This window comes from Bidens hawaiensis, unplaced genomic scaffold (assembly GCF_021521415.1).
Source record: "Bidens hawaiensis isolate Kalapana, Puna unplaced genomic scaffold, B.hawaiensis_p1.1 tig00008796_1, whole genome shotgun sequence".
Taxonomy (NCBI): Eukaryota; Viridiplantae; Streptophyta; class Magnoliopsida; order Asterales; family Asteraceae; genus Bidens; species Bidens hawaiensis.
Genome location: NW_027491634.1, coordinates 61,603 through 205,781, shown reverse-complemented (window position 1 = coordinate 205,781; position 144,179 = coordinate 61,603). Strand labels below are relative to the sequence as shown.

At 42.1% G+C, this 144,179-nt stretch overlaps 3 protein-coding genes and 3 pseudogenes across 5 annotated transcripts; 4 read left to right on the top strand and 2 right to left on the bottom strand.

The window, feature by feature from the left end:
- Positions 1–14,399: 14,399 nt before the first annotated feature.
- LOC143529968 (cyclin-dependent kinase B2-2-like) lies at positions 14,400–16,863 on the bottom strand. Its single transcript, XM_077025633.1, has 7 exons — positions 16,610–16,863; positions 15,917–16,058; positions 15,652–15,825; positions 15,471–15,564; positions 14,858–14,927; positions 14,633–14,771; positions 14,400–14,559 (listed from the first exon to the last, which is right to left on the bottom strand). Exons 1-7 carry the CDS (start codon positions 16,825–16,827, stop codon positions 14,467–14,469), a joined length of 930 nt encoding a protein of 309 aa, XP_076881748.1. The 5' UTR covers positions 16,828–16,863; the 3' UTR covers positions 14,400–14,466.
- Positions 16,864–43,912: 27,049 nt separating this feature from the next.
- On the top strand, positions 43,913–53,403 carry LOC143529935 (ABC transporter E family member 2-like; annotated as a pseudogene). The gene is made up of 12 exons (XR_013134757.1): positions 43,913–44,012; positions 44,296–44,381; positions 44,475–44,572; positions 45,243–45,360; positions 45,445–45,534; positions 45,707–46,000; positions 46,533–46,633; positions 51,246–51,340; positions 51,461–51,646; positions 52,001–52,270; positions 52,864–53,109; positions 53,203–53,403. The product of XR_013134757.1 is annotated as an ABC transporter E family member 2-like (transcript).
- A 17,275-nt stretch (positions 53,404–70,678) lies between these two features.
- LOC143529934 (uncharacterized) lies at positions 70,679–76,019 on the top strand. Its single transcript, XM_077025610.1, has 8 exons — positions 70,679–70,687; positions 70,732–73,380; positions 73,468–73,626; positions 73,712–73,891; positions 73,974–74,168; positions 74,613–74,711; positions 74,794–75,381; positions 75,453–76,019. Exons 1-8 carry the CDS (start codon positions 70,679–70,681, stop codon positions 75,819–75,821), a joined length of 4,248 nt encoding a protein of 1,415 aa, XP_076881725.1. The 3' UTR covers positions 75,822–76,019.
- A 10,412-nt stretch (positions 76,020–86,431) lies between these two features.
- LOC143529967 (protein RGF1 INDUCIBLE TRANSCRIPTION FACTOR 1-like) lies at positions 86,432–88,059 on the top strand. 2 transcript variants are annotated; one of them, XM_077025632.1, is made up of 5 exons: positions 86,432–86,504; positions 86,650–86,691; positions 86,823–87,023; positions 87,126–87,341; positions 87,414–88,059. In XM_077025632.1, the coding sequence occupies exons 2-5, from the start codon at positions 86,689–86,691 to the stop codon at positions 87,720–87,722; spliced, it is 729 nt and encodes a 242-aa protein (XP_076881747.1). In that variant the 5' UTR covers positions 86,432–86,504; positions 86,650–86,688; the 3' UTR covers positions 87,723–88,059. The 2 variants fall into 2 exon arrangements, with proteins under 2 accessions (XP_076881747.1, XP_076881746.1); XM_077025631.1 differs by lacking the exon at positions 86,432–86,504 and having other exon boundaries at positions 86,573–86,691.
- A 4,162-nt stretch (positions 88,060–92,221) lies between these two features.
- LOC143529933 (putative ribose-5-phosphate isomerase 1 pseudogene) lies at positions 92,222–92,839 on the bottom strand (annotated as a pseudogene).
- Positions 92,840–97,036: 4,197 nt separating this feature from the next.
- On the top strand, positions 97,037–98,159 carry LOC143529965 (protein MIZU-KUSSEI 1-like; annotated as a pseudogene).
- The last annotated feature ends 46,020 nt before the right edge of the window (positions 98,160–144,179 follow it).

Genomic DNA, 144,179 nt, shown 5'->3' with positions numbered 1-144,179 from the left:
CAAGGTTTATTTGGCTTCAATTCCCTGCGGGTGCTAGGTATGTGAAGGGTTTTGCCTTTACACTGTACCCGCATCCGTCTTACGGTTACTTGTTTGCCAAGGGGTAAAGGGGTATTTTCCCGCTTACTTTTTAATATTTTCGAATTTTGAATTTTGAAATTCGAAGAGTTGGTGAAAAGATCAGAACAGTCCAAACCTCTGAAACGTCGTGCGACGGTTTCTTCTGACTGTGTCAGGACGTGCAGGAAGTTATGGTGACGTGACAGAACATGGTCATTCCAGTCGCTTTTTCAGGCGCGTGGGCGCGATTTTTCGGGCGCGTGGCCGCGAAATTACTGGCACACGTCCTTTCAACAGCTGTTGCCAGCTTGCTTTTTGCCACGTGTCATAGTTTCATTGCACATTCGATTTCTCTCTCCTCCGCATTAAATTCACCGCATTAATTGCGATTACTATATAAAGGGGTAGAGGGTTATTTGCAATTCACACTTTTCACTCCTCTTCAAGATGTCTTCTCGTGATGCTGAGGCTATAGCTGACGACAGGGGTACTGCTGGCGAGTGCCAGTGTGCTCTGCCCGGCGATCAGTACCGGTATGTTGTCAGGAAGTTCATGCTCGATCATCTCGAGCCTGAGTTTCCTGAATCCCACCAGACCGTGTATGATGCCCCCAGAGGCAAGATCGGGGTTTATGCTGCATTTTTTGTCTATGGGAATCTTAGATTCCCGTTGACAAAATTCGTTTACCGTGTCCTTGAGAGGCATGGTGTTCATTTGACCGAGCTGCACCCCATGGCGATCGCCAAGATTCGCCATTTTGAGTGGGTGTGCCGGATTTTGGGCATCGAGCCCCATGTGGACCGCCTGATGACCTTCTATACCTGGAGGTGCATCCAGGGGTGGTACACCTTGACGACCCGTATTAAGGGTCTGAAGATTTGCGACACCGAGCGCAGTCTTCGCGCGTGGAAGCAGGAATTCTTCTACATTTCTGCCCGCGCCATCCCCCTTGCCATGAAGTTTAAAAATGGCCAAGCGATACCGAGCCTTCACGCCCCCAACTACCAGGAGGCGGAATGGTTTTCGAAGATATCCCGGATCCAATCTCCGGTTTACCGGTTTGCGGAATCCGGGATGGTTATGTTAGGGATGAGCCGGGTGTGGAAAGATGCGTCTCAGGTTCCCATCCTTCTCGAATACGGTTTGAACTCTATTCCCTATGGTATGTCTTGTCTTTCTTTTTGATACAAGTTTGTCTTCTAACTGTTTCTTTTCTTTCAGAGGGAAATAATTTGGAGTCGCTTCTGTTCCCGCGGGAAACCGACGGTCCCGCGCGGATGGGTACTCGTGCTCTGGACGAGGGCGAGTTGCCCATCCTGGAGCAAACGGCGGATCGTTTTGTGGAGGTCTATCCGCTGGGCCACGAGATCCTGAGCCACCGGCGGCCAGGTAAGGCGATATTCTTTCCTCAACCCCTTAATGCTGTACCCGCTGTTGGAATTCTTGACCTGTCTTCTTCTGAGGAATCCTCAGATGCTCCTCCATTGGTGCGGAAGAAGAAAGCTGCTGCCGGCGGGAAAGGGAAGGAGAAGGCCTCCACGGCTGGTCCGGTGGTTCTATCTGACTCGGAGTCAGATAGTGAAGAGGTGGAGGGGAAGCCCGGTGGTGAGGAGACCACTGTTCCGGAGGCTACGACCGTTACCTCCGGAGAACCAACGAAGACGACGGTGACCGGTACCAAGAGGCCGGCTCCATCGGGTTCCTCCCCGCCCGTCCGTACGTTCAGGGTCAAGAAAACCCGTAAGTACAATCATAATGTCTTTGCAGATTTATTACTTCTTAAATTTATCTAACACTTTCTTCTTTGTGCAGGCGTGGATGTTGACGCATTCCGGGGTGAGGCGCAGGGGAGTATCTCCCCGCCAATGACGGTAGGCTCGGTCAGCCTTCCTGAGGCGTCGACCCAGGCGCCTGCGCCTGCATCCGCTGGTCCAGTTGCTCGTTCCTTTGAGCCAACTGTTCCGGCCGAGATGACGTCACCGCCGGCCGTGAGTGCGATTTTTACAGCATCCTTCACGGAGCCGGCGGTTACTGCTGCTGCTGAGGAGGCGGCGACCGCGGCGGCGACCACAACGGCGACCACGGCGGCTGCCACCATGCCCGCGCCACCGGCACCTACGGCCGGACCATCAGGTACGCGCAGGGCTTCCCGCCGATCTTTGCCCCCTTCCCGTCTGCCTGACCTGTTGGATGGATTTCCTTTAGGTTCAGGTGATGGGTTTGGCGGCTATCGGCCTGTCATTGACCCTACAGGTGCGTAGGGTTCCTTTCTTTTTCCCTTATGTTTTTTATCATCTTTTCCTTACTGCCTTGGTTTCTTTTGCAGTGTCGGATTCCAATGAAGTGTATGTTCCGCGATGGAACATACGCCGAGGAACAACCCTTCGTACCCCTGTGGAGTGCGTGGACTGGGCTCGCCACGCTGCTCCTCATGGTGCGTTGGGGGAAGCCATGGCTAGCTACCAGGAGGGTAGGCTAACCAATGAGCTTCGGGTTCTCCAAGCCCGGATGCAGCCGCGCGTCGAGCTGCTTTGTCGTGAAAACGACAAGTTGAAAGCAGCTCGCGCCAAGGACGTATCTGAGGCGCGTGCTCTCCGGGAGGAGAACCAACAGCTGGCGGCAGCTGCCGCCGACAAGGAGAAGGCCTTCAAGGCCCTCGAGGTTGAAGTTCAGGCGCGACTCGAGGCCCGCTCCAAGGCTGCCCAAGCTGTGAATGAACAGCTTCGGCTGGCCAGGGAGACTGCGCGAAACGCAACCGAGAGGGCTGCCAAGGCTGAAGCCGTTGCTGAGCCTTTGCGTGTGGAGAATGAGGAGCTCAAGGCCAAATTAGAGGCTCTCCAACGCGCTCATGATGCCTTGGCAATGGAAGATGCCAAGAAACTCCAGGAAATCCTGGACCAGAGGGGGGTGCTTGACCACACCGAGCGGAAACTTAAGGGCGTCGAAGAGGCTGCCGCAAAGGAAGTTTTACTTGCCAACCTTAACAAGAGCGAAGCCGAACGCGCCCATAACGAAGCTCAAGCTGCCCTCCAATGGCTTCTTCGAGAAGCGTTGCCTCAGGTATGTTTAGCTTTATCTTCTCGCTTTTCTTTTGTAAGAAAAGGTTCTAATACTTGTATTTTTTCTTTGTAGGTTGTGCGTCGGGTCTTTTCAGAGACCTCTTACGATGATGCTATGACCGCAGCCCTCAACGCTTCTCATGAGGATGGGGAAAAGGCCGGCTTCTTGCTTGGTCTAGGGTTTGTTGAGAAAGGCGTCCCGCCTTCCAACTTCCCTTTGTTCAATGTGGATACCGAAGCCATTTATGACCAAGCATTGAACCAATACGCCGCCTTCCCGCATCCAGTGGTGGAAAAGGTGGACGAAGTAGCTGCTGCTGATGATGGGTTAGCTGTCCTCAAAGCGTTCCTCGAACCACCCCGTTCTTCTGACGGAGCGGGTCCAAGTGGAAGCGGCCCTGAAGCTTGATCCTGAAGATCCCTTCCCATTGCTAAGATAGACTTGTATAGTTTTTTTTTTTTTTTTTTTTTTTTAGGCGGGTAGTTACCCGGCCATTCTTGTAATATATTCTTGAAATATTAATCTTTTTGCGTATAAGATTGTTATTTCCTTCTTTGGGTTCCTTGCTTTATAAACTTATGACTTGCATACTTAGTTTAAATTAGCAATTTTCCAAGTGTTTAGAATAAGAACCTTTGAACGTGGTTGATAATGGGTTAAAGTTTCGCTTCCTCCTTCGTGATTGTGCGGGTAGAACCGTCACTAGCACTTGGTAGGATGGCTAAACTTTAACCTTCATCTGACCTGCGTGTAGGTTTTCCTTTTCGAAATTTCTAAGGCATTAAGATAAGTTAACCTTTGAACGTGGTTGATAATGGATTAGAGTTTTTGCTTCCTCTTTCGTGATTGTGCGGGTAAAACCGTCACTTGCACTTAGTAGGATGGCAAAACTTTACCCTTATCTGACCTGCGTGTAGGTTTTCCTCATCCTTTTGAGGATAAGTTAACCTTTGAACGTGGTTGATAATAGGTGTGAAGTTTTGCTTCCTCTTTTGTGATTGTGCGGGTAGAACCGTCACTTGCACTTAGTAGGATGGCAAAACTTTACACTTATCTGACCTGCGTGTAGGTTTTTCTCACCTTTTGAGGATAAGTTAACCTTTGAACGTGGTTGATAATAGGTGTGAAGTTTTGCTTCCTCTTTCGTGATTGTGCGGGTAGAACCGTCACTTGCACTTAGTAGGATGGCAAAACTTTACCCATATCTGACCTGCGTGTAGGTTTTCCTCATCCTATGAGGATAAGTTAACCTTTGAACGTGGTTGATAATAGGTGTGAAGTTTTGCTTCCTCTTTCGTGATTGTGCGGGTAGAACCGTCACTTGCACTTAGTAGGATGGCAAAACTTTACCCATATCTGACCTGCGTGTAGGTTTTCCTCATCCTATGAGGATAAGTTAACCTTTGAACGTGGTTGATAATAGGTGTGAAGTTTTGCTTCCTCTTTCGTGATTGTGCGGGTAGAACCGTCACTTGCACTTAGTAGGATGGCAAAACTTTACCCATATCTGACCTGCGTGTAGGTTTTTCTTATCCTTTTTAAGAATTTTGTTTTGAACCGTTCGACGCGCGGTTGTCGATAGGTTAGTGTTCGGTTTCCTTTCATGATTCATGCGGATAGACTGGCACTTTCATTTAATAGGATAATTGAACTCTTCCCCTTCAACTGACCTGCGTGAAGGTTTGTCAAGTTATTGGGTTCGTGCGGGTAGGACCGCCTTCCCACGCAACGACTTCACGTAATGTGAACGCCGTCACCAGTGTTGCATAGTTTAACCGTTCGACGCGCGGTTGTTGATAGGTTATTATTCAGTTTCCTTTAATGATTCATGCGGATAGACCGGCACTTTCATTTTTGGGTGCTGAACTTTTTCCCAAACTGACCTGCGTGAAGGTTTGTCACGTTATTGGGTTCGTGCGGGTAGGACCGCCTTCCCATGCAATGACTTCACGTAATTATGCGGTGAAAACCGGCATATTAGTGTTCAGAAAAGTATGAATGTAAAATCATCAGCTTCGATGTTCTTAAAGAGAATCATTTCCATTAGAAGTGGCTCTTGGCCTTTTCTTTACAAATTGGAATTGATTTACATGCAGACTGTGTAAATGAGCTCCCTTCCATGTTGGGATGGGAGTGCCATCGAGCCGATACGCACCTGGTTCGGGATCTCGTTCTTTACGCAGCATGTAGTCTCAATGTTGAAGCTGGAATTTTTATTCGTTTTCCCCAGCTGGGGTTCTACACGCATCCGCCTGCTCAGCCTTTATTGCGCCACGAGGTGTGCGAGCGTCCCATCTCTGACAAATGCTTCGACCATGTCTTTTACATCTATGCATTCTTCAGTGTTGTGGCCTTTTGTCTTGTGGAAGTCACAGTATTTGCTCCGATCAGCATCGTGACGATGTCGGATTATTGGAGGCTTTGGCCATGGGAGCTCTTCAGTGGCGAATATCTCAGTGACGCTTTTGGTGAGTGGCGTCCATCTGGAGTTCCGGTGCGACTGTACATTATCCCTTCCGCCCACTCGATGTTGCAAGCCGGATGAGGTGTCAAAGTTTACCCTTGACTGCCAAATGCCTAGCTTTCGCTTTTTATTTAGTCTGGCGGTGAGGACGTTGTCTTCTCTCGTCTTCTGAGTGTAGAGGTTTGTGCTCTGTGGGAGATCTCTACCCAGTTGCTTCTCTGTTTCCGCATAGCGTTTTGCTGCTGTCATGATGCCATCCCATGTGGATGGCATGCCATCTTTACCCGTTAGGGTGCGGATGAGCTCTGGGTCATGTGCGCCCTGGATGAAGGCAGCGCGAACAAGATCTTCGCTGATATTGCCCAAACTTAGCTTCTTTGAGTTGAAGCGAGTGATGAAGTTTGGCAGAGATTCATCTTCCTCTCGTATGCATTTGAGGATTGTCCATTGCTCCTCGGTATACTTCCGTTGCTGGCTGAAGTGTTGGCTAAACTTCTGCTGGAAGTCTGCCCAGTCGTAGATGTGGTTGACCGGTAGGCGATCAAACCAAGCTCTAGCAGCCCCCACAAGCGTCATTTGGAACATGTAACACCACGTGGGTTCCGTCCAATTGCTGACGGTTGCCCCCGCTATGAACCTGTTCAAATGATCGTCTGGATCAGATATACCGTCATATGTGCCTATGTTGGGCATTTGTTTGGCACTCTTTGGGGCGATTGCTTCAGCAATGTCCCTTGCAAATTTGGACGTTCCTGCATTTGCAACGTTTGGTCTGAACGTTTTGGAGAAGTCTCGTGGACTTCCACCTGTGCTTTTTGGTTTGAAGGCTTGTCCAAAATGCCTTTTCGGTTGGGATTCCGTTTCCTTACGCTTCCCTTTTGCCCTATGGCGAGGGTTCGCGTCGGAGTCGGATTCCTCCGAGTCATCCTCCCAGTACTCGAATTCGTCGGCCTGTTGCACGGAACGCAAGCGTTCGTCCAACTCAGCCTGGAATTCCTTTTGTCGTGCCTCCGCCCATGCCTTAACTTCATCGAGAGTCTGGCGGGGGAGTCTTCGTTTCTCAAACTGGGTATCGGTGGATCCCAGTAGGCGATCATTTACTGCACTTGCCCCAGCTTTTGGTAAGTGGAGTAGTGTTCGTAAAATTTACTTCGGTAGCCGGGGTAGTGTTCGTAAAAACTGTGTTGCCGGTATTCCCCCTAGTAGCTGGGGTTGTGGTTACCGGAATTTCTCTAACCATCTTTGTAAAAGTTTGAAAAAACTGGAGAAAATTGTAGTTCTAGCTTTTCCCACGGATGGCGCCAATGAAGAAACACTAACCGGACCCCTGACAGATTACTGGTAACCTGGGAGTTGGATAGATGTTTCCCACGAGGGGTTAGACCCTTGGAAGATGGTTCTTCTGATAACCTGCAAAACAGACACCGTGAGCTCGTCACTGAGAAGGGGGGGGGGGGGGGTTCCTCCTTGTGACCACCCTCCGGCGTGAGAATCAGACTAGATTGCTCTTTAAATATAAAAGTATATTAAGAGATTGCTAGAGCAGATATCAGGTATAATATGATGATAATGTGATAATGTAATGTTGAGATGATCATACCATTTGGGGTATTTATAGCCGAAGGTAGGTTTCCAAGGAGGTATGGCCGGCTGCAACAGTGTTCCTGTTCATCAACAGTAGCCTACGCACGTGCCCTGCTGGTAGTTGGTGGGTAGGCAGTGGCTGATAGTGACCAGGCCTGCTGTATACTATTCCCTTTCCACCAACTGCCGGCTACGCACGTGGTATGACAGTAGTTGGTGAGTAGGCAGCGGCTAATAGTGATACAGTACAGGAGCATGCTGCTCGCCATACTGTATCAGTGAGCTGTCGTATCTCTGATCAGATCTTTCGCCCATACCTCGTCAGGTACAGTAAAAGGTCCTTCAGTATACAGACTGGCTTATTTGGGCGGGAGTATTCCCCCTCCCGCCTCTGTGCGGGATTGCTCCCGGCTTTGCTCATTCCTTCAGGTGACACTGAATGATCGAGAGCTAAGTACCTAGTGCGTGTAGCCATGCTGCGCGGGTGGCCTTCCCTCATGGCTTGTATCCGAGGCTGCGGGAACAGGCGGAGTCCTTCACCATGGGAGGCATTTCCTGCGGGAACAGCTTGCGTACTGCGCGTAAGGACGTCACGTCTCTGAGCATGGTTGGTCCTGCGGATCCAGTTGGTCTTTGCGCAGACGTCCCTGTTTAAGGTGAGTCTTGCGGGACCAACTGGGCTCTGCTGGGACCTACCTCTTCAATAACTTATACATAATATACTAGTAGAGGTGTCCGCGCATTGCGGTGGGAGAGGCGACGGGGATTTGGTTGGTAGGGGTTTGGTTTGTTATGTACCGACAAAGGGAACCAAAATAGGTTATAGTAGTTTTGTGTGAGGCAAAATAAAAGGCATGCAAAGTAAATTAAAAACAACCAATTTACAATTATCAATTTGGAATTGTTCAACAAAATCATGTTTGAGGCAAAACAAAAAACAACCAACATTGTTTATAGTAGCTTTGTGTTAGTGGTGTGGCATAACACAGAACCTAATATTTCAAACTTGTATTCTCAGTCATGACTCTTGATCAATCACAGTCACCCAAGAAATATGTTAATCTCCAACTCCTCCACTTTAGCATCACCTAAAAGTTGCACTTCCTTAAGTTCATTAATAATCTCCAACACTCATCTGAAGTTCATAGAGCATGAGCAAAGCAGGAAAGCCAAATAAACCCATTCTTATGCGCTCGCTGATCGCCCTCAAAGCTATTAAAAGCTGTTCATTTTATCGACACCTTCACCAATTTCAATCACTGCAATATCATAATTTCATTAATAATACAAATAAAACACAAAGATAAGATGTTTTTGAATGTTAATTAAATATTTACTAACTTTGACTTTTGCTATGATGAAGTCAAGATAGGCATAGGCCATTGCATTTTCACTTTCTGTAACTAATTGAACTGAGGGAAAAACAAGCAATCAATTTATTATGATATGTAAAACATAAACCTTTTGAGCTGCATCAATTAAGGGTGGCAAATTCAATATCTCCATTACCTGCAAAACGACCATCTATCTTAGCAATAGCAGCAAATATAATTTAGAAGAAAAAACGGAAACAAATGAACATGTCAAACTTCAAACTCGATCAAAGTGAAACGTACTTAGAAGTGTATTCAAAACGGGTCAACGAATTCACATGAGCCAAATGGTTTGAATCACTTAAATGGGTCACGTGGACAACAAACGCTATTTCTAGACCACTGTCATTGTGGACTTACTAAATTAGTGTTATAGTTGGACAAATAGTATGCATAATGAGGCATCTAGATAAGGGTGGGCAAGTAACTCACAATATAACAACCTAAATCAAAAAATGAGGTATTAAACTTCGCGTAAATCCACATATATTTAAAGCCGCTGTCAACGTCTACTTGAAACATTGGTATTATATGGTTTAAAAATTAATTTGGAAGTGCTATGAGAGAAACAATACCTTTGTGGAGTTTGGTAAAGCAAGCTCTTCAAAGTCAAGCCTTTTTTCTTTCATATAGCTAAGCCTAAACCCTATCTTTGTACAGGTAAGATGATAGTTGCACATAATGATGTGAAAATAAATTATAAGCATTTTATCAAGCAACTTATGAGCTCCCTTTAAAATAAAGGGAAAAAGGGCATAGGAGGAAGATACCAAAACGATGTCTCACATGCGGCTTCTTTTTGCATTTTGAATGACCGACATTTCCGCGGGGAGGGGGCGTAAAACCGTAATTTCATCAAAGAAAGTCTTAGAAGGCTCATAAACGCTAGGTCGTCATGGCTGCAACTAAATTGCCATGCCAAAACAACAAACGTAGTAGTTTTTTTCATCATCGCCTCCAAAATAGGAACAATGGTCACGCCTCATGCAAGGTAAATGTGATTCATAAACTCAACTCTATCTATGGTCTTTAAACAACAACTACAACGGATGAGCTAAAGACCTATGGCTGCAATGCCACAAGTCAATAAAATAATGATAATTGCCCATATTTTTAACCCACGTATGAAATAAGCAACATGATAATTACATAGAACATGAAAGCACAAACCGTAAAACCGTAATTTCATCAAAGAAAGTATTAGAAGGTTCATAAACGCTAGGTCGTCATGGCTGCAACTAAATTGCCATGCCAAAACAACAAACTTGGCAGTTTTTTCATCATCGCCTCCAAAATAGGAGCGATAGTCACGCCTCATGCAAGGTAAATGTGTCATAGTTGCATAATGCAACACATTAAAGACCAAGGTGATTCATAAATTCAACTCTGTCCATGGTCTTTAAACAACAACAACTACAATGGATGAGCTAAAGACCTATGGCTGCAATGCCATACGTCAATAAAATGATTACATAGAACACGAAAGCACAAACCATCAAATTGTATGGATGTAGCAAACAAAACTCGCAGGCTCAGATTCACATCATTGCCTCATAGATTCAAGTAACAAAGTTGTTAACAATGGAGCCTCATGTGACCATTATAGGCTCATAACCTCAGCAATGGCTGCATCACCACATGTAAAACTCTTGATAGAAAATGCACATCATATAATGCAGGAAAAACAACAATGTTCGCCAGCTCAGCCATTAGAACAATCAAAACCGGGGCCACAAAGGTGGCGCGTGCAACATCACATTCTTTCATCCGCCATCACCGCTGCCTGGGTTCCAAAATGGAAGCCGGAAACAATCGTAATCTGAGCACAAATCGCGAGAAATATCAACGTCACATAACTGGGACCGCTTACATGTGACAGTCACTTTCATATCCTTGTCATTCTAAGTGTACATACAAAATTTAAATTTGATCAAGTTCACCTTTATTAGTTTTACCAAGACTCACAACAGCTAATGGGCTTGTCTTCTATCTTCTTTTCAAGTGAGCTAACCGAACCCGTGTTGGATGGGGCCAAATCATACTACAAAACGATTCATGGTTGTAAGAGACTGGGACTAACGTTTAACTAAATTCTGTAATTAAAATGGAGGGGCGCAGGTCTGTTTTGGGCTCAATCTGAATTAAAAACCAAAAGCAGTTTTTAACACCTTTCGGCTTCAGTTTTTTGGTTTGGGTTCAGCTTTGTATTTTTAATTTTGAGCAAGCATTTGTTTAACTAATGCTTGGCCCCTTTAGCAAATTGAACCAACCCGGAAAACATTTTATATCAAGCTCATCTAACACAAGCCCAAGCCCAAACATTTACAAACCGAACCAATCTGCTTACTCGTTTACAACCAAGCCGAATTCAAATCTATCAGCTCGGTCATTCTTTTTTATATGTAAAGATGAATATAGCAATAGGGAATGAAAATGCTAAAAAATGTAGATTGTAGATATGTCAAAACATTTGATTAAAAGGGCAATAACCATTCGAAGACTTTTGGTTTTTAACTATTAGTATTACCATATTAATTATTTATAATTATAATCTTAAAGTTAATGAAATACAATTCAAAGAAAAAATAATACCTTCAAATTCCCTGCAAGCAGGTCATCTGATCGCACTATCTGGATGTACACATTAATTTACAAATGAAAACAAGGTTGTAAAATCATGTAATTTAATGAAACTCTTCAAATGAGTTGAATCAAATAAGTTCTTACCACTGAACCTAATGGTTAAATCTTCAAATATACAATCTTCTACATATACTCCAGGCCCAAAATTCCCTAAGATCAACATTATGTAAATACATAAAGTCATAATATGCCTCGATCTAAAATCATAACATATGAACTGTAGATAAATGCAATAACAAACCTGTAACAAAATATGTGTTTTCATAATCTGCCTTCAATATGATCGTAATGTCATGTAAGCAAGTAGCGGAGGCTTTATATTTCCTGTTAAGAAACCACTTGATATAATTTGCAATAATAATAAAACATCAATCTCTAAACTTGCGTATCATGCTCAATTCAACTAAATCATCTAAATTAGTACCCAAATAGCAATGCATACTCATTTTTGTTGAAGTAAGAGAAGAGTCGTGGGATATATGTGGCTCCACCAACAACAAATTTTAAGATTTGTGTTTGAACGTCGAATACTGGACGACCATGTCATAGTGTAAGTTTAAAGCCCAACTGCGACCATGGTAGTTGACATCCTTCGCTTTGTCTCCCTCAATTGGAACTCTAGATGACGACGGCTGGAGACCTTGTGAACGATGGGGTCGGTGGTGGTTCGTAGCAGAGAGATACGCAACTGTAAAGCATCTAGGGTTTTTTTTATAGGAGACATGATTCAATCGTCGTCGGTCGGTTTCAATTGGTATAGATAACGGGTCACACCACTACAACATTCAATTGGCAATTAAGATTTGCCGGACAATTGATTACCACCGGAGTAATGAGGAACGGTTTTGGTTGATTTCGCCGAAAGAATTCAATAGCAGTTTATAAACATTTCATATTAATGATATATCTATAATTTTTAATAGCAAATAAAGTAAAAAAATAAAAATAAAAGAACGCATGTAGAACTTTTGAAACTCACTTTAGTGGGTGTAAATTTGTGTTGTATATTTTTAGTTTATTAGTGACCAGTTCAGAATGTGCCATAATTCGTCTTTACTAATAAATATTTTAAATATTTCATATTAATGATATATCTATCATTTTTTAATAGCAAATAAAGTAAAAAAATATTAGAAATAAAAGAACGTTTGTAGAACTTTTGAAACTCACTTTAGTGTGTGTAAATTTGTGTTGTATATTTTTAGTTTATTAGTGGTCGGTTCAGAAGGTGCCATAATTCGTCTTTATTCTGAGCAATACGAAAATGGTTCATCTCGGTTGATTATTTTTACTATTAATTATATATAATAAACTTTTTATACGTATTGATAACTTTTCCTAAAGTGACATAATTTAGACTCACGGAGAATAGCAGATTGATGATGGTGTATATCAGTACTCTTTCTATCAAATCTAATAATTATGTGCATTTTTTTTATCACATGTTAACTAATAGTGAAATTAATTGTGCTTATTCATTGTCACGAACTTGCATCAACTAGAGTTTTGGGCCAAGCTGATATAGAATATGAGTTGTTTTGATCCCTAAAATAGAGTGGTGTCATGGTGAGTTTTGTTTCCTTTATATGTTTATATCTATTTGTTTCCATGAAGCAAGACATTGTGTTGTCAGTTATAGGCATAACACATATATATTTTTTGTTTTAAATCTTGCAAGTTGAGGCCATAAAGAATACTTAGACTATTATAAATGATAGGAAAATGGTTTTAATTATGGATATTGCAAACCGATTTTATACAAAATCATTATAAGAAGTAAGATAATGAGCAGGGTGTTCAAAATACTAATTTGTTCTTTTAAGCTGGTTGTTTATTATTATGATTTGTTTGTGTTATATTTTCATACAAGAATCTCAAAATTGTTTGATATATGGGAGGAATGATGGTTTGGTTTTCAGTGAGATAGTTATTTGTTGTAAATAAAAAATTTCCAACAGTTTTTTTTACTCTGATTTACGTAATGGGTCACCAAGTTCCATTTGAAACAAGCCCACTTTTAGTATGACCTGGAACATTTCAGGCAAATTCAACTTGTATTTAACCCTTTAAGTAAACGGGTCAAATTTGCTACTTGTGTTCTCTTATAACTTGCAAAACGGACGGGTCGTGTCAATCGGCGCAACACATAAGAACCATTTTGGTCGGTACAAGTTAGGGTCAAAACTGGCTATTTTAAGAAAAATATTACATTTGGTTCGGAACATGTTTTCTTTACACTTTTTTGTTTTTACTTTTACACACAAATATAAAACTCACTATAACAGTTTAGTTTTTTATATGTTGGAGTTGAGTAAAATGTGTCAAGATCGTCTAAAATTAAAAGTTTAGTAAGATGACATATTTGAAGCAAAAAAAAATTGTGATACTATTCACTTTATTATTACACTTTCTTTGCCGATATTACCAAATATGCAATTGTCACTGCTTCTAATTTTATAACCTAAGGCATGAATTAGAAAAAAAGACATGAAGTAAGCCAAACAAGTTTATTTTTTATTGGTTAATAATTTAATATCATTAACCCTTAATTTTCATCCTTTGGTAAAAAAAAATTTTTTGCCGATAGAAACTCTTGCCGTTGTTAGTTTAATAGCAAAATATGTTAAAACTGACACAACAATATAATTAGAAGCAGTTTGTTTATATTTTCAGCTCTTGTGATTTTTCAAGAGTTTTGATGTGTGTTTTGTATATGATTATCGCAACTTGAAGATTCAAAATCATATAATAATAATAATAATAATAATAATAAGATAATGAGTGGGATTCAATTTTTCTAAGGGTTTATATAACCTAGTTAAGCTACAAAACAAAATCAATAATTACGTTCATGACATATTTCCTTCACCAAATTCTTCACTCACATGTTTACTATATTACCACTTTTTAACAAGATGTTATTAAGCTACTATTAGTGCAGAAACTTTATGCCTTTGTTTTCATATGATGTGTTTGGTAACTTTTAGTATCTTGTACAAAAGATTAGCGTATACAACATCAGCCTCAGCCTCACCAAAAGTCCAGGTTAATAACAGTCAGTACTCGTGCAAATTCGTTTCAAACTCGACTCAGGTTGCTAAAATAAAATAAAATTTGAATTAATTTAAAAATGCAGAATACAACAACCTAAGTAACAAAACACAAATCAATTAGTACTTTTCAAGAATTCTCACCACAATAAAACAAGCAAATTAGAAGTTACATTCAAGATTAGAACAAAAGTACGATTTTGCTCGAGACAAGCAATAAGAACGAGATACTTCATAGTTGATTCTTGTCAAGATCATCAAAGTACGGGTGTTCCATTGCTTTCTTAGCTGAAATCCTTTTTAATGGTTCATACTCAAACATTTTCTGCATAAAAACATATATACTAGTTCAAATAACTTGATAAATTTATAAGCCAATTAAAATTATTATTACTTACCGAAAGAAGATCAAGACCATCTGCATCAAGATTTGGTACCGAAGTTGAAACGGGCTTCGGTTTCCATTGTGGATACTCGTGCCAGTCCTTGAGCTTGCTCACACCGGGCCACATTTCCTCATTGGGAGTACCCAATAACCTGAATGCACAAAAAATAATAATCAAAAACTTATGTTTACATAAATTTTATCAATGAGATATGATTTCCCGTTATTGTTAACCAACCTGAAAATGTGCAGCAACTGTTGCAGCTCGGAATCACCAGCAAAAATGGCAGTTTTCATTACTAGTTCAGCTACAAATTCAAAGAGCAAACCACTTGATCAGGTACAACTAATACTTAGGCATGTAATTGAACCGAACGTTCATTGAACCGTTCGTGATTCCACGAGAAGTTCGTTTATGTGTGTTTATTTAATACACGAATGAGCATGAAAACATGTCTCATTTGTTCATTTATGTTCGTGAATGCTCGTTCAAGTTCGTTCATTTACACTTGTTATGTTAAATTTTTAAGCCCATTGCATTTTTAGTCTAGATTTAACAACTTTTTAAGCCCAATACATTGTTGTTCAGATTTATTTTTTTTTAATTCATTTTAGCTCGGCTATGTTCATTCGTGAACCATTCGTGTTTATATTGTTAATACACAAACATGAACACACATTCATTTTCTTAAACGAATGAACTCGAAACAAGAAACCCATCTTTTGTTCGGTTAAAGTGAAACGAATGAACACAAGCATGCTCTGTTCATGTTAGTTCGCTCATCTACAGGCCTGCTAATATTATCAACAATCTCTATGTAGTCAAACCAAGAAGATGAAGACACACGTACCGAATATGCAACCGACAGACCACATATCAACTGCAGTTGAATAATGGGTGGACCCCAAAAGGACCTCGGGAGCCCGGTACCAAAGGGTCAAAATCTGCAGTGGTTGAATTTACAATAAACTGTCAACTAACAAGATATGAAAGCTATATGATCTATAATACAGAACTTTACACATTTATACCTCATGAGTATACTTCGGGACCGGTACTTTATAAGCTCGAGATAGTCCAAGATCGGCTATTTTAAGCGTCAATGTCTTTCGGTCCATTAAAAGATTATGCGGTTTAAGATCCCTGTGCAGTATACCATGAGAATGACAGAAAGCAACACCTTGACAAAGCTGGTACATCAAGCTCTGGATCAAATACCAAAAACAGATATTACTAAACTATATAACAGGTGTATATTAATTGCAGAAAGAAGAGAAAATTTGTTAATAATTGTACCTTGACGACTTTGGGTGGAATGTTTTCACCGGTTTGACGGTAAGATCGGATAAATTTCTTCAAATCGGTTTCCATATACTCAAACACCAGGTACAACATAGTATTTCCATTCTTGTTGATTCCTTGTTTCACATCCATCAGCCTGTTTGATGTTGTTATTATCAGTCAATCCAAAATTAGTAATCATCATTTCAATTAAACCCTAAATCTGGCCTCATCAATTTAAACAAAAACATGAAATCACTAGTTTAAAATTTAAAACCTAAATTAATCCACAATTAATCATTATCATTTCAACTAAGCATGATTAAGATTAACACATTTAAACCCTAAATCTGTCTTCACATTCATCAGCATGTTTAATGTCATTATTATCAGTAAAATCCACAATTAGTCATCATTATTTCAATTAAACATGATTAACACAGTTTTAAACCCTAAATATGTAATCAATTTACAAACTGATTACAACATTACAAAGAAACAATCAGTATATTTACAAATTGAAGCATAAATTATTGCAAAATAGAAGCATAAACCCTAGATCTCTCATCTTCAATTTGATTACAACGAATTAATCTGTATATTAACAAATTGAAGCATAAATCTATCAATAATGATTCAAATTAACATGTAAGGATTCATGAAACCCTAGGAAGAAATGAGTATAAAAACACGAGATCGAATACATACTTAACGACATGAGGATCACGGGAGAGCATTCGTAAGATGGAGATCTCTCGAAGCGTTGTAGGAGGAACGCCTTCTTCGTCTTCGTGAAGTTTGGTTTTCTTAAGAGCGACGATTTTGCCGGTGGCGCGATCTCTGGCTTTGTAGACTTTGCCGTAGGTGCCTTCGCCGACCTTCTCGAGCTTCTCGAAACACTCCATTGCTGTTTTGGTGGACTCCATTTGTGCGAAATCAGTTATTAGGGTTTGGAAATGAAGATGAAGAGGGAATGGGTGGGTTTTATAAGGAGGAGGATTAACGGTAAGTTTTTCGAATTTTGAATTTGTGACGTTGGCAAATAATAAAGTTTGTAATTTGTGAATGTTATTTTAATATTTTTCAGTGGATCGATCTATTAAATTAAAATAATAAAACTTTAAGATGCAATTTCCCATAACTTCAAAATTACCATAGGTAAATGAACAATGGAATCTGACATCGGAGATTTTGAGGATATGTGTGATGTTCGGTTAATTTGTACAATGTTCGTGTGTTTATTTTACTTGTTTTAGTTGTTTATTTCATAAACATTGATACTTCATATGTGTTTGTTATATTTTAGGTCACATATGATTAAAGCAGTTAATATGGACATGTACGAGCACAGAATGAGGACCCGGGATGATGTGTGATAGCGTATGATCAAAACCTGAGGATTTGGTTAAAAGTTGATTTCAGAGTATTATATGCTGGAAACAGAGTATGATGTGCTTAACATAAGAGGAGCGTACCATTTGCTTATTTAGAGTATCATACATTATAAGTTTTTAAAGTATTGTTTGCTTATTTAGAGTATCATACTCTAAAGTTAGAGTATCATTTGCTAAGCCAAAGTACCATTTGCTGAAATTAGAGTAACATACCAAATAAAACCAAGGGATTCGCAAATTTAAAACCCTATATAAGGAAAAGGTTAGGGTTTGAGAAAAGAGATCACTGGAAGCAGTTACCAGACCATTTCGAGAGCAACAAAGGAGAAAACCATCAATTCCAATCATCTCTACTTCACTTATGTGATCTATAACATCAAGATTAAAGACCGAGAGATGATGAATCGCGGCTAATCCTTTCGAGTCATACCCGGGATGTAAAGTTTGTAGTTTTTCAGTATTTTCCTCATGTACTAGAACAACTAATTGTAATTATCGTTTGTTAATCTATGAGTATTGATGTTTAGTATTTCCGTGCATTCGGTCGGTTTAGGTTTTTATCGATCAGAACGATTAGTTTGTCGGTTGCTATAATAATTGCTCGTAGGGTTGTGTTGGCTAGTTAATTACAAGAAACCATACAATTGCCCTTAATTGAGTCACACTGGCAGGGACCGTTTGATAACCAGTGCCGTGTGTTAGCGATTGTTGATGCCTACGGTGTAGCTCGTTAAACAATCTTTAGTTGACTTAGGATAATTAATCTGTTAGGTTGCATGAGAATACTGTTAATTGCTTATTCGAATTCCCTGGTGTGATTTGCTTTGCTTATTGATTGAATCTTCGCTTAATTACTTGTTTACTGTTAAACCAAATCAATTGCTAGTGTGATCAGCACTGTTGACAGTTTACTTCATAATGTTAGAAATCGGTTTCACATTACACTGGCCACATACTTCTCGTGGTTCGACACCCTACTTACCCTGACTAGTTTAAGGTGATTAGGACACTGATTATTATCGTTTTTGACTAGATAGCGACAATCTAGCATCAATGTGATATGTGATTTATATCCTATTCTATAATGATTAATAAATCGATTAATAAGTCGTTTCAAACATCCATGGATTCGTTTTTTGATTACTGGCTTCATATAATTTAGAAAAAGATTATTATTAGTATTATTATTGTTGTTAATTAAAAAGAATCAAGGGATCGATATCAGGTGAAATGCACTCATGGGCGGATCCACCATGTAAATGGGTGGTTCCCAGGAATCACCTAAGTTTCGAAATAATAGTGTGTTGGTATATAGAAAATAATAGATGAATCACCTTATAAATTAGATGAACCATCCTAATTTTAATATAAGTTGTTGATCTGGTGGGTAAACCTTTAAGTCGGTTAATTGAAGGTCAAAGGTTCAAATCTATTTTACGCTATTTGTTTTTCTATGCATCTTTTTAGACTTCAAATCTGTTTTACACCAATTTTTTTCTCTTTGCAACTTTTTAGGATTGCATAAACCAAAATTCTTAAACCATGATACAATTATAAACGCTGTTCTCTGCCTCGCTCCCCTCTCTACCATGATCATGCAGGCGCCACGCCTCTTTCCTTTGGTAGTCTAGGCATCTGGCCGAACGATCGTATTTATATTAATAACAATTTCAATAGATGAAGACTCGTAGGGAACAACTATAAGTATTTTTTTAACTCGTGAAGGCAGTTGTATTTATATTATGTGTTTTTTAATTTCAAATGATGGTGTCTTTTTTATTATTTTATCGTATTTTTATTATGTAATGAACCGACCCGAATCATCGAACCGACCCGAAATATTTATATCTGATTCCATGAAATTTAAGCATCTAAAAGTAGTGCACAACTTGAAAAAAAAATCCTGGATCCGCCACTGAATGCACTGAGCTTCAACAATGTAAAAGTTTTCTTGGCTCGGTCACATCTCGGACAGAGTCGAAACATGGACTTAATGGGAGGATGACTCAAGAGGCTTTACGATTCGTGCATTGAAGAAGGGAACCGAAAATAATATGTTTGTTTATTTAGGGTACAGTCATGAATGGGCAAACTAGATACAATTGAAGGTCAAGTTCTTTTGTTAAAGAGTGATTTTCAGAAAACACCTACATTAGAAGGCTTGTCAAACAGGAATTAAATACCATCAATCCAATATACGCTTTTTGTGGGCGAACAACGGGAACGGTGGATAACCTTCTAGTGAGTTACATCTTTTCATTGGGTATGTGCTAATAAGATAAATAGTTGGCGCAACATCAAGAAAGCGATACAATCAGTTTTCATGACCACAAGTTGGTTTTTGTGACAAGCGAAAAATGATAAAAAAAAATTTCAACCACATTAAAGGCATCAAGATGTTTGGTTTCCTTTGAGGTAACATAGAGCAAAACTTCCTTAATTGACTTAGAGATATTGGTGTAATCTCAACCTTCATAGTTTGCTTTAACTCGTTAAGTTGTAAGACTTTTTGGTTATTGGTTTCTCGCTTCTTTCTAAAGTTGTTTTAATAAAATTTCATCATTTTCAGGAGAAAAGCTAAATGCATCTAGTTTTCAATTGTCAACTATTAACTTCTCTCTTTCGTTGTAAAAAATGACATGTTTAGAAGATATGATTTGATAAAGCAATATCTTTGTAATTCTCTATTACAATAACCAACCAGCTACTTTATGTACAACATGTATAAAAACAACTTATTCTTTTTATTAACTAATCACCAATCACCTCAAGTGTGTATTTAAAGAAAATCACCAAAAACAAACTTGTCGACTAAAAAAAGTTACTGAAGAAACACTAACCGGACCCCGGGCAGATTACGGGTAACCTGGGGGTTAGATAGATGTTTCCCACGGGGGGTTAGACCTGGTAAAGATGGTTCTTCTGATAACCTGCAAAACAGACACCGTGAGCTTGTCACTGAGAAGGGGGGGTTCCTCCTTGTGACCACCCTCCGGCGTGAGAATCAGACTAGATTGCTCTTTAAATATAAATGTATATTAAGAGATTGCTAGAGCAGATATCAGGTATAATATGATAAGATATGATGTGATGTGTTAAGATAAGATGATCATACCATTTGGGGTATTTATAGCCGAATGTAGGTTTCCAAGAAGGTATGGCCGGCTGCAACAGTATTCCTGTTCCACCAACAGTGGCCTACGCACGTGCCCTGCTGGTAGTTGGTGGGTAGGCAGCGGCTGATAGTGACCAGGCCTGCTGTGTACTATTCCTTTTTCACCAACTGCCGGCTATGCACGTGGTATGACAGGAGTTGGTGAGTAGGCAGCGGCTAATAGTGACATACAGTACAGGAGCATGCTGCTCGCCATACTGTTGTCAATAAGCTGTCGTATCTTTAGTCAAATCTTTTGCCCATACCTCGTCAGGTACAGTACAGAAGATCTTCCGTATCGTACGGACTGGCTTATTTGGGCGGGAGTATTCCCCCTCCCGCCCTTGTGCGGGATTGTTCCCGGCTTTGCTCATTCCTTCAGGTGACACTGAGTGATATGAGAGCTAAGTGCCTTGTGCGTGTAGCCTTGCTGCGCGGGTGGCCTTCCCTGATGGCTTGTATCCGAAGCTGCGGGAACAGGCGGAGTCCTTCACCATTGGGAGGCATTTCCTGCGGGAACAGCTTGCGTACTGCGCGTAAGGACGTCACGTCTCTGAGCATGGTGGGTCCTGCGGATCCAGTTGGTTTCTGCGCAGACGTCCCTCTTCAAGGTGAGTCTTGCGGGTCCAACTGGGCTCTGCTGGGACCTACCTCTTCAAGTCCCCCCAGTCCAATGTTCTTCTCATGAGTGTTTAATAAAGTGAGGTGAACTTTTGGACTTTAAGCAAAGGGTTTTGAAAAAGGTTTTTTTTTTAAAGGTTTTCCATGGGGATTCTTCCCGCAGAAGTCCTTGTCACTTGCAGAAATTCCCGACTTTCCTGCCTGGTCTTTGGGTATGATGCGTGTAGGTTTGTAACCTCCTCGCAAGTCAGGAGCGTTGAGTCCCACTTGTGTGGATTCTCCCTGAGGTTTTGGTAGTTTTGAACATAGTGATCAATTATGTTAAAACCAACAATTCCCGCCTGGAGCCTCAAACGATGTAGTTCTCGACGTTCCCGCTATGCGGGGATGTTATTTCCGTTTCCGCAAGCATTGCCCAGAAGATCCTTCTTGGTTTCAATTCCCAGCGGAGCGCTAGGTATGTGAAGGGTTTTGCCTTAACACTGTACCCGCGCTCGTCTTACGGTTACTTTACTTCCAAGGTATTCCTGGCGTCAATTCCCTGCGGGTGCTAGGTATGTGAAGGGTTTTGCCTTAACACTGTACCCGCACCCGTCTTATAGTTACTTGGTTGCCAAGTTATTCTTGGCTTCAATTCTCTGGGGGTGCTAGGTATGTGAAGGGTTTTGCCTTAACACTGTACCCGCATCTGTCTTACGGTTACTTGGTTGCCAAGTTATTCTTGGCTTCAATTCCCTGCGGGTGCTAGGTATGTGAAGGGTTTTGCCTTAACACTGTACCCGCAACCGTCTTACGGTTGGTTGCCAAGTTATTCTTGGCTTCAATTCCCTGCGGGTGCTAGGTATGTGAAGGGTTTTGCCTTAACACTGTACCCGCATCCGTCTTACGGTTACTTGGTTGCCAAGGTAAGGGGTATTTTCCCGCTTACTTTTGAATCTTTTTGAATTTTTTTGAAATTCGAAGAGTTGGTGAGGATAAGAACAGTCCAAACCTCTAAAACGTCGTGCGACGGTTTCTTCTGACTGTGTCAGGACGTGCAGGAAGTTATGGTGACGTGACAGTACATGGTCATTCCAGACGCTATTTCAGGCGCGTGGGCGCGATTTTTCGGGCGCGTGGCCGCGAAATTAATGGTACGCGTCCTGTCAACAGCTGTTGCCAGCTTGCTTTTTGCCACGTGTCATAGTTTCATTGCACATTCGATTTCTCTCTCCTCCACATTAAATTCATCGCATTAATTGCGATTAGTATATAAAGGGGGAGAGGGTTCTTTGTAATCCACACTTTCACTCTTCTCTTCATCTTAAGAACGATTTCCGGCGAATACTCATCTTTCAGTCGAGCATTCTCTTGAAATCGTTTTCTTATTTCTTTTTGCAAGATGTCGTCTCGTGATCTCGAATCTACAGCCGATGACAAGAGTACTGCTGGCGAGTGCCAGTGTGCTCTGCCTGGCGATCTGTATCAGTACATCGTCAGGAAGTTCATGCTCGAGTCTCTCGAGCCTGAGTTTCCTGAACCCCACCAGACTGTGTATGATGCCCCCAGAGGCAAGATCGGGGTTTATGCTGCATTCTTTGTTTATGGGAATCTTAGGTTCCAATTGACAAAGTTTGTTTTCCGTGTCCTTGAGAGGCACGGTGTGCACCTGACCGAGGTGCACCCGATGGCGATTGCCAAGATTCGGCACTTCGAGTGGGTGTGCCGGATTCTGGGCATTGAGCCCTATGTTGACCGCCTGATGACCTTCTACACTTGGAGGTGCATCCAGGGGTGGTATACGTTGATAACCCGGATAAAGGGTTTGAAGATTTGCGCAACCGAGCGCAGTCTTCGCGCGTGGAAGCGGGAGTTCTTCTACATCTCCACTCGCGCCATCCCCCTTGCCATGAAATTCAAGAACGGGCAAGCCCTTCCTAGCCTTCACGCCTCCAACTACGAGGAGGCGGAATGGTTTTCGAAGATATCCCGAGTCCAATCTCCGGTTTACCGGTTTGCGGAGTCCGGGATGGTGATGCTGGGGATGAGCCGGGTGTGGAAGGAGGCGGATGCGCATAAGATCCCAATCGTCCTCGAATACGGTTCGAACTCTGTTCCTTACGGTATGCTTTGTTTCTTTTTGTTGATTTAGAATCCCTTCTAACTTTTTCCCTGTTTATTTCAGAGGGGAACGACTTGCAGTCGCTCCTGAACCCGCGGGAGGCTGACGGTCCCGCTCGGATGGGTACTCGCGCTCTAGACGAGAACGAGTTGCCCATCCTAGAACAAACGGCGGATCGGTTCGTGGAGGTCTATCCGCTAGGCCACGAGATCCTTAGCGCCAGGCGGACAGGTAAGGCGCTATTCGACCCTCGACCCCTCAATGTTGAAACCTCTGCTGGAATTCCTTTAATCGTATGTTCTGATGAGGAATTCGCAGATGGTCCTCCGTTGGTGCGGAAGAAGAAGGCTGCCGGCGGGAAGGGGAAGGAGAAGGTGGCCTCCACTGCCGATCCAGCGCCTCGGTCTGATTCGGAGACCGAGAGCGAAGAGGTGGCGGGGAATCCCGATGGTGATAAGACCACCGCTCCGGAGGTTGCGACTGTCACCTCCGGAGAGCCCAAGAAGACGACGGTGACCGGCGCAAAGAGGCCGGCTCCATCGGGTTCGTCCCCGCCTCTCCGTACCTTTAGGCTCAAGAAAACCCGTAAGTACAAACTTCCTTTATCTTTAGCTTTATAGTTTAATGTCGTTTAACACTTATCTTCTTTACGCAGGCGTGGATGTTGAAGCATTCCAGGGTGGAGCGCAGAGGAGTACTTCTCCGCCAATGATGGTAGGCTTGGTCAGCCTACCTGAGGCGTCGACCCAGGCGCCTGCGCCTGCTTCCGCTGGTTCAGTTGCTCACTCCTTTGAGCCGACTGTTCCAGCTGAGATGACGTCACCGCCGGCTGTGAGTGCTATTTTTACAGCATCTTTCACCGAGCCGGCGGTTACTTTTGCTGCGGATTCCGCGGCGGCGACCGCGGCGGCTGCTACCATGCCCCCGTCATCGGCAACGACGGCCGATCCATCAGGTACGCATGGGGCTTCTCGCCAATCTCTGCCACCTTCCCATCTGCCTGACCTCTTGGATGGATTTCCCTTGGGTTCAGGTGATGGGTTCGGCGGCTATCGGCCTGTTATTGACCCTACAGGTGCGTAGGGTTCTTTTGGCCCATTATATATATATATATATATATATTTATCATCTTTTCCTAACTGCTTTATGTTTTTTGCAGTGTCGGATTCCAATGAAGTGTATGTTCCACGATGGAACATTCGCCGAGGAACAACCCTTCGCACCCCTGTGGAGTGCGTGGAATGGGCTCGTCACGCTGCTCCCAGTGGTGCGTTGGGGGAAGCCATGGCTAGCTACCAGGAGGGTAGGCTAACCAATGAGCTTCGGGTTCTCCTGGCCCGGATGCAGCCGCGCGTCGAGCTGCTTTGTCGTGAAAACGACAAGTTAAAAGCAGCTCGCCTTAAAGAAGTGGCTCAGGCGCGGGCTGTCCGGGATGAGAACCAAAGGCTTTCCGCAGTGGCTGCGGAAAAGGAGAAGGCTTTCAAGGCCCTCGAGGTTGAAGTTCAGGCTCGACTCGAGGCCCGTTCCAAGGCTGCCCAAGCTGTTAATGAACAGCTTCGGCTGGCTAAGGAAACTGCAAGGAACGCAACCGAGAGGGCCACCAAGGCTGAAGCTGTTGCTGAGCCTCTACGCGTGGAGAATGAAGAGCTTAAAGCCAAATTAGAGGCTCTCCAGCAGGCTCATGATGCCTTGGCGATGGAAGATGCCAAAAAGCTCCAGGAGATCTTGGACCAGAGGGGGGTGCTTGACCATACTGAGCGGAAGCTAAAGGGCGTCGAAGAGGCTGCGGCTAAAGAAGTGTTGCTTGCCAACCTTAACAAGAGTGAAGCCGAACGCGCCCGTAACGAAGCTCAAGCTGCCCTCCAAGAAGCTCTGGTTGCCAAGGAATGGCTTCTTCGAGAAGCGTTGTCTCAGGTATGTTTAGCTTCATGTCTTCACGCTTTTCTTTGTAAATAGAAAAGGTTTTGACACTTGTATATTTTCTTGTAGGTTGTGCATCGGGTCTTCTCAGAGACCTCTTATGATGATGCTATGAGCGCAGCCCTCAACGCTTCTCACGAGGATGGGGAAAAGGCCGGCTTCCTGCTTGGTCTAGGGTTCGTTGAGAAAGGCATCCCGCCTTCCAACTTCCCTTTGTACAATGTTGATACTGAAGCTGTTTACGACCAAGCAGTGAATCAGTACGCCGCCTTCCCGCATCCGGTGGTGGAGAAGGTGAATCAAGTTGCTGCTACTGATGATGGGTTAGCTATCCTTAAAGCTTTCCTTGAACTGCCACGATCTACTGATGGTGCTGGTCCAAGTGGAAGTGGCCCTGAAGCTTGATCCTAAAGATCCCTTCCCACTGCTAGGATAGATTTATCTTGTATAGATTTATTTTCTTGTCGGCGGGTAGTTACCCGGCCATTCTTGTAATGAATCATTGTGAAATATAAATCTTTTTGCGGGTAAGACTGCTACTTTCATTGGATTCCTTGCTTTGTAAACGTTATATGACTTGCATACTTTAGTTTAAATTAGCAATTTTCCAAGTGTTTAGAATAAGTTAACCTTTGAACGTGGTAGATAATAGGTTGAAGTTTTGCTTCCTCTTTCGTGATTGTGCGGGTAGGACCGTCACTTGCACTTAGTAGGATGGCTAAACTTTACCTATATCTGACCTGCGTGTAGGTTTTCCTCATCCTTAATGAAATTTCCAAGTATTTAGGATAAGTTAACCTTTGAACGTGGTAGATAATAGGTTGAAGTTTTGCTTCCTCTTTCGTGATTGTGCGGGTAGGACCGTCACTTGCACTTAGTAGGATGGCTAAACTTTACCTATATCTGACCTGCGTGTAGGTTTTCCTCATCCTTTAGTTAGAAATTCTTTTTTAAGTTAACCGTTCGACGCGCGGTTGTCAATAGGTTAGTGTTCAGTTTCCTCTCATGATTCATGCGGATAGACCGGCACTTTCATTTAGTAGGATGACTGCACTTTTCTCCTTCAACTGACCTGCGTGAAGGTTTGCCGTTTTTTGGGTTTATGCGGGTTTTGCCGCCTTCCCCACGCAACGACTTTCACTTATGTATGCGGTGAAAACCGGCATCAGTGTTGATAGTTCATAAAGTATAAATGTAAAATCATCAGCGTCGATGTTCTAAGGAGAATCATTTCCATTAGAAGTGGCTCTTGGCCTTTTCTTTACAAATTTGGAATTGATTTATATGCAAACTGTGTAATTGAGCTCCCTTCCATGTTGTTGGGATGGGAGTGCCATCGAGCCGATACGCACCTGGTTCGGGATCTCGTTCTTTACGCAGCATGTAGTCTCCACATTGAAGCTGGAATTTTTATTCGTGTTTTCCCCTGCTGGGGTTCTACACGCATCAGCCTGCTCAGCGTTCATTGCGCCACGAGGTGTGCGAGCGTCCCATCTCTGACAAATGCTTCGACCATGTCTTTTACGTCTATGCATTCTTCAGTGTTGTGGCCTTTTGTCATGTGAAAGTCACAGTATTTGCTCTGATCGGCATTGTGACGATGTCGGATTATTGGAGGCTTTGGCCATGGGAGCTCCTCAGTGGCGAATATCTCGGTGACGCTTTTTGTGAGCGGCGTCCATCTGGAGTTCTGGTTTGACTGTACATTATCCCTTCCGCCTAACCGATGTTGCAAGCCGGATGAGGTGTCAAAGTTTACCCTTGACTGCCAAATGCCTAGCTTCCGCTTTTTGTTTAATCGGGCGGTAAGGACGTTGTCTTCTCTTGTTTTCTGGGTGTAGAGGTTTGTGCTCTGTGGGAGATCTCTACCCAGTTGCTTCTCCGTTTCCGCAAAGCGTTTAGCTGCTGTCATGATGGCATCCCATGTGGATGGCATGCCATCTTTACCTGTTAAGGTGCGGATGAGCTATGGGTCGTTCGCGCCCTGAATAAAAGCAGCGCGAACAAGATCTTCGCTAATGTTACCCAGACTTAGCTTCTTCGAGTTGAAGCGAGTGATGAAGTCTAGCAAGGATTCATCTTCCTCTCGAATGCATTTGAGGATTGTCTATTGCTCCTCGGTATACTTTCTTTGCTGGCTGAAGTGTTGGCTAAACTTCTGTTGGAAGTCTGCCCAGTCGTAGATGTGGTTGACCGGTAGACGATCGAACCACGCTCTAGCAGCCCCAACCAGCGTCATTTGGAACATGTAACACCACGTAGGTTCCGTCCAACTACTGACGGTTGCCCCCGCTTTGAATCTGTTCAAATGATCATCTGGGTCAGATATACCATCATATGTGCCTATGCTGGACATTTGTTTGGCACTTTTTGGGGCAATTGCTTCCGCAATGTCCCTTGCAAATTTGGACGTTCCCGCATTTGCAACGTTTGGTCTGAATGTTTTGGAGAAGTCACGTGGACTTCCACCTGTGTTTTTTGGTTTGAAGGCTTCTCCAAAATGCCTTCTCGGTTGGGAGTCCGTTTCCTTACGCTTCCCTTTTGCCCTATGGCGAGGGTTCGCGTCGGAGTCGGATTCCTCCGAGTTACATCTTTTCATTGGGTATGTGCTAATAAGATAAATAGTTGGCGCAACATCAAGAAAGCGATACAATCAGTTTTCATGACCACAAGTTGGTTTTTGTGACAAGCGAAAAATGATAAAAAAAAATTTCAACCACATTAAAGGCATCAAGATGTTTGGTTTCCTTTGAGGTAACATAGAGCAAAACTTCCTTAATTGACTTAGAGATATTGGTGTAATCTCAACCTTCATAGTTTGCTTTAACTCGTTAAGTTGTAAGACTTTTTGGTTATTGGTTTCTCGCTTCTTTCTAAAGTTGTTTTAATAAAATTTCATCATTTTCAGGAGAAAAGCTAAATGCATCTAGTTTTCAATTGTCAACTATTAACTTCTCTCTTTCGTTGTAAAAAATGACATGTTTAGAAGATATGATTTGATAAAGCAATATCTTTGTAATTCTCTATTACAATAACCAACCAGCTACTTTATGTACAACATGTATAAAAACAACTTATTCTTTTTATTAACTAATCACCAATCACCTCAAGTGTGTATTTAAAGAAAATCACCAAAAACAAACTTGTCGACTAAAAAAAGTTACTGAAGAAACACTAACCGGACCCCGGGCAGATTACGGGTAACCTGGGGGTTAGATAGATGTTTCCCACGGGGGGTTAGACCTGGTAAAGATGGTTCTTCTGATAACCTGCAAAACAGACACCGTGAGCTTGTCACTGAGAAGGGGGGGTTCCTCCTTGTGACCACCCTCCGGCGTGAGAATCAGACTAGATTGCTCTTTAAATATAAATGTATATTAAGAGATTGCTAGAGCAGATATCAGGTATAATATGATAAGATATGATGTGATGTGTTAAGATAAGATGATCATACCATTTGGGGTATTTATAGCCGAAGGTAGGTTTCCAAGAAGGTATGGCCGGCTGCAACAGTATTCCTGTTCCACCAACAGTGGCCTACGCACGTGCCCTGCTGGTAGTTGGTGGGTAGGCAGCGGCTGATAGTGACCAGGCCTGCTGTGTACTATTCCTTTTTCACCAACTGCCGGCTATGCACGTGGTATGACAGGAGTTGGTGAGTAGGCAGCGGCTAATAGTGACATACAGTACAGGAGCATGCTGCTCGCCATACTGTTGTCAATAAGCTGTCGTATCTTTAGTCAGATCTTTTGCCCATACCTCGTCAGGTACAGTACAGAAGATCTTCCGTATCGTACGGACTGGCTTATTTGGGCGGGAGTATTCCCCCTCCCGCCCTTGTGCGGGATTGTTCCCGGCTTTGCTCATTCCTTCAGGTGACACTGAGTGATATGAGAGCTAAGTGCCTTGTGCGTGTAGCCTTGCTGCGCGGGTGGCCTTCCCTGATGGCTTGTATCCGAAGCTACGGGAACAGGCGGAGTCCTTCACCATTGGGAGGCATTTCCTGCGGGAACAGCTTGCGTACTGCGCGTAAGGACGTCACGTCTCTGAGCATGGTGGGTCCTGCGGATCCAGTTGGTTTCTGCGCAGACGTCCCTCTTCAAGGTGAGTCTTGCGGGTCCAACTGGGCTCTGCTGGGACCTACCTCTTCAGTTACCATTATACTTTGACTTTTTTAATTCCTAACAACGTCCATTGATTAAATTTGTAAATTTATATATCTAGCAACATTACGTAAAAATCGCATAGTTTTGCACTTACAGTAGAAACTCTATAAAATAATACACTTGGGACCACCAAAATTTATTAATTAAAAGAGTTATTAATTAATCAATAAATTAATAATTATTAATTTATATATTTTATTATTTATATATTTTATTAATTTATAGTAGAATACTTAGTTTACAAACACCTTTCAAGTTTCCACTTAATTATTGTATACAATGCATGTATATCAAATGAACGGCCCAATTTGAAAGAAACCTTCAATCTCCCACCTTATTATGCTTCTTGTGTTCAATGTATCACTTTATGGACATTAAAAATATTTTCTATATAAATACAAGATCAAAATAGGTTAACACAAACAAATCATACACACAACATGGCTTCCCATCTTAAATGTGTGAAAAAAAACAACAATGACAGAAGAGATTCGAAGAGCATTATGCAAGCACAACAAGGATAATCCAAGTCTCACTCAAAAGCAATTGCAAGAATGGGTTCATAGTAACTATGGTTTGTAGGTGAGTCAAGCGACAATATCGAATACAGTTAAGCAGTCTTTAGAGTATCTCTCACTTGCTCCCGAAAGAGGCGATGTTAAGCGAGACAAACCGGCAAAATTTCTTGACCTAGAAAAATCTCTCTATGAATGGATTCTTCAATATCAAGTACATATGAATATGACAGGTGAACTAATCATCGAGAAGGCGAAAAAGTTCATGAAAGATATGTATCCAGTGGATACTCCATACTTTACTTTTTCTATTGGTTGGCTTGGAAAGTTCAAAGCAAGATATGGAATATGTTATATATAAGGAATTATTAGTTTATATTTTATACGGGGTCTAAAGAAATTATCAAAAATGTATTATCTTATAATTTTAGCGAATTATTAATTTAGCACCCTATCCCCGAGTCAGGACCGGCAAAAAATATTATCTTAAAAAGTTTATTAAATAATCGAGTATTAATTTATCGAGTTTCTACTGTACATGATGCATTGGCATGCGGCGCTACTTATTTACCAGCGCACACATTTTTTTCAACTTGTAATAGAACTATAGAACTCTAAAACTGTTTAAAGAAAATTCCTAAACATACTATAGAACTTTGTAATATGAAGAAACGTGTATCGACTTACTTGTATTCGATCTACGTTCCTCGGGTATGAGTGTGCTATATCACCGATGGTTTTCCGAGATACGAGTTCTTCCACCTACAAAACGAACAGCACCGTGAGCTTACCCCTCAGAAAGGGACAGAGGGGTCCTCTTTGGGGTAACCCTCCGGTGTGAGAATAAGATATTGCAGGAGAAGATAAGAATGTGAAAATGAGTAAAGGATTCAGAATCTATTTCTTGCTTGACCCCAACTGTGGAGGTGGTGTGGTATTTATAGTATTAGGGTTTCCAATGATTGGGCTCAGACCCAATTAGGGCCTTTTTGGCCTCCTCCTATTGCTTCGCGCCACGTGTACTTAGGACACCTGGTGCTTTTTCATTGATTATTCTCTGACCAAGGTATTTTACCTGACCCATATGCCATCACGTGGTGGCACATGGGTTTTGCTGAGTTGTCCACCCTTCATTGGCAGCTGTCAACATCAGCACATTTTTTATTCCTTAAAAGATACCTTCTGGAAGGTTGTCTGATGAGTACAATCATGGTTGTCCTTATCCTGATTTGGATTAGACTATTGTCTCATTTGTTGTGTTGTCATTTATGCGCCTATCCCGGGGATGCGCAAGGTCTTCTCTTTATTCTCACGCGCAGATGTTTCATGCGCAGATGTGATATGCGTGAGCATGTGATATGCGTAAGCATATGTGATATGCGTGAGAATATGTGATATGCGTGAGCATATGTGATATGCGCCATGCGCATAGGTTTTGGCTTTGTGTCTTCATGACATCCTGATTTCAAGCCTCTTGTCTATATCTTGTGGGTTGACCCGCCCTGCTCGATGTTAAGGCGGGTGCATACCCCTTCAAGCCCCCCCAGTCTATTGTGTGTCTTGTCTCGCGCGAGCGAGGTAAGATAGATATTAGACTTGATAGTTTGCTCTTTTAACAGGGTTTGTCTTTTCTTTTTCATTTCTCATATGTGCGTTGCGCGAAATTCAATCCCTTTGGTTAAAACGAATCGTCAATGCACGTGGTTAGTTGATGCTGACATGCATCAGAGATGGAGACGTTATGTGTCAGACCTTTCGCGTGCTCGAGGTGCTACAGTTGTCTTTCACGTATCCTCATACAGTGTCAGGAACACGTGTCGCGCTTATGTTGGCCTACGCCTGCGCGTGGGGGCGCGTGAGCGTAGATCTGATTATTACTTGTTTCTCTTTCTCTCCCCTGGGCCTATAAAACCAAACCTTTTGAACGGTTTTTTCTTCATCTCCATTGTCATTTTCAGAGCTTTTGCTTCTTCAATTTACATTCCGATTAAGAGCCATTATCTTTGCTTCCAGATTTCCGTGCTTAAAGTAACCATATTGTTCGATTCGCAATTGTATGTCTGATAACCCAGACACCACAATTTCCCCTAGTAAAGGCCGTGTAAAATAAGTGGTTATGTCTACTTTGAAGAAGACCGGCAAGGGCAAACGGGTTGCCGAGGCCTCGTCGGAGGAGGGAGGGAAGAACAAGGCGGTGAAGAGATGGGATGAGATTCCCTGCAAGTTGAAACAATCTGACTTTGATAATCTCGTCGCCTCTCAGGGTTTTCTCCCTGAGTATGGCTTCTGCTCCCGGCGACCGGGCAAACGGCGGCGGATCCTCCCGCCGGCTATATCTCTTTATATTCTCATTTTTTTCACCCACTGTAATCTTCGTCTTCCAATGACGAGGTTTATAGGTGCGCTCCTCCAGTTTTACGGGATTCATATATCTCAGGTTCATCCCTGTGGACTAGTGCGCATGACTCATTTTGAGTTCATGTGCAAAGCTCAGCGCGAGGAGCCCACCCCTCAGCGCTTTCAATATTTTTATAAGCCGAAAATCCAAGATTCTTGGTTCTCATTCACACCGCGCAGTCAGAAGGTTAAGTGCTGCACTGTTTCCTTCAAAAGCCTTCATGACTGGGCTGAAAAATTCTTTTATATCAAGGCTGGTGTGATTCCCATCCGCATGACTATGCGCGCGATTACTTCCGCGCCCGCGGATGATGACGTTCTTAAGAATCCATCTGGCGCGTGGGTTAAGAAGTTATCTGCTGAACCATCCCCCGCCAGGAAAATTTGCGAGGAAGCGTTGGTGGGGGTTGGCATGAGCAGGAGGTGGATTGACAGCGGGACTGAGCCTGTCATCCATGTTGATGGCTCAGGTGGGTTGTTTGTTCATTGCATTAATTTTGCGCGAGTATAATTCGTTTTGCTGATATCACTTGTCTTGTTTTATGCAGAAAGCAAGGAATACATCCACGCCGCCTATGACGAGCATACGGAAGGTGGCTCTGTCGCGCTGAGCGCTGGGGAAGTTGCTTTCCCTGATCGCTTCGATGATATGTTCATCCCTGTCGATTTAGAATTTTGTTTTTACAGCGATGCGCCTGGTAAGCCTTTGTATTTGTGCTTAGGCCCTTAGAGTACCAAATTTGGTTTTAACATTTCTGTTGCGCGTATTGTAGATGCGCTCGCTAATTATGAGTTGGAGCTTGTGGAAGAGGAAGTGGAGGAGGAAGAAGCTGAAGCGCAAAAACTCAAGCGCAAGGCTAGAAGCAAAACTTGCGCAGGGGCCAGTAAAAAACAGAAAAAAGATGATGCCTCTGTTGCCCAGAATCTTCCTCCTACTCAGGCGAAGGGACTTGAGAAAACCAAGGGTTTTACTTCCAAGTTTTCCTCGTCTTCTTTGCCTCAAGGTGTGGGCAGTCCTCCCGTCCACACAAGGTATGGTGCCGCCACCTCGTCTCTGCGCGCGGCGGACAACGGAAGCGGTGCTGTGCCTGCGTTTCGTCTTCTCCAACAGGTATACTTTGTTTATTTTTTGTGGTTTTATGAGCGTGATTCTGATAGTCATTAATGAAGCTTTGTTCACTCAAATTTTTGTAGAGACGGCAACGTTGGTGGCTCAACCTCAGGCGCAGCAAGGTGCCGAGGCTACGCCGGAGGTTGTTTTGAAGTCCCCTGTTTTACCCTCGAAAAGGGGGAAAATGGACTTCATGGCGATGTTTAATTCGCGGACTGCGGTGCGCCAAGGTATTTATTGCGCTTTGATTGTCTGATTTTTTCCTTGAGTTCAAGTCATGAATCATTTCTCCTTGTTGGTTTTTTAATAGGAATTATAGCTGGCACACAAGCTGCTGGTGGCACTGCTAGCGCTGGCGCCGTTAGTTCTGCTCCTGCTCCAACAAGTACTGAATCTCCTCTCATTGGGATCACTAAGGAGCAGGAGACTATTTTACGCGCTGATCTAACAGCGTCAAGACCTCCCTCACCTCCTCCTGCTCGCAGCCCTCCTCGTGAGACTATTTTTGATTTTTCCAAGTCGCAGGAGAAGAGACCTGTTATAGAGGATGATGAGGAGGTTAATTTTGAAGATTCTGATGGTGGCCGCGTAAGCCCTATAGCGCCACGAGATTTCGTGGCGCAGCCTTTTTCTCATGGGGCGGGCAGGAGCTCGCCAGCTGGCGCTAACCTTTCTGCCGGTTCTCCGCAGGTATAGGTTTATTTTGCTCCGCTGTGCAGACTTCCAAATTAGTGTTTAGATAACTAAAACCTTTCCTTGCGTTGCTTTGTGTTTGTAGGGAGCCGATCACATATACCGCCCGAGCTGGAATATCACTGAATAGAGCTCATTCCAATCCATGGGCGTATGTGAAGACTTTTGGGCTCACTCTATTCCTCCAGCTGAAAGGAGGTTTCAAGAGGACCGCGCTCGCGTGGACTTGCTTAATGACCACCTTTTTGCTGGGTCTGCGTTCTTTGCTGCCACCCAAGAGCTTCGCAATGATTATATAAAGGTACGTGATGCCCTTGCGGAGGCCAAGCAAAAGGCTAAGATTTCTGCTTGGAATCTTTCTGATGCCCGAGAGAGGGCTGAGAAACTCCAAGCAGAACTTAGCGAGAACCGGGCAAGTGCCAACGCTGCTTTTGTGAAGCGCGGGCTTAAGCTGCAAGCTGCGCGGGAGAAGCTGCAAGCGGCAGAGGCAGACACGGCCAAGTACGCGTGTCGAGCGCGTGACCTGGAGTTGGAAGCAGAGGCGCGTGACCAAACTATTGCGCAGGTTAATACTGACAAATCTTTATTGGAGAGTGAGGTTGCGCGCCTGAAGAAAGAGCTCGATGCTGCGCGAGCGGAAAAGAATGAAGCCTTGGCGGCAGCGGCGTCTGACAAAGAAGAGCTAAAACAAGCCAAGGAAACCGTTGAGTTGTTAAACTCTCAGATCCCTGCTCTTGAGACGTCTGTTTCTTCCCTCGCGCAGGACCGTCAATGGCTGATTTCACAGTGTGTGACTCGTTGCGCTTATGCGATGAAATACTCAGACGAGTTTCAGACCCTTGTGATGGATTGTAATGCGGCGTCGCGCTTGGTGGGTCGAGCTGAAGGGTTTAAGGATGGTTATGAATATGGCATGCTAAAGAAGAATCCATCCGACTACCCTTATCAGCTCGACGTTGTCTGCGCTGACATGGCTGAGGTGGGGGAGAAGTATCTGAATACTCCAATTCCCATCCTTGAGCAGGTATTTTAACCTTAATGAGTTTACTTGACTTATTTTCATAATCTTTTGTACTCATACTGTTCCTTGTGACTTGCAGATAGCCGCGCTTGCTGACCAGCCCGATCTTGGCGCTTTAAAGAAATTACTTGATGAATGTGAAGGGACTGGTGGCAATGATGATGGCGCGGGCAACGCTACCTCTGCCAGCGGCTCTGGCGTGGCCAAAGGACCTACTCCTGACGCTATCATAATAGAAGACGACTATATTCAAGACGAACAGCTTGATTATGGTAAGTTTGGAGATGACGAGGAGCGGGCTGCGCCAGATGCTAAGGGAGGAAGTAATGATGAGGACGATGAAGAGGCTGATATTGATATAGTGACTTGAAAAGCCCTTCTTGTTTTTTTTTTTTTTTTTTTTGTATTTGTAGTTTTTACCTCATCATTTGTAAATTTGTAAACTTCTATGTTTGTGGAATGAAATTTTGTTTTTCCCTTATTCGCATCTTGCGCATTCCCAATTCGTCTCTTTATATTGCATGTTTGTGCTCGTTGAATATAAGGTATGCTTACACATTGAAACTTGGACAAGGCTGTAAGGAAATTATTTTATTTAATCCTTAACAGTTGTCATATTTCAAGTTATTTTGCAATATTCTGAATATGCTGACACGTGCCTTAGCATTTCATTGTTCCTCTTTTGCTCGACGTTATCGTGCATTTATTACAGGGAATTATGAATGAGTTTTTTATCCTTTACGTGTCAGTATGTGTTACTCTGCTTATATCCATTATAATCCCATGCGCGGCCCCGACCTGAGACCCTAACAACTATGCTTTGGCATGTGCTTTGCCTTAGTTGTGCTTAGGTATTTTTATGGTCCAGCTGCGCAATACGTAGGATGGATGCTATGAGTAGTTTGAGCTAAGGCTCATATTATTGGGCTAAGGCCTTGAGCTAAGGCTCATATTATTAGGCTAAGGCCCTGACGTTTTAGAGTTAAAACTCGTTAACGCGTTTGAGCTTGAAGCTCGCGCATGTATGTTTTACTTCATTTTATTTTTAGTTTAATGTCAATACAATGTTGTCATATTGCTCAAAATTAATAAAGGGAAGTGTGAAACATGTATGCAAAAGGTAATAAAACGCATATTAAGAGAAAATAGCGCGTATCATTATTCATAATGGCTTAAAAAGCCTTGATTACAAACTTGACAACTTTTACATGAAACATTTTCTAAGTTGTGCTGCGTTCCATGTGCGCGGGATCTTCTTTCCATTTAAATCTTTTAAAGCGTATGCGCCTTTTCCCAATTCTTCCGAGACTTGATAAGGTCCCTCCCAGTTGGGAGACATCTTTCCCGGGGGTATTGCGCGACTAGCTTCATTGTTTCGAAGGACAAAATCATTCTTCTTGAAGTGGCATTCTTTCACGCGCTGATTGTAATATTTTTCTAGTTTTTTCTTGTATTTGGCTTCACTGATGATAGCCGCCTCTCTGCGCCCTTCAAGTAAATTGAGATCCAACCTCCTTTCTTGCTCATTATCCGTCTTACTCATCATGAGCACTCAATAGGATGGACATCCAATTTCTGCTGGAATCATAGCCTCCGTTCCATAGGTTAGGCTGAACGGGGACTCGCCATTACTGGTTTTGCTTAATGTCCTGTGCGCCCACAGGACATTAGGTAACTCCTCGACCCATGCATGGGACTCTCCCTCCAACCTTTTCTTCAGCCCATTCAGCAAGCTCTGGTTCACGCGTTCCACTTGGCCATTCCCTTGAGGGTGGTATACTGAAGTGAAGACCTAGTTGATGCGCAATTCCTTGAGCCAACTGGATATCTTCCTGTCAGTGAATTGTTTGTCATTGTCGCTCACGATTTCCATGGGCAGGCCAAAACGGCATACGATGTGGCTCCAAATAAATTGCTTCATTGCCTCGGCTGTGATTTTTGCCAGTGGCTTGGCTTCAACCCATTTTGTGAAATAGTCTACTGCCACTACCAAAAACTTTACTCGCCCTGGCGCTTGCGGCAAGGGACCCACAATATCGATTGCCCACTTGTGAAAAGGCCATGCAGAGGTCACCGGAATCAAGTTGTTCTTTGGTCGCATGGTATTTGGCGCATAGCTCTGACACGCTTTGCATTTTTGGATCTCTTCTAACGCGTCCAAGTACATGCCTGGCCAATAGTAACCTGCGTTCATTGCCTTGGCGACCACCATGCGCGGGCCAGCATGTATTCCGCAGATTCCTTCGTGTATCTCTCTGATCACATAGCTTGCTTCCTCAGCGTCTAGGCATTTCATGAGTGGTCCAAGATAAGAGCGTCGATATAACGTACCATCGAGCAGTTCGTAGTTCTGCGACTTGTGTCTTATCTTCCTCGCCTGTGCGCGATCGTCTGGTACCTTTCCCTCCTTCAAGAATTCCATTATTGGAGTTATCCATGATGAAGGTGTTGTATGAATTACAAGAACAGACTTCGCTCCCACTGACGGGTTGCTCATTACTTCCACCCTGACATCTTTGCCAAAATGATCGAAGCTGGTTGATGCCATTTTGCTTAGCGTGTCGGCGGACTTATTTTCACTGCGCGGAATATGTATGATTCTGAAAAAGTCAAATTGTTCGGTGAGTTTCTTCGCCTACTCTAGATACAGAGGCATGGTGTTCTCCTTGGCATCATAAAGGCCCTTGACTTGTGCTACTACCAGGTATGAATCTACATGAGCCTATAGCTTTTTAACTCCGAACTTGTGCGCGATGCGCAAACCAGCCAGCAGGGCTTCATACTCAGCTTCATTGTTGGTGCTCTTGAAATCCAACCTGATTGCGTAGGTATACTCATGATTTTCTGGATCCACCAGTTTGAGGCCTGCGCCGGACCCTTCGTTGTTTGAAGCTCCATCAGTGAATAATCTCCAAACGTTTTCTTCATTATTGGCTTGCGGAGGGTCTACTTCGCGCTGAGCCTCTTCGACTTTTCCTTCAGGGATTTCTGCGATGAAATCAGCTAAGACTTGTCCCTTGATTGCTGGACGAGGCTTATAGGTGATCGTGTGCTCCCCTAATTCCAGCGCCCATTTTGTCAGCCTTCCTGAGAGCGCGGGACGCCGCAAGACTTGCTGGATGTTGTAACCAGTCAGGACTTCAATAGGATGACCATTGAAATATCTGTGAAGCTTGCGCGACGCATGCGTTAGTGATAAAACTAACTTTTCTATGATGGTGTAACGCGTCTCAGGATCTGTCAGCACCCGACTTACATAATAAATTGGTGTTTGGATTCCCTTGGGATCCACCAACAATACTGCGTCAATGGCGCGTTCTCCTGCTGACAGGTATAACGTTAAAGTTTCACCAGGTAGTGGAGCTGTGAGCGCAGGCAGATTTATCAGACATTCTTTTGTCTCACTGAAAACTTGCTCGGCCTCAGGCGTCCACTTGAATTGGCTTTTCTTTAAGCAATTTCTCAATGTGTTAATGAATGGGGTAGATTTGCTTGCATGGTTTGCTAGGAACCTGTTAATTGATACCAATCTACCATTCAACTTTTGAACTTCCTTCATGGTGGATGGTGAGGGCATGCTGAGGATAGCCTCCACCTTCTCTGGGTTCACCTTGAAACCATCCTTGGTGACCATTACGCCGAGAAATTTCCCTTCTTCCACGCCGAATGTGCATTTGCTCGGGTTGAGCTTCATGTTTACTTCCTTTAGGCGCCGAAGGGTTTCTTCGATGTCTTTGATCATTTGTTTTTCCTCCCTGCTTTTAATCACCAAATCATCCACGTAGACTTCTAAGTTTTTTCCAATCTGCTCGTTGAAAATTGCATCCATGAGTCTTTGGTAAGTGGCTCCTGCATTCTTCAAACCAAAGGGCATTTTTGTGTAACAGAAAACACCCTTGTCAGTTCTGAAAGCAGTCTTGTCTTCATCCTGCGGTGCCATTTGAATTTGGTGATAGCCCTTATAGGCATCCAGGAAACATTTGAGCTTAAATGGCGCCACAGAGTCCACCTTCGCGTCAATGTTTGGGAGGGGGTAACAATCTTTTGGACACGCTTTGTTGAGGTCTTTGAAATCAATGCACATTCTCCATGACCCATTGCTCTTCTTTACCATCACAGGATTGGCTACCCATGTTTGGTATCGTATTGGGCGAATGATATTCGCGTGCAGTAGATCTTCTACTTGCTCATTCATGGCCTTTGCCTTCTCGTCTCCCATGACTCTTTTCTTTTGAGCAATTGGCTCTACAGACTTGAATGTGTTGAGAGAGTGCTGCGCCAGGTCTCGCGGAACCCCAGTCATATCAGAATGTTGCCACGCGAAGACTGACGTATACGTTGTGAGCAATCTTTTCATTCTCACCCTTGTGTCATCTGATATCGTAGCTCCGATTGTGATTGTTTGTTCTGGAAATTTTGGGTTGAGAATCCATTCCTCTGGCGCGTTGTTTGCCACTGGAAGCTTCATTCTCCCTTCTCGAGGTATACTTGCTACTGCGCATAAATGATCTCGATACACAAATGTTACTCCTGTTGGTGTTGGGAACCCCAACGCGCCATGCGCTGGTGACGGTATGGCGTTGAATTGGGCAATCGTTCCTCTACCCAAGATCATACTATGGCATGAAGTGGTGGGCAAGACCAGAAAGTTGACAATTTCAGCTCGCTTGTGCTTCTCATCCCCCATAGTTAGTTCGAATTGTATCTGACCTAAGGGGTGAATAATTTCGTTTGAGACACCTGAGATTGGTGCACTCACAACTTCGAGCCTTGCTTGGTCCTCTGGATCCAACTTCCTGAAACATTGCTCATACATGATGTCTGACTCACTACCGGTGTCCACCAGGACTCTTGACACCTCATAATGAGCGATGTGTGCAGTGATGACTAGAGGACTGCTGATAGACGGGCCTCCTCTGATTCTTGGAAAGATTACTTGTTGCTCGCGCCAATCCCCTTGGATTTGCGCGCTTCTCTTCCTCGATCTTTGCCCTTGCCTTCCTCCTTCAGCTACACAGATTCTTTTGAATTTTTTACTGGCTGAGGCTCCGTCTGGTTGTTCGTTCTCTGGTCTTGGGTTTTTTACTAGGTGGGCCAACTTGCCTGATTTCACATCTTTTTCGATCGCATCCTTCAAATGGTGGCATGCATCGGTGTTGTGCCCTGTGGATTTGTGAAACTCACAATATTTGCCACTGTTTGGTGGTCCCTTATGGAGTAATGGCCTGGGGCTTTTAAACTGGACATTCTCTGTGCTTAACACTTGCGAAGGCGTTTGGTGAGGGGAGTCCATATTCTTGGTAGAGGTCTATTAGGCTCTCTGCCGCCTTCTTTCTTGTCACCCTCTCCGCGATTAAGAATGTCTTTTTGGGGCTGGGGTGAACTTTGTTGCGCTTGCTTTTCTGCGGGAGAATAATTAGTTTGTTGCAACCTGGATCATACGGAGTTTTGTTTGCCCCTCCTTTCATTGTTGCGTGGTGCTTCTGTTTGATGCCCTCTATCTCTTGCTCTGTCTTGGGCAATTTGTTTTTCATTTCGCGCGAAGACTCGCGATGCTTCCATAAGCTTAGCCCAAGTGGTTGGCATGCCTTCTCTGCTCACGAGAGCTCTGCGGAGTTGATCACTGCGCGCACCTTGTATAAAGGCAACGCGCAAGAGTTGTTCAGTGATGCCTCCAATTGCAAGAGATTCCTGATTGAAACGAGTTATGTAGTCCTCAATGGTTTCATCATTCCTGCGCACGCAGTGCATGATGTCATCGGGGTCGCGCGTGTGTCTGCGCTGCTGTACAAAGTGAGCCTGGAACTTTTCCAATAGCTCTTCGAACCCATCGATTTGTCCTGTCGGCAAGCTTTCAAACCAGACACTCGCTGCGCCCGTGAGGCAGCGGGCAAACATGTGACACCATGTTGGCATCGTCCAGCTTTCTAGGTTTCCAGTGTTGTAAAAACCTTGTAATAAATCATCTGGATCTGTTGTACCATCGTACTTGCCTAAACCACTTGGCATCTTGGTTTTGTGTTGAACGGGAGCCTTCGCAATGCGCTCAGTGAATTTTGAATGTTTTACCAAGATGGCTGGCCTATATGGTGTGGTTACGTCCACTTGCTCTTTCGCTTGTGGGTTGTATGGTGTGTATAAATCCATATCAGCCTTGGCTCCAGGTGCTATGTTCATGTGTGCGCGAAGCTGTGAACCTCCTGCTCGAGTATCTCGCGTCTTCCTCATGCTGTGCACCTCTTCCTCATCACTAATATCAGCGTGTTCGGTGTGAACAGAATGACCGTCTTCCGGCGCGCACGCCTTTTTTGTTGTTCCCTGAGTGGTTTGTTTATCAAATGCGAGCCTTTGTGTTAAGTCGGCTAACTTTTTGTGTTTTACCAGCTCATTGTATTTGTCCATTAAACGCCGTTGTTCGTTTATGAGTCATTCTTTAGGGTCATTGGTTTCAACTTCCGGACCCTTTGGTCCTTTTTGTTTTGTACCAGTCAGATTTTGGTACGTGAGATCGTCTGGGGGAGTTTCAGTCTGGCTATGAGTTGTTGTGTTGAAGGGATGGTTACTGGTGGTGCGTGCAGTGTCACGCGGCGCCCTCAGCACCTGATGTCCCTCATTAACATCCTCAAGCTCATTATCCTCCAGAACTTGATCATTGTTTCGAACGCCGGAAACCATGGTGAAGATTTTCAGAGAGAAAACTGATGAAATAGTGGTTTTGTTGCCGTTGTAACAGGTGATGGCGCCAATGAAGAAACGTGTATCGACTTACTTGTATTCGATCTACGTTCCTCGAGTATGAGTGTGCTATATCACCGATGGTTTTCCGAGATACGAGTTCTTCCACCTACAAAACGAACAGCACCGTGAGCTTACCCCTCAGAAAGGGACAGAGGGGTCCTCTTTGGGATAACCCTCCGGTGTGAGAATAAGATATTGCAGGAGAAGATAAGAATGTGAAAATGAGTAAAGGATTCAGAATCTATTTCTTGCTTGACCCCAACTGTGGAGGTGGTGTGGTATTTATAGTATTAGGGTTTCCAATGATTGGGCTCAGACCCAATTAGGGCCTTTTTGGCCTCCTCCTATTGCTTCGCGCCACGTGTACTTAGGACACCTGGTGCTTTTTCATTGATTATTCTCTGACCAAGGTATTTTACCTGACCCATGTGCCATCACGTGGTGGCACATGGGTTTTGCTGAGTTGTCCACCCTTCATTGGCAGCTGTCAACATCAGCACATTCTTTATTCCTTAAAAGATACCTTCTGGAAGGTTGTCTGATGAGTACAATCATGGTTGTCCTTATCCTGATTTGGATTAGACTATTGTCTCATTTGTTGTGTTGTCCTTTATGCGCCTATCCCGGGGATGCGCAAGGTCTTCTCTTTATTCTCACGCGTAGATGTTTCATGCGCAGATGTGATATGCGTGAGCATGTGATATGCGTAAGCATATGTAATATGCGTGAGCATATGTGATATGCGCCACGCGCAGATGTGATATGCGTGAGCATATGATGCGTGAGCATATGTGATATGCGTGAGCATATGTGATATGCGCCACGCGCATAGGTTTTGGCTTTGTGTCTTCATGACATCCTGATTTCAAGCCTTTTGTCCATATCTTGTGGGTTGACCCGCCCCGCTCGATGTTAAGGCGGGTGCATACCCCTTCATAATACATATTACTCTACACGCCCGTTGTTTCTCAAAAAAAAAAACATATTATTTGAGACAAGTGCATTAAGACCATTCTCAATTGAGGTTTGCGGGGAGGTCAATGGCCTACGTGGTGTAGACAAGCATTCGTTCGTGGCCATTTACCGCCACACACGTAGACCATGAGGTGCCATACAAGAAAATTATTTAATGGTGCAATACAACAACAAAAGGTAATTTAAATTCATAAATAGAATGTCACATACACTTTTATCAATTTTAACAATTATTTAATTAAATATGTTTTAATATGTTTCTTCGTTTGTCACTTCATCCATAATTGACCAGCTAATAATATTGATGTAACCTCTATTTTTAATTATTTATAATTTACTAAATTATGTTACTAAATAGTCAAAATAGAAAATCAAAAGCTATTTCATCATATAAGACAATCAACATTCATAAGTTATTCCTCAATTTTTAAGCATCTTCACAAAATATTATCAAATATAATGACTTTCATATATTTTTGTAAAATGCAATTTCATATATTACCCGAACAATAACTTCCATCATACTATATAATTTTACTATATTTTGTAACTTAATGTTTTTCAATATTATATTTTAATAGTTCATACAAATTTTTACGTCTAACGATTATGTGATAGTCTAATCTTATACATCTAATAATAAATTTACTAGCAAATACATTAAATTGTTAAATAGTGAACCTGCAATTCTCATAACTTTCTATTCGTCCAATTTATTCTAATTGCAAAAAAATATATAATATTTACGTAAAACCATCTTTACACATAAATTCATAATTTTATATTTATTCAAATAAAAAATCATATATGGTTACCTTTACCTGTTGAATTTACAACAACTTCATGCATGCTACGTATCTAAGAGTTATTTTCACGATGGTGAATGTATAAACGTATTTGAGTAAAACAAGTAATTTTGAAATAAACTCTTCAATTCCATTAACCCAATAAAATAACTTAAAACTTAATTACAAAATAAAAATAATAATAATAATAATATAAAAGATAATTAGTTATAACCTTTTTGTTAATCTTTTATTTGAACTCTAAGATTTCTTTCGTGTATGACAAGTAACATATAAGTTATAACTGATATAAATAAGGTACGACGGTACTAATTGGCAAGTAACTTCTAGCCGTGCGTACCACGTCTTCTGTGTTCCAAGCACTCACCACCTCATCCTCTCAAGTTCAAGTTTTGATCAATGGCAGGTCATGATCGTATCGCCATCCTCAAAGAAGACCGCTGCAAGCCGAACAAGTGCCGGCAGGAATGCAAGAGAAACTGTCCTGTTGTTAAAACTGGTAACATTAATATTACTCTTCTTATTATTAAAACCGTCCAGACCCCAACCAAGTTGACCCTTTTTTGAATCGACCTGTTCTAACCGCTGACCTCAACCCGACCCGTTTGCCAGTCCTAAAATATTCTTTGTATAAACCACTTAGTTCAAAATTTTTGATTATCTTGGAATTGCAAATTATGTTGAAAAATATTAAGTATGTTTTTTTTTATGTTAAAGTGTCTTATGATATGTTATAACACTTTATATTATGATGTATTCATGTTCTTTTTTTTTAATGGCAGGCAGGCAATGTATTGAAGTGACTTCTGAATCCAGGATGGCTTATATCTCTGAGGAGCTTTGCATAGGGTGTGGCATATGTGTTCAGGTTTGTATACCATGTGATTTAAATTTTACTTGTTACCAACAGTAAATATATATTGCTTGAACATATTTTAATTTCTTTGTTTTGTGTATGTAGAAATGCCCATATGGTGCAATTGAAATCATTAATCTACCAAAAGCTTTGGATAAAGAAACAACTCATCGTTACGGTGCGAATACCTTCAAACTACACAGGTTAGCAAACCACTATTATGTTAGGCTTGTAATGGATGAAAACAGATGAATCATGTTCGTATTCGTTTGTGTTACTTTAACCGAACAGACGATCAAACACGAACAATTAAACAAACGGGGTTTTCTTGTCCGTGTTTGTTCGTTAAGAAAACGAGCATGTTCGTGTTTGCTCGCTAACAATATAAACGAACGGTTCACAAATGAGTTGGGAATAAAAAGTTATTGAAAGTAGACTAGGTTGTAATGGGACAAAATGCTTTAAATAAATACATTAACGAATGTAAACGGACTTAAAATTTGTAAACTAACGAACATAAAAAACGTCGACGAATGAATATAAATGAATTAATAGAATGAGCATTTACGAACATGAATAAACGTACGAGACAAATTTAGGTTGTTTTGTTTAACTAAATGAACAAAGTTTTTGTTCACTTATTAAATAAGCAAACTTTCGGTCTAACATGTCAAATGCGTAATATATAAAAAAAATTATTCAAAATGGTAAAACTTACTGTGTAAAAACCTTCTATATCATTATTTTCAAAACATCAATTGTTATTTAAATAATATACTTTGTATTTTGACACACTAAATGTTCACAAGAGTTTAAACTTTTGCACAATAACTGTTTTTTGATCAACCTGACTTTTGAAACTTCAAATTACAGGTTGCCTGTCCCAAAGCCCGGGCAAGTTCTTGGTTTGGTAGGAACAAATGGAATTGGAAAGTCTACTGCTCTCAAAATTTTGGCGGGAAAACTGAAACCGAATTTGGGGCGATTTAATGTAAATGTTTTTTATTAACGGTTGATTATGTTGTTACCTTTCTTTAGTATTAAATTATTAATCATTGCTTCAATATTTTTCCAGAACCCTCCAGGTTGGAAAGAAATTTTAGCTTACTTCCGAGGATCCGAGTTGCAACACTACTTTGCACGTATGGTTGAAGACAATCTAAGGGTACTTATTGTTACTTTTTTGGTTGATCATAACGAGTATAGGTGGTTTTTGTATACGAGTTCATTTAGATCACCTTTAATTAGTCAGCACGTGTGATTTATGCTTTTGTTAGTACTTTTAATTTCATTTTTTTGTTATCTTTTATTTAAGCAGTTTTCTTCTATTAAAACAGGCAGAAATAAAACCGCAGTATGTTGATCATCTTCAAAGAACAGTTCAAGAGAATGTGGGACAAGTTCTTGACCAGCATGCTCAGAGAGATGTGAAAGCAGAGCTTTGTGTTGACCTTGAGTTGACTCAGGTTATCGACCGACAAGTTAAAGATTTATCTGGTGGAGAGCTGCAGCGGTTTGCGATTGCAGTTGTTGCTATACAAAATGCTGATGTTTATATGTTTGATGAGCCCTCAAGTTTAACAAAGACTTAAAGCTGCTCAAGTTATCAGATCCTTGCTGAGACCGAACAGGTTTTGTTTACAATTGTTCTGTAGGTTTTTTGGTTTGGGTAAAAGTCAAAACAGGTTCAGGTTGAAACGGGTAAAAATGGGTTCATGTTGAAACAGGTCATTTTTACGATTGACCCACAATTTTTTTTGTCTGCTTTAAAGTTTTTTACACAATAAGTAACACCGTAGGTGCGTGCATGGGTTGATTTTCGGCTAAAACGATACCAAAAATCGGAAATTCAGTTTTTGAGTTTTTAAAAACCATTCGGTTTGTTTTTTTTGGTTTTACCATTTGGGCTTGAATATTTTGGGCTCTAAAAAAATCAGCCCAAAATAATGAATTTGGGCCTAAATCGTATGACAAGTTAATGGTTAGTTGATTATTATCCATTTGGGCTAAAATAACTGGTTTCACTATTTATTCAAACTTTGGGTGACACACTCTGCTTTTAGTCAAAAGTTTTCAGTTTGCAAGACAGAACACAACTTGAATCGACCCATTTATAAGATATTAATTTAAATTTAAACTGTCTCTATTTTATGACTATTTCAGCTATGTGATTGTTGTGGAACACGATTTAAGCGTGCTCGATTATCTATCAGACAGCATTTGCTGCCTCTACGGGAAGCCCAGTGCATATGGTGTTGTGACTGATAGAGATATTATTGAATGCTTGGTGATTCCATTAATCTCAGCCCCTTTAATAGGCCAACGTATACAAAGAGATAAACATATTTTGAGATAAGATTATCTCATTAATAATACAATTCTAATCTATTACACCCCCGCAGTCGAAGCGGGAGGCTCTCGGATGCTGAGACTAGATCTGAAATCTTCAAATAAAATCTTTGGTAGCCCTTTGGTGAAAATATCCGCGATCTGATATCGCGTAGGGACATGTAGAATTCGAACCTTCCCTCGTTGCACTTGTTCCCGCACAAAATGAATGTCGAGTTCGATGTGTTTTGTTCTTTGATGTTGTACGGGGTTACCAGATAAGTAAATTGCACTGATGTTGTCGCAATAGACCAAAGATGCTGAAGATAACGGTCGTTAAAGTTCAAGCAACAGATTTCGTAGACAACAAATTTCAGCAACCACGTTGGCGACACCTCGGTGCTCGGCCTCGGCACTTGAACGTGACACAGTTGTCTGACGTTTTGACGACCACAAGAGAAGATTGTCGCCAAAGTAGACGCAAAACCCGGATGTAGATCTACGGGTATCCGGACAGCCCGCCCAATCGGCGTCCGTGTATGCCCGAAGCTGCTGATTACCTGAATGGCCGAGGGCGAGGTCGAGATGCTGAGTGCCTCGTAAGTATCGGAGAATGCGAAGCAGAGCGTTCCAGTGGGAGAGATGAGGTGCGTGCATATGCATGCAGACCTGCTGAACCGCATACGAGATGTCTGGGCGAGTAAATGTTTAAGTACTGTAGCGCCCCTGCAAGACTTCTGTATAACGTTGGATCTGCAAACGGTGTACCGGCTTCAGAGCTTAGTTTAGATTTAGTCTCGACTGGCGTAGGAACAGACTTGCAAGAAGACATGCCTGCTCTAGTAAGAATGTCGGTGACATAATTACATTGAGATAGAAACATTCGGTTTCCGCTTCGTTTTACCGATATCCCCAAGAAGAAACTGAGGGGGCCGAGGTCCTTCATGGAAAACTCCGAAGCAAGCTTGTCCATGAGGTTCTGACGAAGATTATCAGACGATGTGGTGAGGATAATGTCGTCGACATAAATTAATAAATATGCCATGGTGTTGCCGTGTTTGAAGATGAATAAAGAGTTGTCACAACGACTTTGACAAAATCCCAAAGTTGTAACAAAATCCGTGAACCGTTGGTACCACGCCCTGGGTGCTTGTTTGAGTCCGTATAACGATTTTCTCAGTCGGCATATGTGGTATGGATGATCCCGATGTCTGATCCCCATAGGTTGATACATGTATACAGTTTCATTCAGATGACCATGTAAAAAGGCATTCGTCACTTCTAACTGATGAACTGGCCAAGATTGTGTTAAAGCCAAAGATAACACGGTGCGTATTGTTGCTGGTTTAACCACTGGACTGAACGTTTCCCCACAATCAACTCCCAACTGTTGGTTTCGACCATCACAAACCAACCTAGCTTTATACCGTTCCAGAGTACCGTCAGATCTAAACTTATGGCGGAAAATCCACATACTTCGTATAACATTCATTTCCGGTTGACGGGGGATCAATTCCCACGTCCCATTTTTAATAAGGGCATCAAACTCAATTTTCATTGCTTGGCGCCATTCTGGGGTGGACAAGGCGATCGATGGGTTACGGGGTATAGGGACGATTGATGTCGAGTTTAGATTAAAGGCTTGTTTGGGTTTGGTGATTCCGTCCATTGAGCGGGTACGGATAGTACGGGTATTTGTATTTTGAGTAATGTGGGCCGGATCGGATGTGTTTATGTGAGTTGGTGGAGTGGCCGAAGAGGTAATAGGTGGGACATTTGGAGTAGGAGGCAAGACAGGTCGTGGAGGGGGTTGGTCTTTGGGCCGGCGGGAATAGACAAAGGGTAGTGAGCTGGGAATGTGGGTAGAAGGTGTACTGGGCTGTGGTGTTGGGGTCGTAGGTGATGGTGTGTTTTGGGCCGTATTATGTAGGGGTTGTGTGGGATTAGAGATGTTAGGCCAAAGATAAGGGTGAAGACCTTCTGTCAAGAAACGATAATCTTGTAAGTTCGGTTTGTTTATGGTTTTGAAAGGGAATGAGGATTCGTCGAACCGAACGTGCCGACAAATGATAATTTTGTGATTTTTAAGGTCAAGACACTTATACCCTTGGTGTTGATTTGGATAGCCAAGGAAAACACACGGCATGGAACGATGTTCCAATTTGTGAATTGTTGTGTGTGGGAGTAAAGGATAGCACAAACAACCGAACACGCGTAGGTGGTCATATGTAGGTGAACGATTGTAAAGAAGGTGTGTCGGGGTTTTAGATTTAAGGGTTTTGTTGGGTAAAATGTTGAGGAGGTAAGTTGCCACTTCCAAAGCATGGTGCCAGAAAGTGTTGGGTAGGTTGGCTTGGGCTAGGAGAGTGCGAACGATGTTGTTAATGGAGCGAATGGTGCATTCCGCTTTTCCATTTTGGGAGGATGTGTGAGGACACGAGAAACGAAATTGCATTCCGGTTTGGTGACAAAAGGTTTAGAAGGAGGTATTTGAATATTCCCTTCCGTTGTCACATTGAAACTGTTTGATTTTTCGTTCAAATTGAGTTTCGATGAGAGTGTAAAATTGTTTAAAACCCGAAAACACTTGAGATTTATGTGAAAGAGGGTATGTCCATAAAAAATTCGTGTGGTCATCGATAAATAGGATGTAATATCGGTGACCACCCGTGCTAACAATAGGCGATATCCATAAGTCACTATGTAATAGATTAAAAGGCATACAAGTGAAGTTATTAGAATCAATAAACGGTAGTCTAATACTTTTGCCAAAAACACATGGTTCACAAACTTGAGAAAGAAATCTATTACAATTAATAAAATTTGACTTATTTAAAAACTTTAATAAATCGGGAGGCGGGTGGCCCAGGCGTTGATGCCACACGTCTTGGGATAAAGCAGCAAAGGTGGATGGTGAGAGAATCTTGGAGAGAATCTCGGGCGTGAGCGGATATAGGTCCCCAGTGCTATTGCTGCGGAGGATACGTGCCTTGGTCTTGAGATCCTTCACAAGAAAACCAAAAGGGTCAAATTTGATTGAAATTTGGTTGTCGGTAGTTAGGCGGCGGACGGAAAGTAAGTTTTTGATAATGTTCGGTGCCATAAGCACGTTATTTAATTTTAGGGGTGGGTAGGGTGGTTTAAGTGTTTGGTTGCCTTATCCGGTCACTGGAATGATTTTACCGTCGCCAACAATTATATTATGTGAGATGCCGGTATTAAAAAAAGAGGAGAAATTACCTTGATTATTGGTCATGTGGTTGGTTGCACCAGTATCCATATACCATGGCTGCTCGGGCGGATAGAGTGACATTGTTTAAAAAGCCTGGTCAATGTCGGTGGGAACGTACCCCATCGGGTATGCTTGTGCTGGTCTTGGTCCTAAGATGCCTTGAGACGGCTGTGTCGGTGTTTTAGCAGCCGTTGGGTACGGGCATGGTGGCATAACTGGCCACTGTTGCCAAGCTTGTTGCGAAGCACCCGGTTGAAATGCAAGCAAAGGACCCCATGGAGTGTATTGCTGATATGATGTTCCCCTCGGCCCCGTCCATAATTGTTGCGTCCCCGACCACGACCGCGCTCGCGGTTCCGTCCTCGGCCCCTATCGGCAGAGGAAGTCCGGTCAGTAGAGTAATCGGTCCGGGAATTTGGTGGGTTGTCTGTTGTTGTATCCGCTTTGGCCGAGGCCTGCAGGGCGGCACCTGTAGTTTGTGCGGCATGAAACGCACGAGCTGCAATACGAGCGGGTGCCATTAAAGTCTGGTAGAGGGTTGGTGGAGCGGATGACGGTGGCTATGGTGCGATATTGATCGGTGAGACCCCCAAGAACCTGAAGCACCAATTGAGTCTGTGAGAGTGGAACATCCACATTTGAAAGCTGATCAGCCAAAATCTTCACTTCTTGACAATACGATGCCATGTCTTTGAATGATTCCAGACACGTATTGTTGAGTTTAGATTGAAGGTGCAAAGCCTGAGCGCTCTTATTATCCTGGAACAAATTCTCTAACGCGGTCCAGGCGTCATAGGCAGTGGTATTTTTCTTCATTACGGTTTGAATAAGATCGATGGATATGGTACCGTATATCCATTGTAAAACAATGGCGTCGATACGGTTCCAATCTTCTTCAGTTTGGGACTGGACTTTGTCGGATGAAGCCGGGGTCGATGTGGAAGAAGATAATGTAACTCGTGGCTGAAGGTGGTGTGCTACCTGGTATGCGGTACAATGAATTCGGAAAAGCTCTGACCACGTAATGTATTGAGCGCTGGCATTGTCGAGGGTTATCGGAATAAAATTCCATATATTTGTGACGGTGATGACTGGGTGGATCTGCGTGGCCATCGTTAGTTGCTGAGAGAAGGAGAAGAAGACTGGTGTAGGAAGAAGCAGGCCGGCGAGGGGAGGATGGCGGGTTAGGATCTTAAGGATGATACCATGATAGGATCTTAAGGATGATACATGATAGAAATATTATTAATGAGATAGGATTATCTCATTAATAATACAAATATAATCTATATACAATTCTAATCTATTAGTGACACTACCCTTTTCTGTTAGAGAAGGAATTAATATCTTTTTGCAAGGTTATGTGCCTATAGAAAACCTTCGTTTTCGTGACGAATCACTTACGTTTAAGGTAACATTTTTACATTTTTATTTATTTCGTGACGAATCGCTTTGTTTACTTGCAATATCAATGATTTTGTTTGAACTAAGTTTTTATTTATTTATTTTTTGCGTATGTATGGGGAAATAGGTGGCTGAGACACCACAGGATAATGCTGAAGAAATTATAGCATATGCTCGTTATAAATATCCCAGTATGTCTATAACGAAAGGCGGTTTTAAACTTAATGTGGTTGAGGGTGAGTTCACCGATTCTCAGATTATAGTAATGCTTGGTGAAAATGGAACCGGGAAGACAACGTTTATTAAAATGCTGGTGAGACATTATTCATTGAATATTGTTATGAGAGTTGGCAATATGGGCGGATTTCGAAAGCGCTCAAAATGGGTTGGGTTGAGTATAGTTTTGCTATACATTTTTAACAAAAAAAAATGGCTTTAAAAATGTAGATGTGTTTTGGTATAACATGCGTAACTATGTACGTGTGTGTAGTTTTGTTGGTGACTTTATAACCATATGACCCGCTGTCTTTTTACTATTAACGTTTCGTATATTTTACAAATTTCGTCAGGTAAAGATGAAACATAACGCGAGTCAACACATTCATATATTAAAGAACATACATTATATTAATTTTTGGCACCTTATTCATATTCATCTTATTTGTAGGCTGGTAAAGAGAAGCCCGATACTATGGAAGGTTAGGAGATAGAGATACCCGAGTTTAATGTCTCTTACAAATGTCAAAAAATCGAACCCACATATAAAAAATCAGTCAAGGAATGCCTAAAAAAATACATCCCTAATTCATATATGCAGCCTCAGTTTGTTTCTGATGTTATAAAGCCTCTTCAAATAGAGCAGTTAATGGATCAAAAGGTTCCTAATCTTTCTGGAGGAGAATTGCAAAGAGTTGCATTGTGCTTGTGTCTTGGCAAGGTAGTTATTATTTCTATGTTTTTCAGTTTTGTTGCAGTCTTAGTCCAAACATTTGTGTTGAGAGTTGAATGTTTAGTCTCCACCGTTAATCTCCTTTAGTCTTTTAATGCGTGACATTACTTTTCTAATAAAAATTAACTGAGATTAACATTGAGGACTAAACGTGCAACTCTCTGACAAGTGCTAGGACTAAGTTTGTAATTTTTAAAATCTAGGGACCAAACTTGCAATATGGTCAAATGATAGGGGCCATTTGTGAAATGTCTCCTCATTTTCTTAAAAGTTGCAATCTTAAATCAAACATTTGTGCTGAGAGTTGAATGTGTAGTCTCCACCGTTAATCTACTTTAGTCTTTAATGGAAAAGTAATGTCACGTGATATTACTTTTCTGTTAAAATTAATTGAGATTAACATTGGGGACTAAATGTACAATTCTTTGACAAGTGTTAGGACTAAGTTTGTAATTTTTAAAATCTAGGGGACCAAACTTGCAATATGGTTAAACGATAGGGACCATTTGTGAAAATTTTCTCATTTTGTTAGTAACCAACCATTATTTTGATTTCTAAATCTTCTTGTGTTTTGATTGTAGCCTGCTGATATATACCTGATTGATGAACCGAGTGCATATCTTGATTCAGAATAACGCATAGTGGCGTTTAAAGTTATAAAAAGATTTATACTACACGCTAAAAAGACTGCATTTGTGGTTGAACATGACTTCATAATGGCAACTTATTTAGCAGATCGGGTGATTGTTTATGAAGGGACACCGTCTATCAATTGTGTCGCAAATTCACCTCAATCTTTATTAACCGGGATGAATCTCTTCTTATCAGTAAGTTTCACATTGTCACTATTATTAATCTAAAAACTACAACTATTTGTTGACCAGGTTTAAAATGTGTGTTTTTTTTAATGTTTGTTACAGCATCTCAACATTACATTTAGGCGGGACCCGACTAATTATCGACCGAGAATCAACAAGCTTGATTCAACAAAGGACAAAGAGCAGAAATGTGCTGGGGCTTATTATTATCTTGACGACAAATTTTTTGATTCGTGGTTCAAGCTCGCAAAGCCGAGCACTTTTAACCATCCTTGGCCAATGTTACTACATTGTGGTTACTAGCTATTATGTATGAAAGAGTTTTAGGTAACATTGGTTTCGCATAGAGGTACCGCTTTCTGATTTCGAGCTATTGATCACTTATAGACGAGAGCTCGTTTTTCGGCCGTGACATTTTAACGTTTTGTGTTTTCTATATGATGACATGAATCCATGATATGGGTTTTTGGTTTCAAATCCCCAATATATTTTGAGTTGTTGGACATGTTTATCAAAAGGAAATATTTTTATGTTTATAACTATCTATGTTTTATCATGTTATATTAGTAGTAGAGTTATATGTCAATTATGTTTCATTCTTATATTGCTAATTGTATTTCATCTATAATACATGCTTGTCACTTGTGATTTATGAAGACATAGGATCCTCCCATACTTGACACCACCTAAACTCTTCACACACCAGTTTTTTTCGAATTTTTGGTAATTATAGGTGGTTTAGAGAAATATTTTGTATTTCTAGGTGGCTTGCTAAACTTTTTATAAAAATGGATAACTCGCAAGGGGGGCCTGCGAGTTTAAAAAAACCTAACGCATATTTTAAAGTCGCAAGAATGGGTAGCGATTTTTGATACATCAAATCTCAATAAGAGGATCTCCATTTTTATTCTCTGCCTACTCACCAGTGGCGGATATAGCTTATGAGGAGGGTAGCCTCCGCTACCCCTCAACGTTTTACCGGTAGTGTAAAAAAATAAAATTGGTCGGTTTTCGTGTTTCGTTACCCGTGAACAAAAAATAACGTTACCCCTATGTGTTTTAATCCAACCAATTTAATACTTAAACCTACAGGTGTTCTTCGGGTTTGTTTTTCGGGTTTCAGGTTTTTCGGGTCGGGTTCTTCGGGTTTCAAAGTTTTAAATCTTAACCCGAAACCAACCCAAATCTCTCACGGGTTCTTCGGGTTCGGCTAATTTGGGTTCGGGTTTTTTCGGGTTGGGTTAACCAGGTTTCGAGTATCCTAGATAATGAAACATTAAACAAAAAAAAATTCAAAACCTTCATTACTAAAATTAAAACAACATATTCTTTTTTGCTCGTAACGCAAATGATCAAATAATAAACCAACATAAGTTGATAAAATCATAAAACAATTCAAAAGAAGAGTAAAATTAAGTAACTAACTCGAAACATAATCGTCTTCAATCAGACGTGATTTAGTTGTTCAATTACGGTTGCTATTAGTAATAAGTGGAAAACATAAGTTAACAATAAACAATCGATCTATAATAGTTGAAATGACAGCAGTCGATTAGGATAAGATTTTGATAACTTTAGTGACTAATACTAAGCCTATTATACCTAAAAATATATTTAATTTCAAAACTAAAAGTTTATTCGGGTTTTTCGGGTTGACCCGAAACTTATAAATCAAACCCGAGAACCAACCCGAATTACTTCGGTTCGGGTTCGGGTTAGTCTTTTCTCGGGATCGAGTTTTTCGGGTCGGGTTAGTTTGGGTTCGGGTACATGTTTTTTCGGGTTGGGTTTCGGGGTTCGGATAAAAGTGACAGCCCTACTTAAACCCAACAAAAACCCACTTAAATTATAAAGCCCAAACCAAAAAACCCAATAACCCAAATAATACAATAAAAAAAAGAACAGACCTCAGACCTGGTACTCTGCTAACGACACTGCAACCAGCCACCACCACGACACCTCCACCTCCAGTCACCTACCGTCAGTCCGCCACCAGCCACCTCCATCTACAGCCACCACCAGTTCACTCGGCCACTCCACCTCCGGCCTCTCATTCTTTCCAGTAAGATTTCTTGTATTTATGGAGTTAGAGTTATGTTTAAATTGGAATTAATTTGGGATTTAGGGTTTATGTTTAAATTGGAATTAATTAGGTATTTAGGGTTATGTTTAGTTGGAATTAATAAGGGATTTAGCCCTTTAGTTTTATGTGTAAATTGGAAATGATATTAAGTTTTTGGTTCAATTTTTGTTTAGGAAACTTTGAAGGTGAGTAAACAGGCTCTTATTAGCAACTTTTTTAAACGTCAAAGAAAAGAAAACGATGACATTGGTTATCACCAAGTTTAAATATTCCAACTTCAAGTTCAAACATGTGCGACTCTTTTATTTTCTTATTTAATTAAATATTGTGATTATCAATATTTTAGTTAAGTAAACTTTAAAACTACTCATTAACAATATGTGTTTGACCTAATCGAAAGACATCAATAAAATCATTGTATTAGTAGGTTAATAAGTTTGAATAATTTTTACAATATCATTAAGCAAACAAGTTTAGGTTATTTTGATGCGACCCATTATAAACCAACGTGTTTTAATCCGCCATTGCAAATGGGTTAACCGGGCTCCGGTACGCTTGCAACACGAAGCCGAGCCCGGGACATGCCAAACGCGTAATGAGACACTTGCACGAGCAAAACGCGTTACCGGGCTCCGCTACGCGCGAAACGCTTAATCGTGCCCCGTAAACGCGAAATTGCAGGAATTTTTTTTTGTCTTAATGTACGGTTAAAATTTTTTTTAAGCTAACCCTGAAATAGTTTTCTAGGTCCGCCACTACTACCCATGCGATATATGTTTAACAATAATATGGTGTATCAAAAAGGAGAATAAAAATGGAGATCCTCTTATTGAGATTTGATGTATCAAAAATAGCTACCAACCCTTGCGACTATAAATATGCGGCAGGTTTTTTTAAAACTCGCAGGCCCCCCTTGCGAGTTTAAAGAAGTTGTTAAAACTCGTAGGCCCCCCTTGTGAGTTATCCACTTTTTACAAAAAAGTTAGCAAACCACCTAGAAATACAAAGTGTTTCTCTAAACCACCTATAATTACAAAAAATTCGTTTTTTTCTATACGGCTCGTATTGGACTATACGGTCGTATAGCACCTGAATCATGCCAGTTTGTGTCGGAGCTTGTCGTTCATTGTTTGTAGTGCCTCGTATAGCCTTATATGGGCCGTATAGATCTATATGGGGCGTATAGAGCTATACGGTTGTATAGACAATTTTTTGAAAAAATTTAAATATTAATACGTTAATATGGCCGTATAGGGTTATACGGCCGTATAGACAATTTTTTGGACACAATTTTAAATATTAATACGTTAATATCTTACATTTTAATGTATTATAAGTACATAACATAATTGGCTAAATATGATGTTTTAGAATAGAATAACTTATCTATTAGCATTTACATAATATACTCGGCTAAATAATTTGTAGTTGTACCCCGAGAACATTCGTTTAAAATTATATTATGTTACATTTTATAATAGTTTATACACAATAACCAATTAATGATTAAGCAAACAAGAAAACATTTGGCCAAAACATACTGATAAACATCTAGTCCACATACATAAAAATAAAAGTGCATCCCAAAATACATCATGCTTCAAACACATGGTCTACATGCATAAAAGTAAATAGTTTATCCCAAAATACATCAAGTTTTTAACACATGGTTCACATACATAAAATTCATAATATTGCACATAAAAACATATTGAAAACACAATAGTGCACAAACTCGATGGGCCTATACGGTCGTATAGGCTATGCAAAACTGACAGGGGAACAAACAAAACAGCTTTTTTCAACCTATACGACCGTATAGGTTTTATGGTGTGTCAGATAACAATACGAGCCATTTAATACATATACGGCTCGTATAGGTCTATACGGTCATATAGGTTGAAAAAAGCTGTTTTTTTTTGTCCCCATATCAGTAATGTGTAGCCTATACGGCCGTACAGGCCTATACGAACCGTATAAACATAAGAGAATGGTGTAGGAAGATCATATCCTTTATGAATGATGAATGAAAAAGGCATGTATCACTTCATATTTTCGTTTTGTACTTTACTAGTTTTTTCATCCATTCTTTTTTTTTTCTAGAAAACACAGACAACTTTGTTTATAGCTAACACCATACTCAAAGGTCAAAACTGATAAAATAAAAAAGTCAAAGTCAAAACTGATAAAATAAAAAGTCAAAGTAACAATTTAAAGGTTTATTGAAAGGCTCTGGTTATCCACACATCCTTTGACTTATACACACCCACTTTCAACTGGGTTTCATACGATCGTATAGCCCATATACGATCGCATGTAGGGTGTGTGGATAACCAAAAGGTGTACCAATAACATATCCCACGTTCAATGAATTATCCGTACATATTTCAATCAAATTTTTATTTATTTATTAGAAAAATAGACATAAACAAGCAAAGCTCGCTAATATAACTAAAGATTGGTGACTTTCATTACTCGGATCAAGGCAACTCTTGTAGATGGATAGACATATATTACGTTTATTTGAGTTCCACTAAATTTTAGTGTTACGAATGATGCAACATTAGATTTTGATATTCGGAAATCTCATCGAAAAACGTGTGATTGTTCATTTGTTTCTACTTCTAAATGCCCTTTCAATTATTCGATATGTAGACCACATCTTTTGTTGTAATTTCCTGATTGCCACAAGTGCTTTGGCTATGCTCTTGGAGTGGCCTTGTGTTCTCCTCTCGACAAATCATACCTTATCCCCACTTTGGGTGGTGCATCGAAGCCTAAATGCCAGCCAAAGTCTAAGCATGTCCATACTTACGCGATTATTTGGCCGATTGAAAACCACAAACATATGGCCTTCATTTGCTTTGCTTAATTGGATTAAAAATAGATTTAAACTTAGTAGCTTGAATTAATATGGTATGACTCCCCTTTTCTTTAAATGTATTTTACGTAATAGTTTAATCGGCTGGGTATCATATGTTAAAATTAGTGTAAGTATATTTAAATAATGTCAAACAATTGTAACTTTTTTTCAGTAGGATCAGATTTGTCATTTGAAATGGGGTTGCAGCATAACTTGTTCTCAGCTTACATGCATATCTATAGTAATTGGATTATTTTAGATGTATATTTATTTAAAAAGATATAAACATCTGACACAAACTTTTATTCTTTGTAGTAAAAAATATATATCTTTAAGGATCAATACGCGTAAAAAGAAACTACAAATTTAAAAACTTTCATGTCTAACATGTTGTTTTCGAGTTCACGTGTCTAACATGATTTTTTATCGTGCCAAGTTAGCACATACCAACCGACAAACACAACCCATTTACACATCTAATTCTACCTTATTTTAACTTATTGTTGCTATTTTAATGTTATCGTAAGAAGTAAGCATGTACGAACATGCTGTTTAATTATAATTATTATAATTTAATATGGATATGCGTAGGGTCAACGAAAGGGGTATGAAAGCTGTTGTACATAACATAGAGACGATCACGACGCGGAAACAGTTGCGTTTGAGATGACGTCATCACATGGTTGGATGACAGCTGCCTACTCACGTTTTGTTTGGGTGCAACGCACCCCACCGTAGATCCCACGCATCCGCAGCACATCGTTTACATTTTACTCTTTATGTTCTGTTCTGGCATTTGACTATTTTCATATGCATTTGCCGCCTACCATGTTGTCTGTCTCTGCCTAACTCACACAACATATATTATATTTTTTTAAATATATGAATATTGTCTTTTGGCTAGATATTTAGGGATAAGTGGATAACTATAGGTATGGATAGATCGGATCTGAAGAAACACTAACCGGACCCCGGGCAGGTTACTGGTAACCTGGGGGTTGGAGAGATGTTTCCCACGAGGGGTTAGACCCCTGGAAGATGGTTCTTCTGATAACCTGCAAAACAGACACCGTGAGCTCGTCACTGAGAAGGGGGGGGTTCCTCCTTGTGACCACCCTCCGGCGTGAGAATCAGACTAGATTGCTCTTTAAATATAAAAGTATATTAAGAGATTGCTAGAGCAGATATCAGGTATATTATGATGATAATGTAATAAGATATGATAAGATGAGATGATCATACCATTTGTGGTATTTATAGCCGAAGGTAGGTTTCCAAGGGGTTTAGCCGGCCCAACACGCTACCAACTGTAACCTATGCACGTGCCCTGCCTGTGAGTGGTGGATAGGTAGCGGCTGACACAGAGCAGGCGTGTCGTGCACTCTTCCTCTTCTGCCAACTACAGGCTAGGCACGTGGTATGGCAGGAGTTGGTGGGTAGGCGGCGGCTATTGGTCACAGTGCTGTGGCGTGCTGTCTGCCATGCTGCTGTCAGTGAGCTGTCGCATCTCTGATCAGATCTTTTGCCCATACCTCGTCAGGTACAGTAAAAGATCCTTCAGTATACGGACTAGCTTACTTGGGCGGGAGTATTCCCCCTCCCGCCTCTGTGCGGGATTGCTCCCGGCTTGGCTCATTCCTTCAGGTGACACTGAACTATTGAGAGCTAAGTGCCTTGTGCGTGTAGCCATGCTGCGCGGGTGGCCTTCCCTAATGGCTTGTATCCGAGGCTGCGGGGACAGGCGGAGTCCTTCACCATTGGGAGGCATTTCCTGCGGGACCAGCTTGCGTACTGCGCGTAAGGACGTCACGTCTCTGAGCATGGTTGGTCCTGCGGATCCAGTTGGTCTCTGCGCAGACGTCCCTGTTTAAGGTGAGTCTTGCGGGTCCAACTGGGCTCTGCTGGGACCTACCTCTTCAAGTCCCCCCAGTCCAATGTTCTTCTCATGAGTGTTTAATGAAGTGAGGTGAAGTTTTGGACTTGAGTAAAGGGTTTTGAAAAGGGTTTTGTAAGGTTTTCCATGGGGATTCTTTCCGCGGAAGTCCTTGTCACTTGCAGAAATGCCCGAGTTTCCTGCTTGGTCTTTGGGTATGATGCGGGTAGGTCTGTAACCTCCTCGCAAGTCAGGAGCATTGAGTCCCAGTTGTATGTATTTTCCATGAGGTTTTGGTAGTTTTGAACATAGTGATCAATTATGTTAAGACCACCAATTCCATCCTGGAGCTTCAAACAACGTAGTTCTCGATGTTCCCGCTATGCGGGGATGCTATTTCCGTTTCCGCAAGCATTGCCCAGAAGATCCTTCTTGGTTTCAATTCCCAGCGGAGCGCTAGGTATGTGAAGGGTTTTGCCTTAACACTGTACCTGCGCTCGTCTTACGGTTACTTTACTCAAGGTATTCCTGGCGTCAATTCCCTGCGGGTGCTAGGTATGTGAAGGGTTTTGCCTTAACACTGTACCCGCATCCGTCTTACGGTTACTTGTTCACCAAGGTTCTTGGCTTCAATTCCCTGCAGGTGCTAGGTATGTGAAGGGTTTTGCCTTTACACTGTACCCGCAGCCGGCTTACGGTTACTTGTTTGCCAAGGTTTATTTGGCTTCAATTCCCTGCGGGTGCTAGGTATGTGAAGGGTTTTGCCTTTACACTGTACCCGCATCCGTCTTACGGTTACTTGCTTGCCAAGGGGTAAGGGGTATTTTCCCGCTTACTTTTTTAATACTTTCGAATTTTGAATTTTGAAAATCGAAGAGTTGGTGAAAAGATAAACCTCTGAAACGTCGTGCGACGGTTTCTTCTGACTGTGTCAGGACGTGCAGGAAGTTATGGTGACGTGACAGAACATGGTCATTCCAGTCGCTTTTTCAGGCGCGTGGGAGCGATTTTTCGGGCGCGTGGCCGCGAAATTACTGGCACACGTCCTTTCAACAGCTGTTGCCAGCTTGCTTTTTGCCACGTGTCATAGTTTCATTGCACATTTGATTCCTCTCTCCTCCGCATTAAATTCACCGCATTAATTGCGATTACTATATAAAGGGGGAGAGGGTTATTTGCAATTCACACTTTCCACTTTCATCTCTTCTTCTCAAGTAATTTCCGGCAAATTTTTCTGTTCAGTAAAGCATTACCTTGAAATCTCTTTTCGTCTTTCTTCCACCATGTCTTCTCATGATGCTGATGACCAGAAAACTGCTGGCGAATGCCAGTGCTCTCTTCCTGTCGATCTGTCCCAGTATATCATCAGGAAGTTCATGCTCGAGTCTCTCGAGCCTGAGTTTCCTGAACCCCACCATACTGTGTACGATGCCCCTAGTGGCAAGATCGGGGTTTATGCTGCATTCTTTGTCTACGGGAACCTTAGGTTTCCGTTGACAAAGTTTGTGTACCGTGTCCTAGAGAGGCACGGTGTGCACCTGACAGAGGTGCACCCCATGGCTATTGCCAAGGTCCGGCACTTTGAGTGGGTGTGCCGGATACTGGGCCTTGAGCCCCTCGTTGATCGCCTGATGACCTTCTATACATGGAGGTGCATCCAAGGGTGGTACACTCTTACAACCCGTATCAAGGGTTTAAAGATTTGTACCACCGAGCGGAGTCTTCGCTCATGGAGAAGAGAGTTCTTCTTCATATCCGCTCGCGCCATCCCCATCGCCATGAAGTTCAAGAATGGCCAGGCGCTTCCGAACCTTCCCGCCCTCAACTACGAGGAGGCGGAATGGTTCTCGAAGATTTCCCGGGTCCAGTCCCCGGTTTTCCGTTTTCCGGAGTCGGCGATGGTGATGTTGGGGATGAGCCGGGTGTGGAAGGCGGCGAATGCGGATAAGGTTCCGATCGTCCTTGAATATGGTTCGAACTCTGTCCCTTATGGTACGTCTTGTTTCATTTTGCTGACTTCGATTTTTACTAACTTTCTTGTTGATTTCAGAGGGGAACGATCTTCAGTCGCTCCTGAACCCGCGGGAGGAAGATGGTCCCGCGCGGATGGGTACTCGTGCTCTGGACGAGAACGAGTTGCCCATCTTAGAGCAGACCGCGGGTCGGTTCGTGGAGGTTTACCCGCCAGGCCAAGAGATCCTGAGCCTCCGACGGCCAGGTAAGCCTATCTTCTACCCTGAACCTCTCAATGCTGTGCCTGCTGCTGGAGTTCATGACATTTCTTCTTCTGAGGAATCCGCAGAAGGTCCTCCACTGGTGCGGAAGAAAAAGGCTGCCGTCGGGAAGGGCAAGGAGAAGGTGGCCTCTACGGCCGACCCGGTAGTCCTATCTGACTCGGAGTCAGATAATGCAGAGGTGGCGGGGAAGCCCGGTGGTGAGGAGACCACCGCTCCGGAGGCTGCAGGTGTTACCTCCGGGGAGGCAGCGACGACGACGGTTACCGGTGTCAAGAGGCCGGCTCCATCGGGTTCGCCCCCGCTCGTCCGTGCGTTCAAGCTCAAGAAACCCCGTGAGTACCCCCATAATTTTTGTCTAGATTTGTTGTTTCAAATAAATTTTTCTAACACTTTTGCTTGTGCAGGTGTGGATGTTGACGCATTCCAGGGTGGAATTGGAGCAAGTATTCCCCCGCCAATGACGGTAGGCTCGGTCAGCCTTCCCGAGGCGTCGACCCAGGCGTCTACGCCTGCTTCCGCTGGTTCCAGCCTTCCTGAGGCTGTTCCAGCTGAGAAGGTGTCTCCGCCGGCCGTGAGTGCAATTTTTACAGCATCTTTCACGGAGCCGGCGGTTACTGTTGCTGAGGAGGTGGCGCCAAACATGGCTACCACAGCGGCTGCCACTATACCTGCGCCACCGGCACCGACGGCCGAACCATCAGGTATGCGCCAAGCTTCCCGCCGATCTATGCCACCTTCCCGTCTGCCTGACCTGCTGGATGGATTTCCTTTAGGTTCAGGTGATGGGTTTGGCGGCTATCGGCCTGTTATTGACCCTACAGGTACGTAGGGTTCTTTTTCCCTTATATATTTTTATCATCTTTTCCTAACTGCCTTTGTTTCTTTTGCAGTGTCGGATTCCAATGAAGTGTATGTTCCAAGATGGAACATACGCCGAGGAACAACCCTTCGTACCCCTGTGGAGTGCGTGGACTGGGCTCGCCACGCTGCTCCTCATGGTGCGTTGGGGGAAGCCATGGCTAGCTACCAAGAGGGTAGGCTAACCAATGAGCTTCGGGTTCTCCAGGCCCGGACGCAGCCCCGCGTCGAGCTGCTTTGTCGTGAGAACGACAAGTTAAAAGCAGCTCGCGCCAAAGATGTATCTGAAGCGCGGGCTCTTCGGGAGGAGAACCGGCAGTTGGCCGCTGCCGCAGCCGAAAAGGAGAAGGCATTCAAGGCCCTCGAGGTTGAAGTCCAGGCGCGACTCGAGGCCCGCTCCAAGGCTGCCCAAGCTGTGAATGAACAGCTTCGGCTGGCCAAGGAGACTGCGCGAAACTCAACTGAGAGGGCTACCAAGGCTGAAGCTGTTGTTGAGCCGCTTCGCGAAGAGAATGAGCAGCTTAAATGCAAATTAAAGGCTCTTCAGCATGCTCATGAAGCCTTGGCAATGGAAGATGCCAAGAAGCTGCAGGAGATCCTTGACCAGAGGGGGGTGCTTGACCGCACTGAAAGGAAACTCAAAAGCGTCGAAGAGGCTGCCGCCAAGGAAGTTCAACTTGCCAACCTTGATAAAAACGGAGCCGAACGTGCTTACAAAGAAAGTCAAGCTACCCTCCAATGGCTGCTTCGAGAAGCGTTGCCTCAGGTATCTTTATCTTTTTCTTTACGCTTTCCGCTCGTAATTAAAAAATGTTCTAACTTGTATTCTTTTGTAGGTTGCGCGTCGGGTCCTTTCAGAGACCTCTTATGACGATGCGATGAGCGCAGCCCTCAACGCTTCTCATGAGGATGGGGAGAAGACTGGCTTCCTGCTTGGTCTAGGGTTCGCTGAGAGAGGCTTTCCGCCCTCCAACTTCCCTTTATTCAATGTTAATACTGAAGCTGCTTATGACCAAGCTGTGAACCAGTACGCTGCCTTCCCGCATCCAGTGGTGGAGAAGGTGAATGAGGCTGCTGCTGCTGATGATGGGCTAAACATCCTTAAGGCTTTCCTTGGGCAGCCACGCTCAGACGGTGCTGGTCCAAGCGGAGGTGGCCCTGAAGCCTGGTCTTGAAGATCTCTTCCCACCGCTAGGATAGACTTAGCTTTGTATAGATTTCTTTTAGGCGGGTAGTTACCCGGCCACTGTTGTAATACATCATTGAAATATTAATCTTTTTGCGTATAAGACTGTTATTTCCTTCTTTGGGTTCCTTGCTTTATAAACTTATGACTTGCATACTTAGTTTAAATTAGCAATTTTCCAAGTGTTCAGAATAAGAACCTTTGAACGTTGTTGATAGTGGGTTAAAGTTTCGCTTCCTTCTTCGTGATTGTGCGGGTAGAACCGTCACTTGCACTTGGTAGGATGGCTAAACTTTAACTTTTATCTAACCTGCGTGCTGGTTTTTCTTACTTTTTTAGGATAAGTTAACCTTTGAACGTGGTTGATAATAGGTGTGAAGTTTTGCTTCCTCTTTCGTGATTGTGCGGGTAGAACCGTCACTTGCACTTAGTAGGATGGCAGAACTTTACCCTTATCTGACCTGCGTGTAGGTTTTTCTCATCTTTTGAGGATAAGTTAACCTTTGAACGTGGTTGATAATAGGTGAAGTTTTGCTTCCTCTTTCGTGATTGTGCGGGTAGAACCGTCACTTGCACTTAGTAGGATGGCAGAACTTTACCCTTATCTGACCTGCGTGTAGGTTTTTCTCATCTTTTGAGGATAAGTTAACCTTTGAACGTGGTTGATAATAGGTGAAGTTTTGCTTCCTCTTTCGTGATTGTGCGGGTAGAACCGTCACTTGCACTTAGTAGGATGGCAGAACTTTACCCTTATCTGACCTGCGTGTAGGTTTTTCTCATCTTTTTAAGAATTTTGTTTTGAACCGTTCGACGCGCGGTTGTCGATAGGTTAGTGTTCATTTTCCTTTCATGATTCATGCGGATAGACCGGCACTTTCATTTAATGGGATGAACTCTTTCAACTCACCTGCGTGAAGGTTTGCCACGTTATTGGGTTCGTGCGGGTAAGACCGCCTTCCCACGCAACGACTTCACGTAATGTGAATGTCGTCACCAGTGTTGGATAGTTTTAACCGTTCGACGCGCGGTTGTTGACAGGTTATTCAGTTTCCTTATTGATTCATGCGGATAGACCGGCACTTTCATTTTTGGGTGCTGAACTTTTTCCCCTTCAACTGACCTGCGTGAAGGTTTGTTACGTTATTGGGTTCGTGCGGGTAGGACCGCCTTCCCATGCAATGATTTCACGTAATTATGCGGTGAAAACCGGCATATTAGTGTCCAGAAAAGTATAAATGTAAAATCATCAGCTTCGATGTTCTAGAGAGAATCATTTCCATTAGAAGTGGCTCTTGGCCTTTTCTTTACAAATTGGAATTGATTTACATGCAAACTGTGTAAATGAGCTCCCTTCCATGTTGTTGGGATGGGAGCGCCATCGAGCCGACACGCACCTGTTTCGGGATCTCGTTCTTTACGCAGCATGTAGTCTCTATTGAAGCTGATTTTTTATTCGTGTTTACCCCAGCCGTGGTTCCACACGCACCTGCCTGCCTGCTTAGCTTTTATTTCGCCACGAGGTGCGCGAGCGTCCCATCTCTGACGAATGTTTCGACCATGTCTTTTACGTCTATGCATTCTTCAGTGTTGTGGCCTTTTGTTCTGTGATAGTCACAGTACTTGCTCCGATCAGCATCGTGACGATGTCGGATTTCTGGAGGCTTTGGCCATGGGAGCTCTTCAGTAGCAAATATGTCAGTGACGCTTTTGGTAAGTGGCGTCCATCTGGGGTTCCGGTGCGGCTTTACATTATCCCTTTCACCCAATCGGTGCTGTAAGCCGGATGAGGTGTCAAAGTTTACCCTTGACTGCCAAATGCTTTGCTTCCGTTTTTTGTTCAATCGGGCGGTGAGGACGTTGTCCTCTCTCGTCCTCTGGGTGTAAAGGTTTGTGTTCTGCGGAAGGTCTCTACCCAGTTGCTTCTCCGTTTCCGCATAGCGTTTGGCTGCTGTCATGATGCCATCCCATGTGGATGGCATTCCATCTTTACCCGTTAGGGTCCGGATAAGCTCTGGGTCCTGCGCGCCCTGGATGAAGGCTGCGCGAACAAGATCCTCGCTGATATTGCCCAAACTTAACTTCTTCGAGTTGAAGCGAGTGATGAAGTTTGGCAGAGATTCATCTTCTTCCCGTGTGCATTTGAGGATTGTCCATTGCTCCTCGGTATACTTTCGCTGCTGGCTGAAGTGTTGGCTAAACTTCTGCTGGAAGTCTGCCCAGTCGTAAATGTGGTTAACCGGTAAACGATCAAACCAAGCCCTAGCAGCCCCCACTAGCGTCATTTGGAACATGTAACACCACGTGGGTTCCGTCCAATTGCTAACGGTTGCCCCCGCTATGAACCTGTTCAAATGATCGTCTGGATCAGATAGGCCATCATATGTGCCTATGTTAGGCATTTGTTTAGCACTTTTCGGGGCAATTGCTTCAGCAATGTCCCTTGCAAATTTGGACGTTCCTGCATTTGTAACGTTTGGTCTGAACGTTTTAGAGAAGTCTCGTGGACTTCCATCTATGCTTTTTGGTTTGAAGGCTTGTCCAAAATGCCTTTTCGGTTGGGTTTCCGTTTCTTTACGCTTCCCTTTTGCCTTATGACGAGGGTTCGCGTCGGAGTCGGATTCCTCCGAGTCATCCTCCCAGTATTCGAATTCGTCGGCCTGTTGCACGGAACGCAAGCGTTCGTTCAACTCAGCCTGGAATTCCTTTTGTCGTGCCTCCGCCCATGCCTTGACTTCGTCGAGAGTCTGGCGGGGGAGTCTTCGTTTTTCAAACTGGGTATCGGTGGATCCCAGTAGGCGGTCATTTACTGCACTTGCCCCTGCTTTAGTAAGTGGGGTAGTGTTCGTAAAATTTACTTCACTTGCTCCGGCTTCGGTAGCCGGAGTAGTGTTTGTAAAAACTGTGTTGCCGGTATTCCCCCCAATAGCTGGGGTTGTGGTTACCGGAATTTCTCTAACCATCTTTTGTATAAAGTTTTGAAAAAACTGGAGAAAATTGTAGTTCTAGCTTTATGCACGGATGGCGCCAATGAAGAAACACTAACCGGACCCCGGGCAGGTTACTGGTAACCTGGGGGTTGGAGAGATGTTTCCCACGAGGGGTTAGACCCCTGGAAGATGGTTCTTCTGATAACCTGCAAAACAGACACCGTGAGCTCGTCACTGAGAAGGGGGGGGGTTCCTCCTTGTGACCACCCTCCGGCGTGAGAATCAGACTAGATTGCTCTTTAAATATAAAAGTATATTAAGAGATTGCTAGAGCAGATATCAGGTATATTATGATGATAATGTAATAAGATATGATAAGATGAGATGATCATACCATTTGTGGTATTTATAGCCGAAGGTAGGTTTCCAAGGGGTTTAGCCGGCCCAACACGCTACCAACTGTAACCTATGCACGTGCCCTGCCTGTGAGTGGTGGATAGGTAGCGGCTGACACAGAGCAGGCGTGTCGTGCACTCTTCCTCTTCTGCCAACTACAGGCTAGGCACGTGGTATGGCAGGAGTTGGTGGGTAGGCGGCGGCTATTGGTCACAGTGCTGTGGCGTGCTGTCTGCCATGCTGCTGTCAGTGAGCTGTCGCATCTCTGATCAGATCTTTTGCCCATACCTCGTCAGGTACAGTAAAAGATCCTTCAGTATACGGACTAGCTTACTTGGGCGGGAGTATTCCCCCTCCCGCCTCTGTGCGGGATTGCTCCCGGCTTGGCTCATTCCTTCAGGTGACACTGAACGATTGAGAGCTAAGTGCCTTGTGCGTGTAGCCATGCTGCGCGGGTGGCCTTCCCTAATGGCTTGTATCCGAGGCTGCGGGGACAGGCGGAGTCCTTCACCATTGGGAGGCATTTCCTGCGGGACCAGCTTGCGTACTGCGCGTAAGGACGTCACGTCTCTGAGCATGGTTGGTCCTGCGGATCCAGTTGGTCTCTGCGCAGACGTCCCTGTTTAAGGTGAGTCTTGCGGGTCCAACTGGGCTCTGCTGGGACCTACCTCTTCAGGATCCAACCCATAATTACTAGAAACCCAAAACGGGATAATTGGATCGACCACACACAATAATAATAATAATAATCGGGTATTATGATCCAACTTTAGGACACGACTCGTTTATGATTTGTTTCCTAACCTAACGTCTCTATTTATGCTAAGAATGATTTGTTTCCTATTCAAATTCCTAATAATTCTTGTACAATTATTATTTTACTTAATTATCTTTATCATCATCATCATTAAGTTTTAATCTTTAACCTTTTAACTTTATTAATTTACCATTCTAGTATTTTAATCAAGATTAACACTTGAGACCTGGTATAACATTTACTAGCTTCTGAACCCGTGTATTACACGGGAATTATCAAACGATAAAAATAAATAAGGTCCGTTATTTTAATTGTGATTCTCAAAATACTTATGAATTAATTTAATGTAGATCGACTTAAAGGAAAAACAAACGAGTTAACGAAAATTACTAAAATAGCATGGTTTTGGAAACGTCGGGTGTGGATTTGCAGAAATTTAAAAACTGTACTAAAGTTGTGTTGTTGACCAAACTTCAGGTATGAAACTGACACTATGTTATAAAACACACACGATGTTATAACCCGCTTGACAAAATGATTTTGATCCATGACCTATGGATAGCTATAATGAATGAGATGAGATATTAAAAATTATGAGAAATGTAGGCTTGACACCTAAACTTTAACATTTTCTTTTATTAGTATTGTAAGATAAGATAAGATGATAAAGAGTTTTCTGATATCATATTAATAGTTCGTAAACTCTTAATAGTTAAGAGGTTATAAACCATTAAGAGATAGCCTCTTAAAAACCATTAAGAGGCTATCAAATAGCCCCTAAATTATATCAGATATCTCACCAATAACTTACACTATCCAGTATGTAACAAAACAAATACAATTTAAATGTTCTCATACATAACCAATCACAAAACAAGATTGTCTTTTAGTTCAATTAGGATTCATCTTAAAACTAAGACCAAGAACCAAACCGAATATTTTTAATCGGCTCGGTTCCGACTTGTATCGAGCCAAGCATCAAGATTACTCGGCCTAACCTAAATGTGATTATCTACTTATACCTCTTCAGTAGGATTTGAACGCAGATAAAATCCTAACTATCTATTAAATAAAAAAGAAAGAACGGATCTTGTAGGATTCCTAATAAATTCTATGATATTTTTCGGAAACACATGATCAATCATTCACATCACATCTCACATTCCGTAAATAGCCGATATATTAATGAATACATAGAAAAGGCATTTATGGAATAAGTTAATATTGATTTTGTATTATATATATAAAACGCCGTATTTCTTTATGTGTTAGACCACCGTACTCCTCAATTTTTGAGAGCCCATTGCCCCACTCCGACCAGACTATGCTGTCTTAACTGAGCACACTCTTGATTCAGTGTTTGACTTGGGCATTCCTGGGAAACCATACCGCCGGCTGCCACAAGAGCATAACTTTTTAGCGTAACACACGATGGGACGAAACCCCAGGTGAGCTCAGGATTCGAACTAATAACCTGACAAGGCCTAGCTCAAGTTATTTATTATTCATTACCATAATCCAATAAAAAACGACACAAGTGTGAATCAAACTTAGATCTTCATTAAAGAACTCAAGCCTTAGACCACTAAACCTGATGGATAACGTAGTAATATATGAAATTTAAATATAAATATTTTAAATATATAGGATACCTAGGAAAGAAAAAGCAGTTGGGATATAATCAAGAATACAAGTTCGAATCAATGAGTGAGACGTGAACAAAGAAAAGAAAAGAAAGAGCCCAAGCCAAAAGTTTTTCTTTATACCCGGCAGCAGTATTATTAATATTAATATTATGTGTGTGAAATTTTGTAGAGAGAGAATCTAGAGAGAGAGTTAGATCTCCCGCTCCCGTTTTCTCCGACCTCCGATTAATATTATTATTACTACTGCATTCTCATAAACCCTAATTTTAATTTACTTCCTACCATCAGTTTCACTCACTGCCGTCATACTCTTCGATCTGTCAGATTCTGTCCTATCTGATCTGGATCACACCTATCCGAATCTATTACTGGTACGTACAATTCGGGTCCTCTAGATTATTATGCATTTTTTTGTGATTGAATTGTGGATTTGATTGAAATTGTGGAGTTTGTGTTGATTTTGTGATTAATTTGTAGAATTTGTGATCGGTTGACAATGACGGCTGGTGCTGAGGTGGTGTGTAGTGATGTGGTTCGGAAGGTTGAGATTGAGAACAAGTGTGTAGGTAATGGCGGTTTGGATGAAGTGGATAATGTCGGTGGTGTTGGTAATGGATGTGTCGGTGGTGAGGTGAAGGATGATGCTGATGAGGCTTCTTATGTGTTTGTTAGTGGTGGTGTGGAGGTGAGTGGCGGTGATCCGGATGATACCGGTGGTGTTAGTGTTAATGTTAATGTTAATGGTGATGGTGATGAGTTTGGTCGTAGATCTGATTCGGCTGACGAAGGTGATCGATTGAAGAAGGAAGAGTTTGGTGTAGAGAACGGGTTGGAGGTTAAAGCTGTTAAAGACGATGTGGATCTCGTAAATGGATCTACTGTCGATCCGCCTGCGGTGGTAGAGGCAACTGCCATTGTTCAGGATGTAAATGGTCATTTTGGAGAGGCGGTTGTTGAGAGTATTGAAGAAGTGGATGATGGTAATGAGGATCCAAATGTAGAAACCAAAACGGATGATATTGGTTCTAGGGTTAGTGATCCGGAGTCCTCTGTGAGCGCAATCGAGAGTTCTCAGGTTACGGTCACCGAGTCAGATAATGTTATTCATCTGTCTGATGTGACAGTCACTGAGTCTCTGTCTATGCCTGTTGTGATCAACACAATAGATGGCAATACAGGTTGTGCAGTGATGGTTGATAATGGGCCAGAGTCTACTAGCACTGTAGTTGACAATGCAGAATGTGAAGTAACAGCTGATGGATCTGGCAAACAATCTGAAGATTTGGACTGTCAAGTAACAGCTGATGGATCAGAATCTTGTGTAAGTCCAGCCGAGGTACAAGATGATGAAGTAACAGTTGATGAGTCTGGCAAACCATCTGAAGATTTGGCAACTCAAGTAACAGTTGATGGGTCAGAATCTTCTGTTAGTCCAACCGAGGAGCAAGAGGGGCAAACAACCGTTGATGAGTCTGGCAAACAATCTGAAGATTTGGATTGTCAAGTAACAGCTGATGGGTCCGAGTCTTCTGTTAGTCCAACCGAGGAGCGACAGGGCCAAGTGACAGTTGATGAGTCTGGTAAGTCATCTGAAGATTTGGCAAGTCAAGTTACAGCAGACGAGCCAGAATCTTCTGCTAGTCCAACCGAGGAACAAGAGGATCAAGTAACAGTTGATGAGTTTGGTAAGTCATCTGAAGATTTGGCAAGTCAAGTGACTGCAGATGAGCCGGAATCTTCTGTAAGTCCAACTGAGGAACGAGAGGATCAAGTAACAGTTGAGGAGTCTGGTAAGTCTTCTGAGGATTTGGCAAGTCAAGTGACAGCAGATGAGCCGGAATCTTCTGTAAGTCCAACTGAGGAACGAGAGGATCAAGTAACAGCTGAGGAGTCTGGTAAGCCATCTGAAGATTTGGCAAGTCAAGTTACAGAAGACAAGCCAGAATCTTTTGGAAGTCCAATCAAGGAACGAGAATGTGAAGTGTCAGCTGACAATCAAGAATGTTCAGCATCAGTTGAATCAGAACCTAGTGGTAATCATACTGAGGAAGTTAATGGAAAGTCAGAAGAGCATCAGGAGTTGTTAGTTATTACCTCAGATGTCAAGGTAGAAGCTGAGCCAACTTGTGCCTGTGATGGGATAAAAGGCGAGTCTTTGAGTGTGTTTGAGGACAAGAAAGCTGAAGGAACAGACGTTGGCTTGAGCACAGAATCAGAAGAGAATCTAGACTTGGGACTTGTGTTGTCTAAGGACACCGATGCGTTAGCCAATGGGAAAGCTGAAAACTTTGATGAGACTTTGGTGACGGGAGAGACTCAGATTTCTGGAACCGAGGCTGATGGAACTGTACTGTTGATGCTTAATGGCAAGAAGGAAGAATCAGAAGAGAAGATTGAGGAGCTAATGGAGGGAAGCTCAGAAAGAGTAAGCAAAGTTACAGATTCTGTAGAAATTGAGGTAAACTTGGAAGACACAACGGAGCATGCCAAAATAGATGTGGTTACAGGCAATGTTGAAGATGGTTTAAACTTGGAGCATAACACAACAAAATCTGTCAGTGAGGCTGAAGTACCGTTGGAAACAGAAAGTAACATTGAGCCCATTATTCATGTGAATACAGCCTCACAACATGAAGTCAGCAGTTCAATTGATGAACCTCAAGAAGGCTTCCAACCGAATGGAAGTTCTGAAAAGGTTGAAACTGTTGATCTTGTGGTATCTGAATGCAATAACAGTGAGTTGCTAGTTGTTAATCTCAACGAGTCACTCTCTACTCCTGATGAATTAATAGTAGTAGAGCAGAAGGCTGAAATTGTATGTGATGATGATGAAAAAGAAGCTGTAGTTAAGGATGCTCCTGTTGAACATGTATCTCATCTGGTTGCAAAGAATGTAGCTGCTGAAGATATAGATTGTGAAACTGAGGTCGAAAATGTTGATGCATCTGATGATCAAGAAAAAGAAACTGAAGTTAGCGATGCTAATGTTGAATCTGTACCTCATCCAGTTATAGAGAACATATCAGATGAAGGTATGGATTGTGATACAAGGGTTGAAAAGATTGATGAAGAAAAAGAAACTGAAGCTAAGGATGTTCCAACTGGAGGTCATTCCACATTGAGTTTCTCTGACACAATTGTGAGCAGCGGAGCTGTGATTGAGTTTGGCTCAATTGGGCGTCATGAGACAACTCATAACATACAAAATGTAGAAACCGAAGACATTGATGTTGTTCAAAGTGATGAGATTCCCACCTCATCTGTAGAGGATTCTGCTACTGATTCCATTGATGTACAGAATGAGGAAGCTGAGGTTTTACCATATAACTTCTTGATAAGGATTCCTAGATTTGAAGAGGAAAACTACAGGGATCAAATTAGAAGTGCACAGATGGTAGTTGAGGAGAAGACACGCCTTCGAGATGCAGTCCGAGCAGAGATCCAAGGAATAAGGGTGCAAAATTTTGAAATTATCAATTTTCCAATTTTGATAAAACTTAGAAATGTTATTAATGCATTTGCTTAATGTTTTCTTCTACAGGCAAAGTTGAAAGTCCATAATGACGCATATAATGCAGCAAAAACAGAGGAAACCGCAGCAAGACGGCTAGTTAGATTAAAGAGGCAGGAAATAGACCCGGTCCAGGTTGTCATCAACAGGTTGAAGAATGCAATGTCGGTTGAAGATATTGATGGCAGGGTATGATACTATGATTCACTTCTTTTCCTTTTGAACATGTAAATATTCTTGAGTAGAGTTTTAAAAGTTTATGTTTTTGAAGCAGATATATAATATGGAGCACATGATACAACATGAAACATTGCTTTTAAAAGATGAAAAACAGTTCATTCGTGAGATTAAGCAGCTTAAGTCTCTTCGTGATCAATTAGCCTCAAATATGGGAAGGCCAGAAGAAATTAAACAGGCTATTGACCAGAAAGATCATAATGAGGAACGCATGAAGGTAGAAAAATGATATTGTTTTTTGTTATTCATATTCTTACTATAATTATCATCATCTTTATTGCTATTTCTATTATATACAGACTTTGAGGAAAGAACTGGACTCATTAAAAGATAAGGCTGCTAAAGCTGAAGCGGCTGTCAAAACAGCTGGGAAAACATATAATGAGGAAAGTAGAAAGGAAAGAGAACTTCAAGCTCGATTCAGAGATGCAGATGATGTTAGGCAAAATGCGTATGCTCATTTAAATAGTTTGAAAAAACTATCATATGACAAGGTTTGTTGCGATCATATTATTTGATGTTGTGAATTATGCATGGTTTCTACATCTTGAGTAATCACATTATATGTGGCATAACTTAGCATTGTTAAGAGTAATAAGCCTTACCTTTTTCAGGACATATTACACTCTTTAAGTATTGCGTGGATTTGATATTACATGTTGAAAGGACTTTTTTTATTAAAATAAGTTCATGATATAAGTCACTTATGGTTTATATGCTCGATTTACGGTGCATACTTGATGATATCACACATTTGCCATTACTTTGGTTATATCTACTATTGGCTTTTTTCACTAATTTTATGTTCTTAAGCTGTGCATTATTTCGTTTATGCATCTAAATGCTGCTACATTTGAATATGTATCAACTTGCAATTCATGAGTGAAACATGTATTATTGTGATATTAATAATAAATTCTGGCTACTTCGATTTGCAGAACAAAACTTTCCGCCAGTTCAAAGACGATTTAACAGCAGCAAGGGAGTTTGCATCACATGGAAATAAAGAGGCCCTTTATTGTTTGTGCTCAAATCAGGTTATTTAACTAAATTTATTTTGTTATTGTATATATTTGTAATTTAATTTCATTTACGGGATTAACACATCACTACTTATAGGTGGAGACATTTATGGAACAATGGAACAACAATGATGAGTTCAGGAAAGATTACATCAACAGGTGCAATATGAATGCAAGCAGAAGACAAAGGGCATTGGAAAGCACGCTGCTTGTCCCTGATGACGTGGTACCTGTACTGCCCAGTAATGCGAATGAAAAGCCTGATAACAACCCAGTGGTTGTACATGTTGAAGAAGTAAAGATTGTTTCATCTACTGACAAACAAACAGATGATAGTGTTAAAAGTAATAGTGATACTAACAAAAGATCTGTTGAGAATGCACTGGGCCAAAAGAATCAAACTTTGAAAACCAAAAGTGTTGCAAAATCGAGAGCCGTGGAAAGTGATGACGTGGCAGTGGTTGCTGAGCTGGCAGTGGACAGTAAAAAGGAGGAAGAGATTGAGTTGGCTAAAAAGGCTGAGGAATTGAGGAAAGAAGAGATTGCCGCCAAGTTAAAAGAGCAACGCCGCCTCGAGGAAAAAGCCAAGGCAGCTGAAGCACTTGAGAGGAAGAAACGCAATGCTGAAAAAGCCCAATTGAGAGCCGAGATGCGGGCTCGCAAGGAAGCTGAGCAAAAAGAAAAGGTATGTTTTAGTAAAACATAATGGTAAATTGGTAATAATAAGTATAATAATAATAATGTGAGTTGTTGTAGGAGAGAGAGAAGAGACTGAGAAAGAAGGAGAAGAAAAAGGCAGATAGCGGAGACGGAAGCAGAAACGGAGAAGAACCAATGGCGAGCCTAGAAAGTGCCAGCGAGGCAGCAGTGATAACTAAAGAAATCAAAACCAAAACCGAAGCCATTTCCAAGGAAAAGAATAATAACAAGAAAAAAGCCCAGCCGCCACCGCATTTCTACTCAAAGCAGTTGAAACCGAAGCCCATCCCGCCACCACTAGTGAACCGAAACCGGAAGCGGTGGCAACAATGGGGGAAGTGGCCTCTTGCTGTTGCTGCTGTATTGGTCTTGTTTCTGTTGGGTAACACCAGTTACTTTAGGCTCAAGTTCAATGGGCTCATCTGAGTGGTTGGTTTATTTGGAGTGTTGGGTTGAAGAGCATCTATAGATTGATTGATAGATAGATACATACATACATACATGCGTTAAAGAGTTTGTAATAAGTTTGGGCTTTTGTTTGGTTTTGATATAGTTTTTGAGTATATTTATATTTATTTTTATAAAATTTTAGTTGGAATTTACAGGGCAAGAACCTTTCTAATATAATTTATTTATATTAATAAATAATAATGTATGGGTGTTTCTAATATAATTCTTAGCATTTTTATGGCATTGCTCTCAAGATTTGATTTTATTTGTGATGTGTTTGGTTTAAAATCGCTATGATCGAGTAACACGAAGAATACGTTATTTTTGTTGTAAGCCACCACGACTCTTTCTTATTAATATATATCAAAACTGCACATGAACTCACCAACCAATGCATTATGCATTGACCTACACCATCTATCTGCACTAAACAAACCTTGCTAAACAACGTAAGTTAATTGACTTGTTAACTAACTCAAAACTCCTAATAACAAGGAAACTATTAATAAACAAATAAATCAATACTTATCTTGACTACAAACTATCTTTATCTTCAAACCTTTTGATTTATATGTCAATCTCTTCAACATTATCCAAATCTTTTCTCACAAGTCAACTTCAAATATCTCTTCACTTTCCAAATATACTGATTACTTATTGACTAATAACTAATAAGTAATAAGAATAACTCCATCAAAATCCTTGATTTATCTTAATTAATTTATTCTTTTTTACTGTCGTTGGAAGGAGTCACTTAAATTTGTTTTTTTATTTATCAAAGAAGCAGTACTCTAGTGGTACCTGATGACTTTCTCTAGGTGTGGTACCGGTTTAAGTATCGTTTGTAAACAAATGTTGTGCGTGAGCCAGAGGTTTTAACACAATGGGTCTTTTGTCGATGGGTTTTCCCTGGAATTGGTAGTGGGTCGGGTCACCAGCGTTGTCTATGATTGCGGACGTGGATGGGCGTGTGGCCTTTTGCTAATAAGTGTACTCCGGTGGCCATGTTTTTAGTTTGTTTAGTTTGAGAATTCGAATTTGGTTTTCATTAGTTTAGTATCCAATACTGAAAACACGAGAATATGTAGGATCAGTTTTTATTTTGATTTTTTATTTATTTTATATATATTTTGGTTCACGTCCTCCTTAATAAGGTTTTATCTTTATGTGTTCTTTTAGTTATGAGCATTGTCGTATTTGTTTTAGTTATTTCTATTATTCAACACGTATCGTTATATAATTATTAGTGTAGAAACATGAGATGAATCTGACCTGATCCATGACGATGTTCCTGGGTCTTCGGGATGAACGAGCTGCGCCTTGATCTTCTTCTCCGGCTAGCTTGAGATCTGCAATGGCTTTTTGGGGGTGTGGAGGTGACTGCTAAGAAATCTCGAGGATCTCTTGTTTACAGACACAAAAATGATATGATCGCAGCTCTTACTGAGCAACCCCCATTAATAAGAAGGTGGAGACCTCCTTATATAGAGAGCCTCATGGCCACCATCATGGTACCCTAATGGGCCTAGCCCAGTTAGGGTTACCTCCACAAAACCCCCTCAGCCCAATAATATTGTATTAGTCCATATAATAAAATAAGCCAAACATAATAAATTAAGGTCGTAAGCCGGGTTTAGTACCATACCCCTACAAGCCCCCCAAGTCCAGTGTTGCTCCTAGGCGTGCAAGCGTGTATGTGGAGCGCTGGACTTCATAAGGTGTGTTAGGATATGAGGCGGTTTTTTCCCCTTTCTTTGGCCTTGTTTTTATTGTCTTTGAGTTTTGAGAGGTTTTCTCCATGATGGTGACATGTTGTGATCCTTATGATAATGATGGTGCACTGGCATGAATAAGATATAGCACGCATCATAACAATAGTGGCGAGGGGCCTGATAAAAGATAGAGTGCGCATCTCGATAATAATGTAATGCGACTTGCGCGCGAGGCAGCTTACGAGCTATAAAAATAATGAAGCTTGCGCGCGAGGCGACTTACGAGCTATAAAATAATGAAGCTTGCGCGTGAGGCGACTTACGAGCTATAAAATAATGAAGTCGTTATACACTGATGTGAAGCAATGACTAGAAGCTAATGATTTCTCTACACTGCCTGAGGCACATGCATGTACAGCAGGGATGAAATCATTGACATGAAGCGAATGATTTCTCTATAAAGTAATGATGGTGTACTGGCATGAATAAGATATAGCACGCATCATAACAATAGTGGCGCGGGGCCTGATAAAAGATAGAGTGCGCATCTCGATAATAACGTAATGCGACTTGCGCGCGAGGCAGCTTACGAGCTATAAAAATAATGAAGCTTGCGGCTTTTTAGCTATAATATGATGATAATGACTGGCCCACAGGGGCCTCTTCTACGCGGGATGACTATCCCGGCTTGTTTTCAAAATAATAATGGAGGCACAAACGGCCAGATAATAATAATAATGTCATAGGTGCTTGTGCGGCTCGTAGCCGAACCTGCAAAAACATATAAAATTGGCGCGTGGCCGTTTGGGTTTATGAGGATTCCCAACCTTTAAGTATGGCGTGTAGTCGTATGGGTTTATAAGGATTCCCAACCTATGATTAGGATGTCTTCCATCCTTAGGCAAATTATGATGTGTGCCCAACCTAGTGTTTGGTGCATAGCTGTGTGTTCTGCATTAATATAAGCACAATTTTTTGTGCCATTTCATGCAAATCTTATATACTCATACTTTTCGTTTTGTTTTATTTTGATTGTTAAACCAAAATCAATATAGGCAAAAAGTTTTAGGTTTTGAAAAAAACTTGTGAAGTAATTCACTTACTTGAGGAATTTGTAACCAAGCATGTGCTATTGTTAGCGTTCTGGGATTTGGCCGCGAGGATTGTTTTTGCTTTGCCATGAGAATTCCGCGCTTCCGACATGAGTGTTCCGTGCCTCTGACTCGAGAATTCTTTCAGATCGAGGAAGGTTTTCTTGTTATACGTGTCGGAGCAGAATAAGACCTCCGCCCCAGTTTGCCGATTTTAAAAAGTTGCGTTGCGAAGATGTATGCGTTCTTTAGTGATCGGTCTTGGTCTAACGAAGTGTTAATCTGCGGTGCACGCATACATGGGGGCGGAGTGGTGATCCAAAGTCGCGTATGCATGGCGGCGGAGTGGTGATCCGCGGGCGCGCATGCATGGCGGCTGAAAGTTGAGCGCGCATGCATGGCGGCGAGTTGAGCGCGCATGCATGGCGGCGAGTTGAGCGCGCATGCATGGCGGCGAGTTGAGCGCATGCATGGCGGCGAGTTGAGCGCGCATGCATGGCGTTAGTCTTGACCCTCAGCACTGCGCATGCATGGCGTCGGGGTGTTCCTCCGATGCGGCACATGCATGGCTGGGAGAGTTCGTCCGCAGCGCACTTGCATGGGGTCGGAGTGATCCGTGGGTGCATGCATGGCGGCGGAGTGATGACTCGCGGGCGCGCGTGCATGGCAGTGGAGTCTTTGCATAGAACCAAGGTATGGAGTCATCCTCCCACTTGAACAGTGATGCGGATGTAAGAAACCAAACTTTTGGAGGCGCCCATCCATTATGACGCGGTGTTGTTCCGCGACGACGCCCACGCATGTGGCGCAGTGTTCTTTTGTGACGTGATTGCGTAGTGGTGATCCACAAGTATGATGGCGGTGTGCTGTGTAAATGAATAAAGGACTTAGAATATATTTTCTTGCCTGGCTCCACCTGTGGAGGTGGTGTGGTATTTATAGTATTAGGGTTTCCAATGGTTGGGCTCAAACCCAATTAGGGCCTTTTTGGCCTCCTCCTATCGCTTCGCGCCACGTGTACTTGGGACACCTGGTTCTTTTTCATTGATTATTTTCTGACCAAGGTATTTCACCTGACCCATGTGCCATCACGTGGTGGCACATGGGCTTTGCTGAGTTGTCCACCCTTCATTGGTAGCTGTCAACATCAGCATATTCTTTATTCCTTAAAAGATACCTTCTGGAAGGTTGTCTGATGAGCACAATCATGGTTGTCCTTATCCTGATTTGGATAGGGACGTGGTTGGTTGTGTGCATATGTGATATGCGCTTATCCTGGGGATGCGCGAGGTCCTCTTTATTCTCACGCGCAGATGTGATATGCGTGAGCATATATGATATGCGTGAGCATATATGATATGCGTGAGCATATGTGATGCGTGAGCATATATGATATGCGCCACGCACAGATGTGTTATGCGCGAGCATATGTGATATGCACCACGCGCATAGGTTTTGGCTTTGTGTCTTCATGACATCCTGATTTCAATCCTCTTATCTATATCTTGTAGGTTGACCCGCCCCGTTCGATGTTAAGGCGGGTGCATACCCCTTCAAGCCCCCCCAGTCTAATGTGTGTCTTGTCTCGCTCGAGCGAGGTAAGATAGATATTAGACTTAATAGTTTGCTTTTTTAACAGGGCTTGTTTTTTTTCTTTTTCTCTTCTTGTACGCGCGTTGCGCGAAATTCCATCCCTTTGGTTAAAATGAAATCGTCAATGCATGTGGTTGGTTGGTGTTGACATGCATCAGATACGTTCAGACCTTTCGTGTGCTCGGCGCCAGCGCGCATACTTGATGGCGCGCTGCTGTTTCATAGCGGTGAAACTCATGCATGGTGGCATGCATCATGGCGGCCAGATGGTTACCCGCGGTGGCGTGTACGCGTGGTGGCGCAATGACATTACGCGGTGGCGAGGTTCACTTGTCGTGGCACGTGTGAATGTTGACGGAATGTTAATCCGCGACTGTGCGCATGTATGGTGGCGGAGTATTGACCCGTGACGGAGCATCGTGATCCGCGGCGACGCGCTGCTGCTTCATGGCGATGTACTGAACCGCGGTGGCGCATGCGTGGTGGCGAAGTATTGAATCGCGGTGACGCATGCGTGATGGCGGTGTATCGAACCGCGGTGGCGCATGCGTGGTGGCGGTGTATCGAACCACGGTGGCGCATGCGTGATGGCGCGCGCGTGTGCTATAAGGTATGCTTACACATTGAAATTTGAACAAGGTTGTAAGGAAATTATTTTTACTTACTCCTTAACAGTTGTCATATTTCAAGTTATTTTGCGATATTTTGAATATGCTGACACGTGCCTTGGCATTTCATTATTCCTCTTTTGCGCGACGTTATCGCGCATTTATTATAGGAAATTATGAATGAGTTTTTTAGCCTTTACGTGTCAGTATGTGTTACTCTGCCTATATCCATTATAATCCCATGCGCGGCCCCGACCTGAAACCTTAACAACTATGCTTTGGCATGTGCTTTGCCTTGGTTGTGCTTAGGTATTTTATGGTCCAGCTGCGCAATACGTAGGATGGATGCTATGAGTAATTTGAGCTAAGGCTCATATTATCGGGCTAAGGCCCTGACGTTTTAGAGTTAAAACTCGTCAACGCGTCTGAGCTTGAAGCTCGCGCATGTATGTTTTACTTCGTTTTATTTTTAGTTTGATGTCAATACAATGTTGTCATATTGCTCAAATTAATAAAGGGAAGTGTGAAACATGTATGTAAAATTAAAATCAGGCTCGCACATGCATGGCGGCGGAGTCGTGACTCGCGGGCGTGCATGCATGGTGGCGAAGCTTGATCCTTGGCAGTGCGCATGCACGGCGGCGGAGTGGTGACTCGCGGGCGCGCGTGCATGGCGGAGAGTTGCGTGCGCATGCATGGCGGCGAGTTGCGCACAAGCATGGTAGAGGGTTGCGCGTACATGCATGGCGTTGGAGTCTTCTACGTAAAGCCAAAAGCATGGAGTCGTCTTTCGAGCTCACATGGTGGTTTCAGCGGGCGCGCATGCATGGCTGCGAAGTGAGGATCCGCGGGCGCGCGTGCGTGGCGGCGGAATGGTGACCCGCTGGCGAACATGCACGGTGGCAGTCTTTTGCGCAAAACCCACATGGTGGTTTCCGCGGTGGTTTCCGCTGGCGCTCACGCATGTCGGCGGAATGGTGACCCGCTGGCGAGCATGCATGGTGGCTGTCTTCTGCGCAAAACCCACAAGGTGGTTTCCACGGTGGTTTCCGCGGGCGCTCACGCATGTCGGCGGAATGGTGACCCGCTGGCGAGCATGCATGGTGGCGGTCTTCTGCGCAAAACCCACATGGTGGCAGTCTTTTGCGCAAAACCCACATGGTGGTTTCCGCGGTGGCGGAGTTTCTCCGAGACTGTTAACTTTAGTTGCTCTAGTGGTGATGGAGGAGCACCGATGTACACAGCCTGTTATTCTTCTGTGCATTCCTTTTTGCTCCCAATTTTTGCTTTGTGGCCATAGATCTAGAACTTATTCCAGCATTGAACACTGAAAAATCAGATTTGGATCCGACACCCATTGCGTGTGAACGCAGATCTGCGTCACTCCAGAAACACAGATCTGGAAGCATCTTTTAGATCTATGGATCTTTTTGAGCTTTAATAGAACAAGTCTTGAAGCATCTTTCTGTAAACTTCCAGATCTGGATTTTCTTGGGAGAAAATGGATGAACAGATCTGAATAATGGATGAACAGATCCGAGAACCGAGACGAAAATCGAAGGGTAGCTCGTTGCCGTCCCACGGATGGCGCCAATGTAGAAACATGAGATGAATCTGACCTGATCCATGACGATGTTCCCGGGTCTTCGGGATGAACGAGCTGCGCCTTGATCTTCTTCTCCGGCTAGCTTGAGATCTGCAATGGCTTTTTGGGGGTGTGGAGGTGACTGCTAAGAAATCTCGAGGATCTCTTGTTTACAGACACAAAAATGATATGATCGCAGCTCTTACTGAGCAACCCCCATTAATAAGAAGGTGGAGACCTCCTTATATAGAGAGCCTCATGGCCACCATCATGGTACCCTAATGGGCCTAGCCCAGTTAGGGTTACCTCCACAAAACCCCCTCAGCCCAATAATATTGTATTAGTCCATATAATAAAATAAGCCAAACATAATAAATTAAGGTCGTAAGCCGGGTTTAGTACCATACCCTTACAATTAGTATTCACAAATCTTGTATCTTCTTTAATTATTGATCGAGTTTAACAGATCAAAGTTAAGTTTGAATTCTTGAATCATATTCTTTGAGTTATAAGTTGTAGGTCACTTTCATATGTTTCAAACATTTATTTTCTTTTAAACATGTGTACACATTTATATATATTTTGTTAACTGCACAGGCTACACGTGGATATGCACCGGAAAATATGTTCTTATAATACAAAGTTAACAAATTAATTATTTTTAACAATTTATAATAGCATTACCTCAATGAATATGCGAATACAGTGAACAAGAGAATCAAATGAATTATTATCGTTTATTTGTATTGGTTAGTTAACCAATAAAAATTGAATGAATTATTATTTATGTTGTTTTGTAGAAAAACAAAACCAACATGAATAAACACATATGACAAACATACATACATACCTCAAAAAAATAAAATTAACAAAACAAAAAAATGACAATGGCGACGGTGGTGGCGGCGATCAAGTGGTGATGACGGTGGCGACCGTCTGGCAGTAATGGTGGTAGTCAAGTGGTGGCAGTTGTGTTGGCGGCGATCAAGTGGTGATGGCGGTCTGGCGATGACGAAGGTGGCGGTGGTGGTGGTCAGGTGGCGGTGGTGGTCTAGAGAGTATGATTAAGGAGAAAAGTAATGGAAAAAAAAAGAATGAGAATGAATTATTTTGATGGAATTAGATTCTTGTGTAATGGTTGAATCCATTTCATTGACTAGCCAAACACTTTTTTTTTTCATCATATTGATTCATTCTATTGTCTTCCATTTCCGCGTATGAGTTGAAATAGAATAGCTTAGAACAAATATAAACATACACGTTACAGTTTTAAACCATTTATTATATCTTGAAGTCTCTTTTATAAAACCGTGGAATTATATAAAGTTTCTTTTGATAAGAGTTGTCGTAAATAAATTAAGATTAGAAACATAGAAAACCACATAAAAGTTGGATAAAAGGAGGAATAAATAACAAAAAGATTATTAAACAAAAATAAATATAAAATGGAGTAGGAGATAAGATAGAAAAGGAAAGGAGTTGTCGTAACCGAAACACGTGGACCGCCCCAAAATTAACACAATTATATTGTTTCATCACATTTTTATTTGTATTTTAGTTGCTTTTAAAGTTTTAAATGATACTAAATTTACAAATATACTCTTAAAATAGTTAGATGAAATCATAAATAATTAATGTGATAAAACAAATTGTTTTACTTCTCTAAGGCGGGTCGTTGTGGGCAGCATTGGTGGGTAACAAAGTGACATGGCTCGGGTTTAAAGCCCAGCACACCGTATCGGTACGGTAAAGAAGGAGTCGGTAGCATGTTAATAGGTAGTAGTGGATAAAAGGTGGGGCCATGGGCCTTTAACAAGGAAATTGAGGCTTTAAACCCACGAGGCTTTAACGGGAATTGCTTGTTGAAGACAATTATCTATGTTATAGTGACCCTGACAATTATTTGATTTTTCTTAAGCCAAGCGTAATGATTAATATTCTTATGGGGCATTTTTCATCACACTATCATTACTACTTTTTTTTTAAAAAAAATACATATGTAATAAAAAACGTTCCTTCAATTATTATCACTTCAAGCAGCATAAATTGTAATAGCAACTTTTCATAAAAAGTATTCAAATTATAAGCTCTTTCAACAATGTATCCAAGTGAAAATCATTAACTATTGTAAAACTATTATATCTTCGAATGCTTTTGTTATTAACTCTGGAATTAACATTTACATATACTAGGAAAAGGAGGGATTATCTGGCATTAACATTTACACATAATTTATTTGAGATATCATAATTAGATATACATACTAGGAAAGGAGGGATTCAATTCTAATCGGATGGCTTGCATACAACGGCCTCGCTTAATTGCGTCATAAAAAATTTCTCACCAAAAAGCATTTATCATTGTTGAATTTTCTTTCTGTGTTCATATCAGTCGGTCAAATCTTCGTTGTCTTTTCATAAGTATTGGCTAAATTATCACTTAAACCTACGTAAAATAAACTTATTTTCATCTTTTTATAGAAAGTTGGCTCGGTCACCGCTAATATTGTTTTTAAAGCTAATTGATTCTAATTGGACAACTTACATGCAGCGGGCCCACTTAACTGCGTCATAAAAAAATTTTCACCCAAAATCATTTATCAACGTTGAATTTTCTTTCTCTGTTCATATCAGTCGGTCAAATCCTTCGTCATCTTTTCATAATTATCACCTTAACCATTATACCGTCTATGTACAATAAACTTATTTTCATATTTTTTTAGAAAGCTAACTTAGTCTCCTTATATATTTTGTTCATCATCTAAACCTCAATTTCATAGGAAGGAACGTCTTTATCACACCTTGGTATCACTAGGCTACATGCCCTTTGATAAGTAAAGTAAATAACTTGACAACTCCTTTAGATCCAAGCACGAACTAATTTTGGGTGAAAATGGTTTGTATCCGATCTAATCCGATATGCTTTTCCTTTTGAATCCAGTTTCTAAACCTATCTGGTTTGTGTCAAACAAATTTTTGACTAGATCAGAACGGGTTTCTAAACCGGTTTTGTGAACCTATAGACATTAGATCATTAATCCACCCACCATTAAAAACACTAATTTCATCCCAACGATTTATCTAGAGGTGCACACGAGCCGAGCTACTCAAGATAGGCTCGTTAAAAAGCTAGATCGAGTCGAACTTAATCGAGCCTGAGTTCGAGCCTAAAAATAAGCTCGTTTAACAAGCGAGCCCGAGCTTCACTTATCGAGCTTGAGCCGGCTCGTGAGCCTAAACGAGCTCGTCATTAATATAATTTTAAAAAATATATATTTAATTTTGATTTATTAATATATATAATGTTATGAAAAAAATAAATAAAAATAATTAAATAATGTATATTATTTAATACATAAAATTATCATAGAAAAAATATATAAAAATAATTATATTTATATAAAAGATAATTGATAAATAGAGCCCGATCCAAGCTTGAGCTTGAAAATCTACTCACGAGCCGAGTTTGAGATTTGAAAATAGAGCTCAAAACAAGACGAGCTCGAGCTCTGTGTGAGTTAAACGAGCCAAGCTCAAGCCTAATCAAGCTCAGGCTCTGCTCAGCTCGTTTGCACCCCTATATTTATCGTCATTCCAACAGTTATCACTATCTTTTACATTTAAATTTTAAACCTAAATATTTGATCTAAAATTTAAAAATTGAAATCCTATCATCTAAAAAATTCAAAACATTGAGCTCAAACCTTTTGATATAACATTTGAAATTATCAACACTTTCACATTTCACAAGTTATTTATATCATCAATAATAATAATAATAATAATAATAATAAAACCTGCATGGACTCATGAATACCCCTAAAAAACGAGCGTTGATAAAATTTCTACTTCTTCTTTTTTTATATATTATAATATTATATTAAATAAAATAATATATAAAATATAAAAATAATGGAAAAATATAAATAGTCATAGATGACCGCCTTACAAATTCCTTTCAATCCTTTTCAACCTTCCCCAGTCTTTCCTTCTTTCTTCACCGTCTGCCTCTCATTCATTCACACACACACACGCACACTCCAGATTCATCTTTACCATCAATCTTTCTAGGTATTCTTCTACTTTTTTTATCCTCTGTTTTTGCTCTGTTTTACTCTGTTTTCTGTTGAATGTGGGTTTTTGCTTTGATTCACTGCAATTAATCAAAAGGGTTTGTTCTGATCCTTATTATCTGATTAGGGTTTCGGCTAATTAGGGTTTAATTCAAGGGTTCAACTCCAATTTCAAGAAAATCATGGTAATTGGTACTTTCTTGAATTCTTGATACATAAAAATCGAATCTTTATTTGTTTATTGAGAGTATGATTGTTTGATCGATTCACGATGGGTTATTATTTTATTGATTGATTGATTTATTGATTGATTAAGGTGAGTCCGATTGATAAAATGGAGCATGACGAATTTGGTCCGCCATGGTTGATACCGATGCTTAAAGCTGATTACTTTGTTACTTGTCGATTCCATGGTGATGCTAATAAAAGTGAATGCAATCTGTTCTGTCTCGACTGCTGCGGTCCCGCCCTGTGTTCGTATTGTTTGGGTCACCACAAGGATCATCGTGTGGTTCAGGTGAAATTATTGACTTAAGTTTTATGCATATAAGGTGTTTGATGAAATGCTTGAGTGAATATAATGTGATGTTTTGTTTAATTTTTTGTTGTGGTTTATTAGATTCGGCGGTCTTCGTACCATAACGTGGTGAGGGTGAATGAGATTCAAAGGTTTTTGGACATTACATGTGTGCAAACCTTCATTATCAACAGTGCAAAGATTGTGTTCTTGAATGAAAGACCGCAGCCGAGGCCCAGTAAAGGTGTCACCAATCATTGTGAGATTTGTGGCCGGAGCCTCGTTGATGCCTTTCGGTTTTGTTCTCTTGGTTGCAAGGTATAATTTAGTCATTCTAATACATTAAGTTTGAAATGTTTCAAATTATTAATTTATGTTTGTTTTATATAGCTTGGTGGTATGAAGCGAGGTGATCGGGAATTGAGCTTCACGCAAAAGCTGAAACATGGTCGGGACGGATATGAGCTGGACGAGCCGATAACACCTAAAAAGGTGCGAAAGCCACATTCGTTCAACCACCTTCTTGACACCCATATGTTTCAGTATAATCTTTATGGAGGAAATGGTAATGCTGACATGTCATGTTCGTCTACATCGGGTGATGAAGCCACCAACAAGATGTCACCGGGGACCCCACCGATATCCAGCAACCGTAACTCAAGTAGGAGAAAGGGCATACCTCGCCGCGCACCATTTTAATAACCGAGATGGAAAGGAGCTTATGGTAACATTATGGTAGCGTTATGCGTGATGTGGAGGCTGAACAAGTTTTATTTTATAGAAAGGTGAATATACATATGGGACATATAGTATAGTTGTGAAAAATGATATAAACTGGTTACTATAACTTAGAATAAGGTTTTGTGTTTTTGTGTTGATTTTCACAGATACAATAATATTGTGGTTGAAGAAAGTGAAAGTTAGGTTGTGTATACTAAATGTACATGAGTAGGGACTTGAAATGAATATGTAGAATATTGTAAATATTTTTATGTGCTATAGCTTGGTTTATGAACCCAAAAATATATAGTAATTGAATGTGTATGTAGGTTATTCTCGATGGTCGGTACGACCTAAAACACGATTATCGTCCCGAAACATAAGAAGTGATATGGTTATAAGAAGTGATATGGTTTTAGACCGTCACCTATTACCCCTTTATAGTATGTGACCCCTTTATAGTATGTCGGCTCGAAACATGACTCGAGTCATCTCTTGCCAATTTGTAGCATATTGACTCGTTACATGACACGAGCATGACTTGAAGCATAACTAGAGGTATGGCTTTAGAATGCCACCTCTCACCTCTTTATAATATACGTGTTTGAATTGACATGCTGAACATGTTGGATTAAACGTAGCTAAGTTTTATCTGTCAATCTATTAGTTGTTATGTTTAACCTGTTTAGTTACAAAGTTTCACCTGTCAACCTATTTATAACAAGTTTGACTTGTTTACGACTAGTTTGATTCGTTTATCACGGATCGTTAAATCCTTTTACAACTTGTTTAGGTTATTCTCGATAGCTGATACAACCTGAAACATAACAAGAAAGCAATACTGGTCTAAAGTAATACTGCTTTAGACCGTCACCTCTTACCCATTTATAGTATCAAAACATGACTCGACTCACCTCTTACCCACTTATAGTATATCGACTCGTTACATGACTTGAAAGATAACTAGAAGTAACATGGCTTTAGAATGTCACCTCTCACCTCTTTATAATATATGCGCTTGAATTGACATGTTGAACATGTTTGATTAAGCGGTCCGTGTTTAAGTTGTTGCGCTTAACTATTTAGTTACAAAGTTTCACCTACCAACCTATCAGTTGATATGTTTAACCTCTTTAGTTACATAGTTTCACCTGCGAAGCTATTTATAACAAGTTCGACTTGTTTACGACTAGTTTGATCCATTTATCATGGGTCGTTAAATCCGTTTACAACTTGTTTACAACCAATCGACTTGTTTTGGTGGTATTGTTAACTAAAACTCTTTGGAATCATGTGTGTGTGTGTGTGGGGGGGGGGGGGGGGGTAAGGGGGGGATGGATGTACTTGAATGTACAAGTGTTGAAGCATGAAAGTATGTGCTAAAGTATGGATGGTGATGTATATGAATGTGCAAGTTGTTAAAGCATGATGTACAAGAGTGGTCAATTGTGAAGTGGATGATGAAGAAGAGGCGTGAAGGATCAGAAGTTGTTTGTGGCACATAAAATAAAGGAATGAAAAGATGAGAAAATGAAAGATTGGTTTGTTGTTTAGTGCCAAAACATCACTTTCATAAGTCCCATGCTTTGGTTCCATTATTGTTGTTTTGTGTTTCACAAGGATTGGAGAACACGTATGTGTCTTGTTTTATATACATTTTTTATGTGGAAATAGGGCCTTATGCAGTAATTTGGTATACTAAATAGTCATGTGGACATGGAAAATGACAAGGTAAGCAACTAAAATTTGTTTCCACTAAACATTAGGGATAGAGAAGAGAAGCATGAAGATAAAGTTTTATAAACTCTTCAATGGTTTTTTATGCAATATAAATAAAAGATCGTATTCATCTATAGGTCCCTGGAAGACCCGTGGAGACACAGAACCGATTCTAAAACTATTTAACTGAGTCACAACATAAATACAACAATAAGTGTAGTGATGTGCCGTTTGGTTAAAATGTTTGCAGGTTAAACTATAATGGATACATATTGAACACTAATTCTCGAAGCTAGAAGCATGGTGCAAATAAAATGCAAATTGATTTCAAGGTGTTTCATGCGTTCATGAAATACTGGATTAGCTGCTAAGTACGCAAAACCAATATTGTCAATGGTGGTGGACTTCAATTAGAGAGATGAAACCCATGAGGTATAGACGTAATCCATCGAATCTCAACAACAACATGATCAGGAGCATGAAACTCGGCTTCTGTACAAGTGTGAGTGACGATATGTTGTTGACTTGTTTCTTAGAGCTTCAATTGATTTAATTGGTCCAAAACACACAATAGCAATAAAAGCGAAGTATGCAATGCATCCGACCATACATGCAATTTTTAGGCCTAATGAAAGGTGGTAGGATTAGCGGGAGGAGATAAAGAAACATGAATAAGAACAGTATTTGGGAAGTGTACAGACAGGCGTGTACGGTCACACCATATGTTTCCATTGGATAAGAAGATTTCGATGGTAGCAGTGGAGATGGAAGTGGATGAGAAGCGGATATAGGTGAAGATGATGACGGAGGTGATGAAATAAGTAAAATCAAAGGAGGAATGACTTGAAAAATAAGGTATTGTGCTGATAAAAGGCTCATAGTAGAAAAGTGAAGAAATGATTGTAAAGATAGTCTCATGAAATGTGAATGACGAGAGGTGAATGCACAAAAAGTGTGAGGATCATATCACACCGATAACCTTAATGCTTTGAGTCCAATCGTACCCAAAAGATATATAAGAACTAGGTTTGCAAGAAAGCTTATTTGACCGAATATCCACGAAAAATTGGTAAACATAAAACAGATAACATCGCGTTTTATATTCTTCAATTTCATTTCGCCCTTCAAATTCAGTTTTGTATTAAGATGATTTACAATACTTATGTAAATCATAAAATATTGAATGTGACATCTTACCAAATAAAAATTGTGCTCAATTTACAACTTTTAATTTCTTACATATGTTACAAATTGGTCTATATTAAATGTATAGAGTTTGTAAAGTATACAAAGATAATGTAAAGAAATGAAACCAACTTTAGAGTAAAAAAGGGAATGACATAATTGTTTTAATTAACGGCATGGACCCTATTCAATATAAAAATATTTTATACAACTTTATTAATTGCACAATAAAATTTAAAATTAGATGCCTTTTATAATTTATTTGGTTAATGCAGTATATAAATAAATTCTGTTTTCTTAGTTTTGCATTACATGTTTGCATAAACCACGTAATGTGTGATGTAAATACCCTGTTATGTCAGATTTATTTTCCTTCTTTACTAAGACATATTGTATAATGAATACATGATATGAAACACAATCAGATACATTTTGTTCTTAACATGAAAACAATGAGAACAATTTGTTGTTATTATTAGGTTTATTATTATAGGTGTTTGCTGTTACTTTTTGTTCGTATTTCCTAATTTTCGATTATGAGACGTTATAAGTATTTGCTGATTCATATATTTGTTGTTATTATTATATTTTTTCTTTTGCTGTTATAAGTATTTGTTGGTATTTACTGTTATTGTTTTGTTCTTGATTTTGATTCTTTTGTTATAATTTTTAGGTTTTTTTCTTTGTTATGATAAATCATTGTTGATGTAGATTGATATTGTAGTTGGTATTGCTTCTTACGTTCTTATTTTTTTATAAATTGGTATTATTTTCTACATTCTCATGTTAAGATCAAAATGTACATGAACCTTCTCCTACATAATATATCATTAAGTCTATAGGGAAAAGTTAAAAATGAAAAGGAAACAAAATGAGAAGTGTGAGAAAGATTTGTCGTTACACAATAAAACCTCTAAAAAATTAATAAAAAAATCATAACTAAAAAATATAAATAAAAAACAAAAAAGTTAAAAAAACCAAAATCCCCCTCCCCCCGGCCTCATTCCCGTTCCAAAAAACAAAAAACAATTCCCAAAAAAAAAAGACAAAAAGACAATGCTGAGAAAAAAACACACAATACCGAAAATGAACAAATAGCACAATGATAAATAAAAAAAAGACGCAATATGTCGCAAAATATAACACAATGTCGAACAAAATATAATACAATGTTGAGTGATATAACACAATATCAAGAAAAAAAAATATACAATGTCAATGAAAAAAAACACAATCAATAATGAAAAGACAAAATGGCAAAAGACGTCCTTTACGTTGGACCTGATTTTCATTAGACATCCTTTAATGAAAGAAATAGCAAAAGGCATAATTCATGTTTCAAATTTGTTTCACGTTATGTCCTTTGTTACTAACCCAGTTAAATTTTTTCGTTAAATCTGGTCATGTGCCTTGTACATGAGGCTATTTTTGTAATTTTATATATAAATTATTTTATATTAAAACTAACAAATACTCCTCCCTCTCTCTCCTTGCATCCACCATCACCACCCACCTTCTTCTTTCAACATCCAAAACCCCACCACCTGTTGCCGACTGCCACCACTGCCCACCACCTACCGCCGCCGCCACCACCTGTTGCCGACAACACAAGACCCCCCCAAAGCCCGCAGCTTCGCAACACACTTGGCTTCCTTAAACAAAATTTGAAGCTTAGACGCCGTAAATTTCCAGCAAAACGGCACGATTTCGTCCGGCATCGCTAATCCGCTTCCGCCTATGTAATCCACAAGCTTGGACTCGTCTACGATGACTACAAACTTTTTACAACACCCCTCGATCATTTTCTCCCGGAGCAACGACCCGCCCATGCCTTTGACTAGATTCATATCCGGGTCGACTTCATCGGCACCATCGATCTCTAAATCAATGACCGGGTGGGTGTCGATATCCGAGAGGGGTATCCCTAAGGACAAAGCCTGCTGGTGGGTTTGGGTGGATGTGAGGATTCTGATGATGTTGGCGAGTTAGCCTTGACGGGGAAGCTCTCCGATGCGGTCAATCGCGTGTTTGGCGGTGGAGTCGATGCCGAGGACCATGCCGGACTCGACGAATTCGACGGCTTTGTAGGCGGCGATTTTCTTGAGGTCGTCTTGGGTGAGGATGAGTTGCGGCAGCTGTGACATTACGACGGCGGCGGTGGGTTTTTTGGATTCGAGGTAGGCTAAAGCCATGTGAGTGATGTGGGTTTTAAGGGATTAGTGGATAATGTGTTGGGGGGTGAGGATTGAAGGTGTGGGTTTGATTAGGGTTTTGAAGATCTAGAGTCCCAAATGGGAAGAGGGGATTTGGAGAGAGAAAGTGGTGTGGATTTGGGGTTGTGGTGGTATTTGTAACAGAGGATTTCAGATTATGCGAGCACAGCAACAGGTGGTGGCGGTCGGCAACAGGTGGTGGTGGCGGCGGTAGGTGGTGGGCAGTGGTGGCAGTCGGCAACAGGTGGTGAGGTTTTGGATGTTGAAAGGTGGGTGGGGTGGTGATGGTGGATGCAAGAAGGAGAGAGAGAGAGGAGTATTTGTTAGTTTTAATATAAAATAATTTATATATAAAATTACAAAAATACCCTCATGACACATGATCAGATTTAACAAAAAATTTTAACTTGGTTAGTGACAAAAGACGTAACGTGAAACAAATTTGAAACATGTATTATGGCTTTTGCTATTTCTTTCATTAAAGGACGTCTAATGAAAATCAGGTCAAACGTAAAGGACGTTTTTTGTCATTTTGTCTAATGAAAATAAACAAAAATACAATGATAAATAAAAAACACAATGATCTTTTTTTTAAACGAGAAAGACGGTGGAAACATTTTTTTGCTTTTACATTTTTCGTTTTTTATTAAATTTTGAGTTATGAGTTTTTTTTAATATCTTTTCATTTTTTAGGGTTTGTTTTTTTTTTTGCTACAAATCGTTCTCTTCCTTCTCATTTTTGTCCCCTTTATATAATAACCTGACCCTAATTCTATATAACTCCATAACAATAAAATTTAAATTTAATGAGGACTCACTTGATTATTAGAGTTGTTCGCAATTAATTTAACTAATCGTCTATTACAATTCCATAACAATAAAACTTAAACTTAATTAGACTTTGACCCATTTAGTTTTGCCAAAAAAAAAAATCATGTTTTAATATTTAAAGTCTAAACTCTGAAATAAAAAATACAAGTAATTCAAAATATCATATTAACATAAATCTAAAATAAATCATAAAACCCAACTACATAGACCAACTACCTACCTGCGGTAAGTATGCTAAAGACAGCCACAGCCTGATGGTGTTTGTTGTTTTTTTCTTTTCAATACAAATATGTCGTGTGCAAATTTAAGAAAATCAAAATTGAGAAATTTCCAAGTATAAGCCTGACTTTTTCTCTAGCATTTCTTTTAATATAAAAAATTCATATATATTTCTAGAAGGCTTTACCATATATATCCAAATAAAAATAGCTTCGTAAAGGCTTTTTGGTATTTAGGCTTTATGTGATCATGTGTCACGAGTCCCACCCTCACCTTCCAAATGGTTCTATAAACAATTTATGAACTTATATTTTTGTTTGTTCGGGGTATATGTACTTTGGTATGTTTGTTTTCAAGCTAGTATTTTGCTAATCAAGTTTTTTTTTGTTTCTATTAAAAATTAGACGTTCAAAAGAAAAAAAAATGTTAGTTTGTGTGTTATTGGCTATGCTTATAATACTTAACTTACATGCGCACACTTTTAACTTATTGTGAATTAATTTACTCATGTTAGTGATTATTGAGTTTTATAAATAATCAGTGTGTTAACCATCATATTATAAACAAAATGATATGTGGGACTTCAAATTTTCAGTTGATAGAACTTATGTGTTTTTTTATATATCCATCCGCTATGATTCAACTCTCTAAATATAGAGGTTTAACCGAATTACAAAATAATGAGATAATGATAAACTATGATAACTATTCTAATATTTAAATTAGAGATAGAATAATGAATAAAAATAAAAGAAAATTCCTAAAATAGCCTATTTTGAAAATGGATTCTAGTTTGTCTCCCAAACTTAATAATTCTAAAAATGGTCCTCTCTAACTCATCTTTGACTATGTGTTAGGAAATCTAACGCGTCTTTGACGACATGTTAGCGTCTTTAACCATGTGTTAGGAAATCTAACACATCTTTGACGACGTGTTATAACATGTCGTCAAAGACGCGTTAGATTTCCTAACACATGGTAGAAGATGAGTTAGGTCTCCAAACACGTAGTCAAAGACATGTTAGCATCAAATGTATAGTCAAAGATATGTTAGCTTTTTGTATGTTTTTTTTAATATTATATTTTTATAACTAGTTTTACTTATATTTGTTTTTCCTTTATAACTTTTAATATATAAAAGTTTTATATTATTTCGAATATACCGACGAGACATGCTTACTTTTACCTACTGACCGACATAAACTTACTTAAACTCGAGCTGTGCCAAATCAATATCGAAATGTTCAATAAAATTTGACCCCGCTCGGTTTTAAATAAAATTTATGTCGATCCGTAGATAAAAGTAAACATTTCTCGTCGGTATATTCGAAATAATATAAAATTTTGTATATTAAAAGTTATAAAAGAAAAACAAATATAAGTAAAACTAGTCATAAAAATATAATATTAAAAAAACAAACAAAAAGTTAACATATCTTTGACTATATGTTTGGTACTTACATATCTTTGACTATGTGTTTGAAGGCCTAACTCATCTTTAACCATGTGTTAGGAAATCTAACGCATCTTTGACGACATGCTAGGGTCTTTAACCATGTGTTAGGAAATCTAACGCGTCTTTGACGACTAACACACGTCGTCAAAGACGCGTTAGATTTCCTAACACATGGTCAAAGATGAGTTAAGGATGACCATTTTTGGAATTATTAAGTTTGGGGGACAAAACTATAATCCATTTTCAAAATAAGATTATTTTGGGTATTTTCACTAAAAATAAACTAAAAGATAAATAATAAATAAAAAATCAAATAATAATAAAAATAACTATAATAGATCAATACTCTTTGGAGAATATTCACTCATTTATAGCTCATTTTCTAATTATTATTAAAAAAAGTTAAAAAAAAACATATTTGACTAAAACTAGAACTAGACGAATTAGATAAATCATATTCGACTAAAACTAGAAGTTAAAAAACAACTCAACTTCCTCTACTTTCATATATAGTTTAATTTAAACATGATTTTTAAATTGCGGGCGTTTTAGGTTGAGATCCGTGAACTTTTAGTTTTAGTCGAATATGATTTATCTAATCCGTCTCACCTAATAATTGATATAAATGTAGCTGCAACATCTAATTACAATATAACCTAAGAGAGATTCATGATAAATTTACCCACATCCCACTTATTTTCTGGAAAATAAGAACCTTGGAGTTGACACCAAATTACTCTTATTTTATCACTACTAAATAACTCACCCCATCATTTTAATCAAATATTACTTGATTGTTTATCCTAAAATATAAAACCGGGTTGAGCATGTGACAGGCGTGGAGTTATTTTTAATATAGTTTTTGTTTTATGAAAATGATAAAATTGTCATGTCATATCAATTTCAAGAGCATTTTTAAAGTCAGCTAGAATTTAAATAAAAAATAAAATAACATTATAACATTACACGCAATTTCTTAGAGGTGGCATGGAAGGCTAAAAACGGCAAAACTGCAAAAGTTTTCATAAAGAAAGTGTGTCTACGCGACGCGGATGGTTCATAAATGGAGAAAGAAGAAAAGTGAAGGGGATGGAGAAAGAGATGTTGGTCAGTAAACATGACAAAAAAGAAAAGAAGAAAAAATGTAGCCGAAATAAAAGAGAGAGGGGTCTATTAGGCGTCCGACAGTAGATGTTGTTATAACTAAAGACTAATACAAAATTTGCTAAGGAAGATGTTGTAAGTTAATCTTGGATACTTAAAAGCATCCATTAGTATCCACTTAAATAGGTGAAACTTGAAGAGAAAGCATAAAACTCATCATCAAACATTCAAATTTATAAATTTATGTGGTGACCCCATCAAACATCACCAATTGCTAATGGTGTGTTTCAAAGCCACAATCATATATTTAATCACTTGAACCAATGCATCTTGAATTACAACAATCAGAAATGAATTTTGAAGCACCAATCATTTATCTTATTGCTTGCTTTTCCTAAAAGTACCCTCCCTCACTCATCACTATGTGCATGCTTGGTTGGTTTTAATTACAACACTTATTCACTTTACTTCTTCCCAAAAAGCCACAAAAGAAAATTAATAATATTCTAACCCCTAAGTGTGTGTATATATTAATATAGCAAGTTATCTACACATCACCCTTAAACATGAGGACAATGATAGATTTGGGTAAGGAAAGAGGACCTATGGGAATGCATATGATCACCACAGCAACCACCGTAGACTGCGGCATCCGGGAGGTTGGGCTGCGGCGTTCTCTGCGGTCCATGCTTGACTGCCTCGTCCCGGCTTGCTGTGCAGCTGGTTTTGAACCTTCGGCTGCAAACGTTTCTCCAGATTCTTCCTCTTCTTCCTCCTCCTCGGCTTTCTCAAGTGATACAGATTCACCATCGTCGTCACCGTCCAACTTAAGCATATAATTGTCCACAATTCCAAAATCTTTTATTAAATCAATTATTAAAATTGATTAATATTTTTGACCATTTAATGCACACGGGGTCTCATTAAAAGCCGTCTCTCTATATAAATTACGGTTTTAATTAATATTATCGTTGCCATAATATTGTCTACTAGACCTAACCAGTAACTTAATTGCTATAAATGAAATTTTACTGTGTACATTTATTTGTTTATTTACGAATATTGAATTTTGTAGAATCGTTCATTGCCGTCCTCCACCACCACCGTAAAAGGTACATTCTTCGGGCAAAGGAACGGGCGAGTCAGTTTTTGTCTCCAGGACGACAACCACCACCACCGTACACCATCAAGGCGCACGCCACCCACAACCGCCACCTCATCACCAACATTCTCACCCACTTCTACTTTTGGAACTTGCTGTCCCCACATCTTCTTTAGCAAAAGAAATGCAGCACGGTCTCCTACGCATTGCTTTGGTGGAGGAAGACCGTGCTGACCGTCACCAGAAAACTAGTGGCTGTGGGATATTTGAAGTACCTATATGGTCTATGTACTGTAACGGTCGAAAAGTTGGTTATGCGACTAGACGAAAGATGACAGCTGCTGACTTAGCTGCCTTACACGTATGCAATCTGTCTTGGCTGGAGCCGGGGTTTTGCCGCCCGAAAATAATAATAATAGCACGGATGGAATCATGTACCTTCGGGCTAGTTTTCGGCGAATCACTAGTTCGCCGAACTCAGAGTCATTTCATATGATAAGCCTGGTCATGATGGAAGACCAACTTATAATAATAATAATGGTTCTGGACAAGAGCTTAGTATATTTCTTCTTAGATCATCTTCTTAATAAAAATACATTTATATATGTAACATGTGTATATATGTTCTTGATCAAAGTATAAAGTTTTGTCTCTTGATAATTAACTAAGATAATCTTTCATATGGTATGACACGTTAAAATTGTGTAACACCAACATGACGTGTTTAACCTATTTATCTACACGAGTCGAATTTGTTGATGGGAAGTAATCGAGTTGTGAATGTGTTAGACATGCATGACCCTTTTAGTTAAATTGTAGGTTTATAAATGGGGTAGATATAACAAAACAAAACGTGATAGTAATTGTGTTTTGTTAGAAATTGCCACCCGGAACAAATGCCATATGACACAAAATTAAAAAGAGTCAACATGCTCAATAGTAGTTACTAACGTGTCAACTATCGGGGCATAAAGAATCTTTTTGAAGTTTATTACCTTTTATTTTTGTTTGTACAAAAGATATCAACTCTAACCTGAACATCAAACACATATTTATTTGTATAAAATTAAAAGACATTAACCCTAACCAGACACCTTTAAAATTGTGCAGCCCCACGGTGACTTGTTTAACCAGTTAACCTAAATTAGTCAAACGGGTTGGGTGGTTGACTGGTTGTAACCTAGTTGTAAAAAGGTTAAATGAGTTGGTGAGTTGTAGTAAATGGGTTAGACGGGTGTTTAACTTATGGTCGATTGATCTATCTAATTAAACGGGTTAGCAAGTTGAAATGGGTAAACCCGAGCATGATATGTGTATTAAACATATTAGATATGACAATTCAAAAACTGATTTTTTTCGTGTTGAGAAAGAAATTAACATCATTGTTAGTTATTTTCTCTGTCAAACGCTCGATTTTATCTGTCAAATCGTTGAGGTGGGAATTAGACAATGCTGATCATCATATACAAAATGGCACGCTTTGGCTTAAGTGGGTTCCTATTAAGATTAATTGCTTTATTTGGAGATTGTTGTTGGATCGCATTGCGACTAAAGCAGCACTATATACACGGGGTTTTACAGTTGGTGACGTAAAGTGTGTTTTTTTTGTGGCGAGGGGGTAAAAACTTCACAGCATCTGTTTGTTAACTGCAAGGGTATTAATGGTATTTGGCCGATACTACATGATTGGGTCAAGATTCCTAGACGAGCTAATTTCGAGTCAGTGGAAGAGATTCTCGGCTACCCAAGTAAGAATATTATTTGTAAAGAAGTGTGTCATGCGGTTCAATCTGTAATGGTGGTGACGTGTTGGATGATATGGTTGACAAGGAATGATGCTATTTTTAATAGCGATCATTTACAATGTATTCTTGAGGTTTTTATTTAAGGGTTTGGAAAAGAAAATATAAGAAAATTTTTCTTTTTTCATTCTTGAGTTTTTTCATTAAAAGAAAAGAAAGAGAATAAAAGAAAAGTTAGGGTTTTTTTCCTCCAAAACTTTCCAGCCAAATATGACATGATTCTGAAGAAATGTTTATAGTCATGTATAATATTACTACTTTACCCTATCTTTTTCTTCTTATCTAACTCAATAATGAGGACATGATTGTAAAGTTACAATTTTTTCCCTATATTTTCCTTCCTATCTAACTCAAGAATGTAATTAATACTTTTTTTTATTCTTTTATTTTAACTCGAGAATGTTTTTTAAATATATAATTTCTTTTCCTTTCTTCCCCTATCCAATCTTATCATTTTCTTTTTCTTGTATTTTGAATCCGAGAATGCAATGTTAGTGATGACAAAATTAGTGAATGACATTAAGTCAACCTCCTTCTTATGGGTGAAACAAAGAAGCAAAAGAAAATGTGTAGATTGGGAGAGGTGGAGCAGGTTTAATTTTGTTAATTTTCCGCTATAAGCGATTGTATGCTTTGTAGATGTTATTTATTTTCCTTTATGCTGTTTGAACTGCATGCATCTTGTAAGTGGTTTCTCTTTTCGTTTTAATAATATTGGCCTTTTAAAAAAAATTATTTTCTAGGATTTTTGTTGTTACATGATTGGATGGAGTGTGAAGATTTATGAAGAAGACAAACTAGACATGCTCACAAGTCTCATACATACGTCGGTTGTTCATGGTTCACGCAACTATGCAAGCACTTAGAGCCCACAAAATACAGCCCAAAGGCCTAAACATGAATTCATTCAATGACTTTTAAGGGGCCGCAAAAACATTAAAAAGCCTAAACAAGAAATCTTTTGTTTTTTTTTAGAATTCTTCTTATATTTCAGGATCAAAAGGTGTTTTAAACAAGTATCACATTGGTTCAATTAGTCAGTACATGTTTGGACTAAAATTGGCTTCTATTGAACTGAGCTGTTTCGTAAAGAAAATATATATATAGAATTAGATTCTCCCGATCATGTAATTAATTATGAAATAATCAAATACTACGATAACATTTAAATGAATCGTAACCGAAGAAACTGAAATTGCCAAACCATAACTTGTGGGCTTGTGGCTAAGTCATATTTTCCCGAGAACCTCTTTTTGTGTTTCGGTTCCGATCTGTTGGGTAACTGAAATAACCAAATCGGACGTTAACCAAAGCTATATTGTGATCAGAGCAAACCCGTTTAATCAACTCGACTCGTATCCCACAGACAAATATTTTCTTTAATTTTTTTTAATTATAGTGTGATGAGTCTCCAAGTCCAATCTGAATGTCTTTGGGTAGGAAAAAAACACATTATTTGTAAGTTGGGCCAAAGCCCAAAACTATAGACCCAATAGTAGGTTAAATTAAACATTCAAACCATAACCAGTAACTAGAGGTGCACAAAAAACCCGAACCCGGAACCGGACCCGAAAAAAATATCTGGAACCGGTTTTTTTATACCCGGGTTTTTAATACCCGAACCCGACCCTACATGTAGGGTACGGATAGGGTATGCATTTCGGTGCCAAAACCCGTACCCGGAACCGGCCCGATTTATACCCGGTAATACCCGAAACCCGAAACCGGTTCCATACCCGGAACCGGGTTTTTCCAATACCCGAAATCGGGTTTTTCAAATACCCGATCTATACCCAAAATTAGCCGAAAAATACATGAAAAATACCCGAAAAATACCTGAAAAATACCCGAAAATACCCCTTAAAATTGTAACCCCTTAAAAATTCTAATCTATACCCGGAAAAAGCCCAAAAAACACCGAAAAATTTTCAATACCCGAAAATAGGGTATTCAAATACCCTGTTTAGAATACCCGGTTCTATACCCGACTCGAACCCGATGCATAGGGTATAGTTTTTAGAGAGAATACCCGAACCCGACCCGGGTATTGAAAATACCCGATTTTCTAATACCCGGTCATACCCGAACCCGGTTCCATACCCGAACCCGGGTATTTGAAAAACCCGATTTGTGCACCTCTACCAGTAGCTGACATATTTAGTTATGGTCCCTTCTGTTATAGTTCGGTTAGCGGGTAAAAGCGAACTGAACCGACTCATGCATAAATGGGGATCATATATTGTATAATGATGCCAAAGTATGAAATTAAGAGTGAAGACATAGTACCCTACCACTTTAACATTCTGCTTTCAACACTTTCGTCTTGTTGGCTCTAATTCTTTTGTCCTTTTAACATTTGATGAGACAAATGGAGAACATTAAAACAAAATGACCCAAACGGCTGAGCATAACATGTGCAAGTTATAAGTCTAATACCAGTCTGAAAGATCCTCAAATAAAGAGAGTAGACCACATGACATTGAAACTTTAGGTGATTTTGGTAGTGGTGAATCACAACTTTTAACTTAAGTTTTTTTTTTTTTTACATTCAAACACTCATTTCAACTAGGATGTCAAATTGCAAGTGATTTTGTCGAATACCCGTATTAATTGAAAACTTGGTTGGGTTGTTTTATACTGGTCCTGGTAACTGCGAATCGATAGTAACTTACTTAACGTCATGTTGCCACTAATGGCCAAGTTGTTGTCGATGAGTAGTAATTTACTAATTACTATTGATTACATTTATTATTAATAATAATCAATTTTTAAGCAACTTTCCATCATCCTGTAAATCCGGATCAACTTTGTTAGACCCCTGCGCCGACGCGCTGGCCCCTTGAACCACGAGTTCATTGGTGCCTGAAGTTGTAATAGTATCGACCCTGCTGGCTTTGAGGGGGGGGGGGGATCACCTTGTAGGTCCGAAATTTGTTTAAACCCAATCCTTTAAGCCCATTGTCCAACCAAAATCCTAACCCAATAATTCCATTTAAAAATTTATTTGTTTAAATCCGGTTACAAAAACTATTTTACCTAATGCCCGCCTTTAGCCCAAAACTTTTTTTTTTTTTTTTTTTTTGACGATTCTTGGGAATGGTCCTGATTCCTGAGTATTGAACAACTCAAGAAGTAACCCATTCGTGCAAAGCTTTCTGCCGGCCATATCCAAATATTTTCAATTCCAAAAAACCATTTTCACGTGAATCATGCTAATTTGCAGCAATCTTCGGTTACTTTTATTGATCTTCAAAGAATATTAATTGGTTTGGGTTTTGGGCTCCTATTGTAATGGACATCGCATTCGGTGCTACAACACAAGCATTAAATGTTTTTCCTCAAGTACAATATATTAAAGACAGGGGGACAAACATTAACTACGTATCTACTACTTATTTCATTCATTTTAAAAGTATATTCTAACTTTTTAAATTATATATTTTAAATCAAGAAAAATTAAACTTATGTTTTAAAAATGATGTAACATGGTTTACCACATGCATTATACATATCATTTTTCATTTTTCATCTTAGCGCCACCTCATCCTTGATCATTCATCCCTACCGCTATACAGCATATACCTATGTTATTCTCACCACTATCTATTCTTCGTTATATATATATATTTTATTGGAGAGAGGGGGGGATAAGATTGGCCTTCGCGGATTGGACCATTTTCACCAGGCTATTAGGGGAATAGAGATGGTCAGATGGGAGCGAGTTGTTCCTCGCGACCACTCTGGTGTCGGACCACTAGTGGCCAGGTGACCATATCGCATCGCCTTAATTGCCTTAGTACTATGTGTTTTAGTTTTTTAATGTAAAAGTATGTTCTGAATGTCACAGGACTAAACAAAATACATTTAAAAAATAAATACTAGGTTAGAAACTCATATATTAGATGGATTGAATATTGAGTGGGTACAGTAGCGGCCCAATCTTTTTGGAGGCCTAAAGCGAAAAAAACTCGAGGCCTCTTTCAGATTCCGTTGTTACAAAACACTACTCATTTTCAAGTTTGAGACCAACAATAATAAGCTTTTTATAAAATAAATGTAGTATTATATGATTAGTGAAGCATCCTTCTGTTATGTATTCATAGCTACCAACTTCATAGAATTATCTCTCTCATAATAGTTGGTGAAGTCATATAACAAAAAAAACCTAAGTCATGTGTTTTACTAACAAATCATCCTAAATCAAGGGTGCTATTTTGAATGAACACCGATAATCGATTCTAAATCTGTAAGATAAATTAGAGATGCTATATGGGTTTATTACTGTAAGTTGATCGTAAATTAGTCTTACCAATAGTTTACTTACTGAGAGTTATAGAGAGATGCAATAATAAAATTTATACTATTTGATTTTTTGTTGTGTTCCGTATATAAAATTATAATGTTGACAATTTTTTTATCTAAAGGAATTAGATTCATATATATATATATATATCTATATTACAATCCAAATGATAAAATTAAGTGTTATTAATTTATACTACGAAATCCATGTGATGTTTGCAGGGAAAAAGTAACATACAACTTAAGATGGAAAGGAGAATATGTTTGATGGGAAAAAGTAGAAAAAATAGGCCTCATAAGAGAATCGAACAAGTGTTACAGAAAATGATAAGCAATTAGAATAAAATCAATACAACATTTGAGAATTGAACGCGGGTGAGAAAAAATCAATCAAACAGATTGGAAAACATGTGTGTCAACCACTAAGATGACACAAAGAACGGCTCTATAACCAATTATTTGCTTATTAATATGCATTTTTTATATGTAAATATTAACAAATTTTTAAACGAAGGCCTTGTTTATTTGAAGCCTAAAGCCCTAGCTTAACTATTGGGCCGTCCCTGAGTGGGTAATATTTTAGATAGTTTGTAATATTTGAGATTAGTTATGATTGACCACTGAAGAGGTATGTACCCGCCTCAACATCGAGCAAGGCGGGTCAACCCACAAGATAAAGACATTATGAAGGCACAAAGCCAAAACCTATGCGCATGGCGCATACAAAACATGCTCAGGCATCATATGCCCAGGCACACATATGCTCGCGCATCACATATGCGCGCGGCGCATCAGCGCGCGGCGCATATCACATGCCCGTGTGTATCGCATCTGCCCAGGCACACATATGCTCGCGCATCACATATGCGCGCAGCGCATCAGCGCGCGGCGCATATCACATGCTCGTGCATATCACATCTGCGCATGAAATATCTGCGCGTGAGAATAAAGAGAAGACCCCGCGCATCCTCAGGGTGAGCGCATATCATACGTGCACATAATCAACCTCGTCCTTATCCAAATCAGGATTAGGGCAACCTTGATTGTGCACATCAGACAACCTTCCAGAAGGCATCTTTTTAAGGAGAAAGAATATGCTGATGTTGATAGCTGCCAAATGAAAGGTCGACAACTCAGCATGACACATGTGTTACCACGCGATTACAACCAACGAGAAAGCGCCAGGTGTCCCAGAGGACACGTGGCGCAGTGCGATTGGAGGAAGCCAACGAGGTTGAGCCCAACCGGTGGTAACCCTAGCACTATAAATACAGCATCAACTCCACTTTGATGACACATTCATACTCAATCATTGACAGTTACAAGCAGTGATAACACATTCAATCATATTGAATCACATTCACTCACAGTCAGTTACATACAAACAGACAGTCTCACAATCAAAAGGGTATTCAGCTATTCAGCAATACTCTGGAGATTCTGCTACACACATTATTATCTTCTCCACAAATATACTGATTCTCACGCCGGAGGGTTACCCCAAAGAGGACCCCTCTGTCCCTTTCTGAGGGGTAAGTAACGGCGCTGTTCATTTTGTAGGTGGAAGAACACTGATCCAGAAGAACCATCGGTGAAATAGTATAATCACACCCGAGGAAAGTAGATCTGCTACCAGTGAGTAGATCCACGTTTCTTCATTGGCGCCATCCACTGTTACAAACGGCAATCAGATCTCATCAGATCTATAAAAAAAAAAAATTAATCACCATGGTTTCTGGAGTTCGTAACGTTGATCAAGCTCTGGAGGATATTGAACGTGAGGGTGTTAACGACGGACAGCAGGTTCTGAGGGTTCCGCGTGATTCTACGCGTACCACCAGCAACCGTCCCTTCGTCACAACCCCTCACGGCCAGACTGAAACTCCTCCAGACGATCTCACGTTACAAAATATGGCCGGCGCGAAGCTGAAAGGACCAATGGGTCCAGAAGATGAAGCAAATGATCCGAATGAATGGCTCATAAACGAGTAGCGGCGTCTGATTGAAAAGTACAACGAAATGGTCAAGCAGAAGAAGCTAGCCGACCAAACACAAAGGCAAGCTTTTGATAAGCAGACTACAAAGAGGCCGCGCGCGCCGGAAGAAGGACATTCTGTTCACACTGCACACACTGAGTTCAGTGATGAAGAAGTGCATAGCATGAGGAAGACACGGGATACTCATGCAGGAGGCTCACAGCTCCGCGCGCCTGTGAACATGGCGCCTGGAGCCAGAGCAGATCTGGATCTGCACATGCCGTACAGCCCACCGGTCAGAGGGCAAATGGACGTAACCACGCCCTACAGACCAGCCATCCTGGTAAAACACTCAAAGTTTACTGCGCGCATCGCGCAGGCTCCCATCCAGCACAAGACAAAGATGCCAAGTGGTCTGGGCAAATATGATGGCACAACAGATCCAGATGACTTTTTGCAAGGTTTCTATAACACGGGAAACCTAGAGAGCTGGACGATGCCAACATGGTGTCATATGTTTGCTCGCTGCCTCACTGGCGCAGCGCGGGTATGGTTCGAGAGCTTGCCGACAGGGCAAATTGATGGGTTCGAGGAACTATTAGAAAAGTTCCAAGCCCACTTCGTACAGAAGCGCAGGCACACGCGCGATCCTGATGACATCATGCACTGCATACGCAGGAATGATGAAACGATTGAAGATTACATCACTCGTTTCAATCAGGAATCCCTGGCAATCGGGGGTATAACTGAGCAGCTCCTGCGCGTGGCCTTTATACAAGGCACGCGCAGTGATCAACTCCGCCGGGCTCTCGTAAGCAAAGATGGTAAGCCCACCACGTGGGCCAAGCTAATGGAGGCATCGCGAGTTTTCGCGAGAAATGAGAAACAGATTGCCCAAGATAGGGCAAGAGAAAGAGCGCATCAGGCAGAATCACCGCGCAGCAAAGAGAAGAGGGCCAAACAGAACTCTGTATGGTCCAGGTTGCAGCCAACAAGTTTTTCTTCCGCGGAAAAACAAGCGCAATCAACCTCACCCCAGCCCCAAAAAGAAGTTCGTAATCGCGGGGAGGGTGACAAGAGGGAGGGCGGCAGAGATCCTAGCAGACCTCTGCCAAGAATATGGACGCCCCTCACTAAAACACCTTCACAGGTGTTAAGTACTGAGAATGTCCAATTCAAGCCCCCCAAGCAACTACACTACAAGGGACCGCAAAACAGTGGCAAATATTGTGAATTTCACAGGTCCCCGGGCCACAACACCGACGCATGCCATCATTTAAAGGATGCGATCGAGAAGGATGTAAAGTCAGGCAGGCTGGCTCACTTGGTAAAAAACCAAAGAATAGAAGATGAGCAACCGGAAGGAGCCTCTGCCAGCAAGAAATACAAAAGAATCTGTGTGGCTGAGGGGGGACGACAAGGGCAGACGTCAAAAAAGAGAAGCGCGCAAATCCACGGAGATTGGCGCGAGCAGCAAGTCATCTTCCCAAGAATCAGGGGAGGCCCTTCAATAAGCAGTCCTCTCGTCATCACCACACACATTGCTCATTACGAAGTGTCAAAGGTCCTGGTGGACACTGGAAGCGAATCTGACATTATGTATGAGCAGTGTTTCAGAAAGTTAGACCCGGCAGACCAAGCGCGGCTCGAAATTGTGAACGCACCAATCTGTGGTGTCTCAAATGAAATCATACATCCCCTAGGCCAGATTCAGTTTGAACTAACTATGGGGGATGATGAGCACAAGCGAGCCGAAGTTGTCAACTTTTTGGTCTTGCCCACCACGTCATGCCACAATATGATCCTGGGTAGGGGAACGATTGCCCAATTTAATGCTGTACCGTCGCCAGCGCACGGCGCATTGGGGTTCCCTACACCAACAGGCGTAACATTTGTTTACCGCGATCATTTGTGCGCAGTGACAAGCACGCCGCGGGAAGGGAGAATGAAACTTCCAATGGCTGACAATGCGCCAGAGAAGTGGATTTTAAACCCAAAATTCCCAGAGCAAACGGTCACAATTGGCGCTACCATTTCAGACGAAACGAGATTGAGAATGAAAAAGTTGCTCACAAAATACACGTCGGTTTTCGCGTGGCAACACTCCGATATGACGGGGGTCCCGCGAGACTTGGCGCAACATTCTCTTAACACGTTCAAGTCGGTGGAGCCAATTGCTCAGAAAAAGAGAATCATGGGGGATGAAAAGGCGAAGGCCATGAATGAGCAAGTGGAGGACCTGTTGCGCGCAAACATCATCCGCCCGATCCGATACCAGACATGGGTAGCCAATCCTGTGATGGTAAAGAAAAGCAACGGGTCATGGAGAATGTGTATTGACTTCAAGGACCTCAACAAAGCATGTCCGAAAGACTGTTACCCCCTCCCAAACATCGACGCAAAGGTGGACTCCGTGGCGCCATTCAAGCTCAAATGTTTCCTGGATGCCTACAAAGGCTATCACCAGATTCAAATGGCACCACAGGATGAAGACAAGACTGCCTTCAGAACCGACAAGGGTGTTTTTTGTTACACAAAAATGCCCTTTGGTTTAAAGAATGCGGGCGCAACCTATCAGAGACTTATGGATTCGGTTTTCAGTGAACAAATCGGAAGAAATCTAGAAGTCTACGTTGATGATTTGGTGATCAAGAGCAGGGAGGAGAGACAAATGCTCAAAGACATCGAGGAAACTCTTCAGCGCCTAACGGAAGTTAACATGAAGCTCAACCCGAGCAAATGTACTTTCGGCGCAGAAGAGGGGAAATTTCTTGGTGTAATGGTCACTAAGGATGGTTTCAAGGTGAACCCTGAAAAGGTGGAAGCCATCCTTGACATGCCTTCACCATCCACCATGAAAGAGGTTCAGAAGCTGAATGGTAGATTGGTGTCAATCAACAGGTTCCTAGCGAACCACGCCAGCAAATCTACTCCATTCGTTAACACATTGAGGAACTGTTTGAAGAAGAGCCAATTCAAGTGGACGCCTGAGGCTGAGCAAGCTTTCACTGAGATAAAAGAATGTCTCATAAAGTTGCCAGCGCTCACAGCTCCACTTCCTGGCGAAACCCTTACATTGTACCTGTCAGCTGGAGACCGCGCGATCGGCGCAGTATTATTGGTGGATCGCAAGGGGATCCAAACGCCAATATACTATGTGAGTCGGGTGCTCACAAACCCTGAGACGCGCTATTCCATCATGGAAAAGTTAGTTTTGTCACTAACACACGCGTCGCGCAAGCTCCATAGATACTTCAATGGTCATCCTATTGAAGTTCTAACTGTTTGCAACATCCAGCAAGTCTTGCGACGCCCCGCGCTCTCCGGAAGGCTGACAAAGTGGGCGCTGGAATTAGGTGAACACACGATCACTTATAAGCCCCGTCCAGCGATAAAGGGTCAAGTTTTGGCGGATTTCATCACGGAAATCCCAGAGGGAAAGATTGAAGAAGCTCAGCGCGAGGTAGACCCTCCGCGAGCAAATGATGAAGAAGATGTTTGGAGGCTATTCACTGATGGAGCCTCCAACAGCGAAGGGTCCGGCGCAGGCCTCAAACTGGTGGACCCTGATAATTATGAATATACTTATGCTATTAGGTTGGACTTCAAGAGTACCAACAATGAGGCTGAGTATGAAGCCCTGCTGGCTGGTCTGCGCATTGCGCGCAAGTTTGGAGTTAAAAGGCTAGAGGCCCATGTTGATTCTTACTTGGTAGCTGCTCAGGTCAACGGCCTATATGACGCCAAGGAGAACACAATGCCTCTATATCTAGAGCAGGCAAAAAAGTTCGTTGAGCAGTTTGACTTCTTCAGAATCATACACATCTCGCGCAGCGAAAACAAGTCCGCTGACGCGTTGAGTAAGATGGCATCAACTAATTTTGATCACTTTGGCAAAGATGTCAGGGTGGAAGTGATGAGCAACCCGTCAGTGCAAACGCAATCGGTCCTTGTAATTCATACAACCACTTCATCCTGGATAACTCCAATAATGGAATTCCTGAAGGAGGGGACGTTACCGGATGATCGCGCACAGGCGAGAAAGATAAGACACAAGGCGCAGAACTATGAACTACTTGATGGTACATTATATCAGCGCTCTTATCTTGGACCGCTCATGAAATGCCTGGATGCTGAAGAAGCAAGCTATGTGATTAGGGAGATTCATGAAGGAATCTGTGGAATACACGCTGGTCCGCGCATGGTGGTTGCCAAGGCAATGAGCTCAGGCTACTATTGGCCAAGCATGTACTTGGATGCGCTAAAAGAAATCCAAAAATGCAAGGCATGTCAGAGCTACGCGCCAAACACCATGCGTCCAAAGAACAACTTGATTCCAGTGACCTCCGCATGGCCTTTCCACAAATGGGCCATTGATATTGTGGGGCCCCTGCCGCAAGCGCAAGGGCGAGTGAAATTTTTGGTAGTGGCGATAGACTATTTCACAAAATGGGTTGAGGCCAAGCCACTAGCAAAAATCACAGCTGAGGCGATGAAGCAATTTATCTGGAGCCACATCATTTGCCGTTTTGGCCTTCCTATGGAAATTGTGAGCGACAATGGCAAACAATTCACTGACAGGAAGATATCAAGCTGGCTCAAAGAATTGCACATCAACCAAATCTTCACGTCGGTCTACCACCCTCAGGGGAATGGCCAAGTGGAGCGCGCGAATCAAAGTTTGCTAAATGGGCTGAAGAAAAGGTTGGAGGGAGAATCCCATTCTTGGGTCGAAGAGTTACCTAATGTCCTGTGGGCGCACAGGACATTAAGCAAAACTAGCAATGGCGAATCCCCGTTCAGCCTAACCTATGGGACAGAGGCTATGATCCCAGCAGAAATTGGATGCCCATCCCATAGGGTACTCATGATGAGCAAAACTGATAACGAGCGCGAAAGAAGATTGGACCTTAACTTGCTTGAAGGGCGCAGAGAAGCGGCTATCATCAATGAAGCCAGATACAAGAAAAAGCTGGAAAAATATTATAATCAGCGCGTTAAAGAGTGCCACTTCAAGAAAAATGATTTTGTCCTTCGAAACAATGAAGCTAGTCGCGCAATACCCCCAGGAAAAATGTCCCCCAATTGGGAGGGACCTTATCAAATTTCAGAAGATTTGGGGAAAGGCGCGTACACTTTAAAAGATTTGAATGGAAAAAAGATACCGCGCGCGTGGAACGCGGCACAACTTAGAAAATGCTTCATGTAAAAACTTCAAATATGTAATCAAGGCTTTTAAGCCATCATGAATGATGATTCGCGCTATCTTTCAATATTTGTCGCGCTATCTTTCAATATTTGTTCTATTACCTTTGCATACATGTTTCACACTTCCTTTATTAATTTGGAACAATATGACAACACTATATTGACTTCAAAGCAAAATAAAGCGAAGTAAAACATACATGCGCGAGCCTTAGCTCAAACGCGTTAACGAGTCTTAACTCTAAACGCCAGGGCCTTAGCCCAAACTTACGAGCCTTAGCTCAAACACGTCAATGAGTCTTAACTCTAAAAACGTCAGGGCCTTAGCCCAAAACAAAGAGCCTTAGCTCAAAACACTCACAAACATCCATCTTACATCCCTCGCAGCCTGATCATAAAAATCCTTAAACACAACTAAGGCAAAGTACATGCCATATCATGATAAGGTCTCAGGTCGAGGTCGCGCGCGGAATCATAGTGGATATCTGAGTAACACACGCTGACATGTAATGGCTAAACTCATACTTCCATATAAATACCGCGCGACAACGACGCGCAAAAAAGAAATAATGAAAAGTTAGCGCGCATGTCAGCATAAACAAGATACTGCGAAACCACAAACAAAATAGAACAGAGGTTAAGTGAATAATTTCCTTACAACCTTGTTCTTATTTTAACGTGCAAGCATATATCTTATATCTATACAAGCAAACATGAAGAGATGAATGGAAATGCGCAAGATGTGAAAAATAGAAAACAAGTTTCATTCCATTGGATTGAAATTTACAAGTATGATGAGTTACAAATTACAAGTATAAAAAATTAAATATGTAAAATTTGATGAAGGGCTTCTCAAGTCTCCACGTCGACGTCACCCACTTCATCACCTTCATCATCTCCCGCAGCATCTGACGCGGCCTGCTCCTCATCTCCGAACTGACCATAGTCAAGTTCTTCCTCCTCATTGGAGTCTTCTATCACGACGGTGGCAGGAGCAGATTTATTCGCAGCGCCAGAGCCGCTGGCAGGGGCAACATCCCCCGCGCCACCATCATCGCCACCAGCCCTCTCGCATTCATCGAGCAACTTCTTTAGCGCGCCGAGGTCGGGCTGGTCAGCAAGCGCAGCTATCTGCAAAATCATTAGAAAAGTATTGAGTACAAAACACTTGGAAAAATTAGTCAAGTAAAACTCATTAAGGTCAAGGTACCTGCATAAGGATGGGGATGGGAGTATTCATGTACTTTTCCCCCACCGCGGCCATGTCCGCGCAGGCCGCGTCTCTCTTGTAAGGGTACTCGGATGGGTTCTTCTTCAACATGCCATAGTCATACCCATCCGTAAACCCTTCAGCTCGGCCCACCAAGCGCGCGGCGGCATTGCAGTCCATCACAAGGGCCTGAAACTCGGCGGAATATTTCATCGCCAAAGCGCAGCGAGTTATGCCCTGTGACACCAGCCATTGGCGATCCTGCGCGAGGCCAGCAACAGACGTCTCGAGGACAGGAACCTGGGAGTTTAATAACTCAACAGTTTCCTTAGTCTTTTGTAGCTCCTCCTTATCAGACGCTGCTGCCGCCAAGATTTTTTCATTCTCCGCCTGCGCAGCACCAAGTGCTTCCTGGCTGGACGCCGCCGTCGCCAAGGCCTCATCTCTATCGGCCTGCGCGGCCGCCAACTCCCTCTTCAGGCGCGCAACCTCGCTCTCCAGTGATGATTTTTCAGTGATACTCTGGACGATAGCTTGGTCACGCGCCTCAGCCTGCTGTTCCAAGACACGCACTCTACGCGCGTACTTGGCAACTTCGGCCTCCGCCAACTGCTGCTTCTCCCGCGCAGCTTGGAGCTCATGCCCGCGCTTAATATAGGCGGTGTTGGCACTTGCTCTATTTTCGCTGAGCTCCGCCTGGAGTTTCTCGGCTCGTGCGCGAGCATCAGAAAGGTTCCAGGCAGCCACCTTAGCCTCTTGCTGGGCTGCCACAAGAGCATCGCGTACTTTAATATAATCGCGATGAAGCTCTTGGGAGGCAGCAAAGAAAGCTGACCCAGCGAAAATGTGATCGTTGAGCAAGTCAGCGCGAGTGCGCTCCTCCTGATACCTCCTTTCAGTAGGAGGCACGGCATGAGCCCAGAAGTCCTCGCATACGCCCATGGATTGGAAGGAACTTTCTTCATTAATATTCCATCTCGGGCGATAAACGTGGTCACCTTCCTACAAAACACAAGAAATGATCTAAGTCATAAAACATACTTATATGGAGGTACGCGCAGCGGAGCAACAAATTAAAACATACCTGCGGGGATGAAGCAGAAAAGTCAGCGCCAGCCCCACCAGAAGTATGCGCTGCGAAGGCTTGTGGCATCGCAGGGCTGGCGCGGTCTCCCAAGGAGTCCTCAGCTTGAGCCCCCTCATCCTCCTCATCTTCTTGAATAGGCCTCTTCTCCTGCGACCTGGGGGGCTCCAAACCAGCCTCGCGGAGAGGGCTGCGGGTAGGAGGAGGCGAGGGAGGTTTCGACGCTGCTAGTTCGGCGCGCAATACGGCTTCCTGCTCTTTTGTAACCCCAATAAGGGGAGAATCAGCACTAGCAGGAGCAGGACCAGAACCAGCGGCGCCGCCAACGGCGCCAGGAGTGTCGCCAGCAACTTGTACGCCAGCTATAACTCCTATGAACAAATCAACAAGGAAAAATGGTTTATGACTGAATCCAAAAGAAAAATAAAGAAGACAAGTGTGCAAAACATACCTTGGCGCAATTCTGTTCGCGCGGCGAACATCGCCATAAAATTCATTCTGCCCTTTTCAGAGGGTAGAACAGGGGACTCCGAAGCAGCCCCCGGCGCAGCCTCAGCACCTTGTGGCGCCTGTGGCTCATCTGCTACCGTCGCCGGTTCTGCAAACATTCAAGGAGGAAAGGTTTAATAACAATTCAGCCAGATGAAGATAAATAAAGTATACCTGTTGCAGGCGCGGCACTGCTTCTCTCTTCAGCCGCGCGAAAGGAGGAGGCGACGCCACCATACCTCAAGTGGACAGGAGGTCTGCCCACTCTCACAGGCAGGGAAGCTAAAGAAACCTTTGTGGTAAACACCTGGGTTTCCTTAGGTCCCTTCGTTTGAGCATGGGGATGAGCGACAGGGGTGTCATCTTTCTTCTGTTTCTTACTAGCCCCTGCGCCAGATTTCCCCTTAGCTTTGCGCTTTAGTAGGGGCGCCTCCTCTTCCTCCTCCTCCTCTTCCGCGAGCTCTAGCTCGTAGTTTTCAAGCGCATCTACAAAAACAACCAACAGAACTGTTAATAAACTTGGGTATTCTAAAGGAATGAGCATAAGTGCGAAGGCTTACCAGGCGCGTCACTGTCAAAGTCAAATTCCTGGTCCACTGGGATGAACATGTCATCGAAGCGATCTGGGAAACCAACTTCCCCAGCGCCAAGCGCGACGGAGCCACCCTCCACTTGTTCATCATAAGCGGCAAGGACATAATCCTTGGTGACTGCGCAAAAACAAGTCAAGTGATATCAGCAAAATAATTATGTTCGCGCAGAAAAAATAAATAAAGCAATGAAATAAACTTACACAACCCGTCGACTTGGATAACGGGCTCAAGCGCGCTGTCGGCCCATAGCTTACTCATGCCGACCCCCACCAGCGCCTCCTCGCAAATTTTCTTCGCGGGGGATGGTTCGGCGGTCAGTTTCTTAACCCAGGCGCCAGTTGGGTTCTTGAGGACACCCTCATCCGCAGGCGCAGAAGAGATAGAGCGCATGGTCATACGGATGGGTATCACACCAGCCCTAATGTAAAAGAACCTCTCAGACCAGTCATGAAGGCTCTTGAATGAAACAGTGGAGCACTTCACCTTCTGACTGCGAGGAATGAAAGAGATCCAATTGTCCTGGATCTTGGGCTTGTAAAAATATTGAAAGCGCCGAGGAGTGGGTTCCTCGCGCTGGGATTTGCACATGAACTCAAAGTGAGTCACGCGCACGAGTCCAAACGGATGGACTTGGGATATATGAATCCCATAGAACTTCAGCAGTGCACCCACAAACCTTGTCATTGGGAGACGAAGGTTGCAGTGGGTGAAAAAGTGGCTATATAGGGATATATAGCCGGCAGGCGGGTCCGCCGCCGTTTGCCCGGACCTAGGCAACATGCAGCCAAACAGGGTGGGAAAGCCCTGAGAGGCGATGAGGTTGTCGATATCGGCCTGCTTCAATTTGCAGAGGATTTCATTCTACCTTTTGGTGGCCTTGGTCCTCCCTACTTCCTCCGATGTGGTCTCAACAACCCTCTTCCCTTTCCCCTTTTGCTTCAATGTCGACATCACCACAGATTTCACACGGCGTCTTCGAGAGGCAACAGAGGTGATTGAGGGGCTAGACGAGTCTGAACTATCAGACATACAACTGCAGCAGCAGATAATCGAGAAATCGAAAAGATGAAAACACTCAATTCAGAATATGAAAGGCAGAAACTCGAAAATTATCAACAATGAAGATGAAGATAAAAAATTTCCTAAGGGCCTCCTTTTATAGGCCCAGGAGAGAGAAATGTGGCAGCTGATCGGATTTCACGCGCCCCCACTCGCGGGTGCAAGCCAACGAGGGCGCGACACGTGTCCCTAACACTGTTGAGGGGACATAAAATTGTAACCGACCTGCCACGGAGCAGAGACGCGCCCCCACTCGCAGGTGCTAACCAATGCGAGCGCGACACGTGTTCAAGACAGCTGTGTGAGGGGACGTGAAAGGCAACTGTAGCACCTCGAGCACACGAAACGTCTGACATGTTTACGGCGCACGTCACCACCAACTAACCACGTGTTCGACCCGTCGTTTTCAACCCTTCGTTTTCAACCAAATGGATAGAACTTCGCGCAACGATGGAAGCAACCAGGAAAACGACAAAACCCCATTAAAAGGCAAAAATCAGTAAGTCTAATATCCATCTTACCGCGCTCGCGCGAGATAAGACACACATTAGACTGGGGGGGCTTGAAGAGGTATGTACCCGCCTCAACATCGAGCAAGGCGGGTCAACCCACAAGATAAAGACATTATGAAGGCACAAAGCCAAAACCTATGCGCATGGCGCATACAAAACATGCTCAGGCATCATATGCCCAGGCACACATATGCTCGCGCATCACATATGCGCGCGGCGCATCAGCGCGCGGCGCATATCACATGCCCGTGTGTATCGCATCTGCCCAGGCACACATATGCTCGCGCATCACATATGCGCGCAGCGCATCAGCGCGCGGCGCATATCACATGCTCGTGCATATCACATCTGCGCATGAAATATCTGCGCGTGAGAATAAAGAGAAGACCCCGCGCATCCTCAGGGTGAGCGCATATCATACGTGCACATAATCAACCTCGTCCTTATCCAAATCAGGATTAGGGCAACCTTGATTGTGCACATCAGACAACCTTCCAGAAGGCATCTTTTTAAGGAGAAAGAATATGCTGATGTTGATAGCTGCCAAATGAAAGGTCGACAACTCAGCATGACACATGTGTTACCACGCGATTACAACCAACGAGAAAGCGCCAGGTGTCCCAGAGGACACGTGGCGCAGTGCGATTGGAGGAAGCCAACGAGGTTGAGCCCAACCGGTGGTAACCCTAGCACTATAAATACAGCATCAACTCCACTTTGATGACACATTCATACTCAATCATTGACAGTTACAAGCAGTGATAACACATTCAATCATATTGAATCACATTCACTCACAGTCAGTTACATACAAACAGACAGTCTCACAATCAAAAGGGTATTCAGCTATTCAGCAATACTCTGGAGATTCTGCTACACACATTATTATCTTCTCCACAAATATACTGATTCTCACGCCGGAGGGTTACCCCAAAGAGGACCCCTCTGTCCCTTTCTGAGGGGTAAGTAACGGCGCTGTTCATTTTGTAGGTGGAAGAACACTGATCCAGAAGAACCATCGGTGAAATAGTATAATCACACCCGAGGAAAGTAGATCTGCTACCAGTGAGTAGATCCACGTTTCTTCAACCACTTAGAGCTTTTTCATGAATTCTTTTGAAATTAAGAAAATAGAATACGAATGTGTGAAGTAAAAGAAAAGAGAAAACAATATTGGGCTCATAAAAAATTATGATACGTGACGCAAACAGTTATTTATTTTTTATGTGTAGAGTTGAAGTTAGAAAAATTCGAATACATTTTAAACTAAAAAAAAATGTAAAGCATTCTTATGTCAAATATGGATAGTGAGAATACGGGGTTGAGAATTACGACATTTGTTAACACAAAAGTCAAAAGAAAATTGTCATGGTTTTAAAAGGTATTTGAAAGGTTGCGATACTTTTGCTTGTTTTAAGTATTCACCACCTTCCAAGTTCCAACGATGAACAAGGAATGACAAATACTCAAAGCAATAACCTGTAGATGACCAATTTTAATGATTAAGTAAAGGTATAATAATAATAATAATAATAATAATAATAATAATAATAATAAAAAACTAAGAGCACATATAATGACAGGCCAGTCCCCTCCGGTTTGAACCAGCACCTTACTCGCCATGCTCTATGCCCTCTTTTTCCAGTGGCGAAGCATGTATGAAAATGATGCGTGAGCCGGTTTCTATACAATTTTCATAAACTAGTAGATTTACACTACATATAAAAATTTTCAAACGAAAACAAAGAAATTTAAACTACTTGACAGAAAAAATAGAGGGGTAGGGACGGGGATCCCCCAGCCCTACGTAAGACTTCGCCCATGCTCCTTTCTTTCTCTCCTTTTGTCTCTCCTCTCCTTCCCTCTCACCAAGGCTGCCTTTAAAAAACACTTAATATTTCGAGACTCGGGACAACTAAAAAAAATTGCACATAAAATCATGTTTTTAATTATATGATAAACCCATATGCACACGTAAATCCCCTTTTTTGGAATAATACCAACCTTTGCATTTTGATTCAAACATTAATATTGATGGTAAATAACTAACAAAAATCAATTGTTTTCAAAATACGTATCCCTTTTTGGTGTTTCATGGTTGCTCATGATTGGCCATCAAATACAATAGCAAAATGTATGTTTGTACTTTGTAGGGAGGAGATAGATAGAAGTTGCATTGATGATGATGATTGGGATGAATGACCACACTAGAAGTGAAAGCAATGCTTCATATTTCACAATGCGTAAAATGGTTTTACAGGTTACACACTTTTTAAGATTTGATCGGTATTAAAATTTTTAGATCTCCGTTATAAATAATTTTTTGTGCGACTCTAATTTGGGATTTAGTGCTCATGTTGTATATATTTTTATTTCATTCATGTATATCATTATAATTTTGTTATACATATATCATTATTTTTCTATATGCATATATATAAATGTTTATATTTAATACGCATATATAAGTTCTTTTTTTAATTTTATATATGATTCAATTTAAAAAACGGACTAACCTATGAAGATTTAAACACACCCCAATTATACCCATTGTTTTATTTGAAGCCTATATTTTTAAAATAAGTTTGTAACTCATTTGTTTATTTTAACTTTTGTTTATTAGTGATTAGCCCAGTTAAATCAAAATTTTAAATTAAGTTCATAACCAAATATAATATAGGTCAATTTTTTTACTCGCCCTAGAACCCCCGATTTTTCTTGAATTACCGGGACGACCCTCCGTTTGGTCGGGAAAATTGTTTTTCTTATTCATTACACATCGCAAAAAATATTGTCTTTAAAAATTAAAAGTTAGCCCTTTTCTTTTGTGACTTGAGTCAAACAACACATACAAGTGCATGCCACCGAAAATTGACCAGGAAATGTGACAGCCAGAAAGTTGTTGAAGAGGTAGGTCCCAGCAGAGACCAGTTGGTCCCGCAAGACTCACCTTGAACAGGGACGTCTGCGCAAAGGCCATCTGCTCCCGCAGGACCCACCATGCTCATAGAACCTTACGCGCAGTACGCAAGCTGTACACGCAGGGAAAGCCTCCCAATGGTGAAGTACCCCGCCTGTTCCCGCAGTTGCGGATACAAGCCATCAGGGAAGGCTACCCGCAGACAGCAGGGCTACACGCACAAGGCAATAGCTACTTCAGTAGTCACATGAAGGAATGAGCAAGGCGGGAACAATCCCGCCAAAATGAGCCAGTCCGTATGATTCTGAAAGATCTTTTGTACTATACCTACCAAGGTATGGGTAGGACAGACGATCTGACCAGAACAACCCATGAGCCAATCACAGGGTGACAGCTCACCGACAACAGTACGAGGAGGAGCACCCTCTAGTACTGTTTGTCACTATTAGCCGCTGCCTACTCACCAACTCTTACTGAGGGGCGTGCGTAGCCTACAGTTGGTAGAATAGTGTTACTGTTGGCCGTAACCTATTCACCAACCAGCATGGCCTGCGTATAATCCACAGTAGGTGGGACGTGCATAATCTACAGTTGGTGGAATAGTGCAGCCGACTTTGTTACTGTTGGCCGTAACCTATCCACCAACTAGTATGGCCTGTGCATAATCCACTGTTGGTAGAACAGGAATACTATTCAGCCGGCTGTACCTTCTAGGAAACCTACCTTCGGCTATAAATACTCCAACATCTTGGAATGGTAAGATCTCTGCTATCCAGTTATCTAGCAATCTCTTAATATACACTTATATTCAGAGCAATCTAGTCTGATTCTCACGCCGGAGGGTGGTCACAAGGAGGAACCCCCCCTTCTCAGTGACGAGCTTACGGTGTTTGTTTTGCAGGTCCCCTGAAGAACAACCATCTCTGTTGGACCTCATTCTCGTGGGAAACATTACTTAACCCCCAGATTATCTATAATCTGTCCAGGGTTCACTTAGTGTTTCTTCATTGGCGCCATCCGTGCATAAAAGCTAGAACTATTTTAGTTTTTTCACAATTTCTGAAGAAATGGTTAACGTTACTCCGGTCCAAAGGCCAGTAACCAACCAAGAAACCTCGGTAACAACCCCAGCAACTGGGGGGAACACCGGCGGTTATACAATCCTTACGAACACTACCCCGACTACCCAAGCCGGGGCAAGTGCAGTAAATATTCCACTGGGGTTCACCGATACCCAACTGGAAAAACGAACGAGGGTCCCTCGCCAAACACTAGATCAAGTGAAGGCGTGGGCCGAAGCACGGCAAAGAGAATTCCAAGCCGAATTGGATGAACGCTTGCGTTCAGCTCAACAGGCTGACGAATTCGCCAGTACTCGCCAACACCTCAATATGAGCAGTGACTGCGAGTACTCAGACGACGAGTTGGAGTCCGATACCGACGCAAACCCTCGCCATAAGGCGAAAGGGAAGCGTAAGGAAACGGACGTCCAACCAAAAAGGAATTTTGGGGAAGCTTTTAAACCAATCGCGGAGAGAAACCCGCGTGACTTCTCCAAAACCTTTAGACCAACTGCTACAAATGCAGGAAAGTCAAAATTCGCAAGGGACATTGCGGAAGCAATCGCCCCGAGAAGTGCCAAACAAATGTCCAACATTGGCACTTATGATGGTCTATCCGACCCAGACGACCATTTGAACAGGTTCATTGCGGGGGCTACCGTCAGCAACTGGACGGAACCCACGTGGTGCTACATGTTCCAGATGACTCTGGTCGGAGCGGCCAGGGCATGGTTCGATCGTTTACCGATCCACCACATATATGACTGGGCGGACTTTCAGAACAAGTTCAGCCAGCACTTCAGCCAACAGAGGAAGTACACTGAAGAGCAGTGGACGATCCTCAACTGCGTGAGAGAGGAGGATGAATCTTTACTAGACTTCATCACTCGCTTCAACTCCAAAAAGCTAAGTCTCGGCAACATAAGTGAGGATCTGGTTCGTGCCGCCTTCATCCAAGGCGCCGAATACCCAGAACTTATCCGCACATTGACGGGTAAGGATGGCATGCCATCAACTTGGGATGCCATCATGACGGCGGCAAAGCGCTTTGCCGAGACGGAAAAGCAACTGAGAAGGGATCTTCCCCAGAGTACACACCTCTACACGCAGAGGACAAGAGAAAACAATGTCCGGATCGCCCGGCAGAACAAAAAGAGGAGGCTAGGTATTTGGCAGTCAAGGGTAAACTTTGACACCTCATCCAGCTCTCGCCCTCTTGTTGGCGGAAGGGACAACACACACCCTTCAAACCGAAAACACCGGTGGACGCCACTCACGAAGAGCGTCACGGAGATATTTGCCACGGAAAAATTGCCATGGCCAAAAGCCCCATTGATCCGGCAGAAACCTAATGCGGATCAAAGCAAATCCTGTGATTTCCACGGGACAAAGGGTCATGGTACTGAAGAGTGCACATCCTTGAAGGATATTATTGAGACATTTGTCAAGGATGGAAGACTTGCACATCTCGTGGCATCAATCAGGAAGGGAGGAAGGAATGACAACCGGTACAGAGGTAACGGACGAAAGCCCATCGACATCAGCATCAACATGGTTCATGGCAAGGTCAGAGGAAGAAAAAGACGAGTGACAGAACCATACGCGTGGAAGGAAGCTGAGGTGCGCTTCCCGCGAGTGCCAGGAGGCCCCAGCAAAGAAGGCCCCATCGTCATCAGAAGCCAGCTGGGGCATTACATCACTTCCCGCACTCTTGCTGACAACGGCGCTTCGTCGACAGTGATGTACAGGCAGTTCTTTGATAAGCTGGATGATGAAGACAAAGAACGCTTGGAAACGGTCTACGCTTCAATGGAAGGGTTTGACGGCAGTACAGAAACCCCCCTGGGTATCCTATCTTTCCCCGTTACTCTTACTGATGGGAATCATTCACGCACAGAAGACATGAATTTTGTCGTGATGAAAAAGCAACACCACACGTACGACATCCTATTCGGAAGAGACGGGATGGCAAGATTCAACGCCGTGGTATCTTCAGTCCACGGCATGATGGGATGGCCAACAGCTGAGGGTGTAGCGATGATCACTGGCATTCCCCAGGTATGCATCGCATCTGTCTCATCTAAACCCAAACCGAAAAAGGCTAAACCAACCATCACCGAACCGGAAAAATGGGCCTTCAATGGCAAATACCCCGACCAGGCCGTTACCATTGGACCAACAATCGTTGATCCCACCCGCACCCTACTCAAACGCTTACTGCAGAAAAACGCTGACATCTTTGCGTGGGCACCAGCTGACATGACTGGTGTACCCCGAAGTAAGGCGGAGCATAAGCTCAAGTGCGATCCGGCTGTTACGCCAGTCGTACAAAAGCGCAGAGTAATGGGGCCTGAACAAACTAACGCGTGTAGAACCCAAGTCAAGGAACTCCTTGACGCATGCATCGTACGCGTTAGCAGATATCAAACATGGGTTGCAAATCTCGTAATGGTACCGAAGAATGACAAACAATGGCGCATGTGCATAGATTTCAAAGATTTGAACAAAGCATGCCCCAAAGATTGTTATCCGTTACCAGAAATTGATCTTAAGGTGGATTCGTTGGTACCATTTCGCCTTAAATGCTTCTTGGATGCGTATAAGGGGTACCATCAAATCCACATGGCCGTAGATGATCAGGACAAAACCGCATTTCGGACGCCCGATGGTACATTTTGTTATAAGATGATGCCATTCGGACTTAAGAATGCAGGGTCCACGTACCAACGACTGATGGACAAAGAGTTTCATGCCCAAATCGGGAGAAACTTGGAAGTCTATATGGATGATTTGGTCATCAAAAGCCCCGAGCCAGAAGCGATGTTGAAAGACATTGAAGAAACTTTCAACACGCTCAGAAAGATAAACATGAAGCTCAACCCGAGCAAGTGTTCATTTGGGATGGAAGATGTAACACCCCGACCAAAGGCGGATTATACATCGGGGCGCCACATATTGTTTCATTACTCGTGACACTATTGGGTGTCATTATTTAATAAATACATTCATTCGCGCACGCGCAAGGTAAACACAAGATAACATAAAGCAACATAATTCAATATATTATAAGGCAAAATATTCGAACAACAATAACTTGTCTTGATACATTTTAATCTAGGTCCAAAAGTAAAAACGTCCTACGTGTCCACAAGCTCCAAATGTAGCTACAGCAAACCTGAACATGTGTTAAAATAAACGTCAAACACTTGCGTGTTGGTGAGAAATCAAGTTTAATACAATACATAGATAACAATAAATCTGCGCGCAACATGTGTATGTCTGGTTTTCAACAAGGGTGTAATCTGATCGGGACCAACTCTAAGATTCATAGACTGCCAGTGCTCACAATTGAGCTCACAAACAAGAAAAACTGTGCATGTGTAAACAAAAGAGAAAATCATAAACGATAGTTCTCCCGTGTTCATCTAATGGTACCATGAGAACTGCGGAATAGACCGACAAGACGGTTAATGATCCACACATACAAATAAACAGCCAAGTCTACGTCCTCAACACAAGGGATACTGCGCGACTAAAGTTCATAAACAGTTTAAGACTCTAAGTTTGTACGAACACATGAACATCCCAAAACATTAAAATAAAAAGGGATTAGGTACGAGATTACTCACTTGATAAACGATGCGGTGTAAGATAAAGTAAGAACCAACTTTAAACAAGCACAAGTTAACCTATAAATAAGATTATTGTTTTAATGATCTGTTTTAAGTCTTGATTATAAGTTTGCATAAGTAAATTATTATATATAATATATATATTACCGAAAATCTGGGCAGAAGAGAGGAGAAAACGGGGGCAAGAGAGGAGGCGGCAGAAGGACAATCGGCAGAGAGCAAAGGAAGAGAGATAATAAGTGTTTGTGTGTGTAGTGTTAAGAAAAATAAGATTATTATTTATAGGGAAACCCTAGGAGACATGAATCCAGAAAAAGGGGAAAAGATTCCAAGACAAACAGAACAAGACAAAACAAAAGATAACAAAAGATATCAAAAGCAAGTTCAGAAAGTAAAAGATATCAAAAGATATGGCAGCAGGGAAAAAGAGAAAAAGGCTGACAGGGAACAGTAAAAAGGCATGGGCGGGTCAGATAAAGGTACTGGTCAGGCATTGAAAAAGCAGATCTCAAAAGATAATGTCAGTCACTTTTTCTGCCAACCAATGGGGTTGGTGCGCATGCTGCGCCGAAAGTAACTTTTCAGACATAAGATAGGTCAGGTCAACAGCACAGAAGATAAGACAACACAAAGCAAACGGCTAGATTCAACAGAAGAAAACTCAAAGGGTTAGCGCGAGAAAGCTAAGGCGCGCCGCGGGAAGAATCACATTTCTTAGCGCGCCGCGGGAGGAACTATAATTCCTAGCGCGCCGCGGGAAGGACTATAATTCTTCGCGCGTCGAGGAATGAACTACGATTCTTAGCGCGCTGACAAATCCTTAGCGCGTCGCGGGAAGAACTACCGTTCTTCGCGCGCTGCGAGAAGAATTACAATTCTTAGCGCGCTGCGAGAAGAGTTCGTCTCGCGTATCGCTGGAACAGATGGTCTTCACGCAGGCTTCCTTGAAAGGAGTCTGGCGCGTGGAGCTGTGCAGACAACCTTAGGCGGGAAGGAACAAAGGACAAGCAAAGAGTTAGAAGAAAAAGAGGGAAACAAGGCTTAAGGGCGGGACGGCGACAAGAGGGAAAAGAAGGCGGAAAGAGAGAAGAAGAGGGACGGGACGGCGGAAAGAAAGAGAGAGAGAGGCGGGAAGAAAAAAATATATTATTATTATTAAAAGTAAAATATAAGTATAAATAAATATTAAATCATAAAAGAAAGAGATCGGGTCAGAGAAACGGGTACCTGGGTCGGGTCGGATTCGGGCAGATGTTACAGTCTCCCCTACTTTAAGAAATTTCGTCCCGAAATTTATCTCGAAGTAGGTTGCGCAGAGAACAGGTGCGGGTACTTGATCTTCATTTGATCTTCCCTTTCCCATGTAAACTCGGCTCCGCGCTTGGACTCCCAGCGAACTTTCACGATGGGGATGCGACTGCGCTTGGTTTGCTTAACCTCGCGATCCATAATCTCAACAGGCTTCTCAACGAAATGCATAGATTCATCAACTTGAACTTCATCAAGTGGAATGTGAAGGTTCTCGTCAGCTAAACACTTCTTGAGATTGGATACATGGAACGTTGGATGCACATTACTGAGCGCGGGCGGCAGGTCAAGTCTGTAGGCAACTTTTCCTACACGCGCGAGAATCTTAAATGGTCCAACATATCGAGGAGCAAGCTTACCTTTCTTCCCAAAGCGGACAACACCCTTCCAGGGCGACACTTTGAGGAGAACAAGATCACCAACTTGAAATTCGAGAGGCTTCCGCCTACGATCTGCGTAACTCTTCTGTCGGCTTCTGGCAGTCAGCAGATGATCACGGATCTTGGCGATTTTATCGGTTGTCTCTTGAACAAGTTCGGGTCCTGTGATTTGAGCTTCTCCCACTTCGCTCCAACAAATCGGGGAGCGGCACTTACGACCGTAAAGTGCTTCAAATGGGGCCATACCAATACTGGAATGATAGCTGTTATTATAAGAGAACTCAATCAAAGGCAGGTGTGAATCCCAATTACCTCCAAAATCAAGAACACAAGATCGGAGCATATCCTCAAGAGTTTGAATAGTTCGCTCAGACTGACCGTCAGTCTGAGGATGATATGCCGTACTCATGTCCAAGCGAGTTCCTAGCGCAGATTGGATACATGGAACGTTGGATGCACATTACTGAGCGCGGGCGGCAGGTCAAGTCTGTAGGCAACTTTTCCTACACGCGCGAGAATCTTAAATGGTCCAACATATCGAGGAGCAAGCTTACCTTTCTTCCCAAAGCGGACAACACCCTTCCAGGGCGACACTTTGAGGAGAACAAGATCACCAACTTGAAATTCGAGAGGCTTCCGCCTACGATCTGCGTAACTCTTCTGTCGGCTTCTGGCAGTCAGCAGATGATCACGGATCTTGGCGATTTTATCGGTTGTCTCTTGAACAAGTTCGGGTCCTGTGATTTGAGCTTCTCCCACTTCGCTCCAACAAATCGGGGAGCGGCACTTACGACCGTAAAGTGCTTCAAATGGGGCCATACCAATACTGGAATGATAGCTGTTATTATAAGAGAACTCAATCAAAGGCAGGTGTGAATCCCAATTACCTCCAAAATCAAGAACACAAGATCGGAGCATATCCTCAAGAGTTTGAATAGTTCGCTCAGACTGACCGTCAGTCTGAGGATGATATGCCGTACTCATGTCCAAGCGAGTTCCTAGCGCAGATTGGAGAGATTTCCAAAAGCGAGATATAAAACGGCCATCGCGATCGGATATGATGCTCAAAGGAGTACCATGGCGGCAGACAATTTCCTTGACATAAAGCTGCGCGAGTTGCTCAACACGGTAGTTTTCACGAATGGGCAGAAAGTGAGCAGACTTAGTCAAACGATCCACTATTACCCAAATGCTATCATGTTTGCTTGCTGTCAAAGGTAACTTGGTAATAAAGTCCATCGCTACACATTCCCATTTCCACGTAGGAATTTCTGGTTGTTCGAGCAAACCAGATGGGCGTTGATGTTCAGCTTTTACCTTAGAACAAGTCAGGCATCTAGCTATGAACACAGCAATATCCTTCTTCATACCGGGCCACCAATAAGTAATGCGCAAATCCTTGTACATCTTATCAGCGCCAGGATGAATAGAATACCAAGATTTATGCACTTCACTCAGGATATCAGCGCGAAGATTCTCATCAAAGGGAATCCAGATGCGATTGAGATAGCAGAGAATTCCACTCAGATTGGGCACAAAATGCGCTTCCGCGCCACACGCTAACTCGGCGCGAAGGTTATCATTACTGATGGATGCGCGCTGCGCGTCACGAATACGCGATTCAAGGTTGCTTTGAATCGGCGCGAAGTGAAGCTGCGTGCGCGGCAAGATACAGTTAAGTTGGCAGGGTTTTCGGCTGAGCGCATCGGCTACCACATTAGCCTTACCAGGATGATACCGGATCTCACAATCGTAATCGCTGATGAGTTCGTTCCATCGGCGTTGCCTCATGTTAAGTTCCTTCTGATCAAAGATATGCTGAAGGCTTTTATGGTCAGTGTAGAGGATACACTTAGTACCATAAAGGTAGTGTCTCCAGATCTTCAAGGCAAAAACAACTGCGCCTAGTTCGAGGTCGTGAGTTGTATAATTCTTTTCATGAACCTTGAGTTGCCTTGATGCGTAAGCGATAACCTTGCCTCGTTGCATAAGAACACAACCGAGACCTTGGTTGGATGCATCGCAATACACGACAAAATCATCATTACCCTCAGGTAGCGCAAGAACAGGAGCTTCACACAACAAACGCTTGAGCGTTAGAAAGGCTTCATCTTGCTTCGAGCCCCAAATATACGGTTTACCTTTGTGTGTTAAAGCTGTTAAAGGCAAAGCGATCTTTGAAAAGTTCGAAATAAATCGCCGGTAATAACCAGCTAAGCCCAGAAAGGAACGGATTTCGGTAGGAGTGGATGGCGTGATCCAGCTCTTGATTGCTTCAATCTTGGATGGGTCGACATGGATACCCATCTTGTTCACAACATGACCAAGAAACTGTACTTCATCAGACCAGAATTCACACTTGGAGAGCTTAGCATAGAGCTGCTCGGTTCGAAGCTTTTGCAATACCAATCGGAGATGTTGCTCATGCTCGGCCTTGGTCTTAGAATAAATCAGAACGTCATCGATAAACACAATCACGAATTTATCCAAGAAAGGCCTACACACCCGATTCATTAGATCCATGAAAACGGCGGGTGCGTTGGTTAAACCGAAGGACATGACCAAGAATTCAAAATGGCCATAACGAGTTCGAAAAGCAGTCTTCGGAACATCTTCATCGCGGATGCGCAACTGGTGATAGCCAGAGCGGAGATCAATATTCGAGAAACAAGAGGCACCTTGGAGTTGATCAAAGAGGTCGTCAATACGCGGTAAGGGATACCGGTTTTTAATGGTGAGTTTGTTCAACTCGCGGTAATCGATACACATGCGAAACGATCCATCTTTCTTTTTAACGAACAACACCGGAGCACCCCAGGGCGAAGAGCTAGGGCGGATGAATCCTTTAGCAGTCAACTCTTGAAGTTGGCTTGCCAATTCTTGCATCTCAGCGGGTGCAAGACGATAAGGAGATTTGGCTACGGGGGAAGCACCAGGGACAAGATCAATACGGAACTCGACTTCACGAGCGGGAGGGATACCAGGAAGATCATCAGGAAAAACTTCAGGGAAATCACGCACAACAGGGATATCGCGAAGCTTCTTCTTTTCTTCAGCAGGTTTAACCACATGGGCTAAGAATGCAATACACTTCTTCCGCATGAGTCTTTGGGCTTCGGCGCAAGACATAAGCTTAAGACCACTGGAGGGTTTTTCGCCGTAGATATGAAGATCACCATTTTCTCGAGGTATGCGAATCATCTTCTTGGCACAAATAACTTCGGCGCGATTCTTCGAAAGCCAGTCCATACCAATGATAACATCAAAGCTTCCAAGAGGCATGGGGATGAGATCGATTAGAAAATCGTTTTCGTTAAGGTTAAGCATACAATCCTTGATCACAGAGTTAATTAAAACAGTTTCGCCATTAGCCAATTCAACTGAAAAATCTTCTTTTAAGTTATCGCGCGGTCGCGCAAGCTTCTGCTCAAACGCGCGAGAGATAAAACTTCGATCGGCGCCAGTATCAAAAAGTACAGAAGCATAAAATCCGTTAAGCAAAAATGTACCATTAACTACGTCATTATTCGCTTGCGCTTGGTGCGCGGTTATGTTAAAAGCTCGTCCACAGCGTCACTTGGTTCGAAATCTGGTTCACCGGATTCGCTTGCGTAATCTGAACTTGTAGTCTCGGGCACGCGTTCCGGAAATGACTGGGATCACCGCAGTTAAAGCACGATCTGGGTCGTGGGTTTTGGTAGGTTGGTTGTGGGTTCTGCGGGTAGGCTGGTGGTGTTGGCGCAATCGGATTGGCGGGAAGGACTCTACAGTTTTCTGCAAGGTGACCAGCGCGGCCACATCGGTTACAAAGTCGACATGGGACTTGAGGTGGGTGGTGAAGTCTACAGGTTGGGCAAAAGGGGTGGTTTCCTGTGTAAGGTTTCTTAGTTGGCGGGGCAGGGAGTGCTGGATTGGTTAAGGCATAGTTGTGGACTATAGGGGGAGTTGGGTAGGCTGACAGAGGGTTAGGCGCGTAAACTGGAGGTTGGTAGACGGGTTGCTGGACTATGGGTGGGCTGGTAAGCGCATAGGCTTTGCGCCTGCGCTTGAGGTTGTTACGGTTTGAGGGTTCTGGTTTGGTTTCTGTTGGTTCAGGAACAGTCTTGGTGAGTTTGGTCTTCTCAGACCCCCGCAGGAACAGGGTTCCTGCTCTGACATGGTTGTTGCTGAGCACAGCGGCCAACTCGATAGCGTCAGAGAGGGTAACTGGGTTTCTGGCCCATACAGAATCTTGAATTTCCATGGGGAGACCCCCAAGGAATTTCTCGATTGCTCGGCGGGAAGGGGTAACAAGGTGAGGGACCAGTAAGCTTAGCTCGTGGAAGCGCGTCGCGTACTCGCGCGCTTCGCCACTGTACTGCTTAAGATTCCAAAATTCCTCCTCCAGGCGCTTAACTTCGTTGGGAGGGCAGAATTCTCGCGTCAGAATTTCCTTAAATTCCTCCCAGAGCATGCTAGAAGCAGCTTCTGCGCCACGCGCATGAGCTACTCCATTCCACCATGTAAGCGCTCTAGATTCCAGGACACTGGAAGCATACAGGGTTCGTCTGTCTGAGGGGCATTGGGTGTGGAGGAAAGTGTTTTCTATTTTCTCAAGCCACTGGAGCATCACGGTGGCTCCTTCAAGACCTGTGAACTTTGGAGGGTTACCCGCGTTAAAGGACTTAATGTTGTAACCAGAGGTGTTAGCATTGTTTTGGTTTAAGGCTTGGGCTATTGCGGTGGCCATTTCCTGGGAACGTTGCTGCGAGCGTCTGCGCGCGGCTTCTTTCTTCTTGAGATGGCGACGAGATAGCGGAGGCATTCTATAAAAGTTTTAATTTTAGTTAATATCTTGGTTTTAGCGCAAAGTATAACCTCGAAAAGCTTGGTTTCACGGAGTCAGTTACTGTCAAAAGTTAAAGTAAAATAAATGACCCTAAATGCAGACTTAATAAAGGTAACAAATTCGAATCAAGAATCGACAATTCATGTATCACCATGACTTTCCGAATTCCCAATTTAAAATATACGAGCAAACGAGTATTGGAGATTGACGATTCATGTATCACCATGACTTTTCAATCTTCAATATAAAATATACAAGAAAATGAGTATTTGAGGTTGACAATTCATGCATCACCATGACTTTTCAAGTCTCCAACCTCAGAACATAATCGTAAATGGAAATTGAAAATCAACTATTCATGTATCACCATGACTTTTCGGATTTTCAAATCCAACAAACGAATATGTAAGTAAAATCAGTAAAAATCGAAATTCAACAAAAATCGAAATATCGCGAAATAAAACATAAAATCATACACTGCGCAAGCGCGAGCATATTCATAAATAACGAGTAATTAACAATAAGCGCGCAAACATGAGATTTCTCTCATGCGCGAGAAGGGACTCTTAGGTACTCTAGGCCGTTAAGTCTAACCACCTATCCTAAAGTCAACGAGCTCTGATACCAATCTGTAACACCCCGACCAAAGGCGGATTATACATCGGGGCGCCACATATTGTTTCATTACTCGTGACACTATTGGGTGTCATTATTTAATAAATACATTCATTCGCGCACGCGCAAGGTAAACACAAGATAACATAAAGCAACATAATTCAATATATTATAAGGCAAAATATTCGAACAACAATAACTTGTCTTGATACATTTTAATCTAGGTCCAAAAGTAAAAACGTCCTACGTGTCCACAAGCTCCAAATGTAGCTACAGCAAACCTGAACATGTGTTAAAATAAACGTCAAACACTTGCGTGTTGGTGAGAAATCAAGTTTAATACAATACATAGATAACAATAAATCTGCGCGCAACATGTGTATGTCTGGTTTTCAACAAGGGTGTAATCTGATCGGGACCAACTCTAAGATTCATAGACTGCCAGTGCTCACAATTGAGCTCACAAACAAGAAAAACTGTGCATGTGTAAACAAAAGAGAAAATCATAAACGATAGTTCTCCCGTGTTCATCTAATGGTACCATGAGAACTGCGGAATAGACCGACAAGACGGTTAATGATCCACACATACAAATAAACAGCCAAGTCTACGTCCTCAACACATGGGATACTGCGCGACTAAAGTTCATAAACAGTTTAAGACTCTAAGTTTGTACGAACACATGAACATCCCAAAACATTAAAATAAAAAGGGATTAGGTACGAGATTACTCACTTGATAAACGATGCGGTGTAAGATAAAGCAAGAACCAACTTTAAACAAGCACAAGTTAACCTATAAATAAGATTATTGTTTTAATGATCTGTTTTAAGTCTTGATTATAAGTTTGCATAAGTAAATTATTATATATAATATATATATTACCGAAAATCTGGGCAGAAGAGAGGAGAAAACGGGGGCAAGAGAGGAGGCGGCAGAAGGACAATCGGCAGAGAGCAAAGGAAGAGAGATAATAAGTGTTTGTGTGTGTAGTGTTAAGAAAAATAAGATTATTATTTATAGGGAAACCTTAGGAGACATGAATCCAGAAAAAGGGGAAAAGATTCCAAGACAAACAGAACAAGACAAAACAAAAGATAACAAAAGATATCAAAAGCAAGTTCAGAAAGTAAAAGATATCAAAAGATATGGCAGCAGGGAAAAAGAGAAAAAGGCTGACAGGGAACAGTAAAAAGGCATGGGCGGGTCAGATAAAGGTACTGGTCAGGCATGGAAAAAGCAGATCTCAAAAGATAATGTCAGTCACTTTTTCTGCCAACCAATGGGGTTGGTGCGCATGCTGCGCCGAAAGTAACTTTTCAGACATAAGATAGGTCAGGTCAACAGCACAGAAGATAAGACAACACAAAGCAAACGGCTAGATTCAACAGAAGAAAACTCAAAGGGTTAGCGCGAGAAAGCTAAGGCGCGCCGCGGGAAGAATCACATTTCTTAGCGCGCCGCGGGAGGAACTATAATTCCTAGCGCGCCGCGGGAAGGACTATAATTCTTCGCGCGTCGAGGAATGAACTACGATTCTTAGCGCGCTGACAAATCCTTAGCGCGTCGCGGGAAGAACTACCGTTCTTCGCGCGCTGCGAGAAGAATTACAATTCTTAGCGCGCTGCGAGAAGAGTTCGTCTCGCGTATCGCTGGAACAGATGGTCTTCACGCAGGCTTCCTTGAAAGGAGTCTGGCGCGTGGAGCTGTGCAGACAACCTTAGGCGGGAAGGAACAAAGGACAAGCAAAGAGTTAGAAGAAAAAGAGGGAAACAAGGCTTAAGGGCGGGACGGCGACAAGAGGGAAAAGAAGGCGGAAAGAGAGAAGAAGAGGGACGGGACGGCGGAAAGAAAGAGAGAGAAAGAGGCGGGAAGAAAAAAATATATTATTATTATTAAAAGTAAAATATAAGTATAAATAAATATTAAATCATAAAAGAAAGAGATCGGGTAAGAGAAACGGGTACCTGGGTCGGGTCGGATTCGGGCAGATGTTACAGAAGAAGGGAAGTTCTTGGGAGTCATTGTTACTAAAGATGGCTTCAGAGCGAACCCTGAAAAGGTCGAAGCCATTATTAAAATGGAATCACCTACCACCATCAAACAGGCTCAGACACTGAATGGAAGACTAGTCGCACTTAATCGCTTTTTGGCAAACCATGCGGATAAGTCGTTTCCTTTCGTGTCAACATTGAGAAACTGCTTAAAGAAAACGCACTTCCGCTGGACACAGAAGCGGAAGCAGCTTTTCAGGAGATTCGGTCACGCCTGATCGAACTCCCAACACTTACAGCACCATAAGCGGGAGAGGAGTTAATCCTATACCTTTCCGCAACAGATAGAGCAACCGGGGCAGTCCTGCTAATAGAACGAAAAGGCATCCAGATGCCAATCTATTATGTTAGCCGTGTACTAACAGACGTAGAAACCCGGTACTCTACCCTCGAAAAATTGGTCTTAGCACTCATACACGCTTCACGCAGGTTAAGACGATATTTCCAGGGCCACCCAATCACCATTCTCACCAACTTCAAACTCTCAAACGTTCTAGGCAAACCCGAATTATCGGGACGTCTAGCCAAATGGGCAATTGAATTGGGAGAATATGCAATTAAGTACAAGCCAAGACCAGCCATAAAGGGCCAGGTCCTGGCCGATTTTATTGCAGAAGTCCCCGCTTCGCGGGAGAAAGAGTGCCAGGAGGAGGCTCAACCCTCCCCAGCACAGGACATCAATGATGTCTGGCGACTCTACACTGATGGAGCAGCCAGTAACGAGGGTTCAGGCGCAGGGTTAAAATTAACCAACCCAGCAGGCCAAGAATATACTTACGCTATTCGGTTGGATTTTCCAAGTACGAATAACGAAGCCGAATATGAAGCATTCTTGGCCGGTTTGAGAATTGCGCGTAAGATGGGAGTGAAAAACTTGGAAGCCCACGTGGATTCCATGCTGGTGGCCAACCAAATAAATGGGACGTACACGGCTGTGAACGACACAATGGCCCTGTACCTCGCCCAGGCAAAAACCCTTATGCGTGATTTTAGTGATTGTAAAGTCATACACGTCAAGCGCAGCGAAAACAAATCTGCGGATGCGTTAAGCAAGCTTGCATCACTAGCCTTCACCCACTTGGGAAAGGACATCTGCATTGAACTCCTCGAAGCACCATCAGTCCCGCACAAGGAAATTTGTGTCATCCAAACCGGTACAGAAACGTGGATGACACCAATAATAAATTACCTTGCAGCAGGAACACTACCAGAGTCAAAAACACAGGCAAGAAAACTACGCTGTAAAGCACTGAATTATCAGCTCGTCAATGACATCCTTTACAGACGTAACTTTCTTGGCCCACTCTTGGGATGCGTGGACAACCAAGATGCTGACTACCTCCTAAGGGAAGTACACGAAGGCATCTGTGGAGTACACGCAGGTCCTCGCGCTGTTGAAGCCAAGCTAAACAACGCGGGATACTTTTGGCCGGGGATGCATACGGATGCACTGGCATACATCAGAAAATGCAGGTCTTGCCAGCTTTACGCACCCAACACGCACCGCCCGAAGAATGAACTTGTTCCAGTCACTTCTTCATGGCCATTTCAGAAGTGGGCCATCGATGTGACAGGCCCATTTCCTACAGCAGCAGGAAATGTTCAGTTCTTAGTGGTAGCCATCGACTACTTCACCAAGTGGATAGAAGCAAAACCTTTAGCCCAAACAACCGCGAAACATATCAAAAAATTTACTTGAGAATTTATTATTTGTCGTTTTGGACTTCCACAGAATTTGGTGAGCGATAACGGCACCAACTTTGCTGACAAGAAGCTACAACAGTGGCTAAAAGAACTTCAAATCACCCACACCTTTACCTCAGTGGCACACCCGCAAGGTAATGGTGAGGTGGAAAGAGCAAATAAGAGCATCGTCGAAGGCATCAAGAAGAGACTATCGGAACACAGATCCGGCTGGGTGGACGAGCTTCTGCACGTCCTTTGGGCAAACAGAACGCTGAAGAAGGCCAGTACGGGAGAAACCCAGTTCAGCCTCACTTATGGCACTGAAGCCATGGTCCCGGTCGAAATTGGTCTACCCTCGCCAAGGGTCTTGATTCAGCCAGAAGACAATGATGCGGAAAGACGGTTGGATCTTATGCTAACCGAGGAACGCAGAGACTTAGCCGCAGTGCGTGAAGAGAACTACAAACGACAAATGCAAAAGTACTACAACACGCGGGTAAAACTCTGCAACTTCAAGATAGGAGACTACATACTGCGTAACAACGAGGCTTCAAACCAAGAGCGCCCGGGAAAGCTGGCCCCGGTTTGGGAAGGGCCATACATTATCAAAGAAGTCCTGGGAAAGGGCGCATACCGGCTCGAAAGTCTCGATGGCACTCCCATCCCAAGAACATGGAATGGAGCTCAATTACGCAAATGTTATATGTAGATCAATTCCAAAACTTGTAAAGAAAAGGCCTAGAGCCACTTCTAATGGAAATGATTCTCCTTTCATAATGTGTTTACCTTTATACTTATGAACTTCCCACTGGTCGGTATTTACCGCATAAACGGGAAGAAGTAAGTCGTTACGTGTGGAAGGCGGCAAAACCCGCATAAACACAACGTTAAAAATAAGGGAAACCTACACGCGGGACAGATGTAAGTAAAGTTTAGCCATCCTTGTAAGTGCAAGTGACGGTCTTACCCGCACAATCACGAACAAGGAAGCAAAACTTCAACCTATCAGACCACGTTCAAAGGTTATCCTAAAAAAAAAAAAAAAAAAAAAAAAAAAAGATGAGGAAAACATACACGCAGGTCAGATATGGGTAAAGTTTAGCCATCCTACTAAGTGCAAGTGACGGTCATACCCGCACAATCACGAAAGAGGAAGCAAAACTTCACACCTATTATCTACCACGTTCAAAGGTTAACTTATCCTCAAATAAGGTAAACCTACACGCAGGTCAGATGGTAAAGTTTAGCCATCCTACTACGTGCAAGTGACGGTCCTACCCGCACAATCACGGAAGAGGAAGCAAAACTTCACACCTATCTACCACGTTCAAAGGTTAACTTATTCTAAACACTTGGAAAATTGCTAATTTAAACTTAAGTATGTAAGTCATATAACGTTTATAAAGCAAGGAATCCAATGAATCAAGCGGTCTTAGCCGCGCAAAAATTTACATTTCATAAATATTCGTTACAAGAATGGCCGGGTAACTACCCGCCTACAAGAAAGTAAATCTATACAAACAAAATCTATCCTAGCAGCGGGAAGGGATCTTCAGGATCAGGCTTCAGGGCCACTTCCACTTGGACCAGCGCCGTCAGTAGAGCGTGGCTGTTCAAGGTAAGCCTTAAGGATAAGTAGCCCGTCATCAGCAGCAGCAATTTCATTCACCTTCTCCACCACCGGATGCGGGAAGGCGGCGTATTGATTTACTGCTTGGTCATATATGGCTTCAGTATCTACATTGTACAAAGGGAAGTTGGATGGCGGGACGCCTTTCTCTACAAACCCTAGACCAAGCAGGAAGCCGACCCGTTCCCCATCCTCGTGAGAAGCGTTGAGGGCTGCGCTCATTGCATCGTCGTAAGATGTCTCTGAAAAGACCCGATGCACAACCTGCATAAGAAAATATACAAGTGTCAACACCCTATCTACAAAGAAAAGCGTGAAGACATGAAGATAGACATACCTGAGACAACGCTTCTCGAAGAAGCCATTCCTTGGCAACCAGAGCTTCTTTAAGGGCGGCTTGAGCTTGGGTGCAGGCGCGTTCGGCTTCGCTTTTGTTAAGGTTGGCAAGTAGCACTTCCTTTGCGGCAGCCTCTTCGACGCCCTTAAGCTTCCGCTCGGTTTGGTCAAGCACGCCCCTCTGGTCCAAGATCTCCTGGAGCTTCTTGGCATCTTCCATCGCCAAGGCATCATGAGCACGTTGGAGAGCCTCTAATTTGGCCTTGAGCTCCTCGTTCTCCATGCGTAAGGGCTCAGCAACGGCTTCAGCCTTGGTGGCCCTCTCGGTCGCGTTCCTCGCAGTCTCCTTAGCTAGCCGAAGCTGTTCGTTAACAGCTTGGGCAGCCTTGGAGCGGGCCTCGAGTCGCGCTTGAACCTCAACCTCGAGGGCCTTGAAGGCCTTCTCCTTCTCCGTAGCAGCTGCGGACAGCTTTTGGTTCTCCTCCCGAAGAGCCCGCGCTTGAGATACTTCTTTGGCGCGAGCTGCTTTCAACTTGTCGTTTTCACGACAAAGCAGCTCGACGTGCGGCTGCATCCGGGCTTGGAGAACCCGAAGCTCGTTGGTTAGCCTACCCTCCTGGTAGCTAGCCATGGCTTCCCCCAACGCACCATGGGGAGCAGCGTGGCGAGCCCATTCCACGCACTCCACAGGGGTACGAAGGGTTGTTCCTCGGCGTATGTTCCATCGCGGAACATACACTTCATTGGAATCCGACACTGCAAAAGAAACAAAAAGCAGTTAGGAAAAGATGATAAAATATATATAGAAAAATGGGCCAAAAGAACCCTACGCACCTGTAGGGTCAATTACAGGCCGATAGCCGCCGAACCCATCACCTGAACCCAATGGAAATCCGTCCAAGAGGTCAGGCAGATGGGAAGGTGGCGGAAAGATGCGAGAAGCCCCACGCGTACCTGAAGGACCGGCCGTCGTTGCCGATGACGGGGGCATGGTAGCAGCCGCCGCGGTCGCTGCCGCAGAATCCGCGGCAAAAGTAACCGCCGGCTCTGTGAAGGATGCTGTAAAAATCGCACTCACAGCCGGCGGTGATGTCATCTCGGCTGGAACAGTCGGCTCAGAATGAGCAACTGAACCAGCGGAAGCAGGCGCAGGCGCCTGGGTCGACGCCTCAGGTAGGCTGACCAAGCCTACCGTCATTGGCGGAGAGGTAGTACTCGGCCCCTCACCCTGGAATGCGCCAACATCCACACCTGCGTAAAGAAGAAAAGTGTTAAAAGACTTGGAAGATTAAACTGCGAAGATAAAAGCCAAGAGTTGTACTTACGGGTTTTCTTGAGCTTGAACGTACGGACGGGCGGGGACGAACCAGATGGAGCCGGTCTCTTGATGCCGGTCACCGTCGTCGCCATTGGTTCTCCGGAGGTAACAGTCGTAGCCTCCGGAACAGTGGTCTTCTCACCACCGGGGTTCCCCGCCACCTCTTCACTATCTGACTCAGTGTCAGATAGGAGCACTGGATCGGCTGTGGAGGCCGCCTTCTCCTTCCCTTTCCCGCCGGCGGCCCTCTTCTTCCGCACTAACGGAGGACCATCTGCGGATTCCTCAGAAGAAGATAGGATGTCAGGAATTCCAGCAGCGGGTACAGCACTGAGGGGTGGAGGAGAGAATAACGCCTTACCTGGCCGCCGATGGCTCAGGATCTCGTGGCCCAGCGGATAGACCTCCACAAACCGATCCGCTGTTTGCTCCAGGATGGGCAACTCGTTCTCGTCAAGAGCACGAGTACCCACCCGCACGGGACCGTCAGCTTCCCGCGGGTACAGGAGCGACTCCAAATTGTTCCCCTCTGAAAGAAAAGAAACAGTTAGAAGACAAACTCATATCAGCAAGAAAGACAAGACATACCATAAGGAGTAGAGTTCAAACCGTATTCGAGAAGGATGGGAACCTGAGACGCCTCCTTCCATACCCGGCTCATCCCCAGCATCACCATCCCGGACTCCGCAAACCGGTAAACCGGAGATTGGACCCGGGATATCTTCGCAAACCATTCCGCCTCCTGGTAGTTGGTGGCGTGGTGGCTCGGAATTGCTTGGCCATTTTTAAACTTCATGGCAATGGGGACGGCGCGGGCAGAAATGTAGAAGAACTCCCGCTTCCACGATCGGAGACTGCGCTCGGTCGCGCAAATCTTCAAACCCTTGATCCGGGTTGTCAGGGTGTACCACCCCTGGATGCACCTCCAAGTATAGAAGGTCATCAGGCGGTCCACATAGGGCTCAATGCCCAAAATCCGGCACACCCACTCGAAGTGGCGAATCTTGGCGATCGCCATGGGGTGCAACTCGGTCAAATGCACACCGTGCCTCTCCAGGACACGGTACACAAACTTTGTCAATGGGAACCTAAGGTTCCCATAAACAAAGAATGCAGCATATACCCCGATCTTGCCACTGGGGGCATCGTACACGGTCTGATGGGGTTCAGGAAACTCAGGCTCGAGAGGATCGAGCATGAACTTCCTAACAACATACCTGTACTGATCGCCGGGCAGAGCACACTGGCACTCGCCAGCAGTACTCTTATCATCGACTACAGCTTCAGTATCATGTGAAGACATATTGCAAAGGAAGAAGAAACGATTTCGGAGGAATGTTCAACTGAATAAGAGAGTATTCACCAGAAATCGCCTTACAGATGAAAGAGAAGAAGTGAAGATGTGAATTACAAATGACCCTCTTCCCCTTTATATAGTGATCGCAATTAATGCGGTGAATTTAATGCGAAGGAGAGAGAAATCGAAGGTGCAATGAAACTATGACACGTGGCAAAGAGCAGGCTGGCAACAGCTGTTGACAGGACGCGTACCATTAATTTCGCAGCCACGCGCCCGAAAAATCACGCCCACGCGCCTGAAAAAGCGTCTGGAATGACCATGTACTGTCACGTCACCATAACTTCCTGCACGTCCTGACACAGTCAGAAGAAACCGTCGCACGACGTTTCAGATGTTTGGACTGTTCTTATCCTCACCAACCTTTCGAATTTCAAAATTCAAAATTCAAAAAGATTCAAAAGTAAGCGGGAAAATACCCCTTACCTTGGCAACCAAGTAACCATAAGACGGACGCGGGTACAGTGTTCAGGCAAAACCCTTCACATACCTAGCACCCGCAGGGAATTGAAGCCAAGAATACCCCGGCAACAAAGTAACTATAAGACGGGTGCGGATACAGTGTTAAGGCAAAACCCTTCACATACCTAGCACCCGCAGGGAATTGACGCCAGGGGTACATTGAAAGTAAAGTAACCGTAAGACGAGCGCGGGTACAGTGTTCAGGCAAAACCCTTCACATACCTAGCACCCGCAGAGAATTGAAGCCAAGAATACCCCGGCAACAAAGTAACTATAAGACGGGTGCGGATACAGTGTTAAGGCAAAACCCTTCACATACCTAGCACCCGCAGGGAATTGACGCCAGGGGTACCTTGAAAGTAAAGTAACCGTAAGACGAGCGCGGGTACAGTGTTCAGGCAAAACCCTTCACATACCTAGCGCTCAGCAGGGAATTGAAATCAAGAAGGATCTTCTGGGCAATGCTTGCGGAAACGGAAATAACATCCCCGCAAAGCGGGAACGTCGAGAACTACATTGTTTGAGGCTCCAGGATGGAATTGGTGGTTTAAACATAATTGATCACTATGTTCAAAACTACCAAAACCTCAGAGAGAATCCACACAAGTGAGACTCAACACTCCTGACTTGCGAGAAGGTTACATACCTACCCGCATCATACCCAAAGATCAAGCAAAAAAATCGGGAATTTTTGCAAGTGACATTAGGAAACCCGCGGGAAGAATCCCCACGGAGAACCTTAAAACTAAAAACCCTCTTCAAAACCCCTTGCTTAAAGTCCAAAAGTTCACCTCACTTTATTAACCATTCATGAGAAGAACATTGGACTGGGGGGACTTGAAGAGGTAGGTCCCAGCAGAGACCAGTTGGTCCCGCAAGACTCACCTTGAACAGGGACGTCTGCGCAAAGGCCATCTGCTCCCGCAGGACCCACCATGCTCATAGAACCTTACGCGCAGTACGCAAGCTGTACACGCAGGGAAAGCCTCCCAATGGTGAAGTACCCCGCCTGTTCCCGCAGTTGCGGATACAAGCCATCAGGGAAGGCTACCCGCAGACAGCAGGGCTACACGCACAAGGCAATAGCTACTTCAGTAGTCACATGAAGGAATGAGCAAGGCGGGAACAATCCCGCCAAAATGAGCCAGTCCGTATGATTCTGAAAGATCTTTTGTACTATACCTACTAAGGTATGGGTAGGACAGATGATCTGACCAGAACAACCCATGAGCCAATCACAGGGTGACAGCTCACCGACAACAGTACGAGGAGGAGCACCCTCTAGTACTGTTTGTCACTATTAGCCGCTGCCTACTCACCAACTCTTACTGAGGGGCGTGCGTAGCCTACAGTTGGTAGAATAGTGTTACTGTTGGCCGTAACCTATTCACCAACCAGCATGGCCTGCGTATAATCCACAGTAAGTGGGACGTGCATAATCTACAGTTGGTGGAATAGTGCAGCCGACTTTGTTACTGTTGGCCGTAACCTATCCACCAACTAGTATGGCCTGTGCATAATCCACTGTTGGTAGAACAGGAATACTATTCAGCCGGCTGTACCTTCTAGGAAACCTACCTTCGGCTATAAATACTCCAACATCTTGGAATGGTAAGATCTCTGCTATCCAGTTATCTAGCAATCTCTTAATATACACTTATATTCAGAGCAATCTAGTCTGATTCTCACGCCGGAGGGTGGTCACAAGGAGGAACCCCCCCCCTTCTCAGTGACGAGCTTACGGTGTTTGTTTTGCAGGTCCCCTGAAGAACAACCATCTCTGTTGGACCTCATTCTCGTGGGAAACATTACTTAACCCCCAGATTATCTATAATCTGTCCAGGGTTCACTTAGTGTTTCTTCAGTTGTTGAATTGAAATAGAAAGACAGATTAATGTCTTTGTTGGTTTAATGGTTATCTTTTCATGACATTGCAATTTGCATACATACCATAAATTGGTTTGTAAGTGAATCGAACAAACCTAAACGAACATATTCTTGTTCGCTCGTTTAACTTTTACCAAACAAATGGCCGTACATGAACAGTTAAATGAATGGTTATTCTTATTTGTGTTTGTTCGTTAACAATGTAGACGAACGGTTCACGAAAGTAAACAAACGAACACAACTGATAATAGATGAACCACATAACTGAGCTAAAACCAATCAAAAGTATATGTGAATTTATTGGCCTAAAAAGTCATTAAAGTAGACTAAATTGCAATTGGTCTAAAACTTTTAATAATGTATATTAATAATGAACGTAAATGAGCAAACTTAAATAAATGTAAAATAATGAACGTAAACAAACAAACACAAATGAACGAACGTAATAGAACGTTCACGGACATAAATGAACGAACAAGAGATGTAACTATACTCATTTGTTTAACTAAATAAAAAAAAAATTATTCATGTTGGTTCGTTTATTAAATCAATGTGCATAAACGAACTTCTATTCGACTCTAAGATTGATGTCATTTTTAAACAATTTGTTTTAAGAAAATGTGTATTTATTAGATGTTTAACTACATTTTTAAGGGATGCTAAATATATGGTTTTCATAATATGCAAATGGTAGAATAGATGTAGTTTATCCACTCTTAATAGACAGTTTTTTAGTATGTTAGTTGACCTAAACAAATACAATAAGAATCTGGTCATCTAATCCTTTGTTGTGTGTTTGCTTTTTATATATACTGTATGTTCATTTTTTATTTACTGGTTTTTATTAATATGGAAACAAACACGTAGATGGGGTTTTTAAATATTAAAATACAAGTTGTTAGTATAGATATCAAGAGTGATAGAAACACTTAAAAGAGTTAGGATATAAAGTTGTTTTTCCTGATAATTTATTATTATTATTATTATTATTATTATTATAAAACACCAACTAGCAAGAAATTAGCTGACAAAAACAAGAAAATTCAATGAGTAAAAGAGAGTTCTTCTTGCCCATCAAGCAACATGTACAATCGCACCCACAATTTCTTTCTTAAGCACACTTTTGCCAGTTCCATTTCGTAACCGACCAAGTCGAACTGGGTATCACCGACACAGGCTGCGATAAAGAGGGAGAATGTAATAAACACGACAATATATGATGCGACATTGTTTGCTATTGCGTAAATTACTACACAGAGTAAAAATAAATATATATTTATATATAATGTGATATAACTTTAACTTAAAACTGCTGTAAGAGGTTGAATGCGTTATTGTAAAGGTAAGAAGCGCAATTTTAATTAGTTTATATATGAAATATCAATTTTTTAAAAAGTAAAAAATTTCAAGAGTTTAACTATGTGACACGTCAATCTTAATCGTTGAAAAGAAAACTTGATTGATTGTTTATAGTTATACATCATGTTTAAAGTTTAATAACAACCTTTTTCGGTGCTATATTGCATCACTTGTTTACCAAACATTAATTTTTTATTTTTTATTTATATAAAAATTAGATAGTCTAATCCGTTAGTATTTTGTCTTATATTTTACATCCGCATGCATGGATCTACTATTTATTTACTCGTTAAAAACGTCATGATATTTATATAAACATAATGATATTACTTATAGATTTTGCTCAAAAAATAATAATATCTTCAGATTTTTAATGGAAAATAATAACTAATTAACACTATAATAAATATATAATTAAAAACATTTTATGTTGAATAGATAGCCCGAACACAAACCATTTAACACATAACACATTTATCTAATGTGTCAAATAGGTTGTTGGCTAGGAATCAAGTTAAAATGTGTTAATCAAGTTGATTAGTTGTAAAAAATTAGGTTAAAACACTAAACGAGTCATAAACAGATTAACGTGTCGATTTGTTGGTTGACCTGCTAAACATGTTAAACAAGTCAACCCAAATAAGACGCGCTTAATAAACATGTTAACAAAACACAACAGTAGCGGCCCAACCAATTTGATGGCCTAAAGCAAAAGAAAATTTTGAGACCCTTACCAAGAGGTAAAAAAAAACTAAATTGTAGAATTTATAATTTTTATTTTAAAATTTACCAAAGGGTTATCGTGTTTCATACATGAAACTATAATACTTTGGATTTTCAATTAGAAAACAGCGTGATGTCTTGACGTAGATAGCTAGAGAAAAATGAAAACAAAATAAATAAGAAATGATATGGAGAATCAACAAAAATAAAAAATACAACTTAAGTGGTTGGGAGTCAAACTTGGGAGGGAGTTGGAAAAGCTTTAATTTTAGAAGTCAACAAACATGCAGGAAACCACTAGGCCAGTGTGTAATATTGTCTGTTTTATCAATTACACGTTATTAATAAACGTTTCTCTATATATAAAAATAGTTAAAGTTTAAATGAGGGCCTTATTTTCTCGGGGGCCTCAAGCCCTAGCTTGATCCAACACTACTGTTGGGCCGGCCGGCCCTGAAACACAATAAAGTTAAAACAGATCAATTATTATAATTTAAATACTTATCTTCATATTTAGTTCCAAATTAGGTTTGTATTAGAAATTGAAACCACTAAAAGAGTTGTTGGCTCCACAATGCTTTCATCATTCTCAATCATTCTACTTTCCAATTTCACTTGTTTACCCAATTCTTAATTATATCTCCTTCTACCATGTTCCCCAACACTTATTATTATTTAATCTTTTTCTCTACATTATGCATTTTTTAAATATTTTTAATATCAATTATAAAAGGTGTTCGTTACGGGATATGCAGTGTTTCGTGTGGTGGAGGTTATTAGTACACCACAGGAAAAACAAGTCAAGTATATAGAAGAGTT

Bases quoted from the DNA above. Each gene is read 5' to 3' on its own strand.
- LOC143529968 (XM_077025633.1), bottom strand. From the start codon at position 16,827: ATGGAGTCCACCAAAACAGCAATGGAGTGTTTCGAGAAGCTCGAGAAG. The intron at 16,059-16,609 runs GTATGTATTCGA...AACATCAAACAG, and splicing joins CGTGATCCTCATGTCGTTAA to GCTGATGGATGTGAAACAAG. The intron at 14,928-15,470 runs GTACGTGTGTCT...TTGAATTTGTAG, and splicing joins GTCTGTCGGTTGCATATTCG to CTGAACTAGTAATGAAAACT.
- LOC143529934 (XM_077025610.1), top strand. The intron at 73,381-73,467 runs GTGCAAAATTTT...TTTCTTCTACAG, and splicing joins CAGAGATCCAAGGAATAAGG to GCAAAGTTGAAAGTCCATAA. The intron at 75,382-75,452 runs GTATGTTTTAGT...GAGTTGTTGTAG, and splicing joins AAGCTGAGCAAAAAGAAAAG to GAGAGAGAGAAGAGACTGAG.
- LOC143529967 (XM_077025632.1), top strand. The intron at 87,024-87,125 runs GTGAAATTATTG...GTGGTTTATTAG, and splicing joins AGGATCATCGTGTGGTTCAG to ATTCGGCGGTCTTCGTACCA. The intron at 87,342-87,413 runs GTATAATTTAGT...TGTTTTATATAG, and splicing joins TTTGTTCTCTTGGTTGCAAG to CTTGGTGGTATGAAGCGAGG.